General features: G+C 37.1%; 3 protein-coding genes across 6 annotated transcripts; 2 read left to right on the top strand and 1 right to left on the bottom strand.

Annotated features, from left to right (window-relative positions):
• Positions 1-87,668: 87,668 nt before the first annotated feature.
• LOC124159401 (probable cytochrome P450 49a1) lies at positions 87,669-111,402 on the top strand. The gene is made up of 11 exons (XM_046535187.1): positions 87,669-87,833; positions 99,648-99,944; positions 101,781-102,027; positions 102,679-102,795; positions 102,871-102,947; positions 104,392-104,593; positions 105,519-105,687; positions 106,941-107,110; positions 107,616-107,694; positions 108,284-108,532; positions 110,003-111,402. Exons 2-11 carry the CDS (start codon positions 99,674-99,676, stop codon positions 110,114-110,116), a joined length of 1,695 nt encoding a protein of 564 aa, XP_046391143.1. The 5' UTR covers positions 87,669-87,833; positions 99,648-99,673; the 3' UTR covers positions 110,117-111,402.
• Positions 111,403-116,295: 4,893 nt separating this feature from the next.
• Positions 116,296-121,881, top strand: LOC124159400 (protein FRA10AC1 homolog). Of its 3 annotated transcripts, none has more exons than XM_046535185.1 (5): positions 116,296-116,505; positions 116,776-116,962; positions 117,038-117,203; positions 117,590-117,749; positions 121,411-121,881. In XM_046535185.1, the coding sequence occupies exons 2-5, from the start codon at positions 116,817-116,819 to the stop codon at positions 121,725-121,727; spliced, it is 789 nt and encodes a 262-aa protein (XP_046391141.1). In that variant the 5' UTR covers positions 116,296-116,505; positions 116,776-116,816; the 3' UTR covers positions 121,728-121,881. The 3 variants fall into 3 exon arrangements, with proteins under 3 accessions (XP_046391141.1, XP_046391140.1, XP_046391142.1); XM_046535184.1 differs by having other exon boundaries at positions 116,336-116,549; XM_046535186.1 differs by lacking the exon at positions 116,296-116,505 and adding an exon at positions 116,575-116,653.
• Positions 121,882-121,920: 39 nt separating this feature from the next.
• LOC124159399 (methyl farnesoate epoxidase) lies at positions 121,921-142,219 on the bottom strand. 2 transcript variants are annotated; one of them, XM_046535183.1, is made up of 10 exons: positions 141,893-142,219; positions 138,721-138,852; positions 137,683-137,770; positions 128,021-128,284; positions 126,694-127,244; positions 126,202-126,322; positions 125,882-126,062; positions 125,661-125,778; positions 124,541-124,682; positions 121,921-123,417 (listed from the first exon to the last, which is right to left on the bottom strand). In XM_046535183.1, the coding sequence occupies exons 3-10, from the start codon at positions 137,765-137,767 to the stop codon at positions 123,236-123,238; spliced, it is 1,644 nt and encodes a 547-aa protein (XP_046391139.1). In that variant the 5' UTR covers positions 137,768-137,770; positions 138,721-138,852; positions 141,893-142,219; the 3' UTR covers positions 121,921-123,235. The 2 variants fall into 2 exon arrangements, with proteins under 2 accessions (XP_046391139.1, XP_046391138.1); XM_046535182.1 differs by lacking the exon at positions 138,721-138,852 and having other exon boundaries at positions 141,893-142,218.
• Positions 142,220-144,179: the final 1,960 nt, after the last annotated feature.

The following is a 144,179-nucleotide window of genomic DNA, read 5'->3' as shown; positions in this document are numbered from 1 at the left end:
ACCTCCCCTCGCTGCGTCACTGCTTTGCTTCGCTATATTTATTTAGCTTCATCCGCTTCATCTTGCGCCTGATAACAAAACAAAAACTGTTGTTTCTCAGAAGGTGCTTGACGCAAGACATTAAACCCGAATGCGTAGGGCTCACTGTGGTGCGTTTACGCATGCAGTACGTTTACGCAGTGCATTTTTTTCAAACAGAGATACTAAAACTGGCGCGCCTTAAGTCATATAAAGCGAATGCTGCTTCATAGGGGCTTTTCTTGCACGATTTTGAGCATCAGTCAAGCGTCGGTCTGGGGTCGTACCAACCTGCCCCCTGATTGGGCCAAGTGTATGCAACAGACTTGGACCTAAAAACATTTTTTTACAGCTAATAACGCAAATAGCCAACAACTGAATCCGTATAACTTTTATTTCATGAACTGCTTTATTAGACCACAATGCCCAAAATTTCTTAAAACATAAGAAAATTTGTTGAAAAAATCCGCGTAAACGTGCTCCAATTCAGCCTATGTAGATTCAATAAAGAAAATGTCTCTCTGGCAAGCAATTTTGGTACTCATTTACGTAGTTTTATTGAATTTGTACCCTTATTTTATTATAATAAATTAAACATGATTAAAAACGATACAGCCGCTCCTGATTTATAAATGGTGTAAGTAAACTGTAAGTTCATTGATTGTTAGGCGGTACGAAGTTCGCCGGGTCAGCTAGTAGCCTATAAAAACGTGTCGGGCTTGATTTGGTGAAAGATCATTGTAGTCATGGTAAAAATACAATTGGTAATTTCCACATTTTAATTCAAAATTCAACTACCGACCATGGTATTAATATATTATGTCATTTTCAAGGTAACAATGACATAATATGTTGAAGCTATGGTCGGTAGTTGAATTTTTAATTAAAATGTGGAAATTACCATTTGTGCTTTTGCCATGGATATATTGTTATAGATTCACTCTTGCAGTTCGGAAACCTTGCCCAGTTTAATCTTTCTTCTACTTAGAGGTTTATAAGCATGAAAACTGTTCTTCAGGTGCGAATGCGAAGATTCAAAAGGAAATTGCATGCATATAAGCAAAACAGTTTATATATCAGCAGTTTGGGATCCTGGAATCTAGTTTCAGTACTAATTATTCAGTGGAAGAAGGGATGATATTCCGGCACCTCGCTATAAGGTGGCTAATCACCACGCGACCCTGAGTTTCTGCTGTATTAATTCATGATGGGGGCGCACTGTAGAGCGCCATATTGATGCTCATCCTCATTCACTCTCGCCCCCAACCATTATCGTCGATGAAAGGCCTCCGGCTCTTCGCGCAAATTAATTTGGATGCTCAAAGTGTTACTTTAAATCCGTCCGGAGCACGAAATCGATCAGTCCGCCGCCGTGAAGCGGACGGTAACGCCGAGTGTACCCTGAATGAAAACCCTGTGGTAGGTACCCTGGGCCGATATTTCCCGATGCCCCCTTTTCGCTCTCGCCTGCCTCAAAGGATTTGACGATGATCAAGGGGAGGCCACTCCGTTGGAGAGAATGGTTTGCGCGAATTATCGGTTGATGGCCGAACATTGAAAATGAAATACCTCCCTCCAGTTTGTTATCAATATAAGTAACGCAGTAACGTCAAAATGAATGCACAGCTAATTTATATTTTTTGGATGAATCCGATTTTAATGGCTCATTAAGAAATGCCATTTGAAACCATTTTATCATCCTTTAAATGGGAAGTCGAAATCTGGATATCAAGCATGTGCTTTTATAGGGAGAGACATAGCGATAGCAATGACATTAGATTAGTTTTAAATTATGTAGTAAAATGTCTATGCTTGGGGAGCAGTCGAAGTGATGGCTTAGGATGTTTATATGAAAAAAAGTATTTCAAAACTTCGCTAAATGACTAATGCCGTTTAGAAATTCGCTGTTTCGATTATCATTATGAAAATATTACCGGATATATGGTAGCAGAGCCACTCAAATGCCAAGTGATATACTTTTTTTGGGTATTAGGTGTAGCTTTTGAATGTAAAATTCAAGACATAGCTTTACCTTTTACCAAAGATAATAATATTAAAGAAATAATACTAGCTTGTTGACAGGTTGACAGCTAGGCAGAACCATAATGGGCTCAGTGAATCCCCTTGAAATATTCCTTTTTTTTATTCGGATATTACTACTTTGAATTTGACCTTCCTTTCATTTATTATTATTATTCTTTATTCCACAAGATTTACTTGGAGGTCTGCCAGCGTCGGGCCTTGCCAAGACGCTGCCTCAAGTTACAATTCATTTAAAAACAATCTAACTGTTCTACATGTATCCAGTACTACAGATTTTTGAATGTTATATATTGTGTTTCCAGATAGTTTTTATTTGCCTTGCGAGGTCTTGATATTTTTGTTTCTTTTCCTCGTATTTCTTCTTAAGGTTGTGGTCAGCCGGAACTGCTATTTCAATTATGAAGGTCTGCTTTTCTTTTTTTTTTATCCAGATTATGTCCGGTCTGTTATGCTGGACAGGTTTGTCTGTGTAAATTGTGCTGTCCCAGTATAATTTGTAATTTTCATTTTCTAGCACTGTTGCAGGGGTGAAAAGGTAATATGGTTCATGATCCACTTTTAATCCGGTAACATACGCTATTTCTAAATAAATAATTTTGCATACATTATTGTGTCTTTTGGTGTATTCATAACCTACTAGATTCGTACATTCGCTAATTATGTGTTCTATCGTCTCACTCTTTGCATTACATTTGCGACATAAGTCATTTAATACGCTTCCGTCTTTGATTATATATTTCCTATAATTCTTCGTACCAATTACTCTGTCCTGAATGGCTACCAATGTCCCCTCCGTTTCCTTATATAGCTCACCTCTTTGTAACCAGGCATTTGATAGTGAGGTGTCTACGCATTCCTGATGAAGAAATTAGTGATGTATGCCATGTAATTGCTTGCTTCTCCATGTGTCTTCTAGCTCCTCTATTTTTTCTTCATCTATTGATTTGTCTCTGACATTAAGCTGGAGTGGTGTTGCTTTATCATCATTTTTTACGACGGACTTATAGAGGTTAGTCGTCTCGCCTTTTTGGAAAAAGTAATTTCTAAATGTATCTATAATTCTGTAATGTAGGTTCTTAATGCGTATTAAACCTCTACCACCATTTTTTCTTTTAATGTATAACTTTTCGACAGCAGCATTTAGATGATGTGATTTGTAATCTGTTAATGCTTTCCTTGTCAATCTATCTAGGTCTTCTAAATCCGTATTAGTCCAATGAATTACACCAAATGTATACGTTTAAGTTGGAACAGCAAGTGTATTTATGGCTTTTGTTGTATTCCTGCTATTTAACTGCGTTTTAAGTATAAGTTGAAGCCTATTTTTATATTCTCTTGTGACTTTTTCCTTAATTTCTTTCTGTGGGATTTGAGTGTTCTGCAGTATGCCAAGATATTTATATTTTTCATGTTCTTCCATGTTTTCGATTTTTCCGCTATCTAAAAGAATATCTTGCCCTTTAACGTATCTCCCTTTATTAATTTCTAATTTTCTGCATTTATCTATTCCAAACTTCATACATATGTCATTACTAAAGCTCTCCGTTAATTTCAACATATAATTTAACTCCTTCTGATTGTGGGCATATATCTTTAGATCATCCATGTAGAAAAGATGATTAATCATATGTGTCTGATTTCTATCAATTTTTAATTTGAATCCATATTTTGTTGAATTTAATATATTTGATAATGGGTTGACAGCTAGGCAGAACCATAATGGGCTCAGTGAATCACCTTGAAATATTCCTTTTTTTATTCGGATATTACTACTTTGAATTTGACCTTGAGAGGTATTCAATACCAACTGAGTTTGCCACTTATTCATTACTGTGTTTAGAAACTCCACAATTGAAATATCTATTTTGTAAATTTTTAAGATTTCTTTTAGCCAATAATGTGGAACCGAATCGTATGCCTTTTGGTAGTCTATGTATGCTATCGATAGATTTCTCTTGGCCTTTTTCGCAGTGTTCATAATTACACTGTCGATTATCAATTGCTCTTTACAGCATTGTGATTTCTTTCTACATCCCTTTTGTTCCTCCGACAAGATGTCATGTGTCTCGATATGCTTGTAAATCTTTTTTGCCAAAATTGATGATAGTATTTTATAGATTGTGGGTAGACATGTAATTGGTCTATATTTATTTGGGTCCATTGTATTATCGGATTTTGGTTTTAGGTATGTTATTCCTTGTGTGAGGAAGTTTGGTGAGGATTCTGGGTTTTTAAGGATCTCGTTTAGACCAAACGCTAGACTTTTGTGGATGGATGTGAATTTTTTATACCAATAATTCTGGATTTTATCTGCCCCTGGTGCTTTCCAACTTTGTGTGTTTCTTACACTCTCCGATACATCATTTTCTGTAATTTGTATTGCACCCATTTCTTCAACTTCTTTCATCCTATTCCTCTCTTCTTTAATCCAACTTGCCCCTTCTATCCTTAGATCAGCATCGTCAGCCCATATACTCGCCCAATGGGATTCTAGGTCAGCAATGTTTGGGTGCTCCAAATTTTTTTCATTTGCTTTAATTAATTTCTGATAAAAAATTTCCTCATTGTTATGAAATGAGCTATTATCTGATCTTCTTTTGTAGCTCTGTAAGTATCTCTTTAGTCTAGAGCTGGTGACCATTATTATTATTATTATTTGAGTTTATGCACTTTCTCAGCTGATTAAAACCAGCTGGAAATATTCACCTATCCCAAGGTCAATTTAGGATTAGGCTCGGATGCTAAGGAAGAGAATTCACCCTATCCTACACTGTCCGATCATGCCCGACCCACGATCTGGCAGGTTTGTAGTAAACCAGCTTTTTGCCCGAGGTTAATCAGTTGTTTTTTAATTCCCAGGTCTTCGACTTCTTTTTTGAATCTTTTAGACAAGACTCCCTCCGCAGAGATTATCAGTGGGTGTATGCTGACGTCTTTCAACTTCCAAATATTTTTTATTTCACCGGCCAAATTCTGATATTTTTGTATTTTCTCTCTTTCCGTAGACTCAACATTGTGATTTAGTGGCACTGCTACATCGACTATATTTGCTCTTTGCTGTAATTTTTGGATCAATAAAATATCAGGCCTATTGTAATCTATGGTTTTATCTGTAAGTATCGGTCTATCCCAGTATAAAATGTGTGTATCTGTCTCTAGTACGGCGGGAGGATGGTATTTGTAATATGGTGGAGTATTTTTTTTTAAGTCCATAGGTAGTTGCTAGGTTTTGGTGGATAATTTTGGCCAACTGGTTGTGCCTATTGAGATAATCATTACCAGCAAGAGCTGAGCACCCCGAAGTTATGTGTTCAATGGATTCACCTGTTTTCCCACATTTTCTACATTTATCTGCAATTTCAAGTTTTAATATATTTTTTCATAGTTATGAGTTCGTATAACTCTGTCTTGAATTGCTATCACAAACCCTTCAGTCTCCGGGTATAAATAGCCATCTTGGAGCCATTTCAGAGAGGCGTTTCTGTCAACCCAATCCTCCTGTATGACTATTGGGAACTTTCCATGCAAGATTTTAGACTTCCATTCCTGCTTTTGTTGGTTTAGGTCTGGTATTTGAATCCGATCTTGGTTCTCTCCAAAATTCAATGGTGTTTATCCCACGTCAGCCTTTATTACCTCTTTCATTAATGCATCTTTTGACGATTTTAAGGAGGATTTCATTGACTGTTCCTGAGATCGGCATTGTCGGAGAATATTTATTAGGCCTCTACCTCCTTCCTTTCTTGGGATATATAACCTGATTACTGAAGCCTTATCATGTAAACATCGGAATTCATTCAAAAGTCGCCTAGTCAGTCGGTCCAGCTCATTTAGATCCGTGTCAGACCATTTTAAAATTCCGAAGGAGTAAGCTAGCACAGGCACTGCCCAGGTATTTATAGCCGTAATCATGTTCCTTCCAGATAGCTTTGTATAAAGGATCTTCGTCACCCGACTTTTATATGCATTTGCTCGGGCTTTCTTTAATTCAGTATGGTCTATCCGATGATTTTGATAAAAGCCTAAGTATTTATATGACCCATCTACAGGATGTATCTCTATATCGTCTATACATTCCAGTGGTGTCTGAGGTTTTCCCTTATTTAAGTGAACACTGGCACATTTATCCAGTCCAAATTCCATACATATATCCTCACTAAACGTTTTCGCAGTTCTGATGAGTACCTGAAGTTTTTCTTTGGATTCGGCGTACAGTTTCAGATCATCCATGAACATTAAATGATTGACTCTAGTATCATTGCTTCGATTTAACCAATATCCGATGTTACATTTCTTTAGTAGAGTTGACAGTGGGTTTATTGCTAAACAGAACCATAGTGGTGACAGTGAGTCACCTTGAAATATTCCTCTTCGGATGTTTAGGGAACACATTTTTTTGTTTTGGAGGTGCACATTGATTCTCCAGGTTTTCATCATCTCAGCCAGTAGTTCCCGTACTTTCGGATCTATTTTATGTACTTCCATTGTTTTTAACAGCCAATGTTGGGGTACTGAGTCTAAAGCCTTTGCATAGTCAATATATCCTACATGGAGGTTTCTATGGTTTCGCTGAGATTGCTTCAGAATTACAGCATCTATTGTTAACTGATGTTTGCAGCCAAGTGAATCTCTTATACATCCTTTCTGTTCTTCTCCTATGAGGTGGTTGGTATCACAGTGTATGTAGATACTTTCAGAGATTAATGCAGTTAAAAGTTTATAAATAACAGACAAGCATTATTATTATTATGTTTATTTTTAATACTATTAAAGTATTCTACCGATTAAGGTAGGTTTCCATGGAGTACTTGAGAAGAATTCTGGGATCCCCTCGCCCCATCAACCACACCCCTCTTCAATTCGCAATAAGGCCTACTCCCTGTCATTCTATCTAAAAATCCTCTCCTTTTCCTTCCCCTCCATCGTTTACCTAACAATCTACCCTCTAACACCGTTGGTGCGAAGGCTTCCGCGGTGCGCTGGTAATGTAGGCTGCATTTTCCGGGTTTCGCCGCGTCGTGGTTGCGTTGGTGACAACAGTTTCTCCTGCATTCCAGCAGGCGTCTTCAGGTCGTAGTGAAAGCCTGTCGTCCTTCGACCTGAAGACGCCTGCTGGAATGCAGGAGAAACTGTTGTCTCCGTCACAGCCACGACGCGGTGAAACTCGGAAAACGCAGTCTACATTCTCTAACACTGTTTTCAACATCCCCTCCCCGCTACGTACTCTCTCCATCCATATCTTCTTTCTCCTCCGTATCTCATCTAAAAGCTGCCCCTCCTCACCCACCATGTCCAGTACTTCATCGTTCCTCTTCCTCTCCGTCCACTAGACCTTTTCCATTCTTCGCCACACCCACATCTCGAAAGCCTCCAGTCTTTTCTCGTCCTCCTTCCTAAGTGTCCACGTTTCTGGACCATAAAGCGCTGCACTCCAGATCAAACTCTTCACTAACCTTTTCTTTAAACTCTTTCATAATTATCCTCTCAGAAGCTCATTCCTGTTCATCGACGCTTCCTTTGCTAATGATATTCTCTTCCTGATGTCCTTACTACTGTATCCGTTTTCCTCTAACGTACTGCGCAACCTGCTTAAGGGCCTTAAAGGCTGGGTCCCGCGATTCCATCCGAGGCTAGTTTGATTTAACTCTATGTTTTCAGAGAAGAGACTTCGACCTATCTGGCAATTGTGGCCCTACTTGCGAATTAATTCCGCGAGCGCAGCTCTAAGGGTCATAGGAACGCGCAAGCCTTTCCACCTCGACAAGGTTGTAGCACAAGGGAAAGCAGTTAATAAATGAGAAAACTTGAAAAATTCCTCATGTGTCAGATTAGGATATTTAGCCCCACCAGAATGTTATTCCAATGTTTCCTTGATATTTACTATGCCGAAAGTGTAATGCTCACATGTGTGATTTTTTTATAGTTCCTATCAGAAATTGATTTTTAATATCATTTTGTGCGTGTATAAGTACCCATCGTTCCTTTGTTCTAGTAACATCAATTCTTGTTTTGCTAAAGCTCCCCAATTTTTCGTTATATCCAGATATTGCGATCTACCATAGCCCAGGCATAATTCTAAATGTATGTAAGTCAATTAGAAATTTTTAAAAAATCATTTGACATACTTTCATTTTATCTTTAGATGAATATACTCTTGTAACCAAAAATCCTGGCCATGTCACATTTCCTCTTCTTCGTAGTATTGTGACCATTACCATGGAGAAGCGCGAATCATCGGCTAATGGCTAGACCCATTGGGTCCATAAGGTCACATCGATAGTGACAGGGAGACGAGGGAAGAAATCTCTTCCGTAATAATTGATCGAATGCTCAAACGCTCTCAAACAACGCCTTTGAACCGATTATTTCCACTGACATTATTGGTTAAATGATTAGAGTGGGTGCCCGTTCGTTTATCGTTTTATCGGTTATCGAATCCATGAAAAAAAATCCATCGATTCCATCCAAGTGAAAAGAGAAAATTTCTTTCAGGTTTTTTTTTACTTTATCCGTACCATCTGCTTCCATTAATCTTTCCAGGTGATCACTTAAACATGTACTATTTTATGGGGTACCTTTGTATTATTACCACTGGCTATTGGAAATATTTAATTTCTGCTAGGTTATTACTTCTCCATATGTATTAAAGCTCTCGTTTTCATTGACTCCGACTATGAAGTCCTACATAGGTAGAAATTGCTTATACAAATATCTCTTCACTGGATTAGAAGAATTGTGGGTTGGTTGTAGGCATTTTACACGCTTGTGGCTCACTATGGTTCGTGATCCAACCTGAGGTTGAAGCGCTAGGAGAGGGTTCCTTACATTGAGAAAAAAAATTATAGATAAGCTATCATGGAATCATTCAATAAAGTGTAACTAAGTTGATAAATGTGCTACGTTTTTATAATATTTTTATCTTGGATATTTTGCGCTAACTTTCTACCAAGTCTCTAATTGACGTGTACACTAATCTCTGAATAATTATATTGTTAGCGGTAGTACTGTCATATGATATTTCTTTGAAAACATTTTTTCTTTTTGTCATTTTTATGTTCTCCAGACTATTTTTCATCCAAATCATATTGAATCAAAATTTTCATTCGAATTAACTTATAGTTTTACACAACTTATTGACTGGGCATTTTTTTTTTCTGGGTATTGTTTAAACTAAAGATTCCAAGAAAAATTGTACACATCAATTATCTAACAAAATTATCGATAATTCTATTCAAAGAGTGTTTTTGTACTCTCCCACTCATAACAGCTCTTTTGTTAAGGATGAAAGAGGCCTACCAGCCGGGGACGAACATTAATTTTTTTTAATGATCCAAACTTTGAATGATGTTTTCACAAAGACCGTTGTAGAGAATTCAACGTAACATAAGCGGAAAAAAAGGTGAAGGGAGAAAAATTTCCCAATTTTATCGCGCAAAGACTCGGTGATTTCAATTGCTAATGGGGTGTCGTTCAAGTGTTCTTCGCCAATTTCATTAGTCAAACGTGAAAATTCTCTCAAGCTTTTTCATGTCTGTGTCATTCACGATTTGAGGAAACATTATTTCCTTGATTATTGTTGATACAAGCGACTGCCTCCATTTGGGAGCGCTTTTGTTTTTTCCAAATTTACATTCTCTCTTCCACGAAACTAGATCAATTCATCCCATCCTGCGTCAGCTTCCACGAATCGCTGATTATTATGAGTACAAGTCGATCGAATAATCTTATTAGAGTATCACTACTGCAAGTGATACGTTATACGTAGGTGAAGTACACTTAATGACTTTAATTGTGCCCTTACATCGCTTCATAATGAAATTTTGGATCGTTTGTCCATCATTGTTCACAATAAGCAACTACTCTCCTAAAAATCCCTCTCTACTGAATATAGGTCCAAAATTTGGCCTATTGCGAGCTTCATCAAGTATTTAAAGCAGTAGCGTAAAGTTTTCCTTCTTATTCTTTGGATGGTTATTTACCTAACGGATAAACCTCTCAACTGGATGTCAAATACCTAAGTTAAGAATGACGTAAGGGAAGGAAAATTATGCGTACACTAGCGACTGTTTCAACAAAGGTGCCCTTTTTCTTGGCTTCTTGGAAGACCTAAATTTGGTTCAGGCCTTGCTGTCTTCTTTCTTCTTTGTCTCCGACTGCTCATATTTTCTTGAATCACCGAATTCCGTGAAATCTCAATTTGGGCTTGGATATTGAGTTCGGCTGTCACAGCCGATAAAATTACTTAAGCGATCAGAACATATTTTCAAACTTCACAAAGCAGGAGATAAATTCCGAATAATGTGAAACATATCTAGATGACGCTTACCTTATTGTCTTCAGTTTACTGTAGAGCATTATTTTCTTTCGGGGTACTGGTAGAAAGTCATGAATGTAAGATCATTTCCTACTTATATACCTTTTCGCTTCTTAAAAATGCATCAAGAGTTGTAACCTACACACAAGTCAAAATAAACACTAACTTCTTGTAAATGTCATGAATTTTTGCCAATATCAGTGGAAAAAATTTGAATATATTTTTTATATGTCAGCATTTAATCTAATGATCATTGATTTTATAGCTATCTTATTCTTTGGTAATAGTTTTTATAGCCAACAAACAAAGATTTCTGCGCTTCCAAACCATCGCTTTGTATAATGATAACCCATGGAAAATTCAAAACATTTAACTTACACAGAGCCGAGTTATGATAAATTCGTACCAAATGGTGATCCAGCCTTCCATAGCAAATGCTAGTTCCTTACCATCCCCAACATAATGGTAGGTAAGGTTTACTTAGACTAGTGTGGAGGATGAAGCTCTGGTTGGACATGGCTGACTATAATCATTACATTAGAATAAAATACAATAATGGATGGAAGTATCATCTATCTTACAAAAATATTTAAGTATACATTAAAAGCCTGAACGCCACTCATAATGCAGAAGTGAAATATTTACATTAGATACTTAAAAATACCTCAGCAAAATTAACCTTGATCCAAATAACATTACATATTATAATTAAGTGATTTTAAAGTATTTTTGTGAATCATACGTAGCAAACTCATTCTTACGTTCGTTTTAATTGCGCTTAACTAATTGGCACAGAATATCAGATTTTCCTCCACCGACGAGATTTAGGTTCATGACTTTAGAAAGCGAAACTCCACGATAAAGCGTCAACGAGCAATTTATCTGCTACGTAGCCACAGTTTCTCTCTTCACTCATCCGTTTGGGCTGCCCTCTGTTTCATTTTTTTTCCTATTCGTTTGAACAGTACACGTTTTCATAATTTAACCACTCATGACGTCGCTTCGGCAGGCCGATCCGCAGCCTATCACCTAATGAATGAATCCAAGCGTGCCGGAAAGGTTTCCCAACCGACGAATCGAAAAACCTGACCGCGAAGGGTTGCGTTTCGCTTCGATTGAAGCTTTTAATATCGCGGATGGGATCAATGTGGCCGGCCCTTAATTATTGAGTCTACTGGACAGTCACGCAGGGACCGCCTTTGTTAGTCGTTTACGTACCACCTATACACAATCTCCTTCCAATAGCCGATGACTTAAAGCCCTCGAACGGCACGATCAGCTATCCTTATCGTCCAGTCGAAATTGTTTCACTCCCTCTGCTCACTAATTTTAGTGCAAGCGTATGGCCATTCTTGTATGGTATTCCGCTAGAGGTGTGCTAAAAGAGAAAGGGTATTAATTTTTTTAAATTCACATATTCTGATCACACGTTTCATAAAATGTATTTTCCTTTTTTTCGATCCCTAGGTTTCTTCTCTCGATCATTCCGCGCCATTTCGACAAAGAATTAATAGAGCAATAAGGCCCTTACGGTAATCTATTTCTATCAAATTTCGAAAATCGCAATCATTTGACGTCAAAAAATTTTCAAGCCAATTGGTAATACAAATAATAGTTTACAGGACACAACAGTGTTGTAAAAACATAATGTGATGGAATTTCCATTATGTTGTATTTTCAGAGTAGCCGATAAAGAACTTGCATTATCGTATAAAATAATCCGTTGTTAGTATTTAAAATTTCCTTTGGTATTTTTTGTCGCCAAATGATAGCGATTCACCATATTCGCAACGAATTCGGTTACTTTTGCTGTTTTTAAATACTAGGAAGTTATAAATATCGGTTACTCTAAGTTGTTGAATTGAAATATCCGAAGGGTTAATATTAAAATTTTAACCAGTTACGTTAATTATGGGTTTCTTTCCTCAAAATCAGGGGTTCCAAAACTTTTTTGTACCACGACCCCCCTGCTACACAGATCAGCTTTCCATTTTGCAATACCCTATTTCCACGGTGCCGTACATACCAACTCCCACTTGTACAAGTACTTGTACTCGTACAAGTATGTGCCTACTTGATACGGTGAGTAGGTAAATTTTTTTGTTCACTGTTGAATGCAGTAACGCAGAATGGAAATATTCAATAATTGTACGTATGATGAAAATTAAAACAAGTATTATGTGGCATTTTTTAGTGTCCCCCCCCCCCAAATTTCTGGTACCCCCCCCCCCCAGAAATTCCTCGAAATTCCTCGAACTTCCTCCGAACTTATCCGCAGAACTTCTCCCGCCAAGAACTTTTCGCGCTAAGGTTTTTTCGCGCAAAGGATTTTTTGCGCAAAGGGGCCCTGTAGCAAAGTGCCCTGTCTCGCAAAATCCTGTCTCTGAAAAATCCTGTCTCTGAAAACCCTGCCTCTGGAAACTCAGCCTCTGGAAACAGCCTCTGAAACAGCCTCCGAAACAGCCCCGAACCAGCCTACCTGCAATGCAAGACTTATATAGGACTACTGCGGAGAAATACTTCTCCTTGGCAAGCAAGGGGAAATCGGTGCTAAGGCCTTAGTATTGCACTTGGAGTGAGAAGTTTTACCATTGTCCTATCACAAACTCTCTCTCCCTCCAACACCTCACCCCAGTATCTCCTTCCCCTCCATGTGTTCCAATGAACGATTCCTCTGATGTCTCCAACCCAGAAGTTGAGGGGAAAATTCTGGGTGCTGGCTGTTGTCTCAAAACCAGGGAATGGTGTTTTGTGGAGCGGCCGTTTCTGCAGGGGCTGTGACGCATCAGTGGGCGGTTGTTGAATTCGCCTGGCTACCCCTCCACTCCCTGGAAGAAGCCCTCCCCTCAAATGCTGTCTCGCCTGGCATAGGCAAGCCTCTTTCTGGTCGTGACCTGCTGGGAGTCACATGTCTTGTGAGCCATGAGATTTTTAGAGCAATTTTCTGCTGGTAATGTTTCCTTTGGGATCATGAATTTACTATCATTGTTTTCTGTAATACTTCTGATTTTTTGAATACTCTACTTTGAATAGATATCGTACGGTAATAACTCGTAAATTGTTTTTGGCTACCTTTTTCTTGTGAGCTGTTTTTCTTGTTTGTGGAGTCTTACCCTGATCCAGCATGTGACCGACGGTTGGAGTATTTCCCTTGTCTGGACTTACGTGAAAAATCAACCAGATTTTACGACGTAATGTCTCAATTACATGAAAAACGAATATAATTACTGATACAAAATTTAACATTGCACACAGATACATTTTCAATTTAAGGAAGGTGAAACAATAGGCCTACCTACTTACAAAAACAAAACATAAAATGTAATTAATGAGATGGGTGCACTTGCATGTTGATAAGTTGACAGATCCTGGGTTGAGTTTCAGACAAAGCACAGCGTAGGTCACTTTCGACATCAAGTTTGTTGCGGTACTTGGTTTTGATCGCCACAAGAGTTGAAAACGCTTTTTCGCACATGCATGTTGTTGAAAAAGGCAAGTGCATCCGAACAGCTTTCTCTGAAACACTGGGGTAAACTTTTAAGTACTTTAACCAGCACTGTAACCTTCTTTGATAAAGTTTACAACTTTATTGAAACTTTACAAAAACAATTTATTCTAGCAGCTAGTTATTCTCGCACTATTTTTGGTGATTGGACTCTTCCAGCAGAGATAGATAGTTTTAAATCTCGCTCTTTCTCTCTCTTTTTCTCGTTGTCGTCACTTCACTTTTCAAAATGCCTGGAGGTACTCACAACCCGTACGAAAAAACTTATTTAACCACGGGCGAGGATCGTAAGGCCAGGGGTACGGCTAATGTGTCCGTAGGAAGTGAAGTTTCTAATAATGAACGGGAATCTTCTTTAGAAGCGGTTCCACCTCGCCCAACGCACGAGGAAAGCAGTGATGTTCACGTCTCTCACGAAATGTCTGCTTCTCAGACATTGCCAGTTTCTGAAGGGTTAGTGATTGTCAAATAATTACTCAGTGATTTTCCGCCATTTGAAGTGTCAAACAGTGAGAATTGGTTTAATTTCATGTTAAAAGTTAATGAAATCGTTTCTTTGTCTTTGGTTCCTCTGTCAACGTTATTGTACCTTGTAGTATCTAAACTACCTGCCAGCTCTCGTCATTTTTGGTTGTCTATGTTAAACTTGAATCTCGCATGGTCTCAAATCACAGAAAAAGTTTGGGCTAGAATTGTTAGTGACAGAGAGTTTGATCGCTTGATCACTACGAAAGTTAAGAGATTTCAGTTCCCTCGCGAAACGCCCCACGATTTCGTGTGTTCTGTGCGTAATGCCACTCAGGTGCTGGGTTTGCAGTATTCCGAGTCTTCTATTGTGCGACTCATTATTCAAGGGTTAAATCCTTTAACAAAATCTGCAATTATGTTCTCAAATCAGCCTAACACATTTGTAGAATTGGACTCTGTTATCACGCAGGCTTCTAAACATTTAATGGACTGTGCTGAATATTCCAACACTTTCCATCGTATCTCTAGGAATCCGTCTTCTGTTGCCTCTTCCAGTGCGCGTAGGGAAGTTTCTTTTCCTATTAATTGTTCTTACTGTCATAAACCTGGCCACAAAGTGAACGAGTGTCGCAAAAGACGACGATTTACTCAGCCTGCCGTGAGTTTGATGAGTGTCCGTGACAAGTGTTCGACTCGATTGCCAATATTATCTATTAATCTTCATTCTATGCCATGCCAGGCTCTAATTGACACTGGGTGTTCAGTTTCACTGTGTGATGAAGATTTCTTTGCTTCTTTGAAATGTTGCCGGAGAAAGGTTATTCGTAAGAATGTTGACGTCGATTTAATCACGGTGTCGGGGCAGCCTTTTCATATTAATTCCTCTGTCTCACTCAAGGTTCAAATAGGCAAGTTTTCTTGGAACCACGTGTTTTATCTAGCTAAAATCCCGTTTCCCGTGTTACTGGGTGTGGATTTCATTTGTAATTCAAAGATGATTATTCGTCCGGCGAACGTCAGTTTTGAAATTGCCCCGAATTCTCTTTTTTCTTTTACGGACAATTGCGAAGCGTTTAAATCGGCGCCAGTTAGTAACTCGTCCGAATCACATGTTCTGTCGTCCACTGAAATCACGTTGTGTGATAAGTTGAAGGGTTTATTGTCAAAGTTTCCTGATGTGATTTCTCAAGAATTGGGGGTCACATCTGTTATGACCTACGAAATTGAACTGCTAGATTCTACTCCGATTCGATCCCATCCTTATTCGTTGTCACCTCCAAAGGCTAATTTAATGAAGAAGCACATCCAATCTTTACTTGATAAGAAAGTGATTGAGGTTTCCAATTCAAACTGGTGTTCGCCAGCTTTTCTAGTGCCTAAAAAGGATGGATCTGAAAGATTAGTGGTTGATTACCGTAAGTTGAACAAAGTTGTTAAATCAGACGGTTATCCAACACCTTCTGTTGAACATGCATTCCAATATCTTGCTGATGCAAAATATTTCACTGTTCTTGATCTCAATTCTGCCTTTCATCAAATACCATTATCTGAGAATTCTAAGAAATTAACTGCTTTTGTGACGCCGTTCGGAGTGTACCAGTATAATAGATTGCCATTTGGTTTTGTTAATTCTCCTCAAATATTCACTCGTCTCATTAATGAAGTATTGGGCGATTTAAAATATTCATGTGTCTATCCATATATTGATGACTTGTGTATCTATTCCAAGTCTGCTGAAGACCATGTATCTCATGTTAATGCTGTCCTCAACAAACTACGCAGTGCCGGTTTGACGGTGTGCGAGGACAAGGTTAAGCTTGGTGTGGAATCACTCACTTTTCTGGGCCATCTCATCACAAATGGAACCTTGCAAGTTGATCCTGAGAGAGTGAGACCAATTGAACAATTCCCAGTTCCCAGAAATGTGAAGGAAGTGGCCAGATTCATTGGACTTTGTGGGTTTTACTGCAAGTTTATTCCAAGGTATTCTGAAATTTCTATGCCACTGAATCGCTTGAAACGTAAAAATGTTCCTTTTCAATGGACAGCCGTTGAAAATGAGGCTTTCTGCCAGTTGAAGAAAGCTCTCACCAATCCACCAGTATTATCTTTCCCTCGATTTGCCGAGGAATTTCATTTATTTGTCGATGCCAGTAATTTGGCGGTTGGTGCCGTTCTGAATCACAAAGTAAATGGTGATTTTGTCCCTGTGGCTTTCGCTAGTAAGGCACTCTTGGAACATGAACGTAAATTTTCTTCTTATGAATTGGAGTGTCACGCAATTCATTTTGGAATTCAAAAATTCAGTGTTTACTTACAAGTAAAACCATTTCACTTGTACACTGATAATGGTGCCTTGACATGGCTTTTCTCTCATCCTAAGCAGTTGGGCAAATTAGGGAGGATGGTTCTTAAATTATCCTCTTATAAATTCACTGTGCATCATGTTCGAGGATCATCTAATTCTGTCGCAGATTGTCTTTCTCGCATTGAGCCATCCTCATCTACAAATAGTCATTTAGATGTGGAATCAATCACTCATAAGGAGTCAGCTGTTCCTTATTCTTGTGTGTTACATAAATTGCCTTTGTCATTTGTCGACATTCGAAAACACCAAGAAACTGATCTCGTTCTAAAGGATATTTTCAATCAGATTAATAATAATTCCTTGAACGACAAAAACTATTTTCTGAAGGGACAGCTATTATGTTATGGGAATTCTAAAATTAAGCGAGGAAGAGCTGTTTTGCCTACGGTCTTGAGGCCTATGATTTTTCAATATTTTCACTGCTCTAGTATGTCTGCTCACTTGGGCATGGCTAAAACTTATGATAAGATTAGCAGACACTTTTGGTGGAAGGATATGAAAAGAGAGGTTTATGACATGGTCAGAAAATGCCATCTGTGTCAAACTTGTAAACCCAGAAATGCTCCACCTCCTGGCATGCTATCGTCGCACAATCCTTCTGAAGTTTGGGAAAGACTTTATATTGACTTTGTGGGTCCTTTACCTCTGACTAAAGGTGGACACCAATATGTACTTTCTCTTATTGATGGATTTTCTAAGTTTTGTTTTCTTGAGCCAGTTCGCAAGGCTACGGCCGGTTCGGTTGTTTCAATACTCACTCAAAGAGTGTTTCCAAAATTCGGTTTTCCAAAATATTTGGTTTCTGATAATGCACAAGTTTTCAAATCTCATGCCATTAAGGAGATGTGTTTGCAACTGGGGGTTAAGCAAATTTTTGTTTCTCCATACTATCCCTGTTCTAATCAGGTAGAGAGATTGCATAGAAATCTAAAATCTGCACTTGCTATTTTGTGCAATAATGCTCACTATATGTGGGACACTATGCTGGCTGACTTAAATTTTGCCTTGAACACTGCCTCTCATGAGAGCAGTGGTTATTCTCCTGCCAAAATAATTTTCGGCAGAGAACTTAAGCATCCTTTAATTAATCAGTGGGACATTCCAAAATCTTTATTCGAGAATGATCTCAGCGATAGTGACAGACAAGTCTTCCTGAATCATGTTATTGCTAATTTAAAAAAGGCCAGAAATAGGCATAAAGAATCCTATGATAAATCTCACTCCCAAATCACTTTCTGTGTGGGAGATCTTGTTCTCTGCAAGAACCATCCTGTCAGTTCTAAAGGTGAACAGAAAATGGCAAAAATGGAACCTCTGTGGAACGGACCTGTTGTGCTTAAAAAGTACCTCTCTCCTGTAACAGTTATTCTGGAAGTTTCTCCTGGGAAAGAGAAAATCTGTCATGTTTCTCATTTAAAGGCATATCATGGTGGCATTGCTAATTCCAGTAATTAAAAGGAGAGAAATATCATTGATTTTTTTTATTATTTTTTTTATTTTTCTCAATGAATGCTAATGTTTGCTTTCTCAATTACTATATGATGCTTGATTTCGGTGTTGAATTTCTCTTGATTCCTAATAATATTGTTTTGAATAATGAATAATAAGTCTATTTCTATGCTTGTAATTGAAATTGTTCTGAAATATTGTATTGTACTTGCTTATTCTCATCTGCTTAATTCACTCATGTAATTTAGTGTTGGTCTACTGTGATTGTGAGATGGGGTAAGGTGGAGGAATTATGGGTGCTTGGAGGGAGAGGACGGGAGAATAACTTGGGGGGAAATCCCCGAGATGGCTCGTTTCCAGATAAGCTGTGGAGGTGGCCCCAGTTATTAAGATTCAATTGTGTTTTGTGTCACCTTTCCTCCACCAAGACTTATGGACATTCTCACAATTCTTGACAGTGATAAGTGTCGTGATTTTGCAGTGTTCGATATTCTATCGATGGCTGAGTGATTGAATTGATCAGCTGATCTTAAGACTGCCTACTGTGTTTTAGTGTGGCTTTGGCGTTGAGTTGCGACCTTCATCGCCCGACAAGTATGAACTTTCATCTTGTCGCAACCAGCATGTAGCTCTCATTTCTATTGTTAATTGAAGAGTGAAATTTAGAGTGATTTCTTTTGTTGATGCAATATGCAGTTCTCATTTTGTTAGCATCGCCTATGATTCTTTTTTGACTTGTTTAATTAATACTGAGAGATATATATACACATCTTGATTAAATTTAGTCAGTACTTGTTCAATAGCTGACATGAATACCATATGCCTTGTAAATTCTTAATAATTATTGGAAAATCGAGGAATTTAGTGCAATCTATTGTTGTTTATGTAAATCTTGTTGAATTTTGGAGGATTCTTTATTTGATGATTAATTATGGACTGATAATATTTACAAACATGGAGGGTTTAAAGGGAGAAATACTAATGCCAATGTATATTAATTAAGTGAGACACATATTATGCTGAATATTTTTGCTGGTATTTTGATAACTAATAATTATTTAGTGAATAACCGTATTTTTGAATAAACTTGTACTTAATGATTATATAATATGGGGTATATATTTTGTTGGTCGACCCTAACTTTCTCTTGGGTTGCAATATGAATTTTGGGTAGAAGTTAAAACCCATTTTTGTGAATCGTTGTTTTTTGATAAGGTGGTTGAACCCAACTAATGGGACAACCCAGGGTTCCCATGAACCCAACTGCTTTACCAACCCAATCTTGCCCATTTACTAAGTGGTTGGTTATTGTATTGCCTTACTTGGTTTAAAAACCACAAAATATCTCTGATGAGAGAAGGAACATTTGAGTTTGGTAAAGATATCCTGGTGTTATACCAATAAAAATCTTCCCAGTTCCTTCTAGTCGCTGATGATAATTATTTGTAATTTTGATTCACTGTACTCCGAAACAAGCATCACATTATGACATATTGATTATTAATTTTATTTTCTTGCTATGTAATACTAAATAATTAACTCTATATCAATTCAGCAATATTTCTTGTCTCACTCTTGTAATTATGTCATGTTACTCACTTAAGAATTCTGTTGAATTCCAAACATCACTCCTGAGGTTATTATTTACAGAGTGATAAAAATGTATGTTCTTGTCAAAACTATTTTTTGAGTGATATTTCTTGAATACTATTGTCTCAATCAATAAACTTTTTATATTCAGTTCAATTCTAACCTCTGAATAATGGTTTTTTGTGAGATTTATGGGGGTTAAACAGTGGGGGTTAAACAGTGGGGGTTCATCCAGTGAAAACCAGTGGACCTGTGATGCCTCGATAAGTTTTCTAGGCATTAATCAGTTCTTGGTGGACGTGTCTTGGTCCCCAAGTTCAAGCAATTTTTGTGGTCATTTTCCCACAGAGGATGTGGCATTTTTTAGTGTCCCCCCCCCCCCAAATTTCTGGTACCCCCCCCCCCCCAGAAATTCCTCGAAATTCCTCGAACTTCCTCCGAACTTATCCGCAGAACTTCTCCCGCCAAGAACTTTTCGCGCTAAGGTTTTTTCGCGCAAAGGATTTTTTGCGCAAAGGGGCCCTGTAGCAAAGTGCCCTGTCTCGCAAAATCCTGTCTCTGAAAAATCCTGTCTCTGAAAACCCTGCCTCTGGAAACTCAGCCTCTGGAAACAGCCTCTGAAACAGCCTCCGAAACAGCCCCGAACCAGCCTACCTGCAATGCAAGACTTATATAGGACTACTGCGGAGAAATACTTCTCCTTGGCAAGCAAGGGGAAATCGGTGCTAAGGCCTTAGTATTGCACTTGGAGTGAGAAGTTTTACCATTGTCCTATCACAAACTCTCTCTCCCTCCAACACCTCACCCCAGTATCTCCTTCCCCTCCATGTGTTCCAATGAACGATTCCTCTGATGTCTCCAACCCAGAAGTTGAGGGGAAAATTCTGGGTGCTGGCTGTTGTCTCAAAACCAGGGAATGGTGTTTTGTGGAGCGGCCGTTTCTGCAGGGGCTGTGACGCATCAGTGGGCGGTTGTTGAATTCGCCTGGCTACCCCTCCACTCCCTGGAAGAAGCCCTCCCCTCAAATGCTGTCTCGCCTGGCATAGGCAAGCCCTCTTTCTGGTCGTGACCTGCTGGGAGTCACATGTCTTGTGAGCCATGAGATTTTTAGAGCAATTTTCTGCTGGTAATGTTTCCTTTGGGATCATGAATTTACTATCATTGTTTTCTGTAATACTTCTGATTTTTTGAATACTCTACTTTGAATAGATATCGTACGGTAATAACTCGTAAATTGTTTTTGGCTACCTTTTTCTTGTGAGCTGTTTTTCTTGTTTGTGGAGTCTTACCCTGATCCAGCATGTGACCGACGGTTGGAGTATTTCCCTTGTCTGGACTTACGTGAAAAATCAACCAGATTTTACGACGTAATGTCTCAATTACATGAAAAACGAATATAATTACTGATACAAAATTTAACATTGCACACAGATACATTTTCAATTTAAGGAAGGTGAAACAATAGGCCTACCTACTTACAAAAACAAAACATAAAATGTAATTAATGAGATGGGTGCACTTGCATGTTGATAAGTTGACAGATCCTGGGTTGAGTTTCAGACAAAGCACAGCGTAGGTCACTTTCGACATCAAGTTTGTTGCGGTACTTGGTTTTGATCGCCACAAGAGTTGAAAACGCTTTTTCGCACATGCATGTTGTTGAAAAAGGCAAGTGCATCCGAACAGCTTTCTCTGAAACACTGGGGTAAACTTTTAAGTACTTTAACCAGCACTGTAACCTTCTTTGATAAAGTTTACAACTTTATTGAAACTTTACAAAAACAATTACTAAACTTAGGAAGACTTTATTTCAAATATCTGAGGAAATTATTTTTGTATTTTTTTTATTTATTTCATTTGGGTGTCACGCCCCCCATGGACTTTCTCCACGCCCCCCCAGGGGGGCGCGCCCCCCAGTTTGGGAACCCCTGCTCTAAATCCTTCATGCCCAAGATTTTAAGTACCGATCACTTTTAAGGGAGGAATTAGAAATTTTCTTAGGCAGTTATTTGGTTATGGAAAATTTTTGGCCCGTTATCATACTATTCTGCTCATTTGAATCATTTTCATTCGTATACACTTGAAATATCTATCGAAGTTCCATTAAAATAATCAAGTCAACACCAAAGATAAAATTCGCCATGAAAAAACACATTTGCTCCAGCCGGGCTTCGAACCTCCTGTTTGCTGGTCAGGTATGCAACTAGTTACACCACCAATCATGGCAAATTACATATTTGGTGTATATAATTTTGGACCCGAGCGTGTGACTGCGTAAAACTCACTTATTCAACGCCGTGCAATTTCGTCAACGTCGAACTTTCATTTTCAGGCGAATAATTACTTTTGAGAAATAAAGTGATGGTATTGAGCATTAATCAGCGAAATGGTTCAAAAGTGCATCACAGTTAATTTACAAAACATAGTGATCATGAGCACGAGATGATACTTGAAGGCTAAAGGAGTATAATAGGAAAAAATTAATGCATAAGTATACGATAATTGGAGCAGGTACTAGTGGCACACATACCGTGAAAATTATTCGCACTCAATATGATTACGAATTTAGTTGTTGAGAAAATAACTCTGCTATCATGAGAGAGCTCGGAAGTTTCCCAGACTTTTGTAAAAGTTTCCAAATTGTATGTAGTATGAATCGATGAGTTCATGTTTCAGTTAGGTTTACATAAAGCAAAATAGTTAACTAGGTACTACAAAGTATGTCTTCATGTTAATTTCTCCATTTCAAATATAACCGACATTTTCGTATTAAAATAGGAATGACATCGTATATTCAAGCATTCCATTTTGCTCCCAGCTAATGCACCAATCAATCATCGAAGAATCACATGCTGAATAATTGCAATTTAAGCAAATTTCATGGCATTTTTACTCATCCAATTCTCATATTACGGAGAACATTCCTTAGCTTGATTATTGGAAACTCATTAGTATAAACTCTCTTTTATATTTTTGAATTCCTTTGAATTACTGTATAACTATTCGCACTTTCCAGATAACATACATGTCATCAATTACGACGCATTACAGTGGTAAAAATATTTACCGGGGAACTTCTTCTGCCGGGATTTGTTAGTTTTCATTTCATCTCTGATCCCTTGATCATTATTGCGTTCACTATTTATTTCGTGAGGAGAACGCAAAAAAAAATCATTTGCGGAATCTAATACCTGGAGCAAACCTGTGAACAATGTATACTTTTTTCCTTCTGCTACACTGATTTCATCCAATTTTCATCCTCGCTGTTCTCCAGAACTGATACGGAAGCTCTTATTTGCTCATTTTTATTCTTACTTCTAGCAATAAATTTAATTTTCTTCCCTCATGAAGAGAGAAGGGATCACTTTTTCTGCAAAAATATACCTTAGGTTAGCAATGCGGAAGCAACGGAACGCGACAAGCTGCTCTGCCATTGGATTACTCGGAGACATTCGTACAATGGTTTCCATGGAAACCCTGAAACCCAGACTCCAACTCAATATCTCTTTTACTTTTCTTTTCTATTTTACTCCATCTATTAGCACCACCACCCCTATTTTTCCAGCAAGATATATCCGTTTTCAATGTCTCCACACGTATTACATACAACGGCAGAATTTCTCTTCCGTCATAAGTTTTCATATTAGATCAACCTCTGCGCTCGTAGTTGAAATATAGCAAGGGACAGCGCGATAATAGCAATAACAGCTCTTGTCAGAGGTCCCATATGTTGGGAAACAGGGGGGCTTCGTTTCATTAAATTCTTCTTGACAGATATTTCTGAGCTATTGGACATATTTAAAGGAAATAGTTTCTGAAACACCTCGATTTTTGTTGTTCCTACTCTCCGAACAGTCTTTTCACAAGTGTTATAATTCTTTATAATTTATAGATGTGAATGGAGTTGAAAAATTCTCGACGAAAGATTTAGGAAGGACACATAATGGCCTATAATAAAACATGGCGTCGTAGGTAGAAATAGTTTCGTAGGGAAGGAAAAATTAATGAGATAATAACCCCAGTCTTGGCGATTTCTTTAATCGATAGCTAAAATTTTATATTCCTTTTCAACTCCAAGAATTCACCGTCTCTAGAGAATCGATGTCCGTAACTCCAAAATGTCTTTGTGGACAATTTCACTTTATTGTTTCGTCGAGCCAAGAGATATTTATTCCAACGCATTTTAAGAATGTCATGAAACTGTTTAAAAATTTAAATTTGTCGGCATCTGGAGGATTATGCAACCTCGTTTATAGTAGAGCATAAAACCATTCCGCTCGTATTTCCGAGTTCAATACGCTCGCCATATGCATATTTTCACGATTAGCTACTTTTGTAGGCATTCTAATATGAGACTTCAATTAGCATACGTCATTTTTTCATTGTATATTGAAAAGGATATCAATTTAAAATCTTTAAATTAATTTAAATCTCCAAACAGATTTTCTGAAAAACGATTTATAACAAATTTCTTTTCCACCGTACCTCTTTTCTCCTGATTTTTTCACTTGGGTTCTAAAGTATATGATCTGAGCTTAGAAATTTTTGCTCAGTCTATGCAATTCAGCTACATTTGTTATTTTATGTGTTGCATTAGAAATCTTCTGTTGGTGTGAACGCACTTTATTGCTTTAATTTTTTAATTATTCATTGCTCATTAACAGTTTATTACTATTCTTGCCTCCTCACTCAAATCATTGTTTTACCTAATCATTCATCTATTCTCTACTGTACTTATTCCATACTAGCTTCATTGACCTCATGGCAATATTAGCAGTACCGGAAAGTTTTCTTTTCTAAAAAAAGCTAACTTTCTTTAAAAGTGAAATATTAGTGTGTATTTTTATAGCTATAATTTAAATTTTATTAGAAAAAATTTTGTCTTGGTTACGAATGTATATATTAGAAATTTTGAGGCAACAAAATTGATAAAATTTTTATTTGACTATTGTGTCTTTTTTTAACCAGTGCCGGAACGGCACGGCGTTCCGGCATCATGACACCACTGCTAAGTTCCCCTGCTTATACACCGCATTTATGATATTCTTTTCTTCAGCATAAATGTCGGATAAATATTGGCTGCTAAAACCATTTTAAATATCTTTAAAATGCTTGTTACAAAGAGCTCTCTCCTACTCAGAAATTTTCGCACACATTTATGCTACATCATATTGAAATATATCCAAGCAGAAATAACCATTTGTATACTGAAATTTTGCTTCTAAGAATCATTCCATGGCTCTCGTTATTATACGCACTGATTGCCGACGGGCGGGATACTTAGTTAATAAACCTCGGACCGGTGCACCTCGTACTGACATGCGTCTGTTTTTTTAGAATATAAAATTTACAGAAACCTTCCACCGTATTTAGCTCTTGCGGTCGCATCATTATGTATACTTTGTTTGTTTTATTTGACCCCATCAACAAATTTAACAATTACACGTGTGCGAACAACCATGCCCTCGATAGGGGAAACCTACCAAGGCGGGACTCGAACCCGTGACCTCTTGTTTGGCAGGCGAGGCCTTTAACCCGCCGCAAACGAGGCTGGCATATTAATTATGGGTTTCTAGATTTAAAAGATATTTTACTTTATATTCAAGGCAGTAGACTCCGTTTAAAACCTTAAAATACTCCATAAGTTTAGTGTGCCACGTTTTTGTCGTCGCTCCGTCGACTTACTCGATCTCTGCTTCGCAGAAACGCCTGAGGCTATTTCTCCCATTTCCCTATAGAAACTTATTCGAAGTCCGATTCACCGCTTCATTAAATACTCGGAATTTGCCTCTGCCCTTAAAACCTATCTCATCTGGTAATCTCCATATTTAACTGACCCTTCGGAAAATTTCCGCATCCTCGCTATCCTGTCAAAGGGTCGACTGTCATTGATCCTCCAACCGAACTCCCTTCCTTTTCCCACGCACAGCTTCCTCATACCGGGAAATCTTTCCGCCTCGGCAGATGGATGCGTGGAAAGGGTCCAAGGAAGGAAATTTACACCCCCCTTGCCCACCCCGGAGTGTTTATTTTTTCCGGACGGGGTGGAAAAGAGTTCGACCGCAGAAAAATACACCAACATAAATGACCCCGACGCTCCAAATGTAAGAATAATGGACATCCATAAAGTTTCCGTTTTTTACTGATATTTCTTCCACGAAAGCCACCATCCCTCTCTCTCCTAATTCATTTCTATAATGTTAAGGGTCAAGCACGAAAATCCGTTTCAAAAGGCCTTATGGGAGAATAATAGAATCAGTGGCGTAAATCTCTAAAAAGGACTTCCAGGGCAAATACTCTATACTCGTATAGATGCAGTGTTTTTCCACTTTTGTCTAGGAGTGATTCTTATCACTCGAATATTGCCATCTTGTATCGATATTTAGCAGAGTTACGGATCAGAAGTCGGAAATCCTGAGATTAGTCTCTCTTTCATATTCTTGATTGTATTCCGTGTAAAGGTCATTCGAGGTCGTCCGCAGCTTTTGCTCTTCAAAAATTGTCTTCATCAGACCACCTAATCTCTTGAAAAATTAGTTTGCTGGCTCTACTTCTTAAGGATTTCATAAAACTTTTCTTTTCTCCATTCTTCTTATCATTTTCTCATTGCTTGCTCGGTAGAAATAATTCCGTAGTGCCACTTTTCGAATTCTTGCATTCATTAACTCTGTAGAACTGACGGAGGAACTGTATCTTTATTCGTAAAGATGTAAGTCACAAGAAAATAAAATGAAATTTATCATTGGATATAAACCGAATTTGATAAATATGGAGAGGATGATAATCAGCCATTACGCAGCAAATTCATTTATGGGAGTGAGGAAAAGGGGATATGTTAAGAATTGAAGTCATCTAAAAACCATGATGAGAAGACTTAAACAGCTCCATTATGAGGCTTGATTGCCTGATGAAGACCTTAGTCGTAGAACAAGTGAACGGCTAGGAAGGCATGGGATGGCCTCGAATGAGTAAGATAGAACAATTCATTAAGGAAATAAAAGGGAAAAATGCGTAAGTTTTAGCGGTTGTAAAACTAGTCATGGGACGAATGAGTTATGAATATGATGGCGATGAAGCGAATGAACAGTTCAAGCTTCAATTCATGCATACTCGACTGCAACAAAGCAATATTTCTGGAAAAATGAAATTTATAATTTTACATCGTAATTAGAATTTTCAGTTAAATTGTTATAGTGGTTCTTTTTTCTCCTAACGACCAATCTGCGCTTAGCAACTTCCAAGTAACCGGTAAATAAAAAAACAGCTTTCGTGCTTAAAAAAAAGGTAATCACGAAACATTTGGAAGTTTGCTTTCATGGAGACACGTAGGAGATAACCAGCGAAATAGAGGCGAACATATACGGCTTATCCTATGTACTCTCCAAAAATCAATCGGAGAACAAAAAACGTCAGTGCTCAAAAGTCAACCTTTTATTTTTGTTAACTATGGTGCTATGCGCACGATTCTGCTGACTTTTGGCGTAGAGTTCCTGAGAGCTAATGACGGTTGGCGCCTTCATTGAAATCAGACATCCACGAGGCCGAAGCACCTCAAGGTAGCTATTTGATTTGAAGCACGCGCTACGAAATGTCTGGGTGTTCGATTTGAGGTTGAATTGGGAAATTATTACCTGGTGCGTGTTTATTAATGTAAGAAAAAGTAACTCCTCACAGCTATCTATTCCATGCGCTTATCACGCTAAACCACCGAAGATGTGTCTATAGTGGGTACCATGGTACACATGCACGATCTCCAAGCGGCGAAAAAACAAAAATAAAAGCGAAGCCTCGAATGCCCAAACAAGCTATATTATTACTAAAATATTCTCCGATTAAGGTAGTTTTCCATGGAGTACTTAGGTAGAATTCTGGGAGCCTCCCCTTCCATCAAGCACTTCCATCTTCAATTCACAATATGGCCTACCCCATTTCATTCTATCTAAATAGCCAATTCTTTTCCTTCCTCTCCCTCGTTTACCAAACATGCTACCCTCTAACACTGTTTTCAACATCCCCTTTCCGCTAAGTACTATCTCCATTCATACCTTCTGTCCCCTCCGTATTTCATTTAAAAGCTTCCTCACCCACCATATCCAGCACTTCGTCGTACCTTCTCGTATCCGTCCACTTGACCTTTTCAATTCTTCACCACACCCACACCTCGAATGCCTACAATCTTCTCTCGTCCTCCTTCCTTAGTGTCCACGTTTCCGCACCGTAAAGAGCTACGCTCCAGATTAGACTCTACACTAACATTTTCTTAAACTCTTAAATAATTATCCTCTCATAAGCTCCATCCTATTCATAAACACCTCCTTTGCTAATGCAATTCTCTTCCTGATATCCTTACTACTGTACCCGTTTTCCTTGCTCTACCTGTTCAAGCTTTTCCCTACCCACCTTTAACTTTAGTCTCAAATTCCTCGTTCGCGATGCTTTACAAAATCACAAGACCTTGGTCTTCTTGTGATTAATTCTCATCCCATACCCCTCGTAACGCTCAACGCATTCAATAGAGCCTGAAGCCCCTTCGCTGACTGGCTAATCAACGCCTGATCATCCGCGAACCTTACCGATTTAAATATCATTCCTCCCACTTTCACTTCAGCTTCCAACTCATCCCACGCTTCTCATAACATCTCTTCAGCGTACACGTGAAAGAGCAGCGGCGATAGAGGACAGCCTTGCTTCATTCCTCGGCCAATGCTTGCCCACCCAGATTCACCGTCCGCTACCCTCACTTGCGCAGTCTGTGCCATATACAGATTACGAATCCGTCGCCTATCCCTCCAATCTACACCAATTTTCTTGAGAATATCTATTAACTTTACCCAGTTCACTCTGTCAAATACTTTCTCAAAATCCGAAAAGCAGGCATACACGTCCTGGTTATATTCTCGGTTCCTCTCCACCAGGGACCTCATTACCGCTATTGCGTCACGAGTTGACTTCCCTTTTCTAAAACCAAACTGATCATCGCCCAAATACTCCATTCGTCTGGTCAATATCCTCAGTGCCACTTTCGCCGCGCGATATGAGGCTAATGGCTCTATAATCTCCGCATTCTACAGATTTCTTCTTTTTCGGTGGCGAAATTAGAACCGTCTTCATGAAAGCCTTCGGCCAACATCCCTTCTCATAGATCCTATGCACTACATAGTTCGAAAAACCTTTTCTTACTATCCCTAACCAGGTTCTTCAGAAGCTCACACGCGATACTGTCCTCACCTACTTATTTCCGCATCTATGATACCCGGTCCAATATTATCGTCCTCCACTGCACTTTCCTCCTCAAAAGTCAGTTTCTCCAACTTGTTCTTCTCGTCATACACCTCCTCCACGTATTCCTTCCATCTAGTCTGTGCCTCTTCTCGGTTAGCATCCTTATATCTCAAGCCTTTTTTGACATAGCGTGCCCTCTATTGCCGCCCAATAGCAACTTTACTTTGGCGTACAACGCGCGTACCTCTCCTTCCTCCTGAAACTTTTCCACTTCCTCACACTGTCTTTCCCACCAAGCCTCCCTTGCCCTCTTAGTTTCACGTCGTAATCGATTATTGAGTTCCATATACTTTCTTTTGCCCTGTTCTGTGTCCACGCTCTTCCACTTCCTTCTCTCCTCCATTTCTGCACCATTTCATTCCCTATCCAAATTCTCCTACTTCGCTTCCATCCCCTCCTTCCCCGACTGAAGCGTCCAGTCCCCCTTCACTATCAGATTTTTCAAACCCGGGATTACTCTAATTATTTCCTCGAGCTTTTAATACATCTCATATACTACTCCTTCCCTATGATTGCTTGCGGACATGTAAACTTGAACCACCACTAGGTTGGTGGGTCCTGCCTCAATTTCTACCACAAGAAGTCTATCGCTTACCTGATCTATCACACGCTTACCCAACTTCCCGTTAAATACCAAATCTAGCCCTCGTTGACTTTCCTCCCCACCATTGTACATACCCCTGAACCCTCATCCATAGTTGCCACCATCCTTCCACCTCACTTCGCATAATCCTAAGATATCTATCCTTCCTTTCCCCATTTCCCTTTTGATATTCTGTAGTTTACCCTCCCTCATTATTTTCCTCACATTCCACGTCCTTAAATGAATCGATGCCGTCTTTGTTTCCATCCCTTTGGTCTTCTTATCCTCATCCTTGGATGCTACTGTTGCCGTTGAAAAAGATGATGATGATATGTATTTGCAAGAATTTCAAATTTTGGTGACCCCGTGGACCTTGCCGACCTCGCTGCCACCTGCGACACCCGCCCTTAAGGGCTGGATCCCGCGATTCCATACGAGGCTCGTTCGATCTAACTCCATGTTTTCAGGGAAGAGATAGTTGCCATGGTTTCGCACTTCCATTCCAACAGTGTTTTTTACGTGACAGCATGGGTGGCCCTGCCGGGAATAACTTAGAATCAATCCCGCCAGCGCAACTCTAGGGGTCAAACGAACGCGCAAGTCTTTCCACCGCGACAAGGTTTTAGCCTAAGAGAAAGGAAACAAGCTTTAATAAAATTAAAATTTTAAGGATATAAATTCAAAATAATAAATATACAAGAGTAAGAACTTTCATATTTTATATTCGCTGGAACACTTTCTTCATAATTATACGCATAACAACCCAAATTTATAGAGGCCCATGCACACTTGGAACCCACGCGTAAAAAAATTCTAAACACGCCAATGAGAAAAATATTTTGCCTGTCAACCATTTGAAGCACCATTCTTTTGGTCTTGACAAACATAGTGCCTAGATGGAACACACTTTTTTATATCAAATTATAATAATATGAAATAATGTTTTAGCCACCTATCCGCGTTGAAATCTTCTTGGCGTTGTTTATTTGAATTCCCAATTTTTCCGCTTGAGTTAAGAAACTTTCGTAGCATAAGTTAATCGTTTACCCGAAAAGTCATATTTTTGCGACTCGACTCACGGTTTTAGGTTAGTATTTCTTCTCAGAGATTTATTTACGTGCCAGATTCGGCCAAGAAAAGTCAACTCTTGCCTTGAGCCTAAAGGGAGGTCACCTGGTACAGTTCTTTGGTCAGCTATGAAGCGCAGCATGTGGCGCATGGGGTGATGGTCTGGAGCTCCGTCTTTGCATCAAAACAAGATGCAGTCATGGCGGCGAGGTGGCATCTTCTGGTGCGTGAAGAGTTATCGGGGGGATTCAGAGAGACAAGGCTACTCTGGGGATCATTTAATTAAACATTATATTTAAATTACAAGTAAGGGACAATTTTTTGGCTTAGAGTGACTTTTTAAACATATATAGAAAAAATCAGCATGATTACAAAATATTTGGCTCTGCTGAATTACTCTTAAAAATTGCAGCCATATTTCTTCGAAAATTGCCCAATATAAAGATGAGAAATAGTTTTCTTTGGGTTTTCTTTTATACTTTTAGTAACAAATACAAATTTTAGAGATCAAATTCATACTTCCATAAGATTTAAGTTATTTTAAATGGCAACAAAAACTGTTTGTTCTAACTTTAATCACATGTTATGTTTATTATATACCATATATTCCCATAAATAGAATTTTTTTCGAAATTATTATTATTATTATTATTATTATAATTAAAATTGTTACAAGTAGGCATTTTGCCTGGTGGTAACATGTATATGATGAGTCACCACTGTTCACTATTGACTCTCAAGTATTATATTTTACTCCCAGAATACTTCCTGTTAATATTTATCTCCTGTAATAAATTTTATGATAAATATTTTCAATTTCCATGATATTTCACCTTTATATGTAGAAATTAGTGTAGGTAGTTAAAAAGTGTTTCAGAGGTCTTGTTCAGCACTGTTGTGGCGCTGACGGACGTTTCTCGTGGACACGCTATGGCTTATCACTTGTGAGTCAACGCTACAGATCAAATAATATTTTCGTTCTGTTACAATGAGTAACATATCCAGAATTTATTTGGCTCATCTGAACTGGTATATATTTCAATGGATGTCCGGAGTTATAGGTAATTCTTCTGTATTATTTATCCTAACTTCAAGGTAGAATTTCAGTGCTTGCAATAAGCGATAATGGATAACTATAAGATAATTTAGTGCATATCAGAGCCAAAAAACTGATGATTTCCAACTGAATTCAGATGGGTCTCAACGCAAGGGAAGGTTCATTGTTGAAGTCAGCATGTGATCAACGGCTGCATTTATTCCCCAGTGAGATATAGTTAACTAAAGTAGGTACATACATAACGCGAGAGCATTTTTATTTGGACTAAGAGTAACTAAATCGTTTCGATAATCCGAGTATTCTGGGCGAACAGCAAAATATCTAAATATTTAATTCATTCCAACGCTTTCTCACCAAAAATATTTTTGACGGAACGAGGCACAGTATTATTTGAGTAAGCTATCGTAATCCTTCTAATTTCAAATTATATTTCCTCCTTTAAGATAAAGCGTTTGACTTTTCACCCAAGGATCGGTTGGTTGTTAAATAATCAATGCTGAATTTTTTTTCACAGAGCTATTGAAAATAATTCTGAGAGCCGATAGCACCAACAAATGTAATAACATTGGTGTTTTTAAATCATTTAAAACGTGAAAAGATAATTTCGTTGCGCTTTATTCTCTTGGTATCAAAGGCACAAGGTTATTCTTAAGGCCAACGTCGGAAATAATTTTCTTCATTTTATCTGCGGAATATATTTCACCATATTAATATCCGCCGGTATATCCTCAAATAAATTATTAGGACCAAATAAAGTGTACTGATGTTTGGACATAATCCTGATGTTAAATTTACTCGTACTTCAGTAGAAGTATTCGCTAGTTGATTTCTCATCCTAGGACAAAGTACTACCTTTGTAATATCAAAAAACCGGAGTATAATTTTGCAACTGTTTTACTAATGCTATGATAACATTATCTTATAATCCTAATGGGACTGCATTATTTGTCGGTTGTGAATAAATGGGAAGGTATTTGATAAATAGAAGTCCTATGTTGTGGATGAATTGCCGTTGGTTCATTTAAATGTCTAGGATCGATGTTAGCACGCAGAAAGATTTTGCAGAAAAATCAGTTTCGCTCAAAATTTCCAAAATTAAGTCATTTGTGATTAGCGGAATCAATTCAAGGTATAACTTCCACTTTCGAATTCAATCCAATAATTTTCATGCCTCATAAATGGAATTTCAAGGAATTTATTTAAAAAGTTGTCCCCTGTGGTGAGCTAAGGCCTTAACCTTTCAACCAATGTGATATCGTTTATTATTTTAACTGCGGATACTGGAGAGGTTTTTGTGTTTAATTGTGCTGTCAGTATTTTTCAGTGAATAATTTCAGTGTAGCGATACTCATACTCAGCTTAACTCCATTTAGAATCTCTTTCGGAAGGGGAATGTATGAAGTATCGTGCGCTGATTGAATTGGATAGGTAGTTTTTGGAGGAGTTAGGTCTGGCAGAGAGAGATGGAAATCCGTGATCGGAATAGGTATGTTTGCGGTCCAGGGAAAGTTCATGGTTGCCTGAGGTGGTGGTGGAAGCAATTCTAGCGATAAATATTTCGTATTTCCACTTTCTCTCTCTCCTATTTTTCTTTCTTTTTATTTTTTTTCTTTCTTGAACCTCTCAGATATCCCCAGATTTACTCTATTTTTTAAATATTTCACTATTCAAAAAAATTTCCCTTGGAACTTAATTCCGGAATATCTACATAAATACTTGCCTCTTTGCCTTGTAAAAGTACCGTATCGAATGACATGTCACGTGAAAAAAAATCCCAAATACATACCATCATCCTTCAATCTTCTGAATTCTTAGTTAGGAATGTTGACTGAGAGGGAGCCGATGACATAGGCGATACAACGATTCAAGAAAACAGCTTAATGTCTGACACTGCACGTTAAGTGAGATGGTTCTGCAATAAATTTTGATTGCAGTTAACACCATCCAAACCTGCCTTTCTTCAGCCATATCTAGAGAGCGTAACGTTCTGGGAAGAGAATCAGACAGCCACCCTCTGGCTATCGAATTAAGACATTGATTGCTTAATTTGATGATGAAAATTTATCTCACAACCATAAATGAATGGTGCACTACTTGGAAGTTAAATTTTGAAGCACCTGTGGTTATGAAGTTTTTGGATACGATATCTGTTCAAAAAGAAGTTACACCGTTACAAGATTCAACCATCGGAAGCCGAGTTCGTTAAATGCTTCGGAGCCACTTTATTCGGGTACCTCTCGCGGGTTGAACACATACGCCAAGTATGCGGGAAAGCCAACCGTATATTGAAAGTTGTAAAATAATTCTCGGAAAATGCCATGGAAGGGCGAGATATAGAAGTTACCTGAGTCATGATACGAGCGTGTGCGACCCTATTGAGTGTGACTTATAGTTGACATTTAAGCGCAGGGCAGCAAGAAATTGCGATTAGTTGTCACGTTAAAAAGTGCGGCGTTTTCAATAGGTTAAGCAGGACAGCACTAATTGGGAATCTTTACGGAAGCGTAGACAAAATATAGGCTTAATTCTTTTTGTAAATTCGCAGATAATTCTCAGACCACATGAGAAATGTCTTTCGGTTACCGCCGTACTTTGGTGGACGAGATCACCAGAGGAAAATAAAGGATATAGACTGTTTACAGAGGGATTTAAAATGTCATTCTTTCCTCGTACTATTAGGGTTAGCAACGGTCTCTTGATTAATAACATTGAATGGCTTCAGTGGCTAGAACGACTAATGGCATGTTTCTCTTATTCCATTGTTCTAACCTCTCGTGTGGTTGAATGAGGGGACCCTTTTGCATGCTGCATGCTGGTGATTGATCAACCCCCTGCCAAACACCCCAGGGGTGGCTTGCAGGGTGTTATGTAGATGGATATAATTGAGGATTGGGAAACAGATGAGAAAAAGAAATTGTTACGTTACCGTCGTCCGCTGATGAATAAACGCAGGAAATTGTATCGGAAATTTTCAAGAGTACGATTTTATGCCAATTTGAAAATTACAGAAAAAGATGTTTCTTGGGCTATTATAATTTCGATAATCAATTGTTTTAAACCAAGAATTACTTCAGGTGACACAGTTTGAGTATTGAGTTAGTTAAGTTTCGTGAGAGTCGTGCTTCTACACTAAGGTTATCGTAATTTCAGCTATGAATGAAAATTTTACTGTGGTGGTAGCCCTGAATCAAGTTAACAAGCTGTTTCTAAGGAAATTTACAATACTCATACATTTAAAAAATTGTCAAAGAAGAGTTTAATGAAAGTTTATCATGGTTGTCGATGGCCATAAGAATGCCATACCAAATATGGCATTGAAAAAGGCGTAAAAAGGTACCTGGCCTCCCCTTATTAGATATAGAAAAATATTATGCACATTTGACACTTGAAGTATTAATGTAAATATGAATGCCGTACCTGGTAAACCTCCAAGTGCAAAGAAAATAACTCGAGGATGAATGCTGCACGTCATTTAACTCACTTAAACATTCTTCAACCAATATAAAGATTGTTTAGCTGTGAAAATTGATGAAACTATTGAACGTTGCCTGAGTACTCTTTTGAATAACTAAATTTGATATTCTATTGACATCGATCTATTAATCTACTGTATTTTAGGTGGAATAACCGGAATTTAGGACTCAGGATAGTGTCGTCAGAGCACGTGCCGAAGTAGGGCGCAAGTAATGGCACATATGCTATAAAAAATAATTTTAATAACCAGAATTCATTACTTATAAACCAGATTTGCTAGTAATCAGCCTTTACAGAACAGAGTCAATAATTCTGGACTCTAATATCAAAACGCGGGTCTGGACTCTAATATAAAACTCGGATTACGAGTTCCAGTTCCCGTGTTTTTTAATATCCGAGTACGAGTATCATTTTTATTTCATTCAATTTAATTTTGATCCGCTCTATTTCGTTTTAATCAGACGGCTAAAGTACTCTAGGCAATAGCATAAATATAATTTCGATAAATTTAAATATATTTACAATTACAAAAACACAATGTTTTCACTTGAACACTTGGTATTCCACCTCCAATCTTTGGGTACTGTGCAAAATGAACGACATAAAGCCCTTCCGTTTTCTTTGAAACCCGGATTACGAGTTCCAGTTCTCATGTTTTGTTTTATCCAAGTACGACTACTCATTATTACTTTCATTTAATTCGATTTATTTTTTTATTCCCCTATTTTTTTCACTCAGACGTCTAAACGCCGCTGTATACGGTGAATGATCATACGAATAAAATCATTCGCCGTGTATAACGGAAAAATTCGCGAATGAACCGTCAATACACATGATCATTCAATGTAAAATTAGAACATGCTCTAGTTTTGCCTGCATGATCCCCTTGAATGATGGCAATGTAAATAATTTCATTCCCATGATGATACGCCGTGTGTAGCGGCCTTAAATGACTCTGGAATATAGTAAAAACGTAACTCCGGTAAATATTTGTTATCGATAATGGCGATAATAAGAGGTATTTATAGCCCTGATATTCGACGTTAGATCTCTTGGTTACATTTCAAGATCAACAAGTTACGGCCCTTTGTTTCCTTTGAAACTCGAAATAAAAGTTTCATTACTGGGCTTTTGTAATATACAAGTACGATTACTTATATATCATTTTTATTTTATTCTATATTATTTTTTATTCGCTCCATTTTGTTTTACTCAGACGCCTATACGACTCAAGACAATAGCGATTACATAAGGTTTTCACTTGAAGCCTTGGTATTCCACCTCCTATCCTAAAAAGTGCAGCGTTTCCAATTTATTAATCGAGTTTAACACACGATGGGACTCTTTAAAGGAGCGTATATCAAAATATAGGCTGATTACACCAATTAAATTCGGTGAAATTTCTCGGAAGACGCGAAAAATATCTTTCGTCTCCCGTCGTACTATTGAGGACGGGATTACGAGTATGAAGCAAAGAAAATAGACTACAAACAGAGATATTTAACACTTTCTAACCCAGAGATGCTTCTAGAAGAAATTTAATTTAAAAAATTTTCATTTTAAAAATGCGAAAGTGTTCTACTCATGCATAATTATTATGGCAGCTACATAGTTCCCCACTAAACTTTACAGAACAAAATAACGCGTAGTTTAAATCTTTCTTGAATAAAGCTGAAAATTTATACATTTTTGGTGTTACTTCATAGCAAAATTGGGTTATAAAGGGGAAAAATAACATTCTTAACTCGCACTATCAGGCACTTCAGACAATTTTAAGGCCCTTCCGTTTTCTTTCTTCTGCCAGCGATACTTTCCCTTTAGGTTCACATTTTACTGCATCGAATCTCGCACCCATACCCCTATCCCACCCTCATTCTCGCCCACACCTCCTTCGGCAACTCCCCGCAATGGCGACAACGTCGTTTCGAGTGGATTTCGCAGGTGGCACGTTTTCTCCCAAGTTTTCCACTTCGTGAGCGGAGGGCTGTTTTCCTCGTTGGATATATTCTCCACCTAAACGCCCCCCTCTCTCGCCTTTCTCTTCTGAATACGTGTCTTAAGAAGAACATGAGGATCGGCTCGGTCTACAACGGGTTTTATGGCACACGATTTCTTTCTCTTTTTATCTCAAATATCTGGTAAACCGCGGATTTGGTGTGGGTGTAGCCAAACGTTTCCTCATCTTCTGCGGAGTTTGGAAAGGTCTTGTACACTCGCTACCAGTCATCCCATTCACTTACCAGCCAATTTTCATAACTTCCAGTTTATTGCCTATTCCACGGCCATGATTTTTTTTTACGTCTTCATATATTTTGGATTTTACTGCTCCCTTTGATATTTGTAAGCATTCCGCTTGTTGGTACAATCTTATCTACCGACTGCATTCGCGTTAGTCCACAGCATTTATCAATATACTTCGTTTTTTTATTGGTCCTCTCTCCAACGAGCCAACATTTCAAATTCCTTGGAATTGTTGTAACATTTATGATCATAAGTCAAATAATAATTTAAACTAATAAATGAGTTTATTGCCACTGTAGACACATTTTTGCGTCACGAAATTTCTTTCCACACTCGTTTCTTTTTATGAACATCGTGGCCATATAATAAATACTCGCTCTTGCTCGATGGGGGGGCTATGCCCCCGCGGACACCCACGAAAAAGGCCTGCGCACTGTTACGGTCACTCTGGAACGTCTTACACTTTTTTTCTGCCATTTGTTCACCATTATCACAAGTTTAAAAACGCAAAAGAAAAAAGGTCTGCAGTCATTAAAAACGACCTTTTCATGTTTTTCTTATGGAAATGACTAGGGCTTCATGGGCCCTGGAGAAAAATGAAAAATAGTTTACAACATATTTTCAGTCCTACTGAACATACAAACCAAATTTCATAGGTGCCCATCCGTTTCGGAGGAGTTTGTCGGCAAAAAACCGTTGCACGAGAATTTTATATATATATGACTCGCTTTTGATCTCTGGGGGAGCTCAATCCTCCTCAAACCCCCCCTACAAAGGCCTGCGGCCTGTTATGGTCACAATGGAAGGTCATATACTTTGTGTCTGCCGTTTTTTACTTGAGGATCGTTCACTTTTCCATTGGCTAGATTAGATATTAGCAATATTTCCACTTTCACGCAAAACGAGCGCATGGTACGTAGGTTAAAACATGAAAATAAATTTTTATAGGAGAGCAACGTTTTCTGAGGGACTAAAAAAAATTAAATAAATTTTTACGAGTCTGACGGAGTCTCGAAATGATTTCATTCAAGTACAAAAAAACCGTTGAGAACCGTTCACAGCACTGTAACACTCAATTTATACTTAATATCATTACATTACGAATATTCGAAATACAATGAGCTACAGTTTACTACATTTTAATTGATAAAGCATTACATGAAGCGAGTAAACACTGCAAAAAGTATACTTAAAAATACCAGTTTCTGATCGAACTCATCGCAATTTGGATCTATATGGAGCATTGAATATTTCTGTTGCTATTACCAATCAAGTTTGATAAATTTAGTTAGAAAATATTATCAGCATGGCACCCAACAGGTCGATAAAATAACTAAGATCAAACGAATAATAAACCCGATATGAGTGAGTATAGGAAAGATTTTTCACCCGGAAAAACAATGCTCTGTTTGAAAATCATTAAATTACAAGTTCAATTCAAGTTTCCTCAATAAAATACAAAAAAGCGGAGAAGAAATGTGCCTGCAAAGGGCATTGAACACGGGCCCCCACGCGTAATTTAACAGACTATCAACGAGGCTAATTAAAAACACGTTTATTAATTAATTTTCACATTGCTCATCCAAATTCTTGAAATATGAATAAGGTGGGGCTGCAGTTTCCCTTCCTAGGCGTAAAAGAGTATACACAAGTTATACTTCGTATACACACTTTAACACAAATTACTTTGCAACTTAACATCAATATCTAGTGCAAATGCGCAAATTGGAGATCCTTAGCAAGAATTGAACCTAGTAAGATGACTTTTTTCGAATGATTATTTAAAATGATCGCAATGATACCACTTTAAGAATACCTCTTTTTAATGTTTCAATGAGTTGGGATAAACAAACATCTCCTTGCAGCTTTAATATCCAATATAATGCGCAATAAAATCATCTGTTGAGTAGCAGATGGCAACTTTTGATGAACAAGACATTATAAGTATCATGATTTGGAAGATGTTTACAGCTACATAACTTAGTTACTCAATGAAACGTGTTTTTCGTAAGACAAACAATGGAATAAGAAATATCTATAATTACAGTTATCCTCCATTTTCTATTATTCACTGGCTTTGATGCACCAGCTCACGGATACCATTCATCACAAGCAATGAATATAAAATCATTTTTACCTACCTATCTTTTAAGTAAGGTTCGTTCAGATATGCTCTACTACTGTTTGTTCTACTGCAATCGTGTATCAGCTGCAAGATGGGAACTACAGTCAACAGAACTAATCATTTTTAAAAATGGCATTATTTACACTTGTTAACTATGGAATTGATGACTACCACATTTCCGATTTTGATGACACCAAAATTTTATATACAGAATTTAATTTATCAAAAATAATAAGTAATATCCTACCTTATCTTTCTCCTCTTTTCGTTTGAATACTCTTTGATGTATAAAAATTTGTTCATATGGAAAGAAGCCATTAAGAAATTGACTTTTCAAAAATTACTTTATAAATTTCCTACTTTGTCTTTATCATCTTTTCGTTTTAATTTCTGTATCTTCTTTTTAAATTTTGCTCATTTTGTTTGCATAAACAAATATGTTGCTTTGATTTTTATTGTATCTTCCTTGGCCGCGCCGCCATTGGATTTTGGTGGCGATTTTTTTTAACTAAACCCCATACTCATATTTAAATGAATAGACGGATGTACAATGGGAAATTTAGGGTTTTCATAAATTTTCATGGGGTTTCAGGCAATTTTAGAAGGGGTCGTCATTATACTTTTTGTCAAATCTCATCTCCTTCACCCCAAACATTAGTATGAGTGAGTGGCCGTAACTGGTCTTTATAGCACAGAGATTTTCAACTTAATAATTTTTGGAATTTCTGCTTCATTAGTATGAGTAAATTATCGAAGACTAAATCTATTACTAAAAATATAATGGTGATGGAATTACTTTTAGTGAAAAACTTGGGTGAAACAAACAGCAACGCTAAGTCAATAGATATGGTACAGCTTCAGCTTGAGTAATGGGTATCCTGTAATGATATCATAAAATCAACAGATTTTTTTTTAATTTTTAGACAAGATGATTCAAGTTACAAACTCAATGCTTTAACCCGGATATTTTTTTCATGAAGAGAGGGTAAAGCTCACTCTGTACAAAAACGAAGGCTTGTGAATTTTAACTCATTAAGGGTCGAGAGTTTTCTTCACGAGCAATTGCCGACTTTTTGTTTTTTTATTTTTGTTTCGGGGCCTTTGAAGAATAATTGTGCATGAAAAAAAGGATTTTTAAGGTTATTACCTATGAAAGAGGAGAAACGTAAACCTATTAATATACGTAAAACAAGAAAAGTGAAACATATAATGGTACAAATGCATGAAAGCTGATTTATTTCCACCTACGGGCTTATGTTCTACGTAGAGTTGTCTGCCACTTGACTTTGCCTGTAGAAATGTTGCATTGACCTGCTCTTGAGCCTCCATTCTAACAATAACGCTTGACTGGATACTTCAAATCATTGGCATTAATTATTGCGTCCTTGTGACATTTTGGAACAAGTTTAGCGCATTTACACATAGTACAACTTAGTTCACTCTACTGAATACATATTTATGAAGAAGATCAAATTCTTATTAACTCCTAAAAATCGACTGATCTTTGAGTTAGCTCATAGTTATATTATGCCAAAGATATTGGTTTTTACATGTAGCTGTTAGAAGCACAAATATTCATAAGGTGCGGCAAGATATACTTTCGGTAATTTTTATATCATTATTAGCTGACCCGGTAGACGTTATTTTGCCATGTAAATTATTTCTAGTGAATATTTTGACAGTCAAGCAAAAATTAAGTGACTTATTTTGTGTGAGGAGGTGGTATATGACTCAAAGAGGAAAGTCGCGCAGTGAACGATGACGACCTATAAAAATAACAAAACACCAAACATTCATTTTTTTATAATTCAACGCACTTTTAATATCTTAATCAATAAATTACATCTCTCAAAAAAATTAAGACAATTAAAAAATGAAACATTATCAGTCTCTTAGTGCAATGGAGTGAAATATAATTTTTGTGAGTCAATCATTAGCAAACACTAACAAATTGGATAGTTTACCCACGCGAGGGTATGCCACGCATAATTGTCCGTGTGAAAAACACGGTATACCCAAATCTAAGCCGCAAACAGACATCGTTTGGACTTGAGATGTATTGACTGTTAATGCGAATGCCAATCTAGTTGGAAATTGAACCCGTTTGAATGCAATTGGCACATCTGTGCGAATAATAGGGATTCGTGGTTGAAATACATGTTCTTCTTAGAACTTCTTATTCAAAAAGCTGGCTTTGACAATGTTTTTCATCAATTTTTTAATGACTAACCGCGTGCCATTGCGCAGCTATGGTGGGTTCAAATTACGAAGCAAAATAACTGGTCATCCAGCCTTCGGTTGTAAACGGTGCAATGTCATACCTGGCAAAATCCAATGAGTTCAAAGTTTTTGCTGGATAATTTACATCTTCCCTAGTATCGCAAATTATGGAGGGAGGAGGAAATGTTAAACTACCCAAACAATATAGACGGTCGTCCAGGGGACAGTAAACCAAAAATGCTAAAATTTAAGCATTTTTATGAATATTATTACAAAATTCACCGTAAATCGCGTGGAAAACGAAAATAGATTGCAAGAATAAGAATGTCAATTTATTTTTCTTTCCAATGGTTTATGTCTCAACTTAATATGTCTATCATCACTAATTTAAATATGCAAAATAAAAAAGGTCTGCAGGCATGAATAACGAACTTTACTTGTATTTCTTATGGATATGATTCAGGGTCTCATGGGCCTTGCAGAAAAACAAAAAATAGTTTAAATCCTATTTTCATTGTCAGTCGTACTGAATATACACACAAAATTTCATAGGAATCGTTCCTGCCCTTTCGGAGGAGTTTGGCTGCAAAAAAATGTCACACGAGAATTTTATACATTAGACTAGCTGACCCGGCAAACGTTGTTTTGCAATATAACTTATTTTGAATTAATATTTTGGTGGTTAAATAAAAAATAACTGACTTCTAGAAAGTGTGTGGCGATGTGGTATACATGACTGACAGAGGAAGATTCTGTGAACAATGTTGACCTGTAAAAAACAGTAAACATTCATTTTTTTAAATTCATTGTACTTGTATTATCTTTTTATATATAAAAGAGGATGTCTGTTTGTCAACCGAAGTTAGTTGGTAGGTGCATCTCATGCTGCCAAATCAAGTAGTGCTACTTTTTGAGTTTTCTTATTTAGTTTGGAATTACAGTTTTATCAAAAACTAAACTAAGCGAGAAGGGCAATAGAATAAAAATTTAAAAATAAATAGTTATAAAGGGAATAAAGAAGGTATTTACTTTGCATGATAAAGCAAGGGTTTTTAAATAAATTTAGCTAAATATAGCGTTATAAAAGTTATTTATCCGATGTCATGTCTAAAAATCAACATCATTGCCGGTAAAATTCCTCTATACGGCAAAATGTACATTTAAAAATGCATAATTAATTTAAAAAATCCTGTTCTTGATTTCTAAGATTTTGTGTTTTCACCAAATATCTTGCTTTAGCTCTCACTTACATATAGGTCTAAATCTGTCCCTGACCATTACTATTAATCGTAGCATATTTCTATCAAACGCAAGGTCGAATTCCGTAGATAATATGCCGGGGTATTGCTATGATACTGGGAGAGGGCAGGAAAACGAGATAGAGAAAAATAAATATTTTAGCTCCATTCTACTTTGCAGGCATTCGTTTTCATTGTCATTTTCGGATCAAGGTTGTATAATATGCACTATTTAATCCAACCAAATATTTATTGCCTTTGTAAACAAAATATTTTTTCCCACATTCAGAGTCTATGAAAGTGGATTCCATTTCACTGGAAGTGGAATCCACTTCTATTAGGAAAAAATATCCTGAAGTAACATATGTCAAAAAAACGGAAATTATAATCCAAAGCTCTACTAGAATAAATCTTTCAAAGCTCCTGTGGATAAAAGTGTTCGGGTTGATTTATTTTGTTTCCTAATATTTCAACGCGTTTATTTAATTAAATGGAATTACAGTTTTATCTAGAACTAAACTAAGCGAGAAGGGCAATAGAATAAAAATAAAAAATAAATATTTATAAAGGCAATAAAGTATGTATTTACTTTGTATGGTATAGCAAGGGTTTTTAAATAAATTTAGCGCTATAAAGTTATTTATCCGATTTCATGCCTAAAAATCAACTTCATTGCTGGTAAAATTCCTCTATACGGTAAAACGTACATTTAAAAATGCATGATTAATTTTAAAAAATCCTGTTCTTGATTTTTTAATTCTATGTAGCTATAAAACAGATCGTTATCAAAATAAAAATAAATTACATTAATTGTCAAATATTCGTAACATTCGGCTAAGTAAACCTGAAACAGGCTCAAAGGAAATCTATTTCACCGAGTCTTTTATTAGTTTTATCATACCCATTGATACGTATCTTTCATCGATGGACTGATAAATATTTACATTATTCAATTAAAAAAAAAAAAACAAAATTTATATAAATACAAGGGAAGTTTGCAGTGATTTATGATATGAGCTTAGCGTTTTTCAAACATTTTTACCATTTTGTCAGATTTCCTTCAGGAAAAATAGCGCCACTTAGTACATTTAGAATATTCAAGTACTTTAAGTTTTTAATGGTTTTACTCGGTCTTAGTACTTTTACTGATATTATATTCCCGCGCAGACCTGTGTACGTCATAGCTGGAATAGCCGTCATAGCTAGTATTGGAATAAAGCCATAGAGCAAGGTTTTTAAAGCTTAGGTACATTCAATCTAGTTAATCTGGCGTCGGTTACCAGTCTTTTCCGTGTTTAAATAGAGCGTCTTTTGAAAATTTTACACGTTTTATGATTTACATGGAACGCCATTTTCCAAAATGAAAATTCTGCATAAATTAGAAAAGTCTAACGGTACGGTTGTTCGGATAAGTGTGGCAAGAATTTCCTCTCGGGAAATGTAATACTGATCATTTCCTTGGCTAATCAAGTTATTCAGAAGGAGGAAAATCAGAGAAATCCTGGGGTAGATTTGAATCACAGTTTATCACTGCTCACTTTACATACCATTTCATTCTATTTCATTTAGTCGGATGTTCTCCTACAATCCTCTTGTGCCCTCTCTCCTTCTGAGCCCCTCCCCCCCTGGTCGTCATTGGTAGGTGTCTCCCAGAATTTATTTCTCATCACTTTTCCTCATAAAGCTATCCAGATGGCGGATTCTCAACAGTGATACCATTTTACAGAGGTAATTCTTCAAGCTCCTTATGTTTATCACCCAAGCATCGTATCTCACCCTCCATCCATGGAAATAATACGTATTCATAATTCTCTCTCTCCAGGTTTAATGAGAGAGAAGCAAATACGAAATTATACCTTTATGAATGTTTTTTTTCATAAGTAGATAAGGAAATATCCTTTCCTTATCAGTGTTCATTCATCAATGTTCAATATTTTCATGATTCATTTTCTCACCAAATGGAACAAAACTGGGGGCCGCGGCCGTCCCAAAAGAAATTCGAAAACTTTAAAAATAAGGTCCACTCTAGTCTACATATCATTGAAAACGATAGAATATTCGGGTAATACGAAAAAGGACTTCATTAAGCAGTATACGTGACTGAAATATATTCCATATTATTGGTGCATTGATCATCATCATTAGTCAACAATCCTAAGATTGGTTTGACGCAGCTCTCCATTTCTCTCTCCTATCCGCTAATCTCTTCATAGCTACATATTTCTTCTCTTTTACATCCTTTATAACCTGTCCAATATATAACTCATTCGGGGCCGTCCCTTGCCCTTTTTCCCTTCCACTTGTCCTTCAACGATTGTCTTCATCAGACCATCGTGCCTCAAAATGTGGCCAACTAAGTTGTCCCTTCTTCTGCTTAATGTTTTTAGGACGCTTCTCTTTTCTCCTACTCTCCTTAGCACTTCCTGGTTACTCACACGGTCAATCCATTTTATCTTCATCATTCTTCGATAGCACCACATTTCGAATGCTTCCACTCTTGACTTCTCTGCTGCTGTCAACGTCCAAGCCTCGCTTCCATAGAGAAACATACTCCATATGTAGCATCTGATGAATTGTTTCCTTACTTCTATGCTGGTATTTTCAGCTGTAAGAAGATTCTTCCTTTTGTAGAAAGCCCCCTTCGCCTGCGCTATTCTACTGTGTATTTCTTTCTTGCTCCGTCCATCGCTGGTAATTCGGCTTCCCAGGTAAGAGAACTCGTATTGATATTTCGTTATAAACGAATAATGATATCTGCGGAAAGCAAAAAGAGCATTTTCCCCATTCAAAATTTTATAACGACAGCAGTGTTTAATTAAGTTAATATGCGTTAAAGGGGATTTTAAAAGTTGTTACTGCCATACCATGTAACTGGAAAAAAATTATTACAGAGAAGTTCGACACACCGACTTCGGATTACTACCGTAATAGGTCTTCTCCTTAACCACTAGTCCATCTCACCCGTTGACTCCGAAGGGGATTCATTACGAGCTTTGTCAGGAAAGGGAATGAACCAGTCTTCTAGGATCACTAATTCAAACTGAATTTTAACACTCAGTGGCATTATTTGCTGTGATATTGTGGCAGATATTTCATGTGTATGTCTTGTTCGCTATCACTGATCGAAAAGCTTCATCGCTAATTGTAAGACTTGTACTTCGACGGATCGGCCAACTTACGAGAGGAAGTAAAGTGACGTCTGGACGTAGATTTATTATCTAGCATGAGCTGCACAATTTATGTGGTATTAAACACTGCACAAATCCCGCATACATTTCCCTTTAATGATGATGTTATAAAAATATTGCGGGAAGTGGGAATGTTGTTCAAATTTCCCTCCCACTGGTGCAATAGAAAATACCGAAACTCGATTTCAAAACTGCGGCGAAAGTGGCGCCGCTCCATTTGTTGCAATACTTTTGAATCCGACTAAACCTTCTCTATATGAACATTCCCTCTGATTTTTTTCTTGCCGCAGCCCTGATTACGTCAAAATAATCGGTATTGGTTGTTGACCAACTTAAATATGAAATTACATTGGACTTCATTGTGCATAGTGAAATGAAAGCTGAGGTTGAAAAACCTCGTTGGTGATCACCCGCGGTGGTGGAAGCTGTAATCACTGTTCTTTAAAAGGCCATATGGATTTCAAAGTCAATAAAATACCAAGGCCAAGTTAAATTGAGCGTAGATAATTAGAATTATGTACCAACAACTGGGGTGATTCTGTCTCAGTTTTTGGATATTGTTATATAAAACATGGTCAAAAAAAGCTTTTAATTCAACTTTCTCACATTAAACATGTTTTACCCAGCATAAAACTAGTAGAAAAATGTCTTTATACGGTAAAACTATATTTTTACGACACCATTAGTAACTTTTATTTGTTATCTGAAGTCTTGCGTATTTTTTTTAAAGTGGGACAATCTCACCTCAACCTCAGCGGGACAATCTCATATCTTCATGTCTCTGAAAGCGGTGGGTCAAATTCACTCCGGCATGCAATAAACATTGCATCTTTGCACAATCTACAAAATATTGTAAGTACTTATTGCATGCAAGAAGATTCCTGGACAATTGTACATCCTAAAAGCCACTGTGCTACTGAATAAAAATTACTGTTTGTCGTTATTCTTTCAGAGATACTTCTATCTGACGCGATAAAAAAAATTTAGACGATGTAAATCTCTCAAAAAAAACTTAATCCACAATAAGCGAAATTTATTTATAGAATATATATAATAATGCATAAATTAATGTCAAAACTACTTGAAATATCTATGAAACTCACTAAGTGAAGGATATTGTTGTTCGCTTTTAACCTGGGATATATCAAAAAATGAACACGTGCGCGAGATTTCACAAAAATCTGTATATCCTCGAGAGACCCCACGGCCACTAGGGAATTTTAAGCATTAACGTGGAAATAACGTAGGGTGGGAGTACCCCCACTAAGCCTCCCCTTAATCTACTACCACGTGTGCTACCCATTGTTCACCTAATAGTCCCCCAAGTTTCGAAAGCAGAATCTGTCAGATTCGGTTTTCCTCCTCCACTTCTGGAATCTCAAGAGGCATTGTTATTCAGGCTCTGTTATACTATCGTCGCGAAGAAGAGGTTGTGAGATACGCAGAGCAGTTACTTCAGCAAGCGCACGCAAAATACATTTCATACATCGCGGAACTCCATTAGGAGAATCCCTTAACTAAAATCCAATGTATTCCACTTCCCCAAATTGAATCTTAAAGTTCCTAAGAGCCTAATCCGTTCATGGTGGCAGATACAAACCACGGACATCCTCACTGTTCAGGATTCCCTCCCATAGACACTCGCACAGGCAGGTAGAACATTAGAGTTCGTTTGTTTTATGAAGAAGCTTTGGATGGAGAGTTTTATTTCGAAGAAACGTTAATCCAAGTAGGTACAACGCTTAAAATTATGAACTTGGAGCTAGGAGAAGGCATTGAATAATCAGTCTGAAAGTTCCAGCAAGAGCAATTTCCCATTAAAGAAGTCTACAATAATTATTTCAAGTCACTTCGACACATTTTATTGGCAGCCATAGCTCTCTGGCTCTATACTTAAGCGGTTTTACGACGCTGTCCTTACATTTACACATTTTTACTACCCAGCAATAGGCGAATGATGGGAGGTGTTAGGACAACCGTTACAAAAAAAGGTAAATTCGCCTACGAAGTTCAACCCAGCATTTATTATAGTCCTTTACCTTTCGGGGAAATAATGATATCCAATTCTTTTCCGTTCGGGAAAATGCCTCTCTTAAAGTATCTTTTCCGTCCGACCTGGAAATATAGTGAGGTTCTATATGATGTTCCAATATGAGTTTATTACACAAGCATGACGTTCGAACAAGAAAAATTATAACAATATTATCTCTTTTTATGAATTTTTAAGCCAGATAAAAGAAAAATGATGCTAAAAATACAAATGGAATAAATTTGCGAATGATTTTCATCATGCATGAAAGTAAGTATTTGCAAGAATAAACAAGGAAATCGATGAAGAGCAGATATACGTCTTAAATCCCTGGAACGCTTATCGTGGTTTGTAAAACCAATAGTAAGCTTAAGTATTTAATACTAGTGTATAGTAAATACTAATATTAAAATTCATGAAATATAGCTTGAAGTTACTTAGATATTTGTGTCCCCTGTAGCAATTTCCTTTTGGTCTACTGACTTGAAAACATAACTGATCCATCGCGAAATATTCTTCAAATATCCCAAATCACCAATGCCATATATTTACCCCCATTTCTCTCAATATCTAAGTAAAATTACTCTTTCCGTCTTCATATTGTTTGACTGAGCCACCAATTCTTTTGGAAAATATGTAAATGTGTTATCTCCTAAGCTACTTTATGAACAAAATAGACGTAAATCCTGAATAAACATCACCAAAACAATTGCTTAAAGTATTTATCGAATATTTCGGTCCTTCTAAGGTATTTCCATAATCTAGTTCACTCATCTACCTAATGATCAAGTCGACGGTTGATTTGAATTGGCGAACTTGGAGCTAACACCGGACTTAGCTTTAAGCGAGTTAAATTCACACATTCAGGGTAACATGACCAGATCCTCTCCGCAATTTTTTTCCGAAACGGTCTTTTAACATCTCTTAAAATTCATAAATAGGTTCGGTATCTTTCCCAAGATTTACTTGTTCTCCTATCTATTGCATGAAATTATTCCCCCGTATTTCATATCAGTAAAATTTGCCTGGTCAATAAGGAATTTATAATTTAATCCCCTGAACTCTTGATTATTGTTTCTAAACAATATTTGAGTCTTTTTTAGCTCCAAGGTATAGCGAATAATTCGGTCGGCTCCATTCTGAATTTTTTCTCTCATGTTACAGAATTCTCAGAGGGTATATTTCCTCTTTCGCCTGTGTTAAAAATCCTCCATTTTGGTAAAAATACATTTCTTTTTTCTTTTTCATGCCGGATGCGAGATTTATTTTAAGCTTGATCCTATTCTAACCTTTAAAAGTTAAATCATTCTTTTGATATGGTTCCAAAATTTATTTTTGATGACCCATAAATTTTTCTACAAATTTTTGGTACCCAAGTCATTTTTTGGGCGTCGGGTGAAATAGGAATAATGAAAACTAGTACATTTCAAAATTGGAGTTCATGCACCGAAAATGTGATGGAAACACCATACCATGAAAAGTGCTACAATTTTTTCCTTGCTTAGTATAAGGCTTTCCTCTTTGTAGATTTTGCTCCCATAAAGCCATCATAATTCTCTTACTCGAAAAGAGACATACCTAACTTGATTACTCTCTGTGAATACGAGTGATCCTGATTTTTTCTCTTTTACAGACCCTTAATTTTTTCATAAACGTCAGCAGGAAGTACCAACTACGAAATTTAGGATACATTTGCGTAAACCGTAGGGCGATAGCAGTGTGAACAAAACGTCACGTTGGGGTGACTCGCGCAGCCTAGCTTTTTTGTTTTCTCACATTAGATGTTTTTGATAATTAAAAGCATTGACGATTGCACGCTTTTGGCACATCTAAATAGTTTCTAGCACGTAAGATGTTTTTACTATCTGAAATTAATCCATAAAAATAGAACATTTTTATTTGGTATAGAATCTGCGAATATTATTTATCTTTCAATTCTTTTTAGATATATCTCGTTTCTTTATGCTCTCATTCAAAATGCTGGTATCGTACAAATTCGAGTACATTTATTTTCATTAATCAAATTTTTCTCTGAAATAACCACGCATTTTATCATTACCAAACCAATAAATATCAAACAAATATCAATCCTGTCATTACGTTGCTATCCAAACTTCTCTGCCAGCAAATTTTCAATATTACCTTTTTTGCTTCTCTCCTTCAGGTTACGCTACTTGCCCTTATTACACCACATTGTATTTCTTCGAGCTAGCTATAATTTTTCAGTAATTTTCAGCAATAACCCTTTAAATTAAAAAATGATTTTAATTATTGTCCTAATCAAAACACCTTACAAATCGGGAAGAATTATAAGTTTATCATGTGATATTTAATCCTCTCAATTATTAGCTGCATTTATTATAGCTATAAATGATCTTGATGGACACTGTAGTGATCTAGTGACCTTGGAGATCATCTCACGTGCTAGTTTTTACGAGCATTGATACACACGATTGTTATGATTCTGTTAATTTTCACCTGCATTTATTCGATGTTACTTTCGGTGAAATTCGGGTATGGTGGATATATGAGAAGACATTTTAATTACCATGCTTATACATTTACTACAGATAAAATTACGGACAATATGAAAAATGTGAAAATATCCTAACATACTTTTAAAAAAACTAAACTAAAACGAGTCTAAAATATGGGGTTGATAATTTTTACTTTAAAATTTAATTTTCATGAGTAACCACTGCGCTCGACTGATAGGCCTATCAGTCAAACGAGGTTGATCGGTGAATTTAGATTGTCCTCAAAGCATTTGTTATTCCTGTAATTCCTGGCGTAAATATTTCACCTATTTTGTTGGTATTTGGAAGCATTCAAATCGTTCTTGACACATTAATCTCGCCAGTGCAGCTCTAAGGGTCACAGGGTTGCGCAAGCCTTTCCACCGAGACAAGGTTGTAGGCCCAGGGAAAGGAACTGAATGTATGGTCGGGGTAAATTCAGGTACGTGAACGCAGGATGGAGTATACTCAATGGCATGACTTTTAAGCTACTATTAAATTTTTGCACATATTAGGGGAAAAGAGATAGTTAATATTCTATTCTTATTTTACCATTAAAAGTATTCAACCGGTGAATGTAAGTTTAGATGGAGCATTTTGCGAATCACCCCGGTTTTTCCCTTCTACTTGACTATTATTCCTTCCCTAATTTACTAAGAGCCCATTTCCTCTTATTCTATCCATGAATCATTCTCTGTCACCCCTTCTTCCCCGCTTTCCTTACATTCTTCCGTCTAACACGGTCTTAAGAATCCCTTTTCTCCGCTCCTTTTATCCACACCATTCTCTCACGCTGATCCCTTATATAAGTTTCCTGTTTCCACCCGCCATTAAATATTACTTCCCCGATCCATTTCCTATTCTCCATTCTCCTCCACACCCACATCTTGAACTCTTCCTGTCTTTCCTAGATCTCTAAGAGTCTTCCAGTACCGTAAAACGCAGCACTCCGGATCAGACCCGTTACTGGTCTTTCTTTTACCGCCTTCCATAACGACAACACAGATACTAAATATAAATTTTACCAAGCATACTGAAATATATCCATGCATTTTTCCACGAGATATACAACAAATTTACCTAATATCCACCCAATATAATGTATAAGATAACCACATATCCAAGGAAAATTAGGGTCACCTCGACAATTCGACTTAATTTTTGCAAGCAGCTCCAGTTTCCTCATTAAATCATCATCATTTCAACTTATACTCTCGTACAGTATAGATTTAGTATTTCCTATGCAAGTGCGAAATGATTTCATGTATTTTAACTGTTTTTTTCATCCATGCTCGCAACAAGCAGGAAAAGTTCTTTGTAGAAAATGGACCACAATCAAAATTTAGTTCTAAAAAAATTCATTGACCCGAGTTTCAAGATGCGTTTTTTCGCCTCGCTCTAACCCCAATTGACAACAGAAGGAGCGAGGTCTAAATATTTTATGCGAAATTTTCCTTACCTGAAAAGAATGGTCTTCCTGTAGCCTGCTGGCTCTCATTTCAGAAGATCAAGATACAAAGGAAGGATATGTGGTGTTAAGAATGGATGTTTGGAATGATTTTGTAATGATTCTCAGCCAGAGATTACTCTTGGTTTGGATTCCTTCCCGTCTTTCAACTTCTCCGTGTGGTTCAGAAGAGACGTATTATTTTGCTTATCTTTACCTGGAAGTTCACTAGAGAGTAGATTGACAAGTGATGCCAAAGGTAAATGGGAAAGATTGGTCGCTGAATTCCCCTTTTTCCAGAGCTTACGTATTCCAGGAAAAATTTTCGAAGCTAGGGATAAAATATCTCGTTATATTCCCCAGGGATTCTGGTGAAAATTCGACATATTGAAAATAAATTTGGAGACACTATTACCCCAAATAATAAATAGGGTGAGGAAAACTACCAGTTCAGCTACAGTCACTAATTGTTACGTAGCAACTTAGAAAATTACGGTAAATTTTTAAAACTTAACTCATATTAATTAATCATAAGGAATCGAAACGTTATATTTACGCAATTACTGACGAAAAAGCCTTTATAATACTCACATTCTATGAAGCTCTTTTCCTGATGACTCAGTAAGTAGTTGCTATGCATGAACAAAATTCATTCTTAATAAATATAGAGCTGACTAAAACAATTACGAGGTTACATAAAGTACCTGGTTTCTATTTTTAAAGTTCAGAGAGAAAATGCATGCAAAGGTACCGCAGTCACCTTTCAATAATGAAGTTGGGAGTTGTTTCAAATTACACCATAAATTGGGAAATAATCGCAATTTTTCCGCTTTCATAGTGTTCATAATAAGCATTACATATTTATGATTACTGCACAATTCTTTTTTACTGTCATTTTACATATGCAGCATTGAAAACATTTTATTCGGCAAAAGTTATGTGTCCGATAATTTGTTATCAAATTCCTTAATCGGTTAAATTGCGGAACCATTACCAAATAATCATTATAAAACTGTGCTGTCTTTTCAGTTAAAAGACCTCCGATGAAATACAATTTCTTTTTTCTTGTACAAAATACCGATTTTTAGAGTAATTATCAGAATTATTAATTGCCATAACTATTTGTAAATTTTTCTCCATTTCTAATTCATCTATTTTCGTGAATTCCAGTATTGTTATCAAATGCTACCAGAAATTTTACACCCTGTTAGACAGATACAGGGGACAAAAGGCAGATACAAAGGAGGAAAACCAGCATTGAAGTACAAAGGAATCCAGTACCATGAAAAAATCAAACTGGGGCATCTGAGCTTAAGAGGATAAAGAATTTAATTGAGGATTAAATGAGGATGAAAATCTCTTTGCGTCACACTTACTACCAATAATCAGATGAAAGATCTTATATTTATGGCAGTTCTCGTGTTGTTTTTCCTGTATTTCGTGGAATGGATTTGAACCCTTTTTCATTAATTCAATTCATAATTCCATTGTTTCATCTCTCATTTCAATGAAATAAGTGAAAATCCCTATAAATCAGAGGGAATCCTTTTTAGAACAATACTTCTTTCTCCTCAGAGATGGCAGTTTTTTTACTGATGTTTTTTATTTCCTTCGTCAAATGTAGAAAAGATTATTTCCGTTTCCCAAAATATAAATATGTGGATTAAAAGCTTTCTCGCACCCCTTTCGAGCCGGTTGAAGGAGATAACTCTAAGCGTAGAAACTGAATTATTTAAATCGCATACGAACCTCCATCCATTTGGATCAGGGGTTTTAAAAATTATTGCTACATTGCAATTAAAATTCCATATTTTACAAGAAAATTTTGGGTTTGATATTTCTGGCTAACATTGAATTTCATTTTTGCTTCAAATATTGTATTTTGTGAAATATTTTTGCAGATATGAGTAAAATTTGTTAAATCTACGTACTACCCCACAAGCCACATCGAATGACGTGTGGTAGGGGGGTTTTGACTACAACCTTTAGCAAAAGAAAGGATATGCGCTTACGATGTTTCGCCTAGCATTTATTAAAGTCCTCTATTACTCGAGGGAAAATTTAATCCCTATACTTATGTATTCGGTATAATATTTCTATTAATTTGTCGTTTCTTTCGACCTGGAAATATAATGAGGTTCTAATATGATGTTCTTTTCGTCACTCTGAAAGATATATCTCTGATTCTTAATTGCTGAAGCAATGAAGCCTAGTAAGTGGCCTCCGAGTCTCCAGTGGCTCCCTACTTCGTTTTTACATTTGTTTTAAATCTTTGTAACGCTTTCTGTTCACTCTCAGAACTTTTTGGCGAATCCCGCAGCTTTCCTTTGTTTTTATTAAGTTAAGAGGATTAAGTCATTCAGCACCAGATCCACGTGTTCGTTATGTATTTTATTTCTAGCCCTTTGAATGCGTAATTGAACCCACCTTTTACTTTTTCATTCGGAATCTTTCCATAACACGCTTGACAAATCCGTAAACTTTTTAAAGGGAAACCAAAAAGCATAGAGTTTATATTATTATTTGATTTCAATATTTATGCCAAAAACTTTTAAGTACCCAATTCACGCCTGTTTGGCGATGCCGCTGAACTGCACCTCCACTTCAAAGAACAACAAAAACTCAGAGCATCGAGCGAGGGCCTTCTCAGTGCCAGCCAATAAGAGTTTTGAAGCCCTCCGAGGATGACGTTTTGACCTGCGATTTCTACGACGTAGAGTGAGCCGAACCTCTCAGTATAAGCGTTAGTGAGAATTCTTTATGCAGTGGGTAGCAAAGTTTTCAGAATCTGTCCTTCCAACAGCAGAGTGCATTTTATCGGCGTATACCAGGGCAAAATATGCAAAAATAAAAAAAGCCAATTTTGTATAACTATTTGATGTGTCGCGTTAAATATTTTCCAATTTCTCGTCGATTGTGGATAGCTGGGATGTCTTAAAAATAGAGTACGCCTCGTCTCTCACAGAATGAACAAGAAAATGGAGAAATGACAACACTCCGTTATTTATCATAGGGGTGTCATTTTTTGTTGGCAATGCCTTGTTTGTGTGTAATTTTTTCCGCGGCTAAAATCAGTGATCAGTGCAGATGATTAGGCTTTGATTAGCCTGTCAGCAAGGGGGCTTCGGACTCTAGTGGATGTGTTAAACGAGCGTTGCGAGGAGTATGGGATGAGGATTAATCACGAGAAGACCAAGGTCTTGCGGCTTTGCAAAGCATCGCAAGCGAGGGATGCGAGACTGAAGATAAAGGTGGACGGGGAAAAAACTTGAACAGGTAGAGCAACTCAACTATTAAGGCAGCACGTAGCTGTAACTTTGTGGTCTATTCGATTTTTCCCCATTACAGCCTCAAGAATTATCGCCTACTTCAAATAGTGGCAGGAAGAGAATAGTCGCATTTAATAAAATTTTCATATAAGTTGTAAAGTTAATATTACTTAACAACTATATTCTTAAATTTATACCCACTCACTCTCGTACGCTTCAAATGAAACGTGAATTATTACTTATTACTTGCCCGTTGTAATTTACACCAGGTGCTCAGCGGCAAGAGAAAACTCATTACACAGAAATTTCAATGGATACGAAACAGAAAACTATTTAATTCATTAAATAGAACAAATTTACCACATTATTCAGATATACAATTCAATAAATGAGCTCCTTATCTTTTCTTAATGGTCATGACCCATTAAAAAACCAATTTTGGGCATTTATAAAATATATGTACGACAACTCTGAATTCATAAAATTTAATTATGAAAAATCTTCATAAAATTTAACCACACCTCGTTTTCTTTTGATCTTAATTCCTCCAATGGGGAATGTCTATGCAAAGGTTTTCCTTGGGTCCATTTTATCAGATTACACACATATGTGGCAAATACTTAAAATAAATAGGTGGTTTATAATGACGGATAGATGACCATGCAGGTTGGCTGGTTCTATGGGCACTCCGATTTCTCCAATCACTGCACTCGCAATCCTTGGGTATCCGGGTGTCCTAATTCCTGGGCAGCACTCCCCTTTTCTCAGGGTCAACGCAGGCCAATCCTAAATAATACTGCTTCCTTTTCCGGGCTAAGTTGCAATACCCATCCAGGCAATCTCAGAGCACCTCAGGCACACGTCTGTCTCGTAGCGTTACTATTTTCGGAGACCCCCACGGCTTCGCTTCCACCGCCTTCTCTCTCTCTCTCGCCTATTGTCGAATGCCACCTCCCCATCTATACGGATTGTTGTTCGCTTTCGGAACCCAATACGGTGGAGATCCTATTGTTTACTGCCCACCACGTGGCGAGGCGGAAAATGGTGGCATGCGTTGTGTTACAAAGTAAAAGTTAAAATAAAGAACTTCTTGCCTTAAATTTACTGATATGGTTTTTGTTATTTCTCTCATATCCCTCAATTTTCGTGAGTCAGGAATGAGATTGAAGCATTCGCTGTAGCAAACAATGTTTATAACCGTATTATCTTGTTTTATCTGGCGAAATCAACGAAATATATTAGATATTGAACTAAGATTTAGACGGTAAGAAGCATTTGAATTTTGTTTACCAAATCATTACAGGGTAAAAATACAGCGCCCTGTCTATTATACAGAAACTTGACATTTTATCTTATGAAAATGCTATTAAACATGATGGGTTGATTTCAATGAATTTGTAACGCCCAATATGAAAATCATCTCGTGAAATCAATATTCATAGTCAAAAAGGTTATTATTATCAATTCTGCATGGAAATTTATGGAAAATTTGTTTTATTCAGTTCTCTCGAAAATTATTGACTATTTGAAGTTTATTTGCATACCAGATTTTTACTGTAATCATACTTGCCTCTGATATTACCGTGAAGCGTCACCAGTGATTCATTAGTATTATTCTATGCAATCTCTAGCAGTAACTGAGCGTGGGAGACATGATTGAATTCCTCAATTGTATTACGCCAGTTGAGGGTCAAAATCAGAGCTGGGGATTTTTCCGAAGCTATGCATTTTTTGAAACTTTATTTCTGCGAATGAGAATCCAAGGTAAATTCGAAATTGCACGCAATGCCTTATCACCTACGGACGATATATCCTGCTGCTAACGTACTTATAGTTAGTTAAATAAGCTATTTCCAGAGTCTGTTAAAGCTAGGATATAGATTGAAATGTTGGGAATTATTTCCTTTTCATTTAATGCATTGTAGATTCAATGCATATAGAAGTGGAGAAGAGAGTTCTTCTGTACATTTAATGTCATGGCATAACGTTTAATTTGCGAGAAACGAGAAAAAAGCCACTGCCGCCCATTTTTCTGCTGTAACTTCGCTTATAATGTATGTACTTCGTGCATAGACACTAGTAAATGTATGAAATTTTTGAATTCCACATAAATATTCTCAGATTTTGTGTGTCGCAGCGATTTTTTTACTATAACGCCTCGGACGTTCATCTTAAAGGCCTCTCATTTATATCAGTCAATCGATGAATGAATGATAGAAAAAGCAATTTAGAGCACATTGAAATGAAGAAGTAAATGGAGGCCGCTCCATTGAAGCGGCCTACCAACAGAGGCATTTAGTTTTCCTGCAATCCATATATTACCAACCGGCAGGCCACCTGGCGTTGCTCGGGAAGGAAAGTACCCAGATAAGTGGGAAACTTAGAACATGGAATTCATGGTCACATGGCAGGATTTTTAGGCAAAGGAACAAGACCAAAAACGTAGCGTGAACGCATACCCCAGCAAAAATACCACCAATAAAAAAAGGTTCGCACCAAGGGGAAAATAGCTAAGTGTAGAATCCTGGAGTTGTTTTTCCCTTTTATCGTGTCTAAAGGTGTGCCTACCTGGCAGGATTTCCGACCGCCTATGTTGCGTGACTTCACGTAACAAACGGTAATGAGAAAACAACGCAAAGGTTGCAAAAGTACCACCAAGGACTTTGGGAGTATGAGATGCACCAAATTAATTACTTTAGTTGCAATCCGTGCATTCGTATGGAAATGCATAGCGGACAGACAAACAGGCATCCTCTTTTATAAATATATGTATAGAGGCTGTATATATAAGAGTTCTAAATCTACATCTACACACTACCCCGCAAGCCGCCTAAAGGGCAAGTGGCAGGGGGTGTTAGGACACCAATCATTTGCACATAAAAAGCAATTGCTCTAAAGAAATTATGGCTGGCATTTATTAAAGTCCTTTATGGATCGGGGGAATAAGAAATTCGCTTATCAATCCGTTCGGCAAAATATCTCTCTTAATTTATCGCTTTTGTCAAACCTGGAAGTATAGCAGGGCTCTAAAGGCCTGGTTACACGGTGCATTAACCCGTACGGGTTAATGTCTAAATGTATGAACGCGAGAATGAACGGAAAAATTCACCGTGTAACCACCCCAAAATGTACAAATGCATGAACGCGTGAACGGAAAATAGAACCTGTTCTAATTTCGTTCATGCATTCGCACAAGTTGATAACAGAGCCACCTGGTGGGAAATGACACATATAGTTGTCATCTGCAGGGCTATTCCACGGCCGTCTTGGCTATTCAGTAACTCTTTACGCGTATTTGTTCATTTGTACTGTATCGTAAGTGCTTGAATCCTACCACAAACTCACCATTTGCATCTACACTAATATTCGCGTAGATTATCCCTGTATGTATGCCGGACATACCAAGTTTATGCCTATGGTATCTTATTGGTTGTATTATGCCGGAACAAAACAATCGATGAGGTTGTCACAGAGTTTTCAACGCGACATTTGTGAAATACAACGGCTATCATACGACTTATAGAACACATTTAAACATAATTTATATCTTACGAATTAACGACAATTCTACCTTTTATACGTCCGAGGTGGGAATGCGCTGGCTCACCACAAAAATACGACTCACATTACGCAAGTTCATAAATCGACAAGACCTCTAAACCAACATCTTTTCCATCAACAGCAAATATCTTCTTAACTTTATAACCGTCCCGGACAAAAGTAGAACAAGGTATTAAAAATATCTACTCTCATACATCATCTACACTCAGTGAAACAGATGACAGAAAAATGTCAAGTAAACACGGCTTAAAAACAAGATGCGTCTACAAATTTTCAGCCTAAGTATTAACTTTGATAACGGTTTGAAATAAATAGAGTACTATTGAGATATAGCATTAAGCGAGCGATAACGATAAATATTAAATATAAATAAATATTACTGGCACGAAATGAAATAACTTCGGCAACTACAATGAAAACCACTGTTTACACGGCAGCGCAAATATATTACCAGTATGTGAAATTTCCTGGTCCTACATGAAACAACGAAAAGGGAATTATTTTCTGGTAGGTATCGTCTGCTTCCTACCTAATGATACTGTTTTCACATTTAAATTTTGCGCACTGTAAAGGGAATAAACAAAAACTAAACGCCTCGCGTTACGAGAAAATGTGTGAAAACTTGTGCGAACGCATGTACCGTGTAACCGCTCATTCATGCTCCTCGTTCACGCAAACGTCCATGAATTCAGACATGCAAACAGACACGCATTCATACATTAACCCGTACGGGTTAATGCACCGTGTAACCAGGCCTTAATATCATGTCCTCCATGTCGCTCTTAAAGAAATCCATTCTCAATTATTCAAGCAATCTAAGCCTAGCGTGCTATCTGTGAGTCTCCAGCGGCTCCCAGCCTAACTCGCTTAACATCTGGGTAACGCTGTCTGTACGCCCGTAGCGGTTTTTGACGACCCACGCAGCCTTCCTTTGTATTTTATTCAGTTCTCGAATGAAGTCTTTCTGCGCCGGATCCCATGCGCTCGCTGCATATTCAAGGTGCGGTCGGACGAGTGCCGAATAGCACCTTTCTTTTACTTTCTCATCCGAAAATCTTCCCACAATACGCTTGCCGAATCCTAACTTCATTCAGGACTGTGCTGCAAATATTCCTTATGTGTGTTCCCCACTAGGGGTTCGAGGTTATCATAACTCCTAGGTACTTCACTTCGTCTGTTGTCTTCATACCAGCAAACAGCAGCAAAAACATGGATATATTTCGACGAACTCAGCATAAAATGCACCGCCATGCATTTTCACAGATTAAGTTCGAGTCCCCTCTCTTTGTTCCACAAATAAACGTTGTTTAAATCCGATGATAGAATTTCATAGTCAGAGTGATCACTAATTTTACGATAAATGACAGCGTCGTCAGCAAATAAACGTATTTTACTGCTAATTCGGGAGCAGAGGTCATTGACGAACAAAAGGGGGCCGATTACGCTTGCTTGTGGAACACATAATGTCACTTTAACTACATCAGAGCTAATTCCGTCAAGAACTATTTTTTGTTTAAGATCATTCAGAAAGTCGCGTATCCAGTTCACCACTGTTTTTGTTTAATCCGCATCATGGCACTTTGTATAGGAGTTTGTTCTGAAGTACCGTGTCGAAAGCTATCTTAATATCTAGAAATAATGCGTCAACTTGTCTTATCGATTCACCAGATTTGAGAACGTCGTGAAGAAAGAGCGCGACCTGTGTTTGGCATGATCTATATTTTCGGAATCCGTGCTGATAGCCAAGGGGGAAGTTACGACCCTCCAAGAAAGTCATGATATTGCTAACGATGATATGCCCAAGTATCTTGCCTATAATCGATGTTAATGAGATTGGATGATAGTTGCCTGGGTCATGTCTGTTTCCCTTGTTGAATATCGGTGTAAAGCTTTCAATTTTCCAATCTAGCGGTAACTTTCCCTCAAATAGTGAATTCTTGAATATTATCTCCAAGTAAGGAGCGATCTGTAGAGCTAACACCTTGAGGACACGCGCAGGTGGACATGAAAAATCTTATGACCCTTCGTAGCTTGGTGAACTTTAAGATCTCATTTTCACTAAAGCAAATTGGAGAGCATTGATTCAGCGACCCAGTCCTCAGCAAATAATACTTTAGCAAGCAATTTCCTTTTTTATCCTTCCCGATTCCTTCCTTTATCGTACAGGATTGAATGGGTTTTGTTTAATTGATGACCCATGGTGAGGATAATGTGGGGGGGTTAACACCGGCTCATCCAGGGGCACCACATCATAAGAATTCTGGGTCAAAACGTCTTCCTAAGAGGGCTTCAAAACTATTTTACCGCAAGGAAAGACTGGCCCTCGCTCCACTCTTGTAATGTTTTTTTTTTTATTCTTTGCAGTGGAGGCGAGGCCAAGTCGGCGTCAATAAGAGACTTACAAAAATTTCGGCTCCCGGGTGATATGATTTTTCTCTCTTGCACTATATTGAAGCTACATTTACTAACGCTTTTATACCTTTCAATGGGAGCACGTAGACCCCGAGAAAAAAATCAGCACCACCTTATTTTCCATAGATGGAAAAGTAATTACTATATTTTATGAGCTATAACGATTTTACTATCTTTTTTAGAGTGCTAGTAGTCATATTTTTTTATAAATTGATGATAATCGTCTCATTTTTGTCGATTAACGTACTCTATTCCCATAAAAATTACTCGTGGTGACCCATATCATGGCTAACCTAAAATACCCCCTATTTTAACAAAATTCCTGATCATTCCAAGATCGAAGACAATTTTTGAGGCTGTTTCAAAGATAAATCAAACTTTAAAATCATGAAAAACTTTTTTCACGCTGATATATTCACAATTACATGCATCAGTACTCAACTTCTGTAACCGCAGGAAGAATAAAAATGTTTTTCCTCTAGATATGACATCATTAATTTGGAATCGGAGCTTGATGATTTTTACATGTATCGAACTACCCGATGAATACATTCCTACTATAGACGGCATTTATCCATCAGAAAGAGAACGTAATCACAATTTGAAGATAAAAAATAGCTTTTCGTGATTGACAGAAATGTAATCCATCATTCTAAGAGCCCAGCTTCCTATTCGTCGGTATCGGAAATTTCCTCGAAAGGAAATCAGTCATGGAGTTCCCGACAATATTAATTTTATTTTTTGCACACTCTCCCAGTTTACTGATGGATTTACTTTTATATCCCAAGTAGTTTTTGGGATTAGTATTTACAACGTGATGACTTTCGCCTACTTAACTAGTTGAGTAGGATGCCGTTGGAGCATTTTTGAAATCATCAACATTGTAAACTTTCCCAATTTTGTATCGTGCCCGATGATTTACTTTATATACTCAGGCTATCTTCTAACAATTTATTTTTAGCTAGAAATTTTTAACCTTGGTCTTTCTGCTAGTTACAAGATGGATTACTCGTATACAGTTTTTGATAAGAAAAACATCATTTTTATGATACCTTGTGAACATTCATCAGGCACATTTACGCTTTATTTAGAAATCATTATAACTAATTAAATATTAAGCGGAGGGCGCTCTAACTTGAGCCCTATTTCCATTGAGTGGAACGTTAAGCCAAGGTTTCTTAGGCAGCTTCCTCAAAAAACGACCTAACGCTGACGTGGAGTCTATCATTACCAAAGTTTACTTCCTGCATGTTAATTTATATAAGAACAATAATGCTTAGTAAATTGCAATGGCTCTCTTTCCATCTCTAGATTGAACTACAAATATTTGTATAAAATATTCAGGACACGTTGTTCTAAAGCAATGATAATTTACAATTTTTAATTGTATTTCGAATCGAGCATTGTTTTTTTTTGTAGCCCATTACATTGAATTGGTATTTTATATTTCATTTAATTCGATACCAATGACGTACATTGAAAATTAGTCCATATCGATGGCATAAGTTCTAACAACACGTTTCTCAAATTAGGCCGGTTTGAGACAGGTATCTTAAACAAAGTGTATAGAATTAATAAATAAAATACAAACAAAGAACAACTCTTTATTTGCAAACGAATGCTTCTTTTTCAGTTTTATGAACTTTTGGTTTTTAATTTCAGTGTGCAAGTAAAAGAAATTAATCGTTTTTTTGCTCTCCTGAAAAGTTACTATTTTTGAGATACCTACGTGCTGCTAGAACTTAGCCATCGATATGTTACCGTGAAATAATTTTTGTGTAACAAGATCCTCATTCAATAACCCTCAAATGGTTCATGGTCCATCGAAATCATCGATTTCATCCATAACCACTTCGAAAATAGCATAATTATTTCATTCCAAAATCCTATAGTACAGATTATATTATTGACGAAACTTTACAGCCATTGTGTCAATTTTAAAGTTTCAATATTATGTTACCGCAGTTTTAAGCTTTCTTTTGTCATCACTCAGCCTCCATTATGCGGAAGTGTTGCTCTTTCACAGTTAAAATATGGAAAAATCGATTGAATAGACGACCTCGTTTGCTGTGATAGGTTTACTTTAACGCCTGTTTACTTTTAGTTACGAGAGATGCAAGAATAATTTGAGGAAGGATAATTAAGTGATTTGGATAGATAAATGGATAAAAAAGAAGACTTGGTCCAGACATGGAATCAAAACATAGAAAATCATTTCAATAAAAGACCTCGTTCGCTGCGGCTGGTTTTTTTCTCATGCTTATCCAACCTATTGAGAAATTCGACGCGAGAATTATTTGAGATATGAAATTCAAGTGATGTAGATAGATATGCGATAATTTTAATCCCAGTTACGGAATAAATTATGGAAAATTATCTTAGTAAAGGGCCTCGTTCACTGCAACAGGTTTATTTTGCAGGTTTATTCACGCGTTCTTACGAGTAAAACATGAGGTACGCGGCAATTCGATCAAGGCCGATCAAATGGTATAGATAGGCGTTGGGAAATTCATGGCCCAGTCATGAATGCGAATGCAAGCTGTCCCAATTATCCTCGGAGGGAAGATGCTCGCTCGCCTGTTATAAGAGCCAGTTTGCGAGGAGGAGAGGGAATGCCTCTTCGTTCGCCGGAAAACGATACCTCTTGTGATTTCATGGGAGCCGAGTTCGGGGATACGAAAGGAGAGGAGAAGTTGGTTGCCATGGGCAACGCGAGATGGCGGGGGTTATTGCTGGGACACCGCGAGGTCCCCGCGAAGGTGAATTATCGACTCGGAGTGGCACACCCTCGCGGCGAAGATATGGGGGGACCACTAACGGCGCCGCCTTTAAACTCAAAGCAAATGAAAACGAGCGATTTTCGGATTTTGCGCATGCGACTGATTGTGAGATTGAAGTGGAAAAATCCCAGGTCACTTGTTGACATGAGATTTTTCCACTTCAGTCGGGTTTTGATTGGCCTGATTCCAACGTAAGCGTTTGTTTTCCTGTTTATTTCGATTGGAAACTTAATTCCCAACATATTTCATCCTCACAATGAGTGAGAAGAATTCGTTTTCGAATTGCATATGTATTTCCCATTCTTCGCACCACCCTACTGCACAGCTACCTCAATCGCCCTTGTTTTCACTGTCTTCATACCACTCTGCGCACTCTGCGACGCCAATGAGCTATCCATGATTGACGAAAGTTAATATACGCGACAGGTAATGGCTCATTATTCAAGAAAAGCGATGGCATTCTAGTGCATAACGTAAGAACTCAAAAGACAGACCTTATCAAATGCAGTAAAACTTTTTGAAGTATGCTGTTAGACCGATGAGAACAAATTATGCTTTCGGACATTGATGGCCGGATTTTTGGATAACTAAACTTGGTCATTTTTCCCCCAGGAAAACTTTTGGTGATGCAGGGTTCCCAAAGGTTTAGAGTACCGTTCATAATGACAGTTTTTTGGCAATAATTATTTCATACAAGTCTTTAAACGCTGCGATGCCGTGATCAGTATTGAATTTCGGATTTTTCTTCTTTTAAGTCATGTTATAAGATCTTATGATAAACCGCTACTGGTGAACTCTTTGCCATTTGCGAAATCCTACTTTCCTCAAGATTATCCAGGTCACTTCTTTTCTAATGCATTAATGTAACAAACAAATTATTTTTATTATAAAATAAAGCATCGCCATTTCCTCAACCAATTTATCCACTGCAGAGACTGCGAGCCCACTGATAGCTCTATTGATAGCTCCATAGTAGCCCACTGATAGCTAGATAGATATTTTGGCTGCATTTCCATTAATACTAATAAAAATAACCAACGAATAACCTACCTTTGTGAATGCGGTTCAAACGTTGAGATTGGTACAATGCCTTATCAGTGAATATTATTAATTTCTTGGTGTGTACGTGTTAACAAAAAATCAAATTATAATATCAACAGATAGAAGAATTTATCACTATCACACTATTATTTCATAATCTGAATAGTATTAATTTATTTAATCCAGTCCAAAAACAGCACGAGGCCATTACAGAGGACTCACAATAACAGGAGAAAAAAATTGATAATATTAAGCAACGTAACCAATAATGAACAAAAAATAATCAACAGTAGGTATTTACTAATAAATAACAAAGAATAGTAAATTTCATCGGGTGATGCGAGGAATAGGTGGAAAATTACGATAGTGATAGTGCAAGATGGATGAGTGATGAAATAAGTTTATTTCCTAGATTAAACGGTATATTTAATATTTTTGTTTCTTATGAATATATTTCGTGCTTACTCTGGGACAACATTAGCAGATAAATGTACCTAGTAAAATACAGTAAACAATGTCAGTTGTTGCTCATCAATATTCTGGGTAATTTCCCTTATTTTTACCCCTATTCACGTACATTGTGCCTAATACGCACATTTTTATGATACAAATAACATAGGGAAAACGTCATCCGCGTAGGAATAGTTTTACTCGAAATAAAATCAGTTAGCATTTTTGTCACCCACCGGTTGTCACCAGTAAACCTCACATTACCTAGCATTTTCTCCTGATTTTTTGATCTTGGTACGAAGTTTGTTGCGGTTAAATGTTGGTTTTGATGATAAAAAGAATTTTAAAATAAGTATTTTTCACCACGGCCGATTCTAAAATACAATGCATTTTAATGCATTTATTCTTTCCGCTATCTTGTCCAAATCACTTAACAAAACAAATGAGTTTTTGTTTAACTGATTTCAATGATTTTTATTGCCCCTTCGAATAATTCGCATGGGCGACCAAACTTCCCGCAAATAAAATATTAACAGCTAGAATTTTTGACTAAAAATCAACAGTGATCGCGGAACGACGCAGATTCCTCGTTCATTTCCATTTGATTTTGTGCATTACTGAACAAGTATACCATGCAAAAATCAACCACGATTATCAGAAAAACATTATGAAAGAGCCAGATTATTTATACTATATTTATATACATATTTGGGAAATACATGTAAATAAATTCACCAAAATTATTTATATTGTATTTAACCCTTTATCGGTATTGCCCATTGTGATGTTTTCGGCACGGCCGCACCTGCCGAAATCGATAACTGTAGACACCAAGCGAGGGAAGGTAGTACTCAGAATTTCATAGGAAAAAGAGTAAACCACGTTGAAGATCGTCTACTGTCTGTATTTTTCTTTCAGTTTTAGCTTTCATAGGTAAGTTTGTGTGATTCTAAAATATATTTTGTATTACTTTTAGCTTTTTAAAATTTAATATGCAATTTTGGCATGTTAATGTTTCAGATTATTTGATTGAAGGAAGAATAGGTGTTTGACGAATTCGTCCCTCGGGGCTCTTAAGGCAATACAGTGATGTAAGACAATATATCACTATGGAAACCTGATATCAAACATTTCATAAATATACTTCATGACGTCGTCGTATTTATGTAATTGAGAGTAAAGAGTAATAAAATTTATAATGTCTAACATTTATACATGGAATTATTAGATATTTTTTACTGTGTTGGAAATTCAAAACATGAATTCCGTAATTTTTTGGGTAAAAGAGGAGGTGTGTTGCTCGAAATGTGAATGTGCCACCATAGGATACCAATGATTCTCATGCCAGTGAAAGATCGAGCGAAAAAGATTTGGAATCAGAGTCACCTGATGACTCCGAGAGTGCTACATAAATTTTTTCAAATGTGTACAAAATGCAAATACACTTGTGTTTGAATAAAAATTCCAGCTATTTCATTGAATTTCATGAAACTTTTCTCGGTTTATTGTTATTTATACCAACCAACCACGGCAATTCTTCAAATTCTTCTCCATGCAATTTTGTTTTGTTGAAATAATGAAAGCACATAGTGCAACCATTTTATTATAAGTGTTTGATTATGCTATGTAACTCTCTCGCTATGAATACGCTTTTTAGAAAAATAACTTTTTTCATGGTGCATTCTGTATCATCTGATGTTTGATTGAAATAGAGTTATTAATGATTTCCACATTGCGCATTGAAATGTATTATGGAAGGTAAATTTTGAACAGGGATTAGTCCATTGTTTTGTTAGTAAGACTGACTATTGTAAATAGGCCGGTAATAAGGATTAAAATATTTTAATCTAATGAAAAATGGGTGTGTGGGCCTCCTATCAACTCACTTGATTGAGATTTGGAAGGAGAACATTTTTCCTCAGGTAAAAAAATGTTGTCCAGAAAGGGTTAATAATAATGAAAGAATTATCAAAACCTGTATATATCTATCGCAGATATCTGTGTTTTCCAGGAATGGAAATAAATTTATTCTCATTCCATAGAAATAATCCGAACCTTAAGGTAAATCAGGCTTCACTTTAAAGTCAATTTCATTTTGGAGTGATTTTTTCTGTTAATTGACACCCTGAAAAATGACGTTGATCACCCGATTTGATATTTCCCGTGGCAATCATCCCATTTTGTCAGAGAGTATTGCTGGAGACGAACATGAATTAGACGTTCTCATATCCGCTCCATTCGTCATACCTTTCCTTTCACTGTTGTTCCAATTTAAAGTTCTGATGGCATTTACGTTTCTCAATTTCTATTTGTAACTCCGTTGCTTCTCACGTAATGAGCTGAGTTTGACACCTTTACCTTAATTTGAAATAAATTTAAAATATAAGTACTACGAATTTCAAGTCTTTTTTATATTGATGCATAAAAAATACCTTTTTTTTAATGAAACCATATTTAACCACGGCAGTTGTAAAGAATCATGTCCATCATGGATACCAAGCTACGGTGGAAGATAAATGCCTATCCCGTAGTAAGAAAAATTGAATCAATTTTTCTGCCTTAGCTGGAAAAATAATACTCCATCATGCCGAGATCTCGATTTTCTTACGGTAGACGATCGCATGTGGATATTTGGGCAGGGTGCCAAAGGCACCATTTTTTTGATGTTGTCTCCGAATAAATCAATCTCATTTCCTCCAACCTTTATGTTTCCTCAGACCAGGAAATATAATATAATATTTCCTGGTCCACTTCCATTTCTTCCATCTTCCATTTTACATCTCTTTACGCTCTTCTTTCCATCCCAAAAGGTCTTTCAGGTATGAATCTACGACACCAAACACTTTTCTTTTGGTTAAGGTTTGGTTAAGAATTTTAGTCACCAATACAAGTTGCTAGACTCGTTTTTTTTTATACTCCTACCTGTAAACTCGGTAGAGTACCTGGGGAGAGTGCAAAACCGTGAATATAACCCCAAAATTTATCAACAAAATCTTATCCCACTTTCAAACATGTACTCTGGAAAATAAATCTCTGAGTGGACACATTAACAAATATAAAATAGATATTACGTAAGTCTTTGCACAAATAATACCATTTAAAAAATATTTTTTTTCCAAAAAGCAACGTTTTATAAAAATGAAGGAGATAACGACCAATGGGCCCTTAAATTAAAAAAATTCTCACATTAAAGATGAAAAAGTTATAATAAGTATTAGATGAACATTTCAGTGATCAAAAACGAAAATCGTGGAGCGAATGAGATATTATATTTACTTTTGCTAAGAGATAATTCTGATACATATATTGACTAGCGAGTAATAATTTCAATATCTTTTATGTCTAGCAAATATCCAGTGAAATTCTGGAACATATATTCTATAAAGGTTTTAATGAGACCATAAATCCCAATGCTTCTCATTCACAACCTTAGATCCAACTCATCAACGCTAATCTTTTCATAAGCTAGGCCTTACCCTCAGTATTCCATCCGAAAATCCTATTCTCGTGCACACTTTCTCCCTTGCATATCATCCTTCCTTCTTACCGCAAACTTAAACGTCCTTTCGACCCTCATTACGCTATTCAACCAAATCTCCTCCCAATCTTATACAGAATTTCCACTTAACTCTCAAGAAAGCCCTACTTTCTAATTAGTCTTCCATTCTTCTTATCTTCCGTTCCCAAGTCTTCTCCAAATCTTGCATAAATCTCTCATAGGCCTTCCGGTCTACAACATGCAGAGCTGTTCCGCTCTAGATTCTAGGAGAGCTTTTCTGTGCCTATGTCTTTGCTAAAGGCTCTTTCTATTAAGCATTTTATGATTTTTTTACTGTGGCGAAATTTGAGAGCATATTATTGAATTAATGTACACTTGCTACAATTCGATATATTTATTTTAGGAAAACTATGTTTTTGTCAATTTGAAGTTGCGGCCTGAAGCCAAAATCAAGTTACGAAATTGATCTTGATAAAGTTCTTGGATTTCCCTTCGCTGATACTTACACGCAAAAATCTTCATCAGGGTTATATTCCTTTCCTCAGCGTCTCCGTTTGAAGGATGGTAACTCAATATTATTTAATACTATAGGAGTCTTATTGGTAATGAATACTGATGTATTCTTACAAAGCAATCACATGGTATACATTTGCATTCAATCAATAAGTCCATTTGTCCATCAAAGTAAATAATCAGCTTTCGGGAAGTTCAACAAGGGTTGGATACCATTTCAAATCTTAATAACCGTGGCCTAAGTAACCTACATTATTTTCTGTAGTAAGACTTGGGATTCCTTAAAATATTCTTAAATTAATATTATTAAAAAGCATCTTTTAATTTCAAAGCATGTGTGTTGATCACACATAAATTATGGCACGTAATAAGTTTTTGCGGGTAAGTAATGAAATGCAATTAATTGGCCCCGATATTTCATAGCAATAGCAAACAATGTAGAAATCAATTGGCATTGGTCTTATTTTACTGAATAGGTAAGTTTATTCATAATCAGATGGTCATCAACTCCACCGCCTCGCGGATGAATGAACGAAACAGATATTCTCCACTACATAACATTGACCAGAATGGAATAATGGGTTTTAAGCCATTTTTTTTTAAGAAAATTTTGAAGAAATTTTATGGTTGAATTAATTTGAAACTTGAATGGGCATTGTACATTTTCATAAGGATAAGATGACGACTTATACACGTGTGCAAATCTGTGCAAATATAGAAACAATACGCCAAAGTTGGGAAGGGAAAATGTAATCCAAATCCCATATTTTATTGAAATATAAGTAATAACAAGTCGAGCTCGTAGCTCGAGCTTTTTTTACAATGATAATTTTTTTGTGATCTAATTCCTCATCTTTACTAATAGTTGTCATTATTTTGCAATAATCAGAGGAGTTTTGATCACGTTCATGAACCATCAAGTTTATTCATTATGTGGTCATCAAAGATTTCCAGAGAATAGGTTTTCCTTCTCAACAGAGTCCAAATCAAGTTTCGAAAGGTGAAGACATTTGAGAATCTCAATCAGTAAATGATCAAAAAAAGATTTCTTCCGAAATTTATATGCCTTCCATTGGGCTTTAATCAGGCGAAATATGAGTATTTTTTGCGGCTTCAAGTCGATGCCTTGGAAATAGAAAAGAAATAACTTAAGTATTCCCTGTCTAGGGAGAAGCGGCATCAACAATATATATTCCGAATATCATATCGTCCGATAGAACTCGAGGCAAATTAATCGGCCACGTCATGAGACGGGACGGTCTGATGAAAATTATCGTTGAAGGATACGGAGAGGGAAGAATAGCAGAGGAAGGCCTTGGATGACTTATATTGAGCACCTTATGAAAAATGAACAGCTGAAGAATTATGCAGTGCCTGAGCCCTAATTTGGGTCAGCAACCTCAGAGAAACCTTCATTTGGCCCATGTTGTTGATTGGCAATTGAGAAAATAATTTGATTTTTTGGATAATTGGAACGCTGACTTGAAGAATCTGACTAAATTATGCATGAATGTATTTGTGCCAATTAATTATCTAGTTCCAAAAACATCAAATAAAAATGAACGTATGCATTGTAACTCCCGTATTGATGAAAATCAGAATGTGCGGCCAACAGACTACTGTTACTATGAAAAGGGTGCTGATTCCTGCACTGAGGCTTAATATTTTCTTTACTTCAAGCATCCTCTGGGACTGTCTCCTCTCCTCTTGGTGAGACTGCAGCCTCACCAATTGCGTGCTAAAAATAATGCATCAATGGAGGTACTCAGTGTACTCCGCACCCATTTCCTATCCCTTCTCTCCGGTGTATGCTCTCGTCTTATTTTACGCAATATTCTTTGATATAACTCCTTGCAACTCCAGTTATCGAAATGTTTCAATATGAGAACGTTTTTTTTTTGTTCTACCGGAGAAAGCGCCATTACACAATTTCCAAACGGTGCATTCTTATTAAATTAAATTTTCAGATGTATTTTTTTTTTATAGCTTTTCCATATCATGATATATATATATATATATATATATATATATATATATATATATATATATATATATATATATATATATTGGCCATATATTTCTCACAGACTAAATTTCTCCTGAGGGTTTGTACTCCTCTTGGTGATGTTGGCACTACCTATCCCGGCTCCATTTGGCTCCACCAAATTTCATGATTTTTTTTTTCATTTTATTTATGAATGAGGATGTGATGCTAGATAAATCTTTTCCCGTCAAAAAATTATTTTCCCATCCATCTTTCGGATTTTTAAATGAACTTGCCTATCGCAATCAGATAAAATTACCTAATCCTGTTTATTTACTTAAATTTATTTCCAAAAATCCCTAAAACATAAATTAACGGAGTTAACATTGGGGTTAGCAATAGCTAATTATGTACAATCACAAATACTTATGCCCTGGGTAGAGATAACCTAACCAGGCGGTACTCGAATGCACTACCCCCAGTTTGGCAGAAGAGCTCTTTACCCCGCCGCCACCAAGGCCAGTAGTAATTGATGATGAGGGTTAAAAGATATGCACCAATTACCTCACTAAGATAATAATAGATTAAAAATAAAAGAGCATGGGTGTTGAAAAAAACTTCCCTGAAACCAAGTCTTTATGAAAATGAGAATTTATTTCATCTTCATTGTGATCCCTTTTAGAATTTTCACTTTCACATAATTCTCCAGGGAGCACATTAGAATCTTTTAGAAATCATTATTTTTCCTTAAACAGAAACCTCTTTCGCAGCAGAGTATTGGCAGTTGTTCAAGGCGAACGTGACAGCAAATAAAAGGTACCGTAAAAGAGTTGGGTCGTCATATCTCCCGGGCAGTCTTGGCAAGACGGGATCTGGGAGGGAATCGACCAACCAATCGTAGGCCGTCTGCACTACATTGTCCAGGTTCCCCCCGACTTGCACGCCCCTGGATGCCAGCCATACCATTTCCTCTGATGGCAGCATGGAGTAGGTGATGTAGTCTGCAGGGCCGCCGAGCATATTCGGAATCCCCGTGGATTCTACGATGGGGTGGAGGGTGCAGTCTATGTCTCCCGCCTGTACTGCCGCATCTTGATGATGAGGTGTGAAACCGACCGGTGAAACACCGCTTGAGGCGGGAGCAGTCAATCTCTCCTGGTTTCCGTCGGCCGGACTCGTACTTGAATGACATGCCTCCGTGCGTTGTCCTTCTTCAATGACTTCTCGTGGAGACTTTACACACACTGTAAGTGTACCTCCCATCCTCGATGCAAATGCTTCTCCAATTCTTGAGTTGAAATGAGCTCCAACTTCAGTATCGAAGAGGTTCAAAGACTTGTGTACTCTTCGCTTCAGTTGATCAAGAACAAGCGTGAATCAGAACACATTAACCATCAAAACATCAACAAGGCGTTTCATCGCCATAGTTACCATTAGAATAATCAAACGGAATGCATTTTGTTCCTTCCATAAGTATTAAATACACATATTTTTCATTTATAACCTAAATTTATTTGTACATTTTATGGTTATTGTAGTTTTCACACACACTGGTATTTTTTTAAGCCTGCATGAGGCAGACAAACTTAAATTGGCTTTTTGAGAAAGATATTTTGAGTACCGAAAAAATGAAGATATCTGCAGTTAAAAATTAATTAATACCATAAGTTACATATTTGCACTTGGTACCTTCGGGAAAAAAATTAAAGAAGAGAAATCATGAAACGACTGTACGGAGATTTTATGCAAGATTCAATCTATCATCTATATTTAATTTTAAAGTGGCCTTAAAATACTACGAAACATATTTTCATAAAACATCTATTTGCTTCTGAGGCGGAGGATTTTATTATGTACCCTCTGGTTATGCAGATGCATTATAAACAGAATCATTTGAATCATGAAATTAAATACAAATAAAATGTTATGATGACGCGCTGTTTTGACATGAAATATGAGTCAAATATGTATATCTTAGCGGAGGTTTTTGTAATAATTTCTGCGGTGGAATTATTAAGATAGCAGGGATGACACACAATTTATCAAAATAATTTTAATATTCATTAGAGTTAGCTAAAAATATTTCAACCTAATAATATATTCTTAATACACGTCTTGTTTTTTTCAATTTAGAACAGCTGAAATGATTTTTTTCATGCGAGCATCCATGTGTCACGAAATTTTAAACATCCCCTGTTATTGCGTTCCCAGTTACATAAATAAAGGCCATATAACCGTATTTTTACGCTTTTGTTTTCACTAAATTCTCTCGCAGCTCGCGTGTGACGGAATTGCCACAGCCGCGGTGGATTACATACGGTCAGTTAAATATCAGGTGGGAGGCTTTCCACGCGGTTGCATGTAAGTGATACGAGTCCTATGCTGATCATATCATCTTCCATGTTCCCCTTTTCTTTTTAAATTCAACCAGGGGCCGTATTCTGTATTTCGTCGGTGCCGCACCGGTCGGTTTCCCTTTCAAGCCCACCGACTGGACATCAAACCGTACCGACAACGGATTCCGCACCGACGACGACACTTTCAGCGATTCTGTAAGGTCGTCGGTTTCAAACCAGTCGGTACGGTTCCCTCTCCTTCCCAAACAGGGAAAATCTGACTATATCCGAAGTTTCACGTGTCTCCACCAATGAAAGAAGGGTAAAAACAAGAGAAGACTCATTGGCACAGTTTGTTGTCGTCATTCTCAATCTTTTTATTTGCGGAAATTACGACTTATTGCTAGATTAAGATAAACGATATTGGACAAGTTATTAACAATTCTTATATAATGTGTGGTAGTAATGTTGTACCTACAGAATCGAAGGAAACAATATTACAACATCACAATAAAGTTTGTATGTGATGGAGATTTGTTGCTGGAATGAATTATTGAAACTATCCTTGAGATCGTAGTTTCTTTTTGTAAATATTGGTTCCGTATAATGCTATTTATTCATGATTTGGTAATATAGTTGTCATTAAGTAAGTTCCGAATAAATGTTATCAACGGAAGGTTACCCGTAGCAGACGAAAATAGCACACCATGGAACGTGAACGTAGGATTCAAATGCAAATGTAAATGTCATATTAGAGAAACAAGTTAGGAAATTGTTATAAAAATATGGAGCTGGGTGTAATTAAAAGAAGTGTAATGACGAGGAAGTAAATAAATTGTGATTGGGTGAAATACATATGTATATAAGTTGCGCATTCCAAGTGAGAGAAAATGATAATATTGCGGTAAACCTCATACTTATTAACAAATATCTTCTTTTATCGTCAAGGGAATCAATGGTTGACGATGAAATGAAATATAGTTGCCCGTTACAAATGAAAGAAACTGATACCGTGGTGGCAAACTTCATACTTAAATAAAAAGATCTTATTTCTATGCCGAGAGAAACGCCAAATTGATGATTGAGTGAAATAACAGTCGCCTATTCAGAGTGATATAAAGTGATAACATTGCGGCAAAACTCATATTTAATCAAAAATATCTTTTTTATGTCAAAGGAGCAAATAAATCATGATAGAGAGAAATAAAGCCTATTACAAGCGAGTGAAAGTGGTAACATAAATGAGAGAAAGTCATTATATGTTAGCAAACCTCATTTTTATTAACCATTATCTTATATTTCTGTCAAGGTAATCAATATAGATGATGACACAGTGAATTTTAGAGGCGTATTCGAAGGGGCAGAAAAAGATAACATTGCAGAAAACCTCATTATTTATTTGGTGATGACGTGATGAGGTAAAAACAAAATAAAACGTACAATGCGCACCGGGGAGTTCATGAAACCCACTAGTCGGTGGCCGTACCGACACCTTTTTGCTGTCGGTACGGCTACCGTCGATCTCCCGTCCTCTCGTCGGTGCCGCACCGACCGGGTTCGTACAGAATCGCACGACTTCTTACCGGGAGTCGGTGTGACGTCGCACCCGACGAATCGGTGCCGCACCGATCGGTTTGGAGTTACAGAATACGGCCCCAGATTGGAATCCATTACAATTCATTTTTTTGTCAATTTACCACTTGATAGGTCATATCTCAGCAGCAACGATCTCGTCAGAAAGTAGGTAGAGCCATAAATTTTCATCCATGGTTTAAATCAATTTCTAGCGTATGAAATTCTGGGATACACATGTAAAAGCGCGACATCTATATTAATGACTTGATGCTAGCATTCTAAAATGCGCCATTTCATTCCCAGCTGATGATTATTTATTACAGAATAAATGAGAATTTTTTAAGAAAAATCTTCGTCATCTTAATACGATAAAACCAAAGACACTAGAAATAGTATACAAGAATTGCCATGAGAAAAAAATCACCTGGACCGGGAATGGAATCACGGGCATTTGGCTTTCCGGGCTATATAGAATTAGTATTATATCAGTGATGGTAGCAGCATTCATGGATGGATACCTAAATCACCTGATACGTATGTGGTTGAAAATTTTATAGATTAATTTTGGTTCAGTTGGGCTGGTATTATGTTATTATTAGACGGTTCGATCTGCTTTTATTTGGCCTAGTGGAAAAGTGTGTCCATGGCCCGTAATCCTGTTACTCCTTTGTAACACAGCGCTTTCTATCCATCACTCAAAGGCTCTGATTTCCATTTAAATTAAACCATGTAAAATCATCGTGTTCGACTTTCGCCTAGACTCGTCAGACTTCAGAATTTCATCTAACCCTTCCTTTCGCACTTTCATTTTCCATTCTCGTATTTTCCCTGGGCGAGGAAAATTTCATTATCAGTATGAGTAATCCCCATTATCAATTTAATATTCATGAAGCCAACATTTAGGAAGATATAACTTTGGATACCTCGTCTTATTTTCTTTCTTTTGGCTTATATATTGGTCCGTTTTTGCGTGTACATCACAATATATATTCCACAAATAGCGCAACATTTTGTAAATTTATTTTAAAAGTTAAAACGTTAATGAAATCAATAGCCGTTTTATAATTGAGCCCAGTAAAGTATCGACACGATAATGTTATATTGTTTGCTATCTAAACTTTATCCAACTAGCTAACATATTAGTCTATGATGGCGCAAAGAGTATTCAGTAATATCTTTTTGAAAGGTATTTGGACACTAGAGAGTACCAAGATGTGAATGGCTACATAATTAATACATTTTTAACATTACGGTGTGCTTTCAAGGAATCTCGAGAATCAAATGGAAAATTCATGTCCTTTTTCACTTAGCACGCGCCTATTCACTGCTAAAATTGGCGTTAACATGAGCATGGTTATTGTTTCACCCTCTAATATCGTCAAAAATTTCGGATCAATGTATACCTTAGTGCTATTGTTCCCAAGCGAAGTAGCTCTTTCCTGCTGGTTTAAAAATTCAAAGGGTTATCATGATGGGCCTTAAAAGCTTTTTTTTTCAAGTATGTAGCCACACAGTCTGACTTACTGCATGAAATAATAAAACTTATTATTCTGTTCACTAGTTTATTAATAATAACAACGCGTTTCGACGCTTATCGTCATCAAATAGAAATAGCAAACGTGTCACAATAAACTTGTTATTTCTATCTGACCTTATTATGACGCTGAGCGTCAAAACACGTTGTTATCATTAATAAACCAGTGGACAGTACAATAAGAAGTACCATTTTATTCACCATGCTGCTTCACCATATCTCGCCGAAAACAGTTCTACTACTACAGCAGTACTACTACATACTCGACGAAAACAGTAACTAATATATTACATTCCACAGTTTCCCTTAATCAAGCATCAGCAAGTGCAGCGTAGAGCATTGTCTTCCTCGCCGGGGTCCTTATTTCAACCTTCATCCCCTTATCTACCTTCCCCTTTAACGCTGCTTTCGATGTCCTGGTTCCTACGTCATACACCTCAATAGTTATTTCAGGACTACTTATTAAGCTTTCATTCATCCATTTCCAAGAATTTCATCTATTGAGTCTATCAATATTAAATTTATTCGCCAAAGTTATTTTTGCCCTATTGTCAAATCGCTTTCTTCCAAGGTAGGTTTGATATCTGATTTCTCGGCTAGGGGGTCCCTAGAAGCGTGATAGATGAAAGGATAAAGGAGGAAAAGAACTCAGTTCATGAATAGAATGAAGTGTAATTAACCTCATGCCCAATTTAGGAGGAAAAATCAATGCGGGAAGAGTGATAGACCGGGTTTGTTTGCAAAATTTTCCTATTAAACTCACCTGATTAGTTTACTTCTGACGACTTTTTTATTGGTGGTTATATCTCATCGGCCTCTATAACATGAACCTCTAAGGTAGCTCATCTATTTTAAGCTATGTCATCTCTTTATGCTCTCAAGCTTGTAACATTTTTAAATTCCTTAACTCAACTGAAGAACGAGTAATAACTCTTGTATTAATCATACTAATCTCAAGAATCGTAACCTATCAATAGCTTTTGTTAGTAAAACAAAAATTTTCCTTTAAAATTGATTCCATTGCCCCTAGGGGCTATGCTGATCTTTAATTTCATTAACTGCTCAAATCCTTTACCTCTCATGTTCTCTTTATTATCCGTATATTATTTGTAAAAATTTTTTTCAAGATTATTAATGTATTATTGATTATTGTTAATATCTACATTATGCAATAGATTCCAATAAATATTTTAAAATCCGTTTAAAGCGAGGTATAAAGGCCGTTTTACACGGGGCACGTAATTGCGCAGGTTAGAGCTGCATTAATTTCTCTTTTTGGCGAGGAATTGCGCGAATGCACGTACGAAATTAGAACAGGAGTTATTTTTCCATCCCATAGCCACGCATTCTCTCATATGTTCTAGCGATTCACCGCTTTACACGATGAAATTTTTACTGAAACTTCGTACACACGTCAGATTGTGCAAATGCGTGCCCTTAGAACGGCCTTAAGAAAGCACTTTACTTTTCTAGTTTATGAAAACGGATGACACTTCTCCTTGAAAAACCAATAAGCATTAAATTCATTCTAATTATTAGGTGGAATTTTAATCAGAATAACAAGCGCGAGAATGCTCTTGCTCGATTCGAAAGATTGAAGACTCTTTGGTAAATCAAGCCGTCAGTCCCGTCTTTCCAGCGTTCCGTGTTTTCCTGGAATCAATTCCCCTTTGATTTCAGTCATAGCCACGGCGAAAAGGATTGACTCCCCAAGTCATGCTCTCCCCTTCGGCCACAGGGAACTAATTCCCAAAAGCTTCTCTCTCCCTCTCTCTGCCTCCTTATCTTCTCACGGATGTCATCCGACGCGCCACATCGGTTACCCCGACCAATTGTTTTGCTTCCCTACCTCGGTCCCCTTGCCAATTCAGTCTGGGCTGCTACGGGTCCCTCGGGATTCTGAGCCCGGTTTCCGTGAAAAGCTTAGAATTCGGATACCTCAGGAGTTTCATTCCGTGTCGCAGAAACTCTACTGTTAACCCGTCACTCATCTCGGTAAATAAGAAAGTTTATCGGGACCTCAATATGTTCCTCAATTGCCGTAGACGTCAAAAGCCGTCTCCAAACCTGTTGGAATTGATCTTTGCTCGGTTGCAATGACCCTTTCAGGCGCTCTATTATACGGAATGATAAAAGAGGAAAGCTATGATCGTAAAATATCGAGTTTCCTTAATTATATATTAAGAAGGATCAGAACATTTAAATAGTTTTTAGATACTAAATCACGAAATCGGTAGCAAACTCCATGCGGAATGAAAAGATATATGTACAGAGACGAGGTGTAAGCACGATAGTCAAAAGCTTTTCATATGGGTTAACTATTTTAGAAGTACGAAAGCTTAAATATTTTTATTAGGGCTGATTGTGTTGAATATGCGTCGACTAATAGGTTGGTTATGTTGATTATGTGGAACATTACCTTGTTCTGCGACATTATATAATATTTTTACATTAAATCACCGATTTTTATGCACACTTTACAAATATTAACAAATTAAACTTATTATTAATTTTTTAGCTGTTCAATTCGTGTATTTTTCTCAAATTTTATTTTCAAGCAATGCAATCTAAACCGACACTTTTTCAAATGGAAGTTTGTCAGTGACAAAGAATACTATTACAGAGTTCATTAATTTCTCGTGGTGAAAGAGTCACGAATGGAATAAACGCTGACATCACGCAATAAGTCGTTAGCTTAATAAGTATAGTCGTACAATTTTATCGAGGTCAGCGTTCAACGGGTACCTTATATCAACTGGTGATTTCGATTATCCTTTCAACTCCCGCGTATTTACAGCACAATGATTCATTATTCCTTTTTATTTAGGCATTGAAATTTTTTAAAAATTCTTCAAATTATCTCAACGATCGTTATTTGTGTAACAACTCAGTGAAAGATATATACTGATAGGGATGACATAGGATTAAACATTTGAATTGCTTGAAGGGTGGCATAATGTATGACACAATCAACGTTGAGAATTAATGTCGCATTGCCTCACAAATTTAATTACATTGTGTTCTCTACCCACTAAACACGAACGCTTTGTGGATATGTTTTTTCATTGTAATATTTGATGATCATTTCATTCCAGTAATGGACAGAAAAACGAATAGAATAAACCACGGCAAAAATTCTATGGGTATATGAATGAATTATTTTTTCCCATGATATCAGCTAATGCCCGTGCTGGTTATTACCACATATTTTTCGATAGGAATTTGGGATAGGATGTGAGTTGTCCTTAAAGTAATAAATATTCCTGTAATTAATTGTTCTTCTCAAATCAAAGTTATTTACTTTACGTAATGCAGAAAAAATAGACACATTGAACAGTTTTAATGCTTTCCAATGAGATTTTTCTGCATTTGAACCCGATCAGGACGGCTGCACTTCCGTCATGAAAACAATTCCGTCATCTCATAGAGAGCTGCGAGCTTTTCAATAGTCTCCGCTAAACCAACCATTCTTAATCTACATGCAATTAATCCAGTTTTTAGTTTTCCCTCCTTAACTCAATAAAATAAATTCAAAGTATGGCCTATGTGTCAAAAAAATGCTCCACCTTTAGATCTACTGAATGAAACAAGTTCCGCTTAATTTAATGTCTGTACCTTTACGACATGAATTAGGTTTCACATCTTCAGCCACGCTTCGCCAATATGCTTCAGGCATTTTTCGCAGCCTCTTGCATTTGAATTTAACATTTTTCGTGTATGATTTAAGCCACACCTTTAGGATAGCGTACATATCTCGAGCGAGTAGTCCGATCATTTGGTTCGAAATCTGGGTACGTATCCAAGAGATACCTTAAACAAGAAATATGGCCACCCAGAACCATTTTTCGTCCAGCTCCGAACGTGGCAGGTGGAAAATTATGTGCCGTGAAATGGAGCTCCCCTGCGGCGCAGCCACCAATGGATTTGCTCTCAGTGGTATGAAACACGCTTAACAAACAAAGGCGAAGAAGGCGAAACTGGAATATTTTTTCGATGAAAAATGACCTAAGCGAATGATCGAAGAGGGTTTTTTCGGTTTTGGGAGTGGTGAGAGCGGCTGAAGAGCTTAATATTTGCTGTCAGATTGTTCTTCATGACTACGGATATTTTCAATCATGACAAAGAGCCCATACGGATACCGAGAACTATTGATATTTTCTATTTCAATTCTCATTTTACCTTTGTGCTACTGTGTGAAATTTTCATCTCCGAACTTTGATAAAATATAATTAACTTACGAGATGTGAAAAACTTTCCAATCGGGATTTTTAGCCCATTTCAAAGAACCGGATTATAATTCCATTGCCCATCATAAGCACCTCCCCCCGCCTTGTGTTCGTCAGTTAGCTCGACATGCTTTGACACCGCGTTCATTTTAGGCGTTCGCTTCTCTTTTTCTTTCATAACCCAGTCTGTAAACTGTCACATGTTTTCAAAAATTTGATGGAAAAACAGGCATATTTCTTGTGCGAAAGTCGAGAATTATTGATATTTCTATTTCATTTTCTCTTCGTAAAACCTTATGATAAAAAACATTTTCTTGGCTTGTAAATTGATACTATCCAACATTTCAATAATTTTAAGTTTAGGATTATTTCATGCAAATGACTGAGCGTTTGACTGAAAAACGTGTTCGTCATATTCTACACAATACTCATTACATTCAAACCCGAATTCTTTAGATATTTGATAATGACCTGAATGAGTTTAAATAGAATTTGTGGAGTAGAATAAACCTTACTTTTCCCTAATCACCCCATAACTCCTTGAAGTGACAATGTCTTAACCACAAATTTTAAATCTAACAGATGAAGCTATGGTAATTACACCCAAAATAATTCTTTGGAAAAAATAAGTATTTTTATTATCTTTTGTTTATTTTAAGTCGTTTTCATTTTCGATATACTTGCATGTAAGTTTATAGAGAAAGTATAAATATTTTCTAAGCTACCCCCACAGTGAATTTTTAATAGGTTGGATCCTTATTTAGAATTTATTAATGTTTTCCTAATTAATTATGCATCTAAAATATCTGTTAATGGAAGCGATGCCGGAAACGACGCGTCTGATTATCTATAATAACATAATCCACCGTCGCGACGGTAGATTACATTATAATATTTAATCAGAGAATATACATTAGTTATCATTTTCCATAGTGTTGTTGAATTTGCAAAAGCGAAATAACAGCGGAAGTTCTATCTATCTTTCAACTGAACTACGGCATTCCAATTAAAATAGCACCTGAGGCTGGAATAAAGCTTAAGCTGCAGAATTGTCATTTTAGATCCCTCACAAATTAAAATTAACTCCCTTGAAATTCTGCTCATCACCCTTTGATGAAAGCGATGTTGTCATGTAAAACCTAGGGAATTTGTCACAACGAGTTTTGCCTAAAATCCCTGAAAATATCGAGAGGAGGTATTTGTTCTCGATGACTGACCCGGAGTTCTGCGCGTTTTATTTTTTTATTTCAATTCGACATCAAAGCAGAATTTATTACGTTTTGTTATCTCTTGAAATGTGTTTGCGCTGCTAAATTAAAACATTCGCTGAAAATATTCCGTGAAAAAAGATTGGGAGAGTCTAATTGTAAGGTTTATTCCGGAGCTTGAGTGTATTTTGTGTAAAGGTATACTCTCAGGTAAATTTGAAGTATGTACCTCAACGAAAGAAAATGCAATGATTACCTAAAGAACTTTTGAGGAAAGAACACCTTTTTTTATTTCATATTAATAACTTTCATATGAAAATAAAGATAATATTAGCATAGTTATTCTTGTGTATTTTTTTAATCTCAAATGCAAGAAGACCGTTTGCGTGTCAGGATCTTTTGCCCCCCCTCCCGTAAAAAAAATTCTGGATCCGGCATCGCCTCTCAGCAATTAGTGAAGCTTTTCAGAAAATTGTTTACATATCGTTCAGTATTTTATCTTCCTTGATTTTTTCATTGCTTCCATCCGTAGTAAACCTCTATCTGCATTATTTTCCATCAGGTAAAAATATTAGATGTCCGAAAGAAATCACAGTAAAGACCTCAGAGGAGTATCTCTGCATGGAAAATGAGTATTTTTGAGTGAAAATGTATTATCCTTACAACTGAAGGGATTGTTAACCTCGTCTCTCATGCCTTATAGAGGATGTATTGAATCACGATTTTCCCCTGTACGTTATACAAGATTGAACAATACCACCTTAACTCACCCGAAACAAATAAGTATACATTCAGAATGCTACCTAAACTCCACTTTAATTTCTATTGCCTTGAGTTTTCTAAAGGGAAGTGTTACAAGTAATAGATATTAGTGCAAGATCCATTACCTTTTTTATTTAGTTCAAATCAAAATTCATACGCCCTCTGATCAAAACGAAATGTGTGCAACTTTATTCCCCAAACGGACGTTTCCTACTAGCTATGAGCGGGGAACACTAAGCAATGGCTTGGAAATCACTCGATAAAAGTTTTGAATCGCTCGAATGGAGTCGAAAATAGGCTTTTAAAAAAGAAAAAAACTCTGAGGATTTTCAATATTTAACTTTTGAGGGTAAAACTACAGCCATTTCAGTGAAGCAGACAAGCTTTGATCATCAAAAATGAAATGAGTATCACCAGGTTGAAAATTTGACTTTTGATATCAAAGTTGTTTATGCATGACTCCTCCCAAATTCATCAAAAATCGCCGAGGTTATACTCAGTAAAACCCCTCTATGGTTACCATAAATTTTAAATATACCATAGAGTTTACATTTTGGTCCGGAAATGCGGTACTAATTCCTCCAGTGATTGTTTTCTTTCGCTAACGAGCATTTTTATCTACTTAAATTCCGAATAGCTTAAAATATTGACTCTTTTGTATCGCTTCAAACCTTTAAAATAGAACATCTCACAGGGTAATTTAATATAAATTAGTGGTGGATAAAATTTACGCAATCCTACCAAACCTCATTTAAACTTTTATGGAAAATGAAGAAAAAGCTGATTGTATACAATAATTTCATTTTCCCAAACTCAAAAAATTAAATTATATACTTTGCTTAACCTATATTTCATTTTATCAAGATATTACCTTTCTACTCAATCTTTTTACTTCTTTTCTTGAATTGTGTTGTTGTATCATTTACTGCCTGCCCAGTTATGTTGAATAAAATAAAAACAAATGAGGAACTGATATTAATATCGTTATTGTATTTCTGAATTATTTTCCCCTACAATTTGTACCCATTTTTTTCTCTTCGGCCACGTTTATTCCACCAGCGGCGGAAATTCCCACGACGTGGTAATATTCGAAATGAGGTAAAATAAGAGTGAAGCACTCTCGTAATAATCCACTCCATTGCTACGTGGTTCTTAAAGCGCTTGGGGAATAGACAGTTCCAAGTAAGCCTGTTGCTTGCTAGTGGGTCATTCATATTTATTGCGGGGTAATCCAATATCCTCCGTGTAGTCCTGAAACTTACCTGCTATTATTTATCAAAGCGTCCACTCTCGGAGTATCTAACGCCTCTCAGCCTAGTTCTTCATTCATCTCTGTAAGCTCAAAGTTGTTCGTCTAAAGTCGCTGTTCAGTTTCGCATTCAGACTACTTTACATACCAAATGATTCTCAGGAGGTCTCGTAGCGTACCCCATGTACGGATTAATTTTAGGAAAGCACTATCTTTCTCACTCTTCTACATTTTGCGAACAACTTCGTTATATCCTAGCTAGATCTTTTATTTTCCTTCCACAAACAATCTCGATTAACAATTATTCCATTATGCATACTCCCTTTCCTTATGGCAGCAACCTTGTCGCGGTGAAAAGGCTTTCGTGTTCCTATGACCCCAAGAGCTGTACTGGCGGAGTTGATTCTTAATTACTCCATGTAGATCCGCGCATGCCAGAGAGGTCGAAGGGAAGGAGCCAGACGAAAGGTAGTCCACGTGATGGTGTCACGTGAAAAACACTGTTGGAATGGAAGTGGGAAACCCAACTAACTATATCTTCCTTGACAAAATAGAGTGCAATCATATAGGCCTCGGAAACTCATCGACCAGCACCCGTCTGCAAAGGGCGAATATCGTAGGCGGAAGGAAAGTCACCAAGGTCCTCGCGGTGTTGCTGGCGTATTCAAGGTTATTCGTCCCACTAAATTATTTATATTTAATTCAGCACTTATCCAACACATTATATTTCCCTTCATTCTGTATGACTGCTGTATTTTGATAAAATATTTTCGTGGAATTATGTAAATCTTTCTTTAATTTCAGCGGGATCATATCAACAATTTTTCAACTGATGGAGGAAATCAGTAAGTACAAGATATAGCCAAGAGTCGGAAAACTTGCGTTTTTGAAACTGAAATTATGATGATTTTAAAGGTAATTATCTAAAATGATATAGTATTAAAACAATAGTTGCCGGAATTTTCCTGTTTCCAATTTATTTCCTCTCTCACTGATCACGGTTTCAAAACTTTGAGGGCAATTTATGGACGATTGTTTGATTAATGGAAAATTTGGGTACGCTATCATAAACACGTTCCTAATGGCTCTGTCGCCTTGCTTCCTTGAAATACGTTTTCACGTGTAAACATGTAAATGTCATCGTGCTTTTTATGCATCCCACGAAGTTATTGATTATTAATAAACCCAACAGTATATTTTCCTGAACGTTGGTTCGACATTTATTATTTACAAGGATATTTCTAAGGCATTCAATTGTATACCAAAATATGTTAATTACATAACACTCTATTTAAATATTCTGTTATCCTTGAAAATTCTAACTTTAGCGGAAACTTACGTAATTGCGCTGATTTTGAAAAAACTTAGAGCTGATATTAGTAATTGGAACAGACCCATAAGTTCAAGTGTGCCTGTTTGGAAATTGAAAAGGATGGGCGAAAAATCCTCAAGGGAGAAACTAGTCCCTTATCCTATGAGTAAAGCAAGACCATCCGGATACTGTGTATGGCCACTTATCTTTCCCATTTTCCTCCATTTTTGCACTTCATGGGCACTTGAAGGCAACTCCGTAAAGGTTTGCCTCTCACGATTCCGCGGTTAATTCCTAAACAAATGGAGGAAAATCGTGTGAGTATATTGCTCGGGTGGCATTGCGGTGGCTAACCTGAGGGAATTGGGGATTAATTTTCTTCTACAACATTTTTCTCAAGGTTTTATATACTACTATTCTCTTAGTATGATAAAGCCACAGTCCCGGCGGTGTATCTTTTCTGCAATCCTATGCATCTTTTGTGCAATTCACAATTTGTGCATTGCGGGTGACTCCGTAAAGTTATCACCGTGGCTATTCTCGGTATACTTAAACACCATTCACCTCATTTATGTTTTATCAACCTTATCAGGTATCACTAAATTTACACTCATCACATTAAAAAAATCACTCGAAATTGTATCTTATCAGTATTTTTCTTCCTATTACAAGCAAATTATTATATATTATCCTCCTAAACAGACACCGAAAAATTTCAAGGAGAGAAAAACATTAATTGATATCAATGGCATTAATATCCATGAAAAACTAAAGTATTCAAGAGAAGAGTTTCTTTTACTAAAGCTTATGGTTTAAAGTCATTGCTAGATGCCACATATTTACCAGATGCATAAATGACTTAAAGAGCTAATCAAAAATTTAAGATATGTACCCGACAGAAAATTATAAAATGCGTTCTTCAATTATCTATGGCCTTATCGCCCACTGAAGTTCCTTCCACAAGCCAACAATGCTAGGGCCATTATAATGAGCGAGTGACTAGAGCCCCTAGGATCGATTTTCGGACCACCTCATTGACTCTGACACGTGAGGAGTTTAATTCATATTCAATTGGCTTGTGTCCCGTTCGTATTACGGTTGTCCCAGCGACCGTCCTAACGATAGTTGGCATAACTAGTCGTGTGAATGCATGTCCGGACAATAGTTCACGTAGTTCCTAACGTTGCCTTTTTACGATGGTTAGGCGGGCGCTGGTAAAACGGAATAGGAAGCAGAGAAGGACAAAATGTTTGTGAAGCTCCTATCGCTCTATTTTTTTCGTGGATTTATCCAACCAAGAAAGAATATGGGCGGAAGAAAAATTATACGTTAAATACGCGTTGAACTCAGTAATATCTTGACCCTGCATACCTCAACAGCTTTGCTGACCGTCAATTTCACGTTCACTTTTGATTTCAGCACTGGAAGGCAGCACAGGTTTTTACCATCGTTGTGTGTTCCAACGAACGCTGGAACAATCGTAACTTCAACGAGGCATTGGCGGTCTTCAAAATGATTTGAGAATAGCAAGTAGTAGGTGCTTCTCCCGAGAGAGGGCAGCTACCTTCACGCAGTGCCGCGCGAGTTCAAGATAATTTTGGGAGTAGCGATAAAGAGAGAAAGAGAGAGAGAGAGAGAGAAGACGACGATGCAGAGGGGAGGAAGATAGCCTCATAGCGTGATGTTTCCCCTCCCCCACTCCAAATCATTCTCGTAAATCCACCCCCTCCTCCCGCCACGCTAAAGCAGTTTCACTCAAGGCCTCGAAGTCAAGCGAGATTCGTTGCGTCACTGCTGCCAATGTGTACGGTTGGCGCGAAAGCGGTGGATTGGCCCTGCTGTGTGTAAGGCGAAGCGGAGCTCTTCTACGCTCTACAGGTTAAGCCATCTTCCTCTAAGGTGAGTCACGGTCATTCATGAAACCGCCTCGCACAGCTCGAATGCCATACCTAGCGTCTTTACGGAATAACTTCCAAGCTGCTGATAAATTCGTGGCAGAAGCTCGATAAAATCAACTGCAGATAGATGCGGATCTACGATGGAGAGAAGTGGAAAGAGTTCTGAAAAACCGTGTTGAACTCTAGGAGATTCAACATAAAGAATAACTCCCGCTTGAAAAGTCGTATCTTTTATTTTTTCCCAACTAAATACGAGTTTATAAACTATAATCTCCCATTTAGAATCCCATACAGGGCGCCGTCACTGGCGTTACTGTGAATCTGCATCTGTGAATGAAAATACTTAGATGGCATGTTCAAACTTGGTTTGAATCGGACCTAGTTTATCCGCATTTCATGCCATCAGCGCCGAAACTAGGAGTTTGGTAAGTGGGGGCAAAGATAAGTTTGCCGGCCCCCTCCCTCGCCCGCCGCCACCACTATAAGTGGCAAAATACATCCCTAAGATATTTTTTTGAGATTCGGTAGTTGAAATGAACACCATATGTTTGCAATTAAGACGTTTTATTCGTATAATTTTTTCATTATTTGTAAATTAATAACTATTGCTAAATACTTCAATTTGAAAATTAAATAACTTTTTTAATAAACCTTTATAAACTTATATTCCGCCTCCCCTGAAATCTGCCCACGGGGGCACTTACACACACCAGGTCCGGGCCTGCATGCCATCACTAGGACGTCACCTAAGACGGAAGCCTAGGTCGAATACAAATAGAGGATTAATTAACATCTATGTTATTTTCAAATATTTGTTGTGTTAGAATCGTGAAATTTTCAGGATGTATAAAGTAAGCATTTGCTTGTACCTCCTAAATAAAAATTTATCTTTGTAGAAATTACGTCGGTAAAATTTTCATGTCTGAGATGTTGGCAAGTTTTGAAAGGGTCTAATTTATATACCCTGAATTTTTGAAGATGGTAAAGTAAGCTTTAAACAATGAAAACAAATTAGGAAAAACGACGATATATCGAGGGTGATTTATTCTCTTAAAAGGACGCATCCCTTCTGCTCGACCTGTCTTTTTCGACGGCGAATCACTCGCTTGAAATTTTAACTTATGATGTATCTTCTGGAAATTTCGGGATATTTAAAGTAGACCTTGGTCAACATTAAGCTTTACCTCATTTTAAAAAATTTACTCAATATTTACCTAGACGCAATTTTTTTTATCTTTGAGATACAGGCAAATTGTGACTTAATTCTAACTTACTCACCCTCGTCATCATCATCATAAGTCAACAATCGTGGTTTGATGCAGCTCTTCATTCCTCTCTCCTACCCACTAACCTTTTCATAGTGACGTTTTTCATTCTCCTTTACATCCCTAATATTCTGTCCTAAGTAACTCATTTGGGGACGTCCTCTTCCCTTCTTCCTGTCCACCCACCCGTCGACAAGCGTCTTCATCACGCTATCATGTCCCATGAAATGGCCAACTAAGCTTCCTCATCTTCTTCTTATAGTTTTAGAAGGCTTTCACCCACTCTTCTTAGCACTTCCTCATTACTTACTCGGTCGATCCCTTTTATCTCATCCTTCTGAGCCGTGGAAATAAAAGATTTTTTTACTTCTAGCCTTTCTTTCTTTTCCTTTTAAAATGAGACTGGCATTAGACCCCCTATATATTACGTAAAACTGGGCACTTAAGACCTAGTTGACTCTGAGCTCGATCTCGGCTCAATTCATCGGTAACACGACATTTCGAAGTCTTCCATTCTTGACTTCTCTGCTACTGTCAACGTCCAATTCTCCCTTCCGTAGAGAAACATGCTCTTTACTTACTCTAAATCAAGGGGAATGCATAGAGGAGGCCCAATTCCATCCCATGGAAGGCTGATTTCTGTTGCCAGTTCGGTCGCATTTTAATCGGCTTTCAAAAACGTCCGCGTCGCTGTGATGAGTGCAATGCGATCCACTTTTTTTCAAATATTTTCCAGTCTGGTGATTGCAAAAGCGATGAATAGCATTGAAGAGTTATTAATTTGATAAATCACATCATCATGATGATAAATTTTGGTTAATACCCTTAATTATTTCCCCGTGTTACTCGGATCAATTTGTCCGTCAGCGACGCGAGTGGCGACATCTGTAAACATATTGAAATGTGCGGTCGTTGATAACATTTGGAGGCCGACTTGAGGATCCTCTTTTGTAATATTCGTGTCCTAAATATTTCAAAATGGCAGCATGAGTTTTACGTAAGCAATACGGCCCAAAAATGTATAATTTGGCCGATCGAGAGAGAAGTATACGCCCTCTTAAGGATATGTTCTCTTCATGGAAATCAAATAATTATTTAAACTTTTCTCAGGTTTCCGCGCGGGTAAGATATTTGAAAGGCGCCGACGTTTCGGGTTCCGACTCGTCACCCATTCTCAAGGCAAGGAATGCAGTGGCGCAGCGAGGGGGGGTTTTGGAGGATAAAACTCCCCCCCAGAGCTCAGAGAAATTTTTAAGTTTAATCCATTTTACTTGATTGGATTGATATTACTAATAGAATAGTGTAAGTATTAATAAAATATCCCTCAGAAAGCCGTAAAACTCACCATTTTGAACCATTTATCTTAAAATTCCGCAATTTATTAATCTCGCACCTACCTCTTATTCTGGTGGGTATTCCATACCCCCACACACTCCGGTATTAGTTGCACCTAAACCCCCCCAGCCTTAATTCCTAGCTGCGCCCCTGACTGAATGAATACTTGAAGAGACCGTTGAAGCTCAACATCAGGAGGGACGGGATTGGTCGAGTCCCGATTGTTCGATTCTGTTCGCCGGGAAAGTGTAAAATCGTACAAATAATTATTTTTCAAAAGGTTTTCCAAGCAAGTAATAAAAAGGGCAGGGTCGCAATGTTATAGGTACTGAAGCTCTTGTTTTGGAAGAAGCGCTATCATAGAAAGTATTTGATGATCGTAAACCAATCGATTGTTTTTGTCGTGTGACAAATTCAGCTAAAGTTGTATTCCTCACGGATGATAGACTTTTGAGAGCCAACTTGCAATGGCCTCCTTAGCCATATCTGTACAAGGATATGATAATGATTAAGGGAATGTAATCGTAACGTTGAAAACACTCAATAATTCTCACCAAGACGTCATACATTGGACAATTCATCAAATCCATCCGCCAAGTACCAGATCCCGAAATTCCATCAATATTTTCCATTCTCAGTTAATTAAAATTTTACGGCTCAAAAGGACTTCGAGTTGTGATTTTTGCTGATGAATTTAAGTGGCGGAAAAATGCGCTTATAATACAGCGAATGGAGTGGAATAACAAAATATTTATGACACGGCAGACAGAGTGAGAAATCCCCGGTTGTCGAGATATAATATTTTGATGTTCAATGCTGATTTTTTTCTCAGTTCAAATCACGCCACCTTCGTTAAAACAGCGGAGACAGTGTGCTCGGATGCATACGAAATAGGCTGTAAATAAATTTCATCTCTGAGTGTTCGCGTCCAACGGTCCAAGAGAGAAAATTTTATTTCGTATGAGTCATATAGTATTTCTATCCATGTCACAAAAATATACCTGCGATTTCGATGAGACGGACTTTCTTCATATCTCTCAAAGATAATTTTTATCATTACTCCCAGGTGTTTCAATACTTGCGATAGCATAAAAAAATCTTTGGTGTGACCGTTTTAGGAAGTATGTTGTTAGAATAAAGATTTTAAATACAAGTTATTCTTCATCATTTTTAAATGTTTCATTTGTGTTGGAGATCCTTTTAAATAGGTATAAAATGAAACAAATTTAGCCATTAACCACCACTGTAGAATGATAAAAAATGTGTACTTTTTAAGTTTTTAAACCAAATTATTCATACTTACATGAGAACGCAACAGTTTAACCCATATGCGCCCACAGAAGCGAGATGGCTACACCCTATCATTCTGAGCATATTTTATTCCCTTCAAGAAAACCCGCACTCCTTTTTGCTATTGCATTGTCGCAAATATATTGTTGAAGCCTCAGAGTAAGGATTGGGGTAGAGGGCGCTTTCAGGCTGCGCAGTAGCAGATTCTGTGGTCAACATGGTTACCACGTGATCGTGGGAAGAAGTGCGGGAATCCTTACTCTTCTTGTGGGAAAAAGTGCGGGAAGTGTGGGATGTAAGTGCGGGATCTTGACTACATGCGCAGTAGCCAAAGCGCACTCTCCCCCATCCTTACTCTGAGGTTGAAGCTTGTAATAAATTCATCCTCAGTTTATTTTTTAATCCGGTCGAAATAAGCCTAGTTACGGAAAGAAAAGGGTGCGAAAGTATGCCGACTATCTTGAATAATTATTTAATACATCACTGAAATAATTATGAAAGTGATTCAACTATATTTGTATTATAAGCGCTCTATAAAATCCGAGTAAAGGCATTCACATACGTACTCAAATTTAAAATATGAACTCAAGCATTATAGAGAAGTTAGGGTAGCAATTAAAAGGAATCAAATCAACAGCGTCTTAAATTTCTCACTCTCATGAATTCAATATCACTTCAATGTTTTTGTATTTTAGTTGGAAACATAAGTATAAAATAAAATGCTCTCTAGAATGTTTCTTTGCCTATTGTCTTTGGCCAATGAGGAATTCAACACGTGTGATGCCATTGATTCCTTCACCCCACTTCATCGATTATATGGCTTGAACTTTGGGAATGAGTCTAAGTCCACGGTTGACACTAAAGGGGAGCGCTTTATTAAAGCTGGAAGAAGTAGTGTAGCCAGAAACTTCCTTTTTTTACCAAGGATATCGACTCCATATTCCTTTTGAATACACTGACTTATTTATGTATGAGCCACGATGGTCGAATGTTACAACATACAATACAGATCGCAAGCTTCTTCAGCACCTTCCCAGCATGTAGCCAAAAAGTAATCGTGACTAGAAGTCTTTTTGGGCCGCACAATTGTACTTCACTGAGAATGGAATGTTGTTGGAATTTCGTGATCTGTTACTGAGTCAGCAGATGAAATGGATGAATTCTTCATCGGATGACAGCCGAGTGAGAATTTTGGATTATATTCATAGCAGATGTTGCATGTACCTGTCAACTTTTGTCATGTATTTTTATTTTCTGGAAAATATACAGAATAAATGTTGGCGCAACAAGTGATCTCAGAGAGATATTTAGAAACTGAAAACTGGGTATTTTCGGACGGTTCTATCACGAGACAAGAAAATTATAAATTCAGAAAATAACCTTTTCAAATCTAATATTGGCTCTTCTTTCAGTTCCTCATTCATCTCCTGGATGATATGTTTTAAAAATTCTTTTCGCCAGATGTGAATCAGGTGAGTTTTTGTAATCTTTACTCACAAAGCCGTTAATTTAGTTGAATTCTATTCTTCACAAGAATATAAGAGACATTCAAAAGTAGATTATATATGTTCTAAATAATGTGTATAGACCAATAAAATGCGATATCACCCTGGCATTTCAGCAGTTCTGAGATTGCTATGAACAGCAGGATAATAACTTTTATTCAAAATGCTGAAACCCGCATACGTCCGATACTGGGATCCTTTCTATGTCTTTTGTTTCAAATAATTTTAAATACCTTTAATATTGAAACGAAACCTGTTTTCGAGAAGCGCACTTTCGATAGCGCCACTGGAAACTTCGACATAAATATCACGTCGCAAAGTGGTTCGAATCCGAAAAGCGTACGACCAAAAATCAATTTTATCCTCCCTCTCGAAACTTACTTTAACATCCAACCCATGTAGTACTATGTTCGGGGTATGCTACCGCACACTAACTCTTTTCATTATTTTGAAAAATAAACTTGTTTAACATACCTGGATCTATTTCGTACAAATATCTGGTAAATTAAGGGTGTTCTATCATAACACGAACACTTAGTTGTCAGGTAAACTATGAGTAGGACGGCAGTTGTGATCTTTAAAAATGCTCGTGCAGAGAAATCGTTTTTTTTCAAACTATTTTCGCATAACTACTCAATAAATAGACAAAGATTGACGCCGAGATTTTGCGATGGGTGAGAGAGAATGGTACTTGAAAAGTATAGCAAAAATTCAGCTGCATGTATTAAGCTGCTCAATATAATCTAAGAATATTTGCAATAAGCCTAAGAGTCTAGGACTTTATGATGTTCCAGACTCATAGGCGGATGTGAGAGTGGCCACTTGGCGCACAAGCTTCCGTACAAATACTCACTATATTATTAAATACTTCCCACCACTGACTGACTGCCTGATTCTCGGTAATTTTTGGGGCGAACGAGACGAGATACAACGAAAAGTCATAGAATCGACCCCCTCTAAAATCGTCTCAAACCCTAGGTAATATTGTCGGAAACTTAATTATATATCTCTTACAGAGTTGCCAACTGCCTCAGTGCCTCTAATTTTTGGGGAAATTTTGGATTCAAAAAATCTATGCTAACGAGGAATTTGAACTTCGTGGAGAAGCTTATTAATGGCATCAAAGTCATTGTGGGAGCCATATGCCCACTGTAAAAATCAGAAAGCTTGGAAACCAAGAGCGGCTTAGTATTCCTAGGATTAAATTTTGACAGGTTTGGCATCACCGAAAAAACGATCCTACAGGAACATGGGGACCACAAAAGTCGTAACAACTGGCAGAGTGACCAGAAAAGACCGCCGGAAAGCGATTGCTTATTATAAAAACTCCTTACGACGCCATGTTGTGTCATGAGTGTGGATATACGCTGACGAATATCACGGCGCACAGGTGTGCTGTCTGCACTAACTGCAGATCCCATTTAGACGCTTGTGTGATTAATCACTGGGTTCTCCCAGTATGCCCTTCTTATCCCAGCTCTTGTTTCACGACACGATCATTTCTCGTTTCACCCTTGAATATTAGCTCTGAGTTGACCCTCGGACGAACGGTATCCCGCGGATGGGACTGTTCTTTGTCCCAACTCAATTACTCTGGGAAATCTGTGTGGTGGAGGCCCTGTTAAAGGCACCTTATGATACGATCACGATCCAGAGCGGTTGCTCACGCGGTTTACACCAGTGGCGCAGCGAGGGGGGGAGGGTTTTTGGGGGATAAACCCCCCAGAGCTCATAGAAATCCTTAAGTTTAATCCATTTTACTTATTTGGATCAGTATTACTTATAGAATAGCGTTAGGATTTAACAAATATCCCTCAGAAAGCCGTAAAACTAGCCATTTTGAACCATTATTCTTAAAAATTTTCGGAAGGAGGGCCCCCGCAACTCCTGCTTACCCTGGTGGGTATGCAATACCACCACAGCCGTAAGTATTAGTTGCGCTTAAAACCCCCCCTAGCTTTAATTCCTAGCTGCGCCCCTGGTTTACACCCTTTCTTTACCTAAATCTTGAAACTGCGAGTCCTGGTTCTGGTCGACTTGCTGCAATGGTGCGTATATCGATCCTTAATGTTTAGTTTACAATGTGATTCGTGCCTCCCTAAAACTTTCAGTGGTTTATTTTATCTCTTTCTATGAAGTGTTTCAAGTTTGTACGTTCGGGGAAGATTTATATTCTTCGCTACCCTTATCATTCTCTCATTGGCTAGCTAATTGTTTATTCTTCAGTAACACCACTGATTCATAAAAAGCATCGAGAAAATATTAATAAGATTTTCCGAGTCTTTTGCTTTTCATGGGAATACCTTTCTTGAAAACACCTACTTATTCTCGAATATTCACCTATAAAGGATTGAAATTGGGGAACTGCATTAAATTCAACGTATATACTAGATTTAATTAAGAACAAAAATTAGTATTTTTCAGACTGAGAACTATCTACAATGCTGGATTACTCATGGTGGAAGGGTATCATTAGCGTGGATGCACTCCCGACTCAAGCACATCTTTTGTGATTGCTGCTTCACCAGACCCGCGGAGAAGAATTCAAGAGAGGGAGTTGTGGGGCGAAAATTATGCGATTTCCAGAATTACGCCTATACTATTTTAGTTGAATAACGGAGAGTACCTACCTTTTGAAAATGGCTTGCGACGCTTAAATCGGCGTAGAAAAAAAATAAAACCAAAAACACCTCTTACAATATTTATCCGATGTTCTGCTCAAAATCATTAATGAACAGTTCAAGATTCGGTGTATTGGATACTCGATAAAAAGAAATGTATATTTTATATAGAGCAAGTGAGGAAAAGCAGATTTTGAAAAGCATGCATACAAGTATTACTGACTGTTTTTATAAGGCTTTAAAGTAAAATTTAGAACAGATGAGATAAAGCGAGACTTATTTCGCAGGGTATAACCAGGATCAGAACTCTTTCATGAAATATTTGCCGTCCCATCCCTCAAATAGTTGTGAGGTTCCTACGGTTCCACAGAAAAAATACACGGAAAAAGAATGATGACATACATTAAGAATAAGTTACGTCGGTCCTCAGGTTCACGGGGTCATCAAAATGTATGTTGTCCTTTAACTTGCCGCTTACCGCTTTTACCGACTTTCTAGTATGATATTTTAAAAGTATTATAGTTTTCACTTGCCTATTCACTTGTCCAAGCCAAAATTAATCAAATGCACGATGCAGCGAAAAGGTTTCAATGCTGATTTATTTGCAGCATGTCACCTACGACTGTCGTCTCCACGTAATCCACCGTCTACGGCCTTAATGTATAGATAGCTGGAAATAAAAATGCGACCCTCGAAATTCCAGCGCGAAGCGAATTTAATTAAAAGCCTTTTCCGAAAACTAGGTCAAAACGGAATGAAATCTGCTTGAAATGGGAAATTATATTTCTTCAATATTGCAGGGAATATTTACAATTACTATAGCCTGATTCGTCCGACATTTTCCGTTATGAATTTAGATATCAAGACTAATCGATATTTCTCAGTGGAAAAGGAATGTGAGACTTGAGGACAAAAGGGAGTCAAAAGATTAATCTTAAGGAATGCAGGTTTGAAGGAGGGTGTGTAAAAATATATATGTAAAGGTCATTCCACCTCAATGAAACAAACTTTTGTCCCTTAGGATCTCACATTTCAATTGAAATTTCTGTATGGGTCGTATCGTAGAGTACCCCGAGACCGTTTTCTGATTAAATATTATGCATTTTATGCGCATTCTTTATTTCACATACTTGCCACAAGAAGTGCTTTAACTGATGTACTTCCATCTATTTAAAAGCTAATTTCAAGGCTTATTTTAAAGCTAAGACTTCGTGTAAAACACTATGTTTGAAAAACTATTGAACGTCATTAATTGTAATTTTTATATTTAAACGTTAATATAACTTTTCATTAACTTTCCTCAATTACTTCATCTCAGATTGGTCCAAACTCTTGTTTTGTAATCTAAACGCATTTAACTTACTATTTCAAAAATAAAATTTAGTGACAACTAATAAATGGATTTTCAGAAATTATTTAAACAGTTACATTTTTCTCCCACTCGGCGTTCCGGCTCTTCTATCAGAAATGATTACCATATGCAATCTTTGCTGGGACTAAAAGAGACTAAAACTAATATAAGCATTACATATGCGAATTTGATCATGCAACGTTAAGATGTTAATGATTTGTAGCTTTTTTCGTTGAAAATTGATTAAAAAAGGATTTAAATTGTTGAAAAAAAAGTCAAATTTTTACTCAAACAAATCGGATCACATCTAGAGATAAGACGAGTACTTTGTACACTGAGATAACTTTTGACTATTTTTTTACAATTTGATCGAATAATATTTAATCATTGCGGAACAATAAATAATATCTTACAAGGGCAAATGATTTTCAAATTGGCTAAGTCACCGTATCAAGTGATAACGTGGGATAATCGGATAGCTTATCTAAACGACGCGTCAATACAAAATTTCGTAAAAGGGATTAAAAAATGGTAAATAATGTGGAAAATGATAACCGGAAAAGGCCATATTTTGTTTTCCTCAATTCTGTAAGAATTAAAACAAGATCAAGATGTTCATGAATAAAGAAAATGCGATGGATTTACCAGGAAATGAAGTCTTGTAGGTAACGAACTCCGTTAAGTAAACCATGCTAAAATTTTGTGAAATCTTCGTAAATTTAGTTCTGACGATCTTCGAAACGCATTTAATAAGTATTGGAGCAAATATATCAATGCCCTCAAGCACCTGATGAGAACAATGAGATAGGGATTTTGTATTGGCTACCTCTAAAGAACAGAAAATGAAGGCCATAAAAATAATTTACAGCTTTAAAATACAATTACGGATATCTGATATTGAGTTTATACAACCATACAGAACGCTAACATAAATCTATACATTCGAATCTTTGAGTAAATTTTCCTTCAGAAACAAGATATATCGTACGAGCTCTAGCATTCCAATTAGTTCTGATTTTGCTCATGGTCGATTCTTTTTCTTGTTCTTCGTGGAATTCCAGATTGTCAATCAAATTTGACAGAATTCCTCTATTTCATGTATTTGTAGATAGCATATTTTTTAGTATAAATTAGAAACTTGGTTGTGAAGTTGTAAAGTGTGTGTGGTTGTGAAACAAATGAGCAGATTGAAATAATGGTTGATGTTATTCATAAGTTCTTGTTTGTCGTATGTCGTATCAACTTATGCTGTGTTATTCGTGTCTCATTGTCTCATATATCGTTGCGAATTGAGATGATCTTATCCATATACTTTTTCAAATATCCCAGCATTATCGATGTTACCATTTCCCTTTTTTTCACTTCATATCTTGGCACCCATTTTTAATTCTCATAAATTACCTTATAAATATTGGTTCGGTAACCAATTTTTTCTCGTGTCGTACACTGACGCATTTCTTTTTTTTCGAATCAAGAATGGATGGTTAGCTCTATCTAGCATAAGATAGCCAATATTCTTCGATTTGAAGCAGTGAATTTTTTTTAATCATCATTTTCACATCATTCTCATTTATTAAGGTACTATGATAGCGTAGTAGTCTGTGCATTGGCTCAAAAAGACAAAGGTTCCATGTATTTCCAGTCGAGGATAACCTTTTCTGTGGGCTGGCATGAGGTCTCCGCTCATACATGTCCATTTTCTATTGTGTTCCCATCCTTAATTGACCGTTGATAGCACCATGGGTCACGATAAAATTACTGTGGGGAACAAGGGATCTTGATGATGGGGTCTGGTCATTGGCACAGATAACCAAAGGTCCGTAGTTAGATTCTGGGTCTGTGGGAATATTTTCCGTCGCCAAATTCCATCACCATTCACGCACAGGTTCCAAATCTATTTCATTTACTTTTTGCACGTTACTCACATATAGTCATATCAGCATAAAAAATAGCTCATACTAACAAGGAACACCTACACGCCGCCCCAAGGCCATCTCAATAGGCGAGAGGCGGGTGGTATTAGGACGCCAGCCGTTAACCCGTAAGAGAAAACAAGACTTTAAGTGAGCTTTGTAAGAGACGTGACTGCCTGAGTTGGGCCTAGCATTTATTTCAGTCAATCAATACACAGAGGAGGACCAAGTCCTATACCCATCCCTAATGTTAAATATCTCTCTTTTTTTATTGTTTCTATTGGACCTGGTAACGTAAGGGGGCTCTAAGTATAGGTTCTTCGTATCGTTCTGAAAGATATTATTTATTAAATACAAATCATCCATGGAGCGCATTAAGTATATACGCATTATGTTCGAATTATTAATTTTTACTTTTATTGGATGTCATAATTACCCCATTTGTGTATAAAATAGCTCATTCCAACATCACCTGTATTCCACCATTCCAAGGAATCACTATTATTAAAGCATCCCGTTCTATTTCTTTAAACAGTTGAACTTCAACCTCTGGGTACAGACATGGCGAATCGCTGTCTTAGCCGTTTAAGTGTGGCCGCCGGTGACGCGATTGCTCTTTTCCTGCAGCCATATTCTCCGCGGCCAATCAACTCAGCTATCACCTCCGGATGTCTCCTCTGCAATACAAGGCGTTCAATACATACAACTGTTGCGCGGAAGGCAATTGCCGAAGCTACTGCCAGTGACGCTGGGGTGAAACCGTTCGACGAGATCCCAGGGCCCAAGCCACTGCCGATCGTCGGAAACATATGGCGCTTCTTGCCCTACGTCGGTGAGTCTTCATATCCGAGGGGCAGAATCGAAGGGAAGGGGGAAAATACTCCTGGACCCAAACTTTTCAAGCTATTTATGTATAATTCGCCAGACTAATGGCGAGCGGAGACCCTCCAATAAGGAAAAAAAAAACAAAAAAAACGGAATGGAAAATTTATAACTCATAAAATTTTAAACTCCTTATTTAGCGCAAATTTTTAGGTAATGCATTACCATCACAAAAACCCTCATGGCTAAAAAAAATTTACTACGCCTCTTCGCCATACTAGTCGCCAACATCACCAATGAAGAATTTTGTCGAAATCATTGGTCAATGTGTAAATGGCAATACTTGTATGATGAGTAAAAAGCAAGGAATGAAGGTATGACCTGGTCTTAGCGACGTTCAACATGTTAAATTACACAGAAAAGAAGAAGAAATTCAAGATTAAACTTACGAATCAGAATTCCATCCCATAGTTATCGTCCAAAGGCTTCAGTTGTCACTCGTTCTGCTCTCGTAAAAAGTGTAAGAAGTTATTTTTACTTCGTATGATTAAAACGGAAAAATAACATCAACGATCTGTTTCGGTGTACCGTTGCTAAATTCAGGTAAAGCGTGGATAATTTAGATATAGTGGTCACATTGTTTAATGAAACCGTAGTTTTTTTAACTAGGCACGAGAATATTTTTTTAATGAAACCCTGCTTATTTTATACATTTCGTAACGTGGGAAGAACGTTTCGATAAATACTTCCGCAAACAACGGACTAACTGGATCCAAAACGGATTTTCCCTCGTTAAATTTATATTTAGTGGAACGCGCATTCAGTTACCCTCTTAAGACTTCGCCACTATAGTGGTTTCCTGTTATTTTTTATTGTCTAAATCGAAAGATTATTGCTCCTGGAGTACGTATTCCACGCTTTTAGATCTTTAAATGATGATATCTATTTTTCGCGATTAATTGAAAAGTGGAAATTTTCAAGCGCGAGAAAACGCGACGGCTAAGTATGAATGCCGGGAAAAGCCCGTGTGACGTCATTCTGGTTCCGGCTGCCGCCGTGTGAGGCCACCTTGGCGCGAGGCTATGAGGGCCGCTACGATGCAGGCTGCTAGCAGGTAGCAGAGTACCCTGCTAGCAGATAGCGCTTGGCTTAAATAAGGATTATTAATACCCTATCAAACGAAGGAAACTTTCCGACCTTAGGCAATTGTAATAGGTGATTATTAAGAGATGTTTCCCTGAGCTCTGTGCCCCATGCATGCATTAGTAATCTCAGGCAATGTAAAGCTCCTATCTACTCGTATAGAAACTAGGTCCCTGTGATGTCACGTGGAGTGGAATCGCATGGGCGCCAATCTGGCCTTTTTCAAATGAGGTTAAAATTGACCACTAACATTCGTTTAAACTAGGATTTCTAAAACCAAATAATTTGTATATTATGAATACACTAATGGTGGGTTACGAATCTCAATCAATGCCTTTCGTTTTCTTTGATGAAGGAAACTACCCTATTGTCATGCTTGTGATTACTTGAATGTTTTTTTGTATGCATGAATCGGATAAATTTTAATTGAACAATGTTGATGAATTAAGACTACCGATATTTATTTGAAGGCTGTTAGTAAAAGTAGAATTAAGTTTTATAAAATTGCCAAGATTGTTGTAAAACACGTTGATAACATTTTAACTTTAAGGGAAAAAAATATGTCCCCCCTATTTCCTCTAATTTTTCCAAATTTTAGCTCGCCATCTTTGATGTTACATTCCATAAAACTCCCTAAAGTTCACCGCGAGTGCCAGATTGAAAGCACCTTTCCTCACTGATCCCCGCATTCCTGTTCCCGCAGGTGAATACTATGGCAGGGACTCCCGCGATCTTACCCTTCACATGTACGAGAAATACGGCCCAATCGTGAAGCTGGTGGGTATTCCGGGAAAGCCGGCCCTGATGTACGTGTTCCGGCCGGAGGACGTGGAAGTAGTGTTCCGGAACGAGGGACAGTGGCCCATCAGGGGCGGCATGGCCACCATGTCTTACTACCGCAATGAGATGCGGAAGGAATACTTTCAAGGCGTCGTCGGAGTTCTGATCCAGTAAGCTCTCCGTTTTTTTACCATATTCACTGGAATAGTGCACTTCTGCATTTCATTTGTTACAAACCTTCCGGGAAATACGATAAAACTAGGGAATAATGGGAATTTTAGGCTACCGGTAAAAATACAGAGATAACCCTTGATTCTCACGAGCAATTGGAAAAAGTTGTGATTTCGGTATCTGAAATCCCTGAATCCATACTACCCGCTGTACATACTTCTGCACACCCTGAAGCTATATTACCCGCTCTACATAACTTCGCCCTTAAATTATACTGTCCGCAATCCATACATTCCTTCTGCTGAAAATTATGCTGTTCGTTGATGCCTTTGGAAACTTTTTTTTTTTCAAAGTCGCATTCAGCTTATTGATTAACTGGAATAATAACAACTTTTTCAGGTATGTATATGATGGAAGATAAATATTACTTACATGCTAGCACAGAAAACATGGTGAAAAACATGGCTAACTCATATGATGAATATACATACAAATAAATATATGCTACCATTCAAGCAGAAAATTTCTTATTCATATTACTATGTCCACATGAAACTGTTCCACTACATGGATTGTAGTACTTTATTTTACTCTATTCTGTTGTCAACCGATACAGAGAGCCCTCAGCTATGACCATTTTTGTGTTCCAGAAATGGACCAAAGTGGTTGGAGTCACGCAGTCGAGTCAACCCTGCAATGATGCAGCCACGTACATCTATGAGATACATTCCACCTATTTCTAGTGTAGCTCAGGAATTTGTGGACAGGTAAGGTGATTTCCTGAGGGAGACCAAATAATGAATATACAAGAGTGAAGGATAACAAGTGCATGTTTTTTGTAGGATGCGAGCCATCAAGGATCAGAATGATGAAATGCCACCAGACTTCATGAATGAACTTTTCAAGTGGGCCCTGGAATGTGAGTAGCCATAAATAATAAATGCCTTACATGCATAAAAACATGTTCATTTGTTTGAGGAAGAGACTTAAATTTTTCTTCACTGAAAATCTGAGGTCCTTTTTTAAAAATGCATTCCAATTATTTACAAAAAGGTTCTTACTGGTGAAATTTAAGTGCAGTGGAGCACTATTCATTTGTGTTTATGGATGCAATAACCATTCATATAATGCAGATAATCTGCTGACAAAAGTACTTAGAAGAGTTGTCTTTGGTTCTTGTGTCAATCATTCTCTACACCTTTGGTGCCTTTACCATTAAAATTCTCTTTTTTGTGCATTTCTTTGATTTTATAACCATTCTTTAATTTCATTGCTTCAAAATATTATCCATCCATCATAAATTTAACAATAAATTCTATGAATTTATTTAGAATATACCCCATCAATGCATCAAACTTCATCTCAACTGAAACTTGAAACACATCAAGTAATCCTATGCTTTCCTATGACATATTGATTTTAATGAACAATTGGTGTTTTAAGTCTAGATAAAAAAAACACATGGGGAAAACTATGAATTCATGGATCAGAAAAATTTGCATCATATTTCTTACATTCCAAAGACCCTATTGAGTAAGGCTTTGAAATTTTCAAGCCTTAAAAAAAGAATAATTCTTATTTCAGGACCTTAAAATTTACCTATAAATTTAAAAATTAAAATTTTAATTTTTTACCATTCAAAAATTTGAGATCTATTTAAGTTTGGAAATATAATATATAACACATGTTAAAACATTTTGCAGCCCCGCTAAATCAATTCTTCACAAATTAGGGTATAATTAAGCAATTTTGTGGACCCATCAGCTGTCTGCAAGGCCATAGACAGGAATTTTTTTTGGGTAGGTTTTGGAGAAAGGAATATATTTCTATTTTACTAAGAGGAGGTTCACTTAAAACTGTATTCCCAGCATTTAGGTTTCCACAGTACCCTCAGAATGGCCTTTACTTTACATGAGAGAAAACAGATGCAAGTGTAGGAAATGAGAATTGTAAGGTTCAGGGAGCAATATCAGGAGATTTGTTTAGGGACGGATAGGAAAGTTATTCAAAGAACTGTTGGTCAAAGGTTAATTAATTGGCACTCTCTTGGGTGCAATTTTGTCCGTAAATTGGTTCATTTCTAACTTGGTTACCCATAATTCTCTTCATTTGAAATAATTTAATAATTAGTGTTTAAAGTCAGCTTTTTAAAATTGCACTCTCCCAGAATTGTACGCTATTATTTATTCCTAAAATAATTTAAAGTAGTTTTTTAGTGTTGTAATTACTATATAATTCTAATTCATATGCATTCCTTTTCCTTAATCTGTAGAATTGAAGTCATTGAAAAAAATAAATTATAATCTTTTTAACACTTTATTTCAATGGCCGTGAAAATATTTATGCACTTTCTTTTTGTTTAGCTATTGCATATGTTGCCTTGGACACTCGCTTGGGTTGTTTGCGGGAGAATCTGCCTCAAGATTCAGAAGGCCAGAAGATGATAGATGCAGTCGGTGATTTCTTTGACTGTTTGTTTGATCTAGAAATGGGTTTGTCCATTTGGAAGTATTACTCGACACCTTCTTGGAAAAGATTTGTCAGAGCCTTGGACATATTTCTTGAGTAAGTGTCTTATAAAATCTTAATGAATGCTATGACTAAGGAATAACTTAGAGTAGTTAAAGACATATGTACTCCATAGGCTGACTGAATATTTTGCTAGTGAACATTGTTTATTTATGTTCCCAGTTGATTAAAGAGGACAGTGGTAGAATCTAAGGTCATATTGGCAACTGCAGGCAAACAGGAATAGGCTTTGAAGGGTTCAGCCTCTCATCCAACCACAATTATTTCACTTACACACAGCACATACTCTGAAATTCTATTATTTTTAAATGTTGGATTGATTGTGAAATCAGGGTCTGAGTTCCAAAATTTTATCAAAATTGTGTATGAAGTACTACCACCAGTGTCCTAACATTTAAATTCTTTACAAAAAAAAACAGGCAGATTTCAAAAACAAACACCCATGGAGACCATGCCATAGTATAATTATGGCTGTTTAGGTGAAAAACCAATGGTGACTACTTACATAAATTTTAGCGTGGTAAAAATGAAATTTATAGCTTTTTTAATTAAATTAATGATTCTCCGATGCGTGAAAATTGACAAAATATTTACAAGTTAAGGCAACCACCCAAATAACCCCCAAGCAAATTTCTGGCTACATGCCTGGGCAACTGACTTGTCAGTATTTCCATTAATTTTATTCAGGTACTGAAGTTGGAGTAATATTTTGTGGTGGATTTGATAGATTGAATACCAGGCATGTATGCCAAAATCATTTCCTTTAGTTGGTGTGGAGCTGAATTTCGTTCCTCAAAAATAATTGCACAGTAGAGCAGGGTATCCTCCATATTTAATATTTGAAAATATAATGCAGTAAAGATAATGCAGAACTGTGTTTGCATACAATGCATTCAGTTTAAGAAAAATTTGTTTAACGTCTGATTTTCCTAGCTTAATGAGACTCATTCACTGTCCACAGGATTTCCACCAAATATGTAGATGCTGCATATGAACGAGCCCAGGCCCAAAAACAGATGGATAGTTCAAGTAAAGGTGAGCCCAGTGTGCTTGAGAGGCTACTGGAGCGAGCTAGCCCTAAAGAAGCAGCTCTAATGGCACAGGAGATGATTTTTGGAGGGGTAGACACGGTAAGTCTTAATTGAATTGAGAAAAAAACTTCAGATCACCTTCACTCAATTTGAAATGGATATTTTGATGACTCCTGGTACCTCAACACCTGGAGAGCATAGTTTTTATCTCTTCCTTGAGTTTGATAATGTGCTTCTCTATTAATCTGCAACAAAGACTGAGTCAATTAAAACCATACTCAATGAGAAAAATCTGTTATCTATATCATATGTACTACCAGAATTGGTCATTTCTCAGGCATATCACAGAGGAACAAATAACCAGACTGCTCAGTGATGTAATAGGAAATACAGTTAGTTCTTGTTAGAGTTGAAATGTAGATGGCTTAACAGCAAGCCCTCAGCCACATCACCATTCTAGTATGTACTTAGTAAACGGTGGCAACATACTCCTGCATTGTGCCTTGATGCTCTTTGGATGAAATCCATGATTAGAGTGTATTCCATTAGTGCTGTTTAATGGCTTAAGACTGGGAAGGTCATACACATCCTCATGCCCATCACCAGGCATACCTATTTACTTATTGCAAATATAGAAACGAACTGTATGTATTAAAAAAGATTAAAAATGCAAAACTATCATTAGCTCTCATGAAATAGGATATTACATGCACTTGATTCAAACAATGTCACAGAAAAACATGGAGTGACGTTGCCACTTAATACAACAATGAAGCCACTATTGGTGACAGGCTCACCAATAAGACACATTTCAGTGGCAGAATTAGGATTGTCTTCAAAAAATCTTATGGCCAAGCCCCTTCCTAATAGATCCTGCACTCCAATGAAATAGTTCAAAAAAACCTTCCCCTAACACCCTTCACTAAATTCTTGGTAAGAAGCTCACACAGGATATTGTCCACCCCCTCCACTCTCTGAAAGACTCTCCCGATTTCCACATCTATGATCCTCCGTCTTACCTCATCATCCTCTACTACACATTCCTCCACTATGTTCCATCTCTCACATCTGTTCTTACCATCATACAGATCCTCCAAATTCTCCTTCCACTTACTCTGAACCTTGTCCTCCTCAGTTTGCATCCTTCCATTTTTAGCATTAATTTTTTATGCATGTAGTAGAATTCATGTACTCTGTTGATTCAATGTTTTATTCAAATCCATGCTATGTATTTACTTAAAATGGATATGAGTTGAATCCCTTAGCAATGAGCTTTATCAATGGCAATGAACTTTATCAAGTCTTAGATCCATGGATTTTACTAATGATCCTTTTTCTTCCATTTCCTCAAGTCATCCTATACAATGGCCTCTGCCATTTATTGCTTGAGTAAAAATCAAGATAAGCAAGAACTTTTGTACCAAGAATTGAAGAAATTTTTACCCAGAAAAGATGATGTAATAAAGGAAGAATTTCTTGAGGACATGAAGTATCTGAGAGGGTGTCTCAAGGAAGTCTTTAGGTAAGCCAATTTGCAGGTAAAGCTTTCAAACTATATTCAGAGGCTAAAAATGATAAACAATAGCAGCTAAGGTTAGAACAAGAACTAAATCAGGGAACCCTGCTTGCATGATTTCTTTTATTCCTCTATTTCCTTTGTCCCATCTATGTTCATTTAGTTTACAGAAGAGTGTTTCATATTAGGAATGACATAAGTAGGTACCCTGTATACTGAGGTTTCATGACGTGCAGACCTCTCATGCATTTCTTTGTTGAAGTATTTTTTTGAAGAACGTTTTTTCAATTTTTTTAACAAATAAATGAGAAAACAACAAATTTAGTCTTACTTGCTTTACAATGCAACATTTATTTCATCCTTTTATGTTCACTTTCATAAGTGAGTAACTATATCAAGGATTCTGTTCTGTAAGGAGTGAATAGGAATCACTTTTTAAAATGGAATCTACTCCCTATGTGAAGGTTCTGAAATGTTGGAGTAAGACATAAGACCCATCTCTGTATTTCAGGGTTGCCTCACCATTTAGCGGGAATGCAAGGGTTACTGCCAAGGATACTGTGATAGGCAACTACAAGGTGCCTGCAGGAGTAAGTGAAATTATGGGTGCTGCACCAATTGACTTTTTTATAGTTTACTTTAGAGCAGGAGTTTGAGTTAGGGCGTCCCAAAGAGAATAGATAAGAAATGGCTAGAGATAACTTTTTTATGGTGCAATTCGCACACTAGAAAAAGTTTTTTGTTGCAAAAAATATTTGGGGGATTTTAAAATATTACATGATATAAAGTGGTGGGGGAAAAAGTTGCTTTTTTTAGGGGAATTATGTCTTCACTATTGGAAGGGATGGGCACCGCTGGTTGAATGATATATGTACATATGTACTTCTGTCAATGTTGCTGTCCATCAAGTCAATTATTCATAGTATGTATTCAGTCATTTGTACTACCAATTTAATTGCTTCAAAATTTGAAATTGTTTTACTTCTCTGCTATGCTTTAAATTTTTGTGGTGCCCTTTATGATGCAAATCACCAACCATTCGTTTCTCTTGCCAGAGCTCAAATTATCCCCCCAGATATCTTCAAACTGAGATTAAAACTACTATTGAACATTTTTATCATACTTAAATGAAATCACTGGGTTTAATGTTTTAACACAGGTATTTTTCCTTTTTTATAGACCTTTGTTATTATGCCAACCCTAATTACCTACACCTCTGAAGAATTTTTTCCTCTGAGTAAAAGATTTGTACCAGAGAGGTGGCTAAAATCACGGCCAACAGCTGAAACCACTGGCAATAAGGAAGATTTTGACTCTACCACAACTAAGAAGCCACCACCATTTGGTTTGCTTCCATTTGGATTTGGCCCAAGGAGTTGTGTTGGAAGGAGATTTGCTGAAATGGAACTATACATACTTTTAATCAAGGTAAGTTATCTTAGATTCAAAAAAGTTAAATACATTAACCAGTTCCAAGGATAATAGAACATCACATATTAAATCGGAATACTTTGCTGCAGAGTTCAAATTGTCACCACTAGGGACCACTACCACTACTTAAAAATAATAGAGGGTGTCATTATTGAAGCTTCCTGCATTTTTCAATGCTTATCTTAAGAATACTACCAAGGAAATGGCTTTGCAAAAGGAGGTATTTATGTGTGTAAGAATTAAATTAAAAATGTCAGTGAGATGAATGCTGCATAGAAGTGCAGAGAAAAGGCTGGGGAGGAGACTCATGAGGATCATAGGGCTTTCTGGACCAGAAATGTAGACCTGAGATGCTGGAAGGAGCATGACAAGAGATTTGAGCATTATGAATTATATGAATGAGGGCATAGGCCAAATTGATTTATAACATGTTCCATGCAAATCCATCTCAACCAGCGGAATACCTATAACCATGGGATCAATATATTCTGCTTCAACTTTGTGAAAATTCATGTTGAATGAATGTAAACACACTTTGTAAATTTTCACTGAATTTATTTGCTGGAACGATGTGTTTCGACACTAAGGCGAACGAAGCACGTCATACCAGCAAATAAATTTGGTGAAAATTTATAATGTGTTTGTATTCATTCACCCATAATCAAATCCCAGTGAGAAATGGGTGGTGGAATCCACGTGGAACCCACGTTGACTCCTGGATATACGGTGGAGATGGATATTGAGTGGTTGGACCCACGTGGAACGTTGATTTCAATTAGATCTATAGTGATTAGTATAAAATATTCTATATAATGCGGTATCCATGTTACATTACCACCAAATCTCCACTGTAATATCCACGCGAATCCCACCACCCATTTCTCACTGGGTAGTTGCACACTGTTGCATTTCCATAATTTTCGTAAGTGACTTCATATATTCACTCACTGCATATCTTTTGTAGGTTCTTTTAATATTTATTAAATAGCAATTACAATCATTAGACCATGTCACACATACATGGATTAAAGATTACCGACTTAGACCAACTGCAAACCTTAGAGCATTCTAGGAGATCACGTGACCACTATGTAACACAACCTTACCACCAGTGCTGTAGTTGGGCCGGTACGGCATACCCTGTAAAATCCAAACTCATTATAAGCGTACTGGTTAAACTATCTTTTTAAATCTGAAAAAGAAAGAGCCCTACTGTGAATTGTCCAATGGATTTCAGAAAGAAAAATCGGAAATGATTATTTACTTGTACAGAGTTATCTCGTGGCACAACTTAACTAATATAAGAGTTGGAGTTTGACATTTCAATCGCAGCCGGATGTATAATACATATTCAGCTGTTGGCAATTTTTGGCGTACCGCGTAATTTTTTCCCAACTACAGCACTGCTTACAACATATGCATTCTCTCATACTACTTACTTTTATTACAATAATTTTCTCTTATCAGATTTTCAGGAACTTCCGAGTTGAATATAACCATGGAGAGATTCGTTATGAACACAAAGTTTTGAGCATGCCAAAGGATCCATTGCGGTTCAAAATTTCTGAGAGGAAGGAATGAAAAATAACTTACCAAAATAAAAATAAGTATTTATGTACTGTAAATTGCATATCTTCTGCCATACATCTGCTAAACCTCTTATGGAATATGATCATCATTTAATTATCATGGGTGTTCTGACAGGGCCCAGAGTGTTATTTGAAGGATGCCAGACTTAATATTGGAAATCTGTAAAGTTTTATTTGAGTTGATTCATATTTTATGCTTGGATTTTAGAATGTGAAGACTCAAGACTCATATAAAACACTATAAGAAGGGTTATTTTCACAATTGGGATAATCTATCTGCCATATTAACCTCACCCCCACCAATCAGGTCGACCTCATATACGATTAATATTGTTCCTCATTCTTCATAATAACACTCTACTTTTTAAACATATAACTCAAATAAAAGAGTTAATCATCATGATTTTGACTGTCTAAAGAACTTTGGACGAGATATATGAAGAATCCATTGTGCTCATTCTGAGGAGTATCAGGAACTATCAAAATCTCTTAAATGTGAATATCCATTAATATTTTCAAATATACAACTCAATGAACTTTATTTTATGTGCATTAAGACCTTTTCAATGCTTTTTTCTATGAGAATACGTTGAAGCTTAATTGGCAGCCGTGACAAAGGGAGCTACTGTTGTTGAGTTGGCTATAATTTACTGGTACAGAGATAAGCCCAATTTAACAGGGATATTTCTACATCTGTAGCCTTAATTTTATTTTTATTCTTGAGGGGGTGCTAAATTAGGGAGTTACTCTTTGGAGGAGGTTAACTCCATAGCCACTTATACTTGAAAAATGTCAAGTGCCTGTTTTGAGCCAGAGCAATTATGAAACAATGCTGCCTGTTTGAATTTCTAATTGGTTATATGCAGCATGGGACTCAGGCACATGTACTTATGAACCCATACCTAATTATAACCGTAATTAAGCAATTTAAAAATTGATAATTGGAGGAAGGAGTTTGAGAAGGATTAGCTCCCTACTCTATGTACCTGACTTGTGTTTGCTTGCAAGGGATCAGCCTCACCAATTAGGTCAACTTCATGTACAATTAATATTGTGCCTCATACTTCATAATGCAAGACTATACTTTTTAATGATTTTTCTAGCAAATTATTGACATGATATAGTGAGTAAATTTGCAATATGCCATCCTCTACATTTTATTCAGTTGATGTCAATCATTTATTTTATTTCCCTGTGATGTAACAAAACTATATTGTTTCCCCTAATGCTATTGTCCAATGTATCTATGTATAAAATAATAAAAAAACATAAAGTGATCATGGTAAATACATTCATTGACAATTTATATCATTTCATGGGGGCATTATGAAAACTCTACTGAAAAATAGTCTAAGAAGTCCTCGTGCAAACTGTCTTGCGTGCATATTACATGGATGAATACGACTAATCTTTTAATTGATTTTAATTATTAATCCTTAACCTGCTACCATCGACTATAAGCATCGTCCCCTTAGCAGACTGCTCCCATCGTCTATTGACAATTTGAAATATGCTTCTACTCTCTGAGTCCATAGGTGCTTAGAAGTTCTTCAAGTAGATGTCATGAGGACATCTTTTACTCTTCTTTTTATTTTTATTGCCCTTCAGTAGCCACCAGGAACCCTCAGTAGCCTATTTTAGCTTATTTGTGCAGTGAAAGGGTTAAATCCATTTCCAAGAAAATATAAAACTAATTTTTCTGAAGCTAATTCAATGTTCCCTTTATCACAGTTTTCAGTCATACTTGTCCTTGTTTGATGACTTGGTCCTAATCCTCGAACTCCTCAAGAATTATCCTTTGCTAACCCATCATGTTAGGAACTTTGTCATTACCTTTTCTTTCTGTCTGTCTCATCTTCTGATTTTTCCTCCACCCCTATATCACACCACTAGTCTTTCCTTATCTTATTCTCTCAACATCCATGTTTCCATATCATGAAGTCCCACTCATGAGATGAGACTTGTGGCTTGCCTTTCAATCAAATAATTTGATAAAAACTGTCCTTCCCTATCTATAATAAACTTATACTATACAATTATCTTCCTGGTATCCTTACTGCTACGTCCAATTTCCTATTATGAGTTAGCTAAAGAGTTGAAGTATCACTGGTCATCTTAGGAGACTCTGTATATGGTGCTTTGACCTCCAAGATTCTGCAACCATTGCTGGCTGCATCGTTATGGACAGTAACAAACACAGACGAATTCTTTCACTGTGTACATATATTGGTCCTTCTTTTTCCACAATGATGTTTTTCTACCATTGTTTTCTCTTTTTTATAAATATGAAATCTTGATCTTCAAGTCCTTCTCTTTAAAAAAAAATGTGTGTTGATGTATCAGAAATTTATTTTCCATTCCTAAGGCTTATTATATTAAATTTGAAAGGTACAATAAATGCAAATGCTGATGAAGTATTCAAAATTAATTTTAAAGAGCAAAAATTATCCAAAAAAACATCTTAACTACTATAGATTTTCACTGATTGGTTAGGTTACAGGTTTATTTTTCTTATGCAACCTCCTGTCCTCTTATGAATTGAACTGGAAGGTCAGGTATAAGTATTGGGTCTACCTCTGAACCTTAACCTCGACCATGCAAAGTTCGTTTCTTGAAATATCACTGCATTTAATTTTATCATGAATAAAATTTTTTGATCTCTTACCTATTTTTATCTACATACCACCTTCCCCATACAGAGCATAGATATGAATTATTCTCTGGAATTAAAATTTAATTAAAGAAGCATTGAATACGCACAAATAAAAATTTGATTCGCATTTTTATACACTTTCTAAATGTTCAGGTATCTTTCAGCCATTTCTAAAGAGAAGGCATTCCCATACTCATTCATTATACTTTTAGGTGACTTCATGCAACCTGCTATTCCCACAGTTGGAAAACGTTTTAGGGGATGAGGGTAAAAAAGTGAAATACGCCATAATAATTGAAAAAATAGGTATATGAATTAAAGAAGCAATTAAGATAAATTGGCAAATGCAAAAATAGTACGTTATTTATAGTACATAAATACAATTGAGGCTGTTAAACTTAAATGAAAATTGGAAATTACCTCCGCACATTGTTGACGACTAATCATATTTTATTACGGAATAATGTTCTTCAAAATCATTTTTTTTATTTATTCAAAAAATAAATCAGTCTATAAATAATAAATAATGTGTCCTCCAAGGATTGACCTTTGATCAAACAAAAAGCCTCTTTGAAGTTCCCTCCGAGAATGGGTGGCGCTGATGGTGGACGAGTTCTGAAATAACCGATTGTCAGTTTTAGATGAGTTTAGAAAATATGTTCGCGCGCAACCTTAGACCATTTAAGTAAGTAGACCTGCCGTTCGGGCGGAACGCTGTGGCCAACATCGCACGGCGGGGAAGTGAGTGGGATGAGGGAACGTGACGTCACGGTTGGGACTGCAGACGATATTCCGTATGCGCGCTTGAGATATTTTAACGCTCATACGCTGCAAAGTCGCTGAAAAGTGACGATATTGGGCACGCAAAATGATTATACACTTAATAAACATATTTTTACGACGAACTAAGGCATTTTATAGCCTTGACTCTGCGCAAAAAGCTAAATAAATCAAGACGAAGCGATCGCATTAAATACATTTATTAAGAATGTAATTTTAATAACTTTGCATGGAGCAATATTCATGAAAATTGGCACACTTATGGGGAAAGGGCCTAAGATTTTTTGAGTGTAAGCAATATTTTACAATTTTGACCTTTTGACCTCACAATGTGGGTCCAAACTTGAATTTGCTCTCTGGGGTTTAAATGTTTAAAAAGTCGAGATAGAAAAAGTCTGAATTTCATTGACCAAGATGTCAATTCTTAGGTTTTTGGACCAGAGAAACCCGAAAATAACACTTTTATTTACGAAAATTTAACCGTTGACCCAGTAAGGTCACCGTCAAGGTCATAAGGGTGGCAAAAAGAGTAGCATACCGACAAAGGTGTCGATCCATGGATTTTATAGGGCACCCAAGTCATTGGTATTGTCCAAATACCCGTATTATTCAATAATCGACCTCCAAGGTTAATACGGAGGTCAAAGACCATAGAGGTAAACGTCCGGCCATCGTGACACCCAGGTTTCGAACCATATGTTTTGAAGGGTGCCAAAGTCGATTTTTCAGTTAATAGATCCGTATTTTTGATTTTTTTGACCACCGAGGTCTCAAAGGTCATAGAGTTAAATGTCTGGCCATCATGACAACCAACGTGTCAAACCATAGGTTTTGAAGGGTGTCAAAGTCGGTTACGCAGTTCATCCATCCGTACAACAATTTATTTTGACCTCCGAAAGTCGTAATGGGGGTCAAAGGTCATAGAGATTTTAGCCGACCGCTTTGACTTTCTGACTTGATTCAGATATTTTAAACTTCATTCACTACTTAGATTACCAAAATTTTATCACCCTCAATAACTTCAATAGCATTTTAAAAAAAGGTGATTGATTGTTTTTAAACTCTAGCTAAATTTGAGGATTATTTTTCAAAACTATCTTCTACAACTGTAGGGCATTAAGCCTGATATAGAAAGTAGGAATTCATGGTGTGGTATAATTTAAAAATTCTATCTACAGCTGACGAAAGAGGTAACTAGCGCGTTTTACAGTAACCAAGTATTTTCTTATACATGCGACTTCCGCAGTTTCACAAAATTCTTTCAGCATTTGAAGACGCACAGTGTAATGTAAAAATAGAAATATATTTTAATGACAATATTTTTCATATCTGCGGGCAAAAAAACAGCAGCTGTTTGAACGGCGTTATGTATCATGTGCGCTGCAAAACCGATCTGATAACGTGTGATGTACATGCCTTTGATCTGAAGGAATGATTATGAAAAATAGCATGGAAAGATATCCTAATGCTAATGCTAATTTCTTTTCTTCGTCTCCATAAATTGTTTTTACTAAAAATTTCTGTATTTTGGAGGAAGATGCAGCAGTATTTAAATATCTTTTATGCTCTTGCGTCTCCAAGTGCTTCGAAATATTATACTGCCGTGAAAAATAGAAAATTATCCGTTACATTTCACACATTTGACAGAGTAATCGCTTCTGGATTTTTTAATAAAATGAGATTTATTTCTTAGATGATCGTTGAATCCGCATCCTCTTTTCTTAAGTATTGTGACAAGAATATAAAAAATTAAATTATGTCGTAAATTGTTTAAAAAAATTAATTTGAAAACTCTGTAAGTACATACGTACAACAATACATGAAAATATTTAATAAGTTATTCAATATATTAAATATAATTGATTGTTATAAAGCAAATTTATTTTTAAAATTATTTTAATCCAATCCTCTCTTTCTTTCTAATTATAAATATGTTAATAGGTATTATTTATTCCCAGAATTTCCCGTAGCGTACGTAAATCGTAGGTGTCACTTGCAAAGCCGGCGACCTTTTTCCACCATCGCAATATATAAATAACACGAGAGCTATCTGCTAAGTAAAAAATTTTGCATTTATGAAATAACTAAATTACTTACCTAAATAACATGCTGATTTGTTGACATCCCTTTTTAGTAGCGCTAGCGCGCAGTTCAATTTGCATCGCATAATTGACCGTTTAAAAATTACTAGGTATATGCGAAGGAGTTGCCGCGTTACTTCGTGGACGACCGGCAAATTCTTTACACCATGACCCTTTTCCTCTCTAAAATTCCCCCGTTTACAACTTTTATGCAAGATTTCATGTTTTTATAACGATGTTCCGAATGATGCTAGATCGCTAACGAGATAAGAAAAAAATCTGCGGAAGTTTACAAAGGGCTTTGTCTTCATTTTACTGCCACAATATTTTTTCGTCGCTGCCAATGCCGAAAAAGGCCACTGTTTATTAATTGTAAGTTCACCAATCCAACCATGGCTGAGAGAAAACTTCTCGTACATAACGCAATATATATTAGTACTTTTAATTGAAAAATAGCGAAGAAAATGGCCAAAATACCGCAGTGATACAGTGAATCCCCATTCGTTGCCATGCGCTACGACGATGAGCGTCCCAACCGTTACGTCACGCCCCTTTAAAAGTGGGAGGGGAAGGAAGGGAGCGGAGGGGAGATGTTGGCCACACGGCGAGTCATGGGTAGGGGTCGGGAATGGCGGGTCTAGTTCTTATATGGTCTAAGCGCGCAACATTAAACAAAACAAAGTGAGCAATTTGAATTTTACATCTGTGGTACAGACGTACCTTTGTCGGCAAATTTAATCGACATAGCCTTTTCAAATCTCAATAATAGAGTTATTTATTAATTGAATGTGATTTTACGCGTTGCGTCCTTACATACCCCGAGTTCTCTTGTCATCCTCGTTATCATCGAGATAGAAGAAGTTAAAGGTGATTACATCTTCGATTAGTGACTGGTTTATCTGTAATATCAGGTTGGTAGATATTGCGTTGAATGGTGTGATATAGTTCGATGGATGTTTTATGATCCTGGATGATCGTCAGTTAACATATTGGTTAAATTCGTTGACCGAGAAATGTTAGGAATGCTTGACGTTACCTATGTTCCTAGTCTTGTTGTGAAGTTTTCCAATTAATTGGAATTTATAGCTTATATGGATCAGGTTAGTCTTGATTAATATACCATTATTTATTTTTCAGTGGAAAGACCAAGGCTGATATGCTGATGCTGTGATTTAAAAATGTCTCTCATTCCAATTACCTCTGATAACGCAGGGAGGATGAAAGTCCAGCTCCTTTCATTAAATGCGTATGACAGGCACAAAAAATTAATAAATGACTATCTACTATGTCGAAAAGGTGCGACAGCATTGCTACAAAGAGACACGTAAGTTGTGAGGATTATAGTTATTCATGCTTTACAACCACTCGGTGGGCATCATAAGACGCTTTCCCTTTTCAGGTCAAGGGACAAACGAGATATAGATGTAATAAGGGAAAACCACAAGTTTTTGTGGGAAGAGACTGATGAGCCTCGGTCTTGGGGAGAGAATTTGGCAAAAAAGTATTATGATAAACTCTTCAAGGAGTATTGCATATGCGACTTGAGGAAATTCAAAGAAAATAAGGTATTACGAATGATTTCTCGACATTACAGTCTTGGGCCCACTTATTGGGTTTTGGTGATCATTTTGTTAATATACTCTCAATAGCCCCATTGTGAATTACGGCTTTGCTTGACTTCTTACTCAGGCATTCAGTCTTTAAATTGAAATATCATTGGACGATCTTTTCATGACTTAGGGTGGACTACATAATTGTATTAAATGTTATGCAGTAAATACTTTCCTTTTCATCGTTGATTACATGTGGCTTCACATCTCAGTCATTTTGAAAGAATTGTTATATCTCTAATTTAAATAGCCGTTTTTTATCAGAAACTTGGTTAAACAATATTTTTATAATACTTACGATATTATACTATAAATATTGTCGTGATTGCCCTATATTCTAGGTTGCTCTTCGATGGAGAATTGAGAAAGAAGTCGTAGATGGCAAAGGTCAATTTGTTTGTGGTGACAAGGCATGCTCAGAGAATGAGTCCCTCAGGTCCTGGGAAGTCAATTTTGCATATCAAGAAGGAGGAGAGAAGAAAAATGCTCTTGTGAAGTTGAGTAAGTTCCGAAAAGACTCACTTATGTTTGCCCCAACTTCAACCCCAGTGAAAATGGCCCAATGAGTACTAGAGTAGATGTGGTCATTTTGTTAATATTCTGTTAATAGCCGCAGTGTCCATTTCCATTTGGATTCAGTAGCTGTCATAATCAGCAATCGCCAAGTTTATTTGTCTTAAGTTCCCATAGGTGATCTTGGTCATTTTCTATCTCCAAATTTCTGTTGATGGCCGCTTTCACTGGTGCAGCTATAGGACTCAGAGCTGATGAACCAAATTACCCTCTCCCTGGTGTCCACATATTGCATATTAACTGCGTCAATTTTCATACGTTTCTCTCATTGTCAGCTTTTTGACTAAAATATATATGGATTATCTTTATTTAACTAAAATGCATATCATATTTGTCCTACTAGGGCCCTGTTTCTCTGCCTTGGCTTCCCAAATGTAGCTTTGCCACTGATCTCTTGGGCCGTGGCTACTTAACTTTTCAATGACCATTTTCATGTGGGAAGTAACCTAACTATCATTTACTTCTTAGAAACTTTAATCTTGCTACGTATAACTGCGAGTAATTTTATTTCTATACATTTTCATTTCAACACCTGGGAGTGTTCCTCTAAAATCAAACTGTAGTTGTTGTTTACTTTGCTCTCATTCCATGCTAAAATAGAATTTCAAATCAACCTCTTATATTAGATGCATAGTGTTCCCACAATAATCAATAGCAAATCTGCTGTAGTTGTTTTCTTGTCTTATTTTCAATTTTTTTAATGACTTCATTGCCTTTGCATTGAATTTCAGAGAAAATATTGTCTTCCCAAGTCATCAAAACTGGTGCCAATTTCAATATCTCTCATTGTACATATAAATGTATGAAAGATTTTTTATTAGTAATTGCTAAAATGCTTGCTCTTACAGAATTTTTTAAATATCTTTTAATCAACTCTGCCCCATGATCGGTAGTGAAATTCACATGAGTACATACAATGAGAAAAAATTCCCTTGGACAGGTAATCGAACCATGAACTTTTGGCTTACTGGACCACTGCAGACAAAGTGGAAAGCCGAAGGTCTGTGGTTTGATTCTTGGTGCTGGGGAATTTTTTCTCATGACAGTTCATGTGAATTTCAGTCAATTGTTATAGAGTAGAAAAAATGCTTTGCTGTAGGGAGGCTGTGATTTTTCATTGGACATATGAGGAATTCCCATGTATATGAAGAGTAATCGCTTATAGGTTGTGAAGTTAGATTTTTTATTTCTGAGATTAGTAATTTACTGAGATTTCTTCTTCTATCAGACTTAAAATATACTAGTCTCACTCAGTCTATTTTTTTCTGCCTTTAGCACCTAAAATGGTGGTAACAGGAGACAAAAGTGGCAGGTTACTAGGATAAAGGATCAGTTTCACAAAGTGTTACAGGCTATCTTAATTAACCCTTTCGCGCCGGGCTCCTTCACGGGAAGTTGCTTTTGGCTGTACGAAGGCTTTGAGCATTTCTTTTTCGCCCCGTAAGGAGTTGTTTCTTGGCAAGGAATTGTCCAGGTAGTCGCTTCCTCCACTTAATGACCTTTCCTAGCGGGGTGCCAGACTTACTCGGCAACTGGGCAAATCCTCGACCCTTTTCCCGAAGGCAGCCCATCATGGCGTACTTTTGCGGTCAGTTTATTGTTACTAGTGCGATTTTAATTTTTTTTAATTGTTACTATTGCAGCAAATGTCAGTTCATCACTATATGCCTTTCATTTTGCAATGTCTATAGAACTTTTAAACAAAGTTTTACGGTTATTTTTAGGGTTTTCAGCAAAAGGGCATAATATCATAGACCAAGTGTGCCAGTTGGAGGGTAATAAGTTTTTCCAAGAAAACATTAATGCACTAATGTGTCCCGAAGTAAGCCTGTGAGGTGCACAGGGCAGATCACCTCAATGGATCCTGACCAGAGAACCAAGATATAACATTCCTTATTTGTACATTAAATTTACGAATTTTTAGGATATGCATTAATTAGCATTTATAGCAAAAGTCATTTATAATACGTTTGTATTCAAAGGTTGATAAGAGGTTATTAAAAATAATCGGTGTAATTTAGGCTCACCACAAAGAACTGCGAGAGTCATATTTTATTACATTACGAGGGCTTTTTTTCATTGGAGTTAAATCAGATATTTTATCGAATTTCACCGCAAATGTACACTTAGAATGTGCCTAACAGAGTAACGTATATCTTTTGATGTAAATCATTACAATATTGCTCCCATAAATTTGCTAGTAAGGTTTAAAAATAACAATTAAACATCTAATCTTAGCGTATCCAAAATTTGTTCTCAGGTGATGATGAACTCTGTTAATATGAATGCTAGAGTTCCGTTTAAAATTTTGAAACTGAACAGCAGAACATCCAGAATGTAATTCTTGGCATTGATTTTCAATAAATGCAACATGTACGTTTTTAGTTATTCTAACTTATAAACAAATGAGCGACCATGAGCATCTCCCTTGAGTGGGACACTAAGTGCCGGAATGGTGAGATAATCCCCACACGAACAACAGGGAAGGGTCGGACCTCTCGCGCCTAGGGACCCAAATGGCGCTTGGGACCCACTTGGCATGTTTGACCGCAAAGCCGTGGAAACACGGCCTTCGGCCTTTAGCGTTGGAAAATTCAAGCCGTGAAAACATGGCCTTCATAGGGAAAAGGTTAAGATCGCAGATGCTTATTACATTAAAACTATGTCAACTGTAGCAACTTCTGCACATAAGCTGTAATTGATGGCATCCTTTTGACATAATTTGGAGTCTCTTTACTTAGTGAAGATGATCGTGCAAACTTCCAGATATGGCATTGGCCAAGCTAATGATATGGTCATTTCAATCTTTCAATTTTTCAATTTCTTTCTATTTCTCTAGGCTGGAATGTAGCCCCCCTGAAATCCAACATTCCGTCTACTCCCTGGATACCTTCATACCTCCCTAAAGTATTCCTATTATTGTCAGACCGAATCGAAAACTCAGTCATTTTTGTCTTCCCTCTAGCACTATATACTTGGTTCATAAATATCTTACGCTTGTACATGAATGGGGTTGTTGTGAGAACTTTCACTCAAATAAGTTTAAGTATGCTTTTCACCTTAACCAATTATTTACTTAATGAGGCCTTGTGAATCTGGTGTCTAGAATTAAAAGTATTTATATTCTGATATCATCAAATTTTTCAACCAGAACTACACATGCTTATTTACTGCACTTCATGGGGAGCTTGTACTTACAGCTGATTTAATGAACAAGTAAATTCAAGCCTCCAATATAATTGATCAAAGAGAAGGGAAAAAGTATATATTTTTTTCTTTGAGAGTGGTCTTGAAACATAGCTCACAAGATTATGCATATTTGGTATTAACATTATGGAGAATATAATACAGGTTTGCCACATTGAGCAGAGCTACTGACCACAGGGTCCTGGTTTCAAATCTTGATGAAGCCTTAACACCTCCAAACCAAAAACCTGAAAGTGTGAAGTGGCCCAGGGGAAGAAATTGGTTGCACTATCTTGAATATGTAAAATTCACATTCTTTTGAACTAGTCTGGAGTAAGCCCTATCAAAACCAACCTTATGGTTGAAGCAATCAGTGAGTAACAGTGCATAATTATTCATCTAGGACTGTGCCCATCTTGCTCCCAGAAGCTTAACTATCACAGCCAAAAGAGGGAAGTAATGAGAAAGAAGAGGAAGAGTAGTGCCAATTCCTCTGAGTCACTCCCGAAAAGGAGGAAACAAGAGGAAAATGCCGAAGGTGAAGATCAGACACGGCCTACCCAAGCAACATTGGATCCGACTGTGTTTGTAAAAGCAGAGCCAGAAAGTGAAGAGGAACCCGAATCTTCTAACATATGGAAGGGATCAAATGTTGTCAGTGAAGAAGAGAAATCTAGGGATGAAGAATTTGAAGAATACCTACAGGATCTTTTTATGTAATTCATATAAATATTTTTATATGGTTTGTTTTTCATCGTACATTTATTTTAAGAATACATAATTACAAGATCTCTTTGTGTAGCTTATATTATTATTTTATTAATAATAATAAATCAAAAAATAATATTTTTGTAATAAACAATTGCTCTCAAGATGCTTGCTTTTCCTAAATATCATTAACTTTTCACTGTGATTATACTATCACAGATTTGCAATACTTATATATGTTCCCCTTATTGGTCATCGAATAGCAGTTAATGTTGATAATTTCCTTAAAAATGAATTTACTCAATCTAAAACCAGAGCTGGGATTAAATATCTAAGATTTCTGTTTTAAATAAATTACCTGTGTGTTTTTATAAATTGGAAAAATTATGGTAAAAACAGTAAATTAAAACTAAAAATGCAGAGTTACAGATTTAATTCCTTTGCACAACTGAATAGGGTTGTGATTTCACACTGTTTTTGGTGCAGTTAAGTGAAGTGGTTTATCTCATTACAAAATCTCCAGCATTACATAAATAGCTTGTAGTAAGTATGTATTTCTACACCACTGGCAGTTTTTTTATTTTATTGTCATGTTATTCCAATAATTAACCTATATTCTGTAGTTTAGTGGTAGAGGCAAAGGTGAAAATTTTGGAGTATTAAATTAACTTATAGTATAAGTAGGTATAACATAATTCAATGCATCTTAAGTTTGAAGTATAACATTGTAGTGTGGGTTACTCATACTGTTATGTCAACTAAAATCCTTAGCGATAGTTATAGCACACTTTCTAATGAAATTGTTTGTTTGTAAATTGACAGACCAAAAGTATAGTCTAAACATAATAGAAGTTACATTTATCAATAAATGCAAACCTCTGTTCTTGTCGTACAATGATCTGGAGAGAAAGCTATTTTTTTTTACAAAAAGGTAGAAACATCTTTGTTTACTGATGTGGATAACACGTAGGGTCTCCTTCTTTCATTTCCACCATCCTCTCATTATTACAGTAAAGCGAACATTATCATCAACGTCTTTAAACTACCTTAAAAGTCTTCTACATGGCCCGCCTAAGGGGGGCAGGGTGCCCTCATATTGTTGTGAAACACTTGGTTTACGTAGTAATAGTACTCCAGTACTTTCACTCTGGACCAAGCAAAACTGTCAGCACCTGCCTCTACCAGGATCTGGTAACTTTTCCATTTTGAGCATTAAAAATTGAAGTACATATCTGGTAACAGTGTCTCCATAATTTGATCAAACTATAAAAGAATGGGGACCATAATTTAACTCATAAAAAATTAATCAGGTTTTTGACAGCTTTCTAAGAGGTTGAAATTTGCATTGTCAATCATGAAAAAATAAATAATATAGCCAGGCGTTTATGCCTGTATCATATTCAACTTTTTGGCAAGCATCTAGTCACAAAGGAACTTCAAATCTCATAAGTGGTCACACCTTTGTGCGTAACTTTGCCAACATTTTCCATTATTACCGTCAATCTTATAGAATATACACACTATCTCCTTAATGTTACTTTGGCACGATAAGGTAATGGAGAAGGGGTCAGTCCTTCTTGTCCACAGAGAGGTGGAGCTGTGTCTCCTTCCGGCAGAGAAAATTCAAACGATTGTAGAAGAGCAGCAATGAAGAGGAAGACATTGGATTTGGCCAGAGATTCTCCTACACATCGCCTTTTACCTAAGAATCAAAATATGAGCAAATGATAAGACATAATTAATACACGTAATCAAACTGTTATTCAATGTATAGGGCAGCTGATTATCTGTGGGCACATGTTGTGAAGATGGTTGTATTATGGGTCACACAGCAATGAGAAGAGTGATTTTTATTTCCAAAGCCAATTGATCAATCTAAATTTTAGGTGTTATCATTGGAAAATGTTATGTATCATATTTTGAGATCGGCTCAAGAAATTATTTTCTTGCTTTTTGTACTTAATAATAAAGTCGCATCCAAATTCTTTGAGCGTTTGGATTTTGAAATAAGTACCCATTTGGAATTAGTCATGATGACTTAACTAAGAACCAAACTGACAGTGTGTCAGCCATTTCAATGAATTGTTTGTGCTTAATTTCCTTATTTTACTTTATTAAAGACGGCATTTGTTAATTTATAATGGGAAAAATTACATACTTCTCTAATATATATATAATAGGATTTAAAATACATACACGAGTTAACCAGTATTTAGATGACAAGAATGGCATTGATTGTTAAGGTCCTATATAATTGTGTCCATAATTCTTAACTAGATGACTTAATCAACTGAAACTAGATGGATACGTCTTCCTAGGCCACTCCTAGCACAAAAAGATTCATCTAGCTTAAGTTGCAAATATTTCCATTGTTTCTTTATTCCATGATTTGTATGCAAAATTTATAGGAGTAAAGTCAGCATGTGCAATATGCAATCCATCAATCTTGTAAAATTTGTGGAGGAATATGAGTTTTGAATTAATAAATTCTGAGCAGACATTAGATATATTATCTAGGGATGGTTTGAGAGATTTTCTATCCCTAATTAGACCAACTAGAGTTGGTTTGCTAACATTTTGAGAAACCTGCTTGCTTAGGGAGTTGCTGTGACTGAAATATTAACATCTCTACTGCTGAAATATATACATCATAACTCCTGAAATCATATGAAGAAGTATTAAAATATCGCTGTAAGAGGAAAATGGAGAGAAATCTGATATCTCTGTCTAATCTATCCCTCCAACTGTTTTCAATGCCCAATCTATTCCTACAGCCATCTTGGAAGTGATTTTGGTGTATAAATCCCAAGTCTTTTATTACTCACCCACGCCAAAGGGAATCATGCAGTCTGGAATCTGAATATTTCCTTCACTGTCTATAAATCTCTCTGGTTTAAACATTTCTGGATCATCCCAGAATTCCTGGTTCATCAGTATATTGGAGAAGCAGACAACCAACATTGTGTCCTGAATTCATGTGGAAAGGAAGTTGTTTTTTATTAAAATATGTATATAGTCAAGTATTATGGTCTAGGAAGTAATGCTCATGTTTGTTGTTCAAGTCAGGGTAATTTGCTGAATGATTATTGTTTATAATTCAGGTATGTTTTTAAAGTTTCAAAATAGTAATAAATTTATTTTATGTTAATTAATGCATGAAGGTATAATTTTTTAATTGCATATCATATATGTAATCTATGTTTTAAAATTTCAAAATAAGGTACCTATATACATTTAACTTATTTAATGAGGTAATAAGTGAGGATGGGAAATTTCTTCTGTATAAGAGAATCACATGTTTTAGCTCTTTTTTGTGTTAACAATTTAATCAACAGCAATTTTTAGTTAAAAATTCCATTGCAGTAATTATTTATTTTAGTAAATAACACCCAACTAATGATTCTTTACTTTCAAAATTTAGAATATTAACTGAGAATATTTTTTTAGGTCGAAAGTTATTGCATTTTTAAGTCAGGTGTAAATTTTGAGGCCTGAACTTTCTCATGAAGAAATAAAATCCTGCAGAACTGGAAATATATCCTTTTCCACCCGACTCCACACAATCGTGCGGGTTCGTTCAAAAATTTCCCCTGGTTAATTCAGATTACTTTTGTGCGTCAAACCGGACTGCAATGATCGTATCAAGTTTGTGCAAGTTCCGGTCTACGCTTCTTTCTTTTTTTCATGGCACTCGGTGACCTACGGATGGTAGCAGGATCATGTTAACATAGGTATTTCGATGAGAAAAATATAATGTTCAGGGTGGAAAGGGATAAATGTAAATTATTTATTTTAAATCATGAATTCAACTGTAGCTACATCTCCTGATTTATTGTTAGACTTGTGGAGAGGTGTATTTGGATTAACTGTTTCTTTCATCATTCATTAGAAAATGAGCAAACTTACTCAAGGATACCCTAACTCTATGATTGCTTTAATTCATACCTTAGGAATGAAATATCCTTGCAGCCAGGAATCTCGCATTGCTCGATGAGACAGACCAAATGATCGCCCGACAAACATGCGAAGGCATTCCAGGACCACTGCTTCCGTGTATGGCAACCTAGCGGCAAAAAAATCTTCATTTAGCTCCCTTGATCTTCATCATTTTGAACAGAATTGACCGTAAAATCTGGTATTCATGAAGAGCTCATCTTAAGCCTCACCTCGGTCTGTCGCTCAACATTGGTAACCTATCCCTTCCTATGACTGCATCAATTTCAGCTCGAACTTTTTTCTGTACTTCCTGGTGAGTGATGAGGAACAGGAATGCAAACCCAAGAGTCTTCGATGTTGTTTCTGACCCAGCCATGAAAAGATCCATGCAAATGGCTACCAACTGAGCATCTAGTTGGAGAAAAAATTGGAGAAAATTTAACCTCAGGAAAATAAAAGCCAATGGGCTAGGTCGTAAAGCATTACAAAGCTAATAGCTGTCATGAGGTTAAGTCCCAGAGTAATCACGGTCATGATACCAGTCTCTTACCATTATAGTTTGAATCCAGCCTTCCTTCTTTCTTTTCTATCTCCATTTGTTCCAAGTATGCATCCATGAAATCGCGGCAATGTCCTGAACGAAAAGTGGACTTGTGTTTCTCCAGCTCAGCCTATTAGTGATTAGTGACACATTAGGTATTGAGTGCTAAATGGATATGTGTACTGTTTTATGTGTTATTATGATGGGGTAAAAATAATTTTGGAGACCAAATGTCATTAGTTTTTCCCACTTGCATGGTAGGAGCTTGAAAGATTAGGCTCTTGTCTAGGGACAGCATTTCTATGTATTAAGTACATGATTCTGTAAAAATGATTCAAAAGAGTGATATGCTACCATTAAACCATATTTTGGTTTAAATTTTTCCATAAGAAGGTGACGTAAAAAAAATAAATACATATTTCATTTTTTAAATGATAATATGTATAACGAATCAAATTATTTAAAGTAACTCAAGCTTTACAGGTGAATAATATAACTTACGTAAAGGAATTCCCAGATGCTCTGATGAGTTTCAACAAACTGCCGGTATCCAGACATATTTGGAGCACAGTATCTCAGGAATGGGAAGTGGGAGAAAGGACATCCAGTCACATCAATCGTTGCAAATAATTGTGTTAGGAGTGTCTGCAGCTCTCTCATCTTTGCATCATCTGGATTGTACCGCACTCCAGCCATCATGGACCACAAGGTGTTCAAAACGGATACCCCAAAGGCATCATGAAGCCACATAACGGCTCCTGGTTGATCATCAGCCTCAGCAGTTTGAGAGCCCTCTGCATAAACTGATTGACCTTTGCTTGATTCAACGGTCACCTTAACTGCTCCATTTGCTAACTCTGGAAAATTTTTGGGAGCAATTCTTTTCTTTGTGCTGGGTGCATGGATGACTTTCATCAAGTGTTTCACCATCTCAGCCACCTCTACTTGCACCAATTCCTCCATGGTGCGTCGGCCAAAACCAAAGTCTTTCAGGTGACGAAGCACAAAACGACGCTGTTCTACCCAGAAAGCACCATCGACAATCATAACTCCTGTGAAAGAACAATCTTCATTTAATACCAATTAGGGGCTCAAAAATATCGAAGAAGCATTAGACATCAAAGGTCAAATTCATCAGGAAAAAATTCAGTTAGGTTAGCTTGGATTCAAACCCAGATCTCCCAATTGCTGATTATGTATGCGAATAGTTATGCCACAAAGCCATTTTCTTCGTCGGCGAATGTTTTCTCAGTTTTCTGAAAGGTATGTAAATGTCTCAAGTCCTCATCGTGGTTCTTGAGATGGTAATGTTGACTGAGCAACTAAAGAAAAATCCTAATTTTTCAATATTCAATGATACATGTTTTCCAAAGTTACTGCGTGTGAAGTTGCTTGTGACTTGCAGTTCTTGATTCTAGAAATGTTACTTAATATGAGATTTTAATTACTTTTTTGTGAAATCTAGTCTGAACTTTGCCTGGGAGGGAGATAGATTGGTGATAAAAATTGTAGCATACAAGAGTGGCATTTGCGTGATCTGGTTTTGATTCCCTGGGATGGAGCAAGAGTAAGCAGCTAGGTCCCTTTCCACTTCAGGGAAAAAAAACTAGCCAACCCTGTCCATGTACTACTTTTTCATGTGTTTCACTGCATAATAAGATTACCATGAGCATAAACATGAATGGAGTTCATCCCAAAAAAAAATAGAATGTTGTCCATAACTGCATGACAACAAATGCAGAACCAGCAACACTTTGCGGACATGCAAGCTCTACTTTGCTTCAATAATAATATATTTAGTTCCTTGCTTGGTATATAGATGTCCTACCTTTCCTAGATCCCCAAGTGCGAGTCTCAAAGAAAGGACCTGTTGGTCTGCCATCAAATTCTTCCCTGGTCAGCATCTCCTTAGCGGTATCCAAATTGCATATGATTACCATTCGATCTTTACCTACCCTGATGCCTAACAGGGGACATGCATAATGTTTTGCCATTGCTGTCAGGGTCTCGCAGAGGAATCCAGTTCCCTTTCCCTTTGGCTTTTTGGCTCTAAGTGATGGAAGACTGCCAACTACTGGTAGCCATAGTGGTCCTGTAAATGGAAAAGTAGAAATCTTGAACATAAAGGACTTCATTATGAAACACAAACCAAGCTTTGAAGCAAAATAGTATAATCCATAATCAGTCTAGCATTATGTGGCTTTTGTATTGTTTACTTGCAGATTATCCATGATATTTTCTACTCCCTCCACAGAAAAATACTTCACTGATGAAAATACATCATCATGAGCTGGTTTTCTGACTTTCATTGGCAGGTCCCAAACATCATTAATTAAAAGTAATGAAAATAAATCATCCTCTGCAAATTTGATGGGCCTGAATCCAAGAGTAAGTTTATTTGCCACACATGCCACCAGTGGCGCACCGAGGGGGGGTTTTGAAGGTTAAACCCCCCCCAGAGCTCAGAGAAATGCTTAAGTTTAATCCATTTTACTTAATTTGATTGATATTACTAATAGCATAGTGTAAGAATCAATAAAATATCCCTCAGAAAGCCGTAAAACTCACCATTTTGAACAGTTTATCTTAAAATTTCGGAATTTATTAATCTCGCACCTACCGCTTATCCTGGTGGGTATTCCATACCCCCACACACCCCGGTATTAGCTGCATCTAAACCCCCCCCCCCAGCCTTAATTCCTGGCTGCACCCTTGCATGCCACAATCATATGCTCTTCTATATAAAACATTCTTCTTTGCACTCAATAAAATGTGATAGTAATTATGACAGATGAACTATGCATGTGATTTGTCAGCATCCAGACTCCATCATGCATTCAGTGGAATTGACAGATCTAGATTTCACCAACATAAATGTGTATCGTTAATGTATTGTTGGGCTTACATGTTTGCTTAGGTATTCTCAATGGAGGCTGATGTTTTGTTGGGAAATCTTTCTATTACACACCAGCCTCATTTGGAATTTTCTCTGCTATAATACCATAAATAACCAAAACACCTCATAAACTTACTGATTTTTTTCGTTGTAGTTTTAATGAATGATTCGAGTGATTGTAAACATTTTTGTTATGAAAACATTTTTAATGCTTGTGCAATGAGAAATTCACATATCCAAAATTTTACTATCACATTAAAAGTTGAAGACTCCAATAAGAAGTTTTGCATTGGTTTTCCTACCAGTCCCCAACACTGTCTGGTTTGCCCTAGCAATTGATCTCAGCCAAGTAGCATCAACAACCTTGTGCCTTGGGTCTGTATCCTAAAAATCTCAGATCTTGCATTTTAGTAGATGTTACCTTACAGAGCTATTATTTCTGTGTGTGCATAATCACATCTAACAAGAGTTTATCATGCATATGATTATTTTTTATATTACTCTTTTTGCATTCCTTTATTGAATTCCCCCATTACTTGCATCTTTTAATTTTAAGCTATCCTCTAGTCAAGAGTTCTATGTGCGCAGGAACTTTACTTAAACCTTTTCGTAATTCTGCTTTAGAACGTGGTGCAGAAAGGATCTCCATTGGAGACAATGCTGGTGTTCACATTACACTGGATGGAAGGCCAAGCTGGTGAGTTGAATGCATGTGAAAGTTTTATTCTTGAATAATCCTGGCTTAGCCTTTTTTTTTTAGAAAAAATCGTCTCCTTGGATTGCAAGATCAGGATTAGTTATGCTCATCAGTAGTGCAGATGGGGGTTTTTGGGGGATCCAGCCCCCAGAACTCAGAGAAATTTTAAAATTTAATCCACTTTACATAATGGGATAAATATTACTTATATAATAGTCTAAGGATTAATAAAATATCCCTCAGAAAGCCATAAAACTCACCATTTTGAACCATTTATCTTTCAATTTATCTAGGGGAGGGTACCGGCATCACCGGATACGTACCCGCAGTATTAGTTGTGCCTAAAACCCCCACTAGCCTTAATTCCTAGCTGCACACCTGGTGCTCATACTGTATTTTAGGAAAATTAGTATGATATAATTAAGTACACTTAATCTGCAATTCTCTATCCATGGAATACTATATGGATCATTTATGGACCATCGTTCCTTACCCTCACTCCCTAACCCCTTATCAGCAATAGCGATTCCTCGGCACCTTGTCTATATATTGAAATTCATTTGTGATCATTGCATAATTTCTTGCATGAAAGGTACGAGTGAACATCAGTGCAGCTTCTGTCTCGTTCTTAGAGCACTGGTAACAGTGTCTCTGATTATTTTGGACCATTTTCAACACAACAACCATTGCTTTGGTAGAGGTGCCTACTCTCCTCAAGCTCTAATCACGGTGAAAATTATTTCAATGTAATTAGCGTTCAACAGCATTTCAGATTCTTTGAATCATAAATTTCCCAGTCATGATCAATCTCTTCCCCCATTGGTAGTTTTGTTGAACTTGAAGAGAATCATATGTGTGGTTATATTTGGTGTCTGTGGATAATTATTTTTTTTTTCAATTTACTATAAGTGGAGGACTTTTTTTGATCAGTTCTTTCTGGTCTTTTCCTCTTTTTCATCCATTCTAATTCCGGTTTTGTTCCTGTCATCAGTTCTTGTTATTTGTTTTGGTTCATTTTTCTTTTCATTGCTTAATTTCCAAGAGCTCTTGACCCTTTAGCTGGGCAAGTACATGATTTTAACTACCACCCTGTGTGAAAGAGAACCAAGAAATATTCTTCCTTTTAGCCTGGTCAAACGTCTCGCTAGGATTGAACCCTTATAATCCGGGGAAACCCTTCTAACTTCCTTACCAACGGATGGGCCTACATTTGGGCACTTACATGCATGGTGTTCCCATGCCATTACACAACTGCCCTTAACCCCTAGGGTGTGGCATCAGAAGATTTTATGGGCTTAGCACGATTGAGGTTTCAAAGGAAATTTACTATTTTTATATAACAAGTTTTTTTATCAAATTTTGTTTTAATGTGAGGCTTGTAAAGCCTTTCTGCCCTGTTGAGAATGGAGTTCCCCAGATCTCGAGCATGGCAGTATTCTCCATGGCAATCAATGACATCGCTAAGTGCATTTAGACCCCAATGATGGGCACACTGTTTGTGACCTGGAGATCTTCAGCAGGTCATCCAGTATGGTTATGTATCGAGATCAGTAGTGTAGCCTCGGTTTTCGGTGTTTAACCTCCCCCCCCCTCCCTAGAGCCTTTAAAACAGGGGCCAAAAACAAGTAAGATGAGGTTCAATAAATAAAAAATACCTTATTTTAATGAATACTCGAAAAAATTACTGTTTTTTAGTCCTAAAAATCACGTTTTCAACATAAAAATCCTCGGATCCCAATGCCCTGGGGTGTTTTCCATAAACCCCGAAAGGGCCGCGTAATCTTCGGTAAACCCCTCCTTTCTAATTAAAAAATCCTGGCTACACCACTGATCGAGATTGCTCCAGCTTACATTGAACAAACTGGACTAATGGACCTATAGTAGTGGCTTCCGGTTTTCTATTGAGAAAATCGAAAAAAAAAACGCTGCATTCGAGGCATCCACGAAACACCCATGCTTAGACCGCTTTTATTTCAATTTAAGAATCCGTGGCCTCAAAATGCGCGAATTGGTGAGAAAAAAAAATATTTAAAAAATAGGCCCAGGTTCGTTTGACGACGGATAGTCGAGCCTGAGGCGTCGAGAGGGCCTAAATGCAGTTATTTTGAATGTTGAGATTTTCGACCCGGAGGAAACGTTTCCTTTAGTCATGGTCCTTATATACGGGCCACGCCTTTCGTGAACATGATATTTTAAATATCTTTGGACAAATATTTCAACTGTTCTGTCGTATTCCTTAATACCGAAACGGTGCCTCAAAGCAGGGGCTCAGCTAGGAATTAAGGCTGGGAGGGGTTTTAGGCGCAACTAATACTGGGGAGTCTGGGGGTGTGGCATACCCGCCAGGGTAAGCGGAGGCTGCGGGGGGGCTCCACAGAAAAATTTTAGGATAAATAGTGAGTTTTACAGCTTTCTGAGGGATATTTTATGAATCCTTACACTATTCTATAAGTAAAATTAAGTAAAATGGATTTAACTTTAAAAAATTCTGAGCTCTTGGGGGGGGTTTATCCCCCAAAAACCCCCCTTGCTGCGCCACTGCCTCAAAGGCGCCTGCAGCACGCCCCAGGCGTCCCTACCACCTGCCGCGACACGCATTGCTGGATTCGCGCGACACGTGGATCTTCCCATGCTGGCAGAGTGGATCTAGAGTGAATAATGATGGCTAGCCGGGGAAAATGTGATCAAAGGCAGGATTGGTCGAGCTTTAAGTAAGGTGATGGCATTATGCAAGGGGAGTGTACAGAGGAGGCCTAATTCCATCTCAAGGAAGGCTGCTTTCTGTTACCCCTTCGATCGCATATTAATCGGTTTTCAAATATGTCCGCGGCGCGGTGATGAGTGCAATGCGATACACTTTTTTCCAATATTTTGCGGTATCATGTTTGTAATTGCGAGGAACAGCACTGAAAAGTTATGAATTCGATAGATCACATCATCATGCATATAAATTTCGGTTACCACCAAAAATTATACTTTATTTCCCCGCAAACATGGGATCACTTTGTCGGTGAGCGACGCGAGTGGCGACTTTTGTAAACTCACTTGAATCCGCGGTGGGTGACAACACATTTAGAGGCCGACTTGAGGATCCTATTTTGTAATATTTGCGGCATTTTGTCTTGCAACATTCTAAAGGTAATCTTTCGGTTACATTGAGTTCACCCCTGGCGACCTTTCTCATGCTAAGCTAATAATTTGTGTCCTGTATCATTAGTTCTTTGGCACTTTGTCAAACTAGCCCCGAAAACTGTCAAAGTTACCCTTAATGTCAAACCCCGCCCGACGGTATTCATTTCCTTTTTATTGAGGAATTGGATACATTGAGGGTACGTAACACTCCCACTCGACGTATCATTTTTCGCGTAAAGCTTAACACTAAATAAATGTTCAGAATTTATTGAGTATTTTGCCTGTATTGTCTTTAGAATTTGCCTGTATCTTAAATTTTAAAATCCATAGTTTGAAGTTTGCATTTTCTCGAGGTAATGCGGTATTAATAAAATGCGATCGGGTGTAAAGAGTGATAAGTCCTCTTAAGGTAACGACAGTAAAAGCATTTTCTTACAAACAACTCACGAGAAACGGTGACGGAGCCTAAGGGTACATCTAGGAAGCCGGAACGCTGATTTCACTTTCACTGTGTTTTTCAGGCGCCCATTGTATTTACTTCTATGAATAAGACCTAATGCCTCATTCGTGCCGTGACCGAGTGCTAAAGAATGACATCCCATACGATGTAAAACCATAGTGGCGGTGAAGACGGAATCCAGACCTCTTGCCCATGATTAATGGGAGAATGAGGAGAAAGTTCATAGATGCGGAAATTATGCGGGGACTGAGATATAAATGGCGGAAGGGTGGGAGGAAAACCAGTTGTAGGTTTTCCGCTCTTATGACCCGAGAAATCGGAACAAGCTATCCAACCACCTAGTGTGAGGATGACTGGATTGGAAATAAAATACCGCCACAACGGAAGGTGGCTCACGATTGCGTCGAGCCAGGAAATAGGAACCGGTTGTGCGGATGGAACTCGACGTTCGGCGAAAACACAGGAACCCACATTTATCACGTAACTCTCATATCATCGCTTTCGAACAGGTTTCGTTTTCGGTCAAATATAAACTCGCATTCCGAAACGAACAGAACAGTCTGCGACGTGACACTTGTAGCTTGAGAGTGCGGGGTATATTCAAAACATGACATCAAGCGACTCATTGAGATACGCCGAACTCGGCGTTGAATCTTTCCCAGGTATCCATCAACAGGAATGGTCTGGGGTGATTGGGGGTTGGGGTTCATGATGGACCCAGGTGTTCTCCCCCCGAAAATTTTAGCAAATTGCATACCCGAAAATGGATTTTGACGCAATTCTGGCTCTGAAAAAAACTGGGTAAAAGTTAATTTAAAAATTAATATAGCAATTTCGTAAGAAAAATACTGCGAAAAGTGAGAATTTCACAGCTTATAAAGGTTAATAATGTATAATAATTCTGTTATATATATTTTGTGAATTTGCTCCTTAAAACTCCACTGAACTTTAAAAACCTCTTAAGGATAACCCTTGCAAAAAAGCATCGGGTTCTCTTTTATCTTCTGACACCATTAATTATTTATTTTTTATACAACCTTTTTACACTTAGTATGCTGCAAATAAATCTACTATAGAAAACGTAGAATTGTATACTTAATTGAATAAAAAAGTTGGTTCAAGTAATCTTTGTCTTTTTTTACACCTTTCGTACACGCTTCACGATAGACGCGATCGTAGTGGGGGCACATTAAGGCCGTTTTACACAATACACGGAATTGCGCAATCTGACGTACGTGCGAAGGCGCAATCAAAATTGCGTCGTGTAAAGCGGTGAATTGCTAGAACACATGCGAGACATCGAAATAGCCCCTGTTCTAATTTCGTTCATGCATTCGCGCAATTCCGCTCCATTTTAGAAATTAATGCAGCTCTTTATCGTCTGTAGGTAATGAATCTGCAACTCTTCGATGGAAATAATATTTTGATCTTGGTTTGCATTTCTGTTTGCAGAAAGCTTTGAAACAAGCTGTGACTTACGATGAAATGAGTAAAAATAGGTGAAATCATCTATCATGCATTGTAGTCAGGGGCGGATCCAGGACTTTTTTCTGGGGGGGGGGGGGGCACAAAGGTCTGACAAGTCTTCTCATATTTGAGATTAAAAACAAAATACAACAATTACTATAGAAAAGATTCTCTTCATTTTGATATGAAAGTTATTAATGTTAAGTTAAATGATTGAGGCTTCGTAATACACAAAATAAAACGAACGTAATGATAACCGTATTAAAAATTTTGTCTATTTTTTAAACGTCTGAGGGGGGGGGGTAGCACGTGCCCCCTTTCATTTTTCATACCTAAGAGAGTGGTTTTGTTCATTTTTTGGCTCATTAGAGTCTGCGTGATACATATTCTAAACTCTAAATACTGTTTTTCAATCATAGTTGTGGTGCATAGGTATATTTCTTGATAAATATCAAGAAACCGTAGGGGTCGGGTGCGGGGATTTGGGAGCTCAAATTCAAATACCCTTTAATTCAAAACCCCTTCAAAATTTTGTCAGATGCTGTCTGAGGTGTTCTTCCACCAGTTGAACAACCCCAACCTCGTAAAACCCTCCGAAATGTATTTTACCTTCAACGTAACCCTCCCTCCCCCTCGAAAAAATGTTCTGGCCACCGCCTTGACAAAGGTACACGTTGCGAGAAATCCTTTCTTTTCAATGGTATCTCCGTTTGGAATTCTCCCGATTTCCAATATAAGCTTACATTAAGAAGAAGTTGAATGTATGAAACATGTTAAGAGTGGCAACTAATTCATTGTAATTGGTACGTATTATATCAACTTTCTCCTCGTCAGGCCTGGCCCCCTTAATTAAGTTCAAGTTCGAAAGGGCTACTTGTAGGCGCTGAAACTTCACGTTTCACTTTCGCATTTCACTTGGTACGTTTCGGATCCTTAAAGTGCAGTAGGAGATAAGGAGGTGCGTTTTGCTTTGGATTAAGGAGACATTCAAATCCTGTAAAGCATTGGTATATAATTAATCAGAGAAAAATGACCAGTTCTAACCTAATCCTATAATACGAGTCGGCTACTTCATCGGGCCGTCGCGACGGGCCACATATTGAAATTGACGTGGCATCATGTGCTCAATATACAAGTAGGTACTGTTACGATATATTTGAATAACTTATTAATCAACTCGATGTAACCAACTCTACTCTTCCGTGAACACGTTCAATATGGAAACTGTGGAACAGAATTTTTATAGCTAACAGGTACTTGGGCCGTTTGCGCCCTTGAGATGAGACCTTCACGATAGAAGGGTTTACTTGAACAATACTTGAGCTGAGATTTTAATCGCACGCTATGGCACCAAGCATCTTTTGTCACGCATATGCCACGAATAGTAGCAACTGATATAAGCTCCGCCAATTTTTGCGAAAAGGCTTGCTTGCCTTCCTTGCTGTTGGGATATACATTTTGATGAAAGATTTCTATCAACTCCGTTGACGCTTCGGCTTACAAATGTGTTCTGGATGGAGAAAAATAACGATAGGTCCAATTCAAACATTGATCAATGCGAATTCTGAATCCTTTCAATAGGAATATGATGGTTAGTCTTTCCTCAGAGAATTATATATATTACTGAATAACTTTCGGGATTCTTTCCGAGATAAATGTTTGTGGTTAGCGTTTCGACAAAACACTCTTCCATCGTCGTCATTAACATTTTCGGTGCTGCTTTCCTGCTCTTCAATATCCGTCAGAAAGCTTTGCAAATATTACTGCTGTGAGGGCGGTGGAAAATTGTTCCGTCGAAACGTTTGCCACAAAAAATTAAACTCTCCGATAATCCCGTATGTTATTATTTACCTTTTCTTAGATGCTGTAAAATGTGGAAAATTAATACATTCATAAATGTGAATTATATCTTACAGGCAAACATTGTCATTCATGCGTGTTTGTTCCTTTGCGACAACCAGATACTCCGTAGATGCTCGTTTTTTGTATCTCCAGCCGGATCTACAGCTCATTCTTAATGTATATTTTCTTTTTTATCAGTAGATTTTAAAATTATTCTTCCTTGCATATGAATTCTCGGTTTAAATCCAGTCAATACTAAATCTAAATTTTCCTCGATCGAATATCCAATCTATATGAAGAGCAATGTTAGCGTTTTCGGCTTTCCTTTTTGGAAACACAGAATAGGGAAGGAAAATTCACATGGTACGTATCTTGATAACATAGGCGGATCCAGGGGAGGGGCACGGGGGCACGTGCCCCCCCCAGACCCTAAAAAATATGCAAGGTTTATAATTCGGTCCCATTATTATTGCGTTCGTTTTGTATTGCGAGATATCCTTGTGCCCCCCCCTGAACAAAATCTTGGATATGGCCTTGCTTGTGCCCCTCCCAGAAAGAAATCCTGGATCCGCCCCTGCTTGATAATGTATATTTATAGTGAAATACTGTGGCTGGGAATAGAGCATTAGTGTGAAATGTGCCAAGTGAATTTACATTTGAAGAAAAAGTCTTGTAAAGCACCTGTGGACAGTTTTCTATATTTGTTTATAGTTAGTAAATAAATATAATATTCACTTCAAAAATGAATAAATTATTGAAGTCAAAATCGTTGTTAATTTTTTTTTGTTTTGCCTCCTAATAAATGTATGAGTGAGTTTATTAATAGAAAACTGTGGGAAACTTGCGCTATAATTATATTCCCCTGCAGTAATTGCATGGAACCTTCGATAGCCCCCTTTTAAATATTTTCATGATAACATAAAACCCGGTATTTATGTCACAGTTACTTTCTTTACTGTTATTTCAATATCCCAACTAAAGATATAATTTTCATACCTGGAGGGAAATTTTTCGGCTTCCTCACGTCAAGGAATATTAATGCTGCGACGATTGCAATCACCAGCACCACAGCCATCCACATTTTCTGGAAAGAATGAAGTAAACATTGTCGTTAGATTAACTTTCTGGATGTCAATAGTAGGAGTAGTCGGGGATCGATTTCACGGTAGCTCAGTGAGAGATTCCATGAACTGGGATAAGAATCTCACAAGACAATACGTAAATTATCTTCATTAGTGTTATTTTTATTTTAGCCTATGACCGTTTTTATAAGTTTTGCGCGATAAGGTCAATTAGGAGTAGATGCGATATTATATGTCTCTGATACTGAAATCTAATTTCGTATCTCGTGTCCTCCTGTATCCATGGAAACAAGAGAGAGTGTTAAATTCTCTATTGAATTTCATACCCCAACTCTACTGTGAGTTCACTTACTGTTAGTCAGATAATCATAATGGTTAATTAATTAGCTATTATATTTTAGCTAGATAGATAATGCGTCTAACCATAATGCTAAAGCTATCAGCGAAGCTATTTTATGTCCACGATTGTCATTTAATGCCCTTACGGGGAGGGAATATACCTTCCTTTATGGTGTAATTCTTTCTCGATAAACCGTGGATTTCCTGTTTCTGGATAGATTAAATCTTTTACGGGGAGCAAGGTAATGATAAATCATATAATTTTTAATGAAGACACTTCCAAACAATTTATATTCAATAAAACACGTTCAGAAATGGTTCCATGCATCTCCCATCAACTCTTTTGGTTAAAAATAAATGAGTTGCAATGGAATTAGTGGATGTATAGGACGTACTACGAAAGCTCTTAGCGTCGAATAGCTTTTAAAAAATCATAATTTGAAGGCTAGGGGGTCGGACCCCCTCAATTTAAACCTTTGACCTCACTATTTTCCTTGGGATCAAATTCTCATACTTTAGATGCAGGTAAATGTTGACAAGGACCTACTTAGTCTATATTTCTCCCCTATAAGTTTCGAGAAAATATGCTAAGTTTGAAACAAGTAATACTCACTATATCGAGGGAAAATTTAGGACGTCAATACAATGGGAACAGTGGTACTCTATGTTTCAGAAGCTTGGACGATCGGAAAAAGGTGATCCGAAAAGGTTAGAGGCCGTGGAAACCCAGTGTTGGAGGAGGATCCTGAAGATAAAAAGGACGGATAGGTTGAGAAATGAGGAGGTATATAGAAGAATTAAAGATGAATGGATACTACGGAGCACTGTGCGTCGTAGAAGAACTCGGTAGATTGGCCGCGTAATGAGATATGGTAGTTACGTGGGATATGTAATCAAAGGAAAAATTGATGGAAATGTCCCGAGAGGAACACCAAGGGACTGGTACATAGGACAGATCCAGGAGGAGGAAGACCCTCAGCGGGTTAAAAAAAAAACTAGCTTGGGATAGGGAGAAATTGAGGGTTGCAGTATATCAACCCTAGGATTGCAATAGTATACATGTCAGTGGCGTAACTAGAGATATGCTTTGGGGGGGGGGGGATGAGGGGCTTAGAGGGGGGGATGTGGGGGATTAGTGGGGACAACCCCCCAGGAAATGGGGATTTCAGGAAATTTTTGAAAAAACAACTTGCCTGGAAATGCATTTTACATCATTTTGGCACTTATAATTTAACTTAAAGCAGAGGCAGTTATCATGTATCAAATCCAAACAAGATTTTAAAATAATTTTTTGATTTCTCTGAGTCTTTGGAGGGGATACATCCCCTCATCCCCCCCCCCCCATAGTTACGCCACTGATACATGTATGTGAAATCTGTACAAAATTCAACCGGTGAGCGGTACTGATGCATCTTATTAGATAGGGAAAGCTCGAAAATTGATTTATTTAGCCTTTACTTCAGAAAAATTGGCGAAATTCATCCTTTATCTCTCTCCCTAACAAATAATCTTCCGAATTGGGACTAAAGGGACATACGCAAACTCTCTAAGGGATGTACCTATGTATGAATCGTGCGTTTGCTAATGGCTTTGACCAGTGGCGGATATATGGGGGGAGGGGCTAAGAGGGCTATAGTCCCCCCTTGGGTATCCAATTTACCCTGGATAGAACGGCAATTTTCTTCGGACCCCCACTACTGCTGAGATATAACTCCCACTTAGCCCCCCCCCCCTTGTCCTTATCCTGGATCCTCCACTGGCCTCGATACGAATGAGCATTTTGCAAGAGATTCATGTGTTCCCGTGATTGAATTTATTTTCTGCCTTATTTTTCGAATCACTAGCGATTAACTCGTCATTCTCTGATTAAACTTCCCTGTTAAATCACATAACCTTTTTTCCTCCTCGCATACATCAACAAGAGGAAGAGATTCCGTCAGAGTAGATAGCCGTCACTTGGCAATTCTTAAATCTGAAGGGCATTTGCAATATGAGTAAATTTTAAAACTCTCGAATTTAAATAATTTTTTTGTGCATTCAAAAATATCAAGCTTTTTTGTGCCCCCGTGGTTTTCTTTCAGTGGTTGCAAGAGCAATGACCATTGCAATGCTAATGTACCCAAACTTGCGAAAAAAAACGATTCCTCGAATCTCTAGAAAGTTTAAGTGGTTTTGGGAGGAAACTGCACGGGAAAAGAAAGTCGCATTAAAAAAAGGTATTTCAAAATCAGTCATTTCCTTTTATAGTTTTAATGAAGTTTGAACTTATTTCGCCACTTTACGCGTATTTAGAATCATCGGCAGCCGAAAGTCAAGCCACTTGCACCAAACCACCAAACAAGAGCGAATACTACCAAACTGGTGAGTTATTCGCAAAACTTTGATGCCAAAATTAGTATGGTTTAACGTTTAAAAAAAGCGTTTCCGCATGCAATTTTAAGCAAATACTTCCTACTTTTACGCGCAGCGAAAGACAAAGTAAGAGAACTCAGAGCTTAGTGGAGATATGATAATCTTTCGAGAATTCAACCTTCCTTTCTGTTTCTATAGGTATAGGTGGAAAATAAGGGACGTTTGAATGAATTTTTGCCACATTTTCAACGCGGTGATTTGTCCCACGATAACTGACGTGATACGTGACCTTCCTCATTATTAAGGTAAAGAATATTAGCCCTAAAACTTCGGGGCATACTTTGGAAAAATATGCGAAGTATAGCGTTACAATTGTAAATACTGCTATTTTTCTTCGTGAAAGGTTATCATTGTGGTAAGAATAGAACTAGTATCATATCTTCTTCAATTTGAATTTTTCTCAATAGCGAAAAAATCTCGACAGTCACTCCCCGGAAAAAACGTGAGAGAATAAGGTGTTTGCCAGCGAATTTAGTGTAAAGTATGGTCCCTGGTTTTTTCATTGCTCATGGTATCTTCAAGACATTTACGACCCTTCAGTTGTATTATGGCAGCTATCGTAAGGTCTTACGTACTCGCTCTAATGAAACAGAAACCATGTCAACATCATGGAGTCTCAAAGTAATAGATTAACCCTGATAATGAAGGTGTTTTAACGGTTTATCTTCTGGATGTGAGTTAATGGTTTTTTTGCTAGATCATAAAGAGCAGACTCTTCAAAGGGCCTCTCAGCATCTTCAATGTTCATAAATCAACGCCCGGTAGGTAATAAACCACAGTATTAGCGAATCTTGGGTTCTATACCCCCGTAGAAAACCCCCTAAACAATATAAAAGTTAATGAACGTTCTACGGCCGTTTAGCAGTCGTAAGAAAAGAACTCCCAAAGGCCGTACTCTTTGCTGGGCGATAAAGGGGTGAGTAAGGGGAAGGATCAGGGGATATTGGGGAATTTAAAAAGGATGTCAATGGGGTGAAATACAACAATTTTAACTGAAAACACAATAAAACACACACTCGTGCAAGCTCACTTGTTTATCTAGCAGATTCGCCAAGGTCACCAAGGCCAAGGATTCGCTAATTCGCCTAAAACAAATTTCCGCGTAGGTCCCAATGCCCTAAACAATTTCATCTAAAATCAGAAGTTTTGATTTCATTGAAAGTAACCACTAATTTAATTTCGCGCTAAATTTTATTGCCGTCTTCTCATTATTTTAACCGTATTAGGCGAGATACAGTGTAAAACATGATGAATTGAAGTGAGTAAACTTTTGAAAGTTTTTTGTAAGTGGACATAGCAAAAAGTTTAGTGTCTTTGCAGTATCCGTGAACAGCGGGAGGTTAATTTTAGACTTAAACAGAATTTGAACTTACCGGTTTGTAGGTAGATCCCTTTTACAAGTAGAAAACAACCTTTGTCTTGCGTTCCTCTTGAGGCCTTCAATGAAACAGTTCACTCCGGTGGCGAGCTTCCCTTCGTCGCCCGCGGACGTCTTGGGAGATCTCCGGTGTCTTCGGAGAAGTGACTCCGGGAGCAGGAAGCTGGTGGTCCGGAGCGCAACTGCGGCGCCAAACACTTTCTCCACTTTCCCACGGAGGTGGCGGGCGGGGAAAGACGTCCCCCCACCTCCCGTCCACCCCTTTCTTCCCCGGCGGACGGCAGGGTGTAAACCGCTCCCTTCCATACCCCACCTAAATCGCAATGCATTTCCTCAGCATCCATGACCGTATCGAGCAGAATCTACATTGGGAGAGAGTTCCACATCAAATCGTCAAGAAATGTTGCGTAACGCTCCATCCCGCGGAAGATTTTATTATTTTTTATTCAATCTCCATCCTTCACGAGTTTCCGATTTTTGTATTGAGTAAAGTGAGACTCAGTATTGGGTTTATTACTGATAAAGTACCTACTGAGAATCGTATTGGTTATGTTTACAGCAATTTTTTAATTGATGATTTTTTAAATATTTAATAATAATAATAGTAATCTATTGGTGCAAAGATATTTTCAAATTATACGCACATGATATATGATGTGTCATTGTTATAATACACTCATGTGATAACCAAATTACAATGTAATGTACATTTTACAATATAAAATAGTAAATTGTGTTATTAAAATACTTATATGTTTTATAAATATTTACAATATAAATCCTCCTGCGCCACTGGCTCGTCAGGAGGTGCTTACGTAGGCAAATAAAGGTAGGAAGATGAAAACGAAAGATAATGAGATGGAGAGTAAAGATCTAGATTCGGATGTGGATTCCACCCTATTTACCTGGCATGCATGTCTAAATTATAATCATCCTGCAATTATCATCGTAATTTCTTATGAAGAAATCATCATTATTTTTCCAAGCATTGATAATTATGAGAAACCTTTACTCTCTTATTATCTCTATCAATAACGCTCGCAGTCTTCGTCGTGGTATTGTTATATGGGCTATAATAGGAATTCAATCAATGATGTTCCGCGTCGTTATTACGTTTAGGAACTGACGACGCACAGTGGGCCAAAATCCAAAAAAGCTGGCCAGAAGTCGAAAAATGAAGTTAGCGCAAATCAACCAAAAAAAAAGTTGATATTCATTATTAAGCATGTACTCTTTAATATAGGGTACCATACAGAGCATGGAATACGTTAATATGATTTTTGCAGCTGTTCAAAGTAGAGCATGTCGGAGTGATTTTAGCGACCAAATTTTTTCCGTTGAAAATAGCTAAATTTGTGGCTTCATTACAGAGTCGTTGTTAATGATATTGGTTTCAATGTATTTTTATCCATAAAATTGGTCTTCATAAAACGAATAGAGACAGTGTTTGTTTCATTTTACTAGGTAATTCATATTTTTTATAATTTTTAAAAAACTGTGTTGATTTTGCATTGAATTTTATGTTTAACGGCAATAATCGTTTGTATCTACATCAGGCTACACGGAGTTATTTGCACTGTGAGATAGACAAAAGCATATAAAACATGCAATGCAGCAATTTCAAGCAATGCAGTTTTTGCGATAACTTACGATTCTAATTTTAACAACCATATTTCTGTGAATCCACCCCGGCCGCACGGCCCACTGTGGCGGCTACGAAACGGCGGCGGGACTAAGCGAAGAAAGGATATGATAACCGTGCATAAAGACTACGGAATCCTAAAAGTCCAATGACATTTGTCACTTGAATACATATTTTATGAATAATTTTCATCTTGTTTTTGCACATTATACTGTAAATGGCTAAATTCAACGAACATCTTGTCGCAAATAACAATTTCTTGCTATATTGGTGACTGTCAATTCTACGATTAGGTCATTGGAAGGTTTCTCAGCAGAGTTATGGGCTAAAATATCTTTGAAAGGATTTTCTCAGAAATGCAAATTTTCAAGCATCATGGACAGGCTGCGGTCGAGGGGTTTAGGAAGGTCATGCACGTGCAGTGGCAGGCGCCCGCGCCGACTGGTTGATGATTTGCGACCATCCGTAGGTACTTACTGGCCCGACCATGCTGGTTTTACAACCTTACCAGTAATGACTCTTTTCTACTTCCCCTAATTCATCGATAGCTATCCCAAGTTATGCTTTTTACACTTTTTTGTCTCTTTTTGCCGACCCTTGCCGCCACTTGTTCCGACAAATGGAGTTCTTAGTTAGTGCC

The sequence above is a fragment of the Ischnura elegans genome, chromosome 5 (genome assembly GCF_921293095.1).
Source record: "Ischnura elegans chromosome 5, ioIscEleg1.1, whole genome shotgun sequence".
Taxonomy (NCBI): domain Eukaryota; kingdom Metazoa; phylum Arthropoda; class Insecta; order Odonata; family Coenagrionidae; genus Ischnura; species Ischnura elegans.
The sequence above is the reverse complement of the archived record's forward strand: the minus strand, read 5'-3'. Positions and strand labels throughout refer to the sequence as shown.

Bases quoted from the DNA above. Each gene is read 5' to 3' on its own strand.
- LOC124159401 (XM_046535187.1), top strand. From the start codon at position 99,674: ATGGCGAATCGCTGTCTTAGCCGTTTAAGTGTGGCCGCCGGTGACGCG. The intron at 102,028-102,678 runs GTAAGCTCTCCG...TTTGTGTTCCAG, and splicing joins GTCGTCGGAGTTCTGATCCA to AAATGGACCAAAGTGGTTGG. The intron at 102,948-104,391 runs GTGAGTAGCCAT...CTTTTTGTTTAG, and splicing joins TTTCAAGTGGGCCCTGGAAT to CTATTGCATATGTTGCCTTG.
- LOC124159400 (XM_046535185.1), top strand. From the start codon at position 116,817: ATGTCTCTCATTCCAATTACCTCTGATAACGCAGGGAGGATGAAAGTC. The intron at 117,204-117,589 runs GTATTACGAATG...CCTATATTCTAG, and splicing joins GGAAATTCAAAGAAAATAAG to GTTGCTCTTCGATGGAGAAT. The intron at 117,750-121,410 runs GTAAGTTCCGAA...TTATTCATCTAG, and splicing joins AAATGCTCTTGTGAAGTTGA to GACTGTGCCCATCTTGCTCC.
- LOC124159399 (XM_046535183.1), bottom strand. From the start codon at position 137,767: ATGTGGATGGCTGTGGTGCTGGTGATTGCAATCGTCGCAGCATTAATA. The intron at 128,285-137,682 runs GTATGAAAATTA...TTCCATTTACAG, and splicing joins GCCGAAAAATTTCCCTCCAG to GACCACTATGGCTACCAGTA. The intron at 123,418-124,540 runs GTGAGTAATAAA...TTTGATTCTTAG, and splicing joins CATGATTCCCTTTGGCGTGG to GTAAAAGGCGATGTGTAGGA.